A 126,237-nucleotide genomic window follows, 5' to 3' on the forward strand; every position below is an offset into this window, starting at 1 on the left:
CCTTGGCAATGCTTGGACATATTTAAATAGATTCCCACCAAGCCTTCGACTATGAGGCTCTTTTTCACTATCCTCATCACTATCATCCAACTGTACGTTTCCCTTTACGTCTGCCAATTTTAACTGATTGTTCTGTTGCATGGCCATTTTCTGAAGTTCTAACACCCTCTCTTTATCTTTTTCCCTGATCTGTATCTCCCTTTCTTTTTCTTTTTGTTCTGCTAGGGCTATTCTTTCTTTTCTCCTTTCTTCTTTCTCCTTTTCTTTTTCTGCTCTCTCTCTTTCTCTTTCTTTTTCTTCTCTCTCTCTCTTTCTTTTTCCTCTCTGTCTCTCTCGTATTCAAGCCACTTTAATTCCTTCTCATGTTCCATTTCTTTAATTTGCAACTGAATTTTTGCCATTTCCAATGCGTCAAGGTACTCTCACATGACATTAGTATCAACATTGGATCCCTTAACACCCCATTTCTGCAAAGATAACTCAGAAAATATTGCAACAGTAAATAATTCCTCAAAATGTTCCTTCAAACTTCCAAGAGACTTAACACCTTTAATCAGAATCACATCAGGTGATGTGATAGGGCTTATAACAGCATGTGGCTCACCCAAATGAAGAGAAAAAACAAACCACCCCAAGGAAGGAATGCCCGAGTTGCCAAAAGAACATTAGACACAGACTAGCACTGTATGCTCTTACAAGAAGGATATTAGGCTTTACAATTATGAGTTTAAATCACCCAAATAATCCAGTGATAGTCTTTCATGGCAGAGATCCAGCTCACTGCAAACACAGACACTCCCCAAGCTCTTTTGAAACCTGCAAAACTAAAACTGCAAAATGGCTGATCTAACATCAGCACCACCCACTCTCTGACATCACTGTTTTCTTAAAGATACATTGCTTAAACATCCATGTCTTAAAGGTACTCTCACATGACAATAGTATATATTAAAAAAAAAATATATATATATATTTTTCCCAATTAAGGGGAAATTTAGCGTGACCAATCCACCTACCCTGCACTCCTTTGGGTTGTGGGGCGAAACCCACGCCGACACGGAGAGATTGCATAAACTCCACATGGACAGTGACCCAGAGCAGGGTTCCTCGGCGCCGTGAGACAGCAGTGCTAACCACTGTGCCACCGTGCTTCGCCTGTTTATAACATACATAAATGATTGGAGGAAAATGTAGGTGGTCTGATTAGTAAGTTTGTGGATGACACGAAGATTGGTGGAGTTGCTGATAGTGCTGAGGATTGTCAGAGGATAAACAGAATATAGATAGATTGGAGACTTGGGTACAGAAATGGGAGATGGCCTTCATCAGCCGGAGCATTGGGTACAGGAGTTGGAAAATCATCTTGCAGCGATATAAGATCTTGGTTAGGTTAATTTGGAGCATTGCGTGCAGTTCATTTTTAAAAATATTTTTATTGGAAATTTCCAGTTTTTACAGAGCAACAGCTCAAGTGTATCTGGTAATTCCAAATAAAGTCGTTTCTTATTTACAAAGATTTTTTTACATGGGATGTCCCCATCTGCCTCCCCCGATACCCCAAACCCCTTCCCCCTTCCCCCTTTCCTTTGTTGATACTTTGGTTTCCTCTTTATGTTGCCTTATTCCCTGGGTGCCATATACTGTGTTCTACTTCTTTTTGTTGGGATTTTAGGTTTTGTCATGGGAGCGGAGGGAGGGGGCTGCTTGGTCTCTCCCCTCCTTTCCTTGCCCTCAGGTTTCATTCTGTAACACCCTTGGGTTTCATTTTCTCCTACTCTGCTTTTTCCCCATGTTTGTGTCTCTTCCTCCCTTCCTCTCTTTCTAGTCACTGTTGACCTCGAACAGGTCTTGGAACAGGCTGATGAATGGCTCCCATGCTTTGCAGAATCTCTCGTCCGACCCTCAGATGGTGTACTTGATTCTCTCCCGGTGGAGAATTCCCTATAGGTCTGCCAGCCAGTTCTGGGTTGTACTGCTTATCGCCAGCCGAGCAGGAACTGGTTTAGCACAGGGCTAAATCGCTGGCTTTAAAAGCAGGTCAGCAGCACGGTTCAATTCCCTTACCAGCCTCCCCGAACAGGCGCCGGAATGTGGCGACTAGGGGCTTTTCACAGTAACTTCATTTGAAGCCTTGTGACAATAAGCGATTTTCATTTCATTTTTTCATTCAGCAGGATTCTCAGGAGTGCAAGGCCTACCAGAAAGCACGATCCAAAGGAAATGGGATAGTCCCTTCAGCTACCATGGAGAAAATAAAATTGCTCTGACTGATTACGTTTCTGCCCGGTATCTATGCCTTACGTACAAGCCAAGGGCTAATTCATATATACATCTATGTTAAAATTTATTTGCAATCTTATCATTTTAGTTCATATCTATCTGTAATTTTGTTGAGTTTCTAAATATTTTTCTTGGCTTTTAATAACCAACAAACTGACTCTTTGCCTGAATCAGAGAAACCTGGTTTTATTGGCTCATTCTAATCAAAAAGGCTGGAATATCAAACGATTACCCAGGGAGATGGGGGTCGCTTTTAAATGATTCTTGTTTCAACGTAACGATGGGGTTGAATAAGAAAGTGGAGACAGCACATTCGTCCTCAGCCCGGACCACAACAAATTTAGTGTCCTGTTTGGAAATTTAACCATCCAGGGCACCTTTTCCTGACGAATGTGATATAAAATAGTTACTTTAGAGATACTAGTTAATGTAATGTAGAAATAAGCCACTTTGATTTTTGCAGTTAGGGACAAAGGAATTTGGGACCGCATGGAAAAAGCAGGAAGAGGTGTGTCTATAAGAGTGAGGATGCATTGATAGGGGCCAGAGAAAGGGATTGGAAGTGAGCCAATCAGAATGGATTAAACAGGTCAGGAGGGACCTAGGCTGACCTATGTCCGTCGCGTATGTGAAACTTGATACCATTTGAACTGATTTTGCAGAGATTCCTTTGTCTGTTAGTTCAGTCGTTTTCTGGAGTGTAAGAGGCAGGACGTCCTGTTACATTCTGTAAGATGATTAAGCTTGCAAGCTAAATAAATAACTTCTGTTTACGTGCGAATCCGTCTCAACTTTTATTGAGGCCAGACTGACAGAGAAAGAAAATAGGAGATCAACATTTGGTGCCGAAACCCGGGATTTCTCTGGGCGATCCTGTTCCAACTGCGAAATCAGAATTAGGCTGATTATGAACAGGAGGACGGGAACAAAGGGCCCTCAATGTAGAAATGGAAAACGACCAGCATTGATTGTTCCCCTCTTCTTATCGTCTGATTAGTCTGGTCACTCGCGGTTGGCACAGAAAGACCGCCTCGACGAAATCACAGGTCAGTCTGGGGATTAGCACTTTAATTGATGGGATTTCATATTGTTGTTTCGGCTTGGGTTAGGGTTTTGGGCTGATGTGACTTTAAATAATAAAGGTTCAGTCTATTATTGGGGTTCAGAGGCTGATGTGACTTTAAATAATAAAGGTTCAGTCTATTATTGGGGTTCAGAGGCTGATGTGACTTTAAATAATAAAGGTTCAGTCTATTATTGGGATTCAGAGGCTGATGTGACTTTAAATAATAAAGGTTCAGTCTATTATTGGGGTTCAGAGGCTGATGTGACTTTAAATAATAAAGGTTCAGTCTATTATCGGGGTTCAGAGGCTGATGTGACTTTAAATAATAAAGGTTCAGTCTATTATCGGGGTTCAGAGGCTGATGTGACTTAAATAAATGGGGGTTCAGTCCAGTATAACTGTTTTTAAATCTGAAGATGGTTCAACTCTATGTGTGAGTGTTTTAAATATATAGTTGATTAAGCTAAAATTGTCTCCTTGGACTGTAAAGTTCCGAGGTCTAGTTGAGATTGTGAGGTTGAAGCAGAAGTCTCTCAAAGGGTTAACAGCAGCAGGCGGAGTTGAAAACAGACAGTGCTTCTCACTCAGGCCTTGAGATAACAGTCTGCAGTGTAATCGGATACCTTTCCTTTGAGTCAGTGAACACCAGCAAAGTTACGTTTTGAATTAATTAAAGGAAACCAGTGGGTTTCTCCACCTCTTTGATAAAAGTTATTATTTTCGAAAGCAATTGATTGAAATTGCCAGAATCTTAAATTTTACTTACTTGAAATAAGGTTTATCTCATTTTATCTGGAGATTAATAGAAACTTAAAGAAGATCATGGACACCATTTTAAAAAGTGTTAATCTGAAGATGATAATTGATTTTGCTAATACTTATGATAGTTGATTTTGCTAATAACAGTATGTATGTAACAGAAAAAAAAACTTGTTAAACGAAAAAATTGTTAAGATAAAGAAATAATTAAGTTGTAAATGTTATACAAGTTTGTGTTAAGCAAATTGTAAATTTAGTTCTGAGTTGAGATCGGAGCTAAGCTTGCAAGTTGCAGTAATTCAATTTGAATTTTCAAACATTTTTAAGTTTAAAAAAAAAAGAGAGCAAATAGAGAAAAGAAGGACACAGATCTTGAATGCGTTGAATAGCACATTTCAGGGGCCCATGAATCTTTCTGTTATCTTAGACCTAAAACCTAAGAAGATTGGTGAGCCATAGGAATGTCTGGGGCGTTTTAATGAAATCTACCGGGGGCAGTCAGGCGATTTGCTGTACTGTGCTATGTTAATGCATTGCCTACCACCTTCTGTGGTTACTGCTGTGAAATATAATAACATGAATTGGGCAGAGAATGACCCTTCCCAGATGGCAAGGGCAGTCAGATTTTACTGGAAGGAGGGTGTAGGCCAAGAAGGAGGCTCAGTTACAAAGGTTAAGACTGAGTATGTAATGAAAAAGGATGATCTGCGATCCCAACAAGCGGCAGAAATGGTAGTTTACCAGCAGGAGCTCCAATATAGTGACTTTGGGTGGGTGGATCAGCGAAGAGGAGGATGAGACAACAGTGCTATATTTCTATCACCCCCCAGTGGTGGACGTTAGACATTGAACAGCCACTATCACTGCATCACGTTACCCTGGCCTATGACAGAACTGGACGAAACAGGGAGTTGGAGGACAAATACTGGCCATTACTTGAGACCGAATGGCCAGTCAAGGTTACAGCCACAGTCACGGGAAAAGAAGGTACAGCCGATTTTGTTACAATATCACCACATTTATGGCCACAGTCAGCTTCGGTAAGCCCTCATATTACACGTCAGGTCCATGACCAGTACCATGCCAGGGATATGGGGCGAATGGTCAGCATCTTACCGCAGCTCGTCAGAATAGGTATGAGATATACCTTTTGAACAATCCACGTCTGACATTTAAATACTGTACCACTATCAATCCAGCCTGTTTTCTTAGTGGTCCCCCTGTCCATGAAGACGCACCTGGCCACGACTGTTTAGCCTTGATTCAGGAAACTACCACAATAAGGGGCGATTTGAGTGACATTTCGTCAGAACAACCTGACATGATTATGTGTGGTCAAATATCCCACCGGGGTTTAGTTAATGACCTACTGCAGGCCCTCCTTCTGCCAGCGCAGATTTCCGTTATTAAATGCGCTGCCCACACGAATGGTACAACCCCAGTTGACGTTGGTAATGAACGAGCAGATTGTGCAGCGCGCACAGCCGCACAAATTCAGCAAGTGATGGTGCCTAAAATGTTAAGTCAGACTAAACGATCTACTATGAATGTGTCTGCTTCTGACAAGCCAATGCCAACCATCCAAGACGTCATAAGGTTACAGGAGGACGCTCCTGAGAGTGATAAACAAATGTGGAAACGGTTAGGTTGTACATATGATTCTGTTTCCTCTTTATGGACCACGCCTGCACATCAGACTTGTATGTCTGATGTGCTGGCTTTATGGGTCATCGAATGTGTACACTTTGCAACTCATTGTGGGGCTCGGGGGACTAGTGATTTGTTGCTGGACACTTGGTGGCACCCTAAAATGCAGGGGTTGGCCCAAAGTATCAGTAATCGGTGTTTGATTTGTCAGCAATATAACACCGGAAAAGGTATCCCTTGTGGGAAGGGGCAAACCCCGTTGCCGTGGTCCCTTTGAGACGCTCCAAATGGATTACATTGAGTTGGAAAGGTGTCAATGTTATAAATATGTTTTGGTCATTGTGGATGTGTTCAGCAGATGGGTTGAGGCGTATCCGACTATCTATAGTAAAGCTGCTACTGTGGTTAAAGTCTTGATGAGGGAAATCATTCCCCGGTACGGTATACCAGCTCAGTTAAGTTCTGATAATGGGCCTCATTTTAATGGACAAATTAACAAGGAGTTTTGCTCCCAGTTGGGCATACGCCAGCAGTTACACTGTGCTTACAGACCACAGGCAGCCGGGGTGGTTGAAAGACACAATCAGACCCTCAAAACTAAATTGGCTAAATTAAGAGCAGACACGGGACTGACATGGCTTAAGTTGCTCCCCGTTGCCCTCTTCCAGCTGCGGGTTACACCTGCGGGACCAGCCCGGCTCTCTCCCGCCGAGATTCTCTATGGCAGGCCTCTTAGAACTCCTTGGAGCCTGCAGGTTCCCAGACGGGTTCAGTTTCATCAGATGACTGAGGAAATGACCACCTATGTTCTGGCCCTTACGCAAGTGCTCAAGGAACTCCATGGCCAGGTCCGCGCGGCTCACCAGCCATTGCCCCCAGTACCTAGCTCACTTTCAGTCCAGCCCGGTAGTTATGTAATGGTCAAAAATTGGACTAGGAAGGGGTCGGAGCCGCGATGGGACGGGCCCTTCCAAGTTCTCCTTGCCACCCCCACAGCAGTTAAAGTGGAGGGGCGAAGTGCTTGGGTCCACCTACATCACTGTAAATTGAGCCCATCTCCACTACTGTAAAAGGTCGGATACTAACCTGCCTCCCTTTTCCAGTGCTATTTTACAGGTGTGGAGCATGATGGAGTGGAACGCATCGTCGGTCTGATATTTGGCCTCACTTCGCTTGGCGTGTTATTGGCGATGGACATGGAAAAGGGGAATATTATGTATCTGTGTAGCCCCAACCAATCTACAAGGATACATCACCTATGCACAGGTGATGTTCTTCACTGCCCCCATATACGAGGACATGGTATCGACTCATGGAAGGTCATCAAAGTTAAGGAGAATGCGGGAGTCATGAAGCAGCTGCACCGGTCCCGGCGATGGGAAGGGAACATTATATGGACATTGCCTTGTTTTTGGAATACATGTAAATTTGATTTTGGATGTGTTAAAAGTGGTACAATAAAGGTAACATCAAGCTGTCAGAAGAGTGTAGGAAGAGACCATGAGAAAGAGAAAGGGACTAGAGAGAGGACGGGGCGTGTGAGAAGGGAAGTACAGCTAGAACGTAGGTTACCGGGAGATACACTTAAGTTAATTAAAGGCCAAACTGAGGAAAACCCGGGTAGTATGAATCTCTTCTACCAGATTTACCACCGTCTGTATGGCCAGGGACGGGTTGTCTGCTACCCAAACCCCGCAGCGGTGTCTCGGTTATTTTCTGTTTCACCGCTTTGGGGCACTCCCCAAACGGTGGTTCATTGTCAGCGTTCCGAGCCATTGCCCGAGCACGTCACTCTTCCTTACGATCCGGATTCAGCACCACCGGCTATTTGCCTTCCCCTCCCTCGGGTTAATTCCCATTCACAGTACGATAGGCTGCGACGGTGGAGGGCGTACATACCTAGCCACTTCACTCCCAATAGGGATTTCCGGTCGTACGAGAATTGCTTCAGCAGTGAAGGATATGGCTGTTTGCTGGTAGAGGTGGACACAAATATAACATGTCTGTTTCCCACCTGTACGGACAGGAGGTGCCATATCACCCAGGCGTCTGGCCAATGCGTTTGTTATAGCACCACTTGCGTTCCATTGAACGCTGGCCTCCAGCTCCTTTGTGGCTGGGCGAATGTCTCTCATATCACTGTCGGGAATAGGGCTTTCCGCATTGCTGGGCGGCCCGAATGGGCATTTCAAAATTGGATAAACTGGGCTACTGGGAGGTCCTTACGCAACCGATATACTGATTGTGATGCTAGTCTCCACACGGAACAAGGATACTACTTTTTATTTAATGGTACGGCGACCAACGTTTTGTCACCCCCATTTCCCCACCGAATTGCTATAGGGACTCTAGTCCCTACCACAGTCCCCTGCCCTTCGGCGTGGAACCTGCATAATCAGTTAGCACGCCGGGCAGTCTCTGCTGAATTTTGCGAGAACTGGAAAAAACCTCAGGTTCTTGCACCCAACCGGGGCCACTCAGCCGGGTGGGGCATTCTGAGCGTATTGACACTGGGAGGTGTGGGGGGTTCCTTGGCTGTTAGTGATCGGAATTATTTTATTTGCGGCCTTACCCTTTTGGGAAATTAAACCTTGGGAGCCCTCGGGGCAATAACTAAGGAGTTGTCTCAGCTACGGTTGTTTGCAATGCAGAACCGGTATGCTCTTGACTATCTTCTGGCCCATGAGGGTGGGGTATGCGCCATAGTACAGGGCAAGTGTATTATGGGTGTTCAAGACTTGACCGCTAACATCACTAAATTTATGGATCGCATACGGGATCACTTGGACGGGATGCAGGATCCTGGCTCTTGGGGTAACTGGGGATTTGGAGGATGGAAGGACTGGTTGATAAATATGGCCATGTATCTAGTGGTAGCTATCGGTTGCATCTTTGTGGGCCTGGCCATCCTTAAATGTGTGATGGGTAAAATGCGGGGTGCACTGGATCAGATCACCGCCCCAATCACCGAGAAAAAAATTTAACTGTTAAAATCCATGAGGGTGAAGCAGATGAAGGGGGGCTAAGACAGGAATTGGAAATGCAGCGACGAATCTTTTTAGATGAGGAACCGTAGCTATAGATTGGATAGTTCGGTTATCATGGAATGATAAAAGGAGGGAATGACGAATGTGATATAAAATAGTTACTTTAGAGATACTAGTTAATGTAATGTAGAAATAAGCCACTTTGATTTTTGCAGTTAGGGACAAAGGAATTTGGGACCGCATGGAAAAAGCAGGAAGAGGTGTGTCTATAAGAGTGAGGATGCATTGATAGGGGCCAGAGAAAGGGATTGGAAGTGAGCCAATCAGAATGGATTAAACAGGTCAGGAGGGACCTAGGCTGACCTATGTCCGTCGAGTATGTGAAACTTGATACCATTTGAACTGATTTTGCAGAGATTCCTTTGTCTGTTAGTTCAGTCGTTTTCTGGAGTGTAAGAGGCAGGACGTCCTGTTACATTCTGTAAGATGATTAAGCTTGCAAGCTAAATAAATAACTTCTGTTTACGTGCGAATCCGTCTCAACTTTTATTGAGGCCAGACTGACAGAGAAAGAAAATAGGAGATCAACATTCCCAGGTCCGGTCATAATAGCAGAGCACACGTGCAGAAACTGAATAAAATAAAGGGTACATCAATAAAACCAAAAAGTTGCTTGAAATTATTGGGCCATTTTGAGTGAATATAGAATCCAATATCATGTAATCAGCTTTATTGATAGAGGATCGCATACAAGAGTAAATAGGTTACATGGAAGTTGGAAAAGTCTGGGTTGAAGTATTACATCCAGTTCCGGATGCCACAGTTCAGAAAGGACGTGAAGTTACAGACCTCTTCATTCGCCTGAGGAAGGAGCAGCGCTCCGAAAGCTAGTGACATCGAAACAAACCTGTTGGACTTTAACCTGGTGTTGTAAGACTTCGTACTGTGCTCACCCCAGTCCAACGCCGGCATCTCCACATTATTGTATAGAGTGCAGAAAGGATTCACCAGGATATTCCCAGTGCTGAGGAACATCAGTTATTGAGAATCTGAACTGAATAAAAATCTGAAATTAAAAGTCTGATGATCATGAAACCATTGTCAATTGCCGTAAAAAAAAACATCGAGATCACTAATGTTCTTTTGTGAAGGAAATCTGTCGTCCTTACTTGGTATGGCCTACATGTGACTCCAGACCCACAGCATTGTCGTTGACTCTTAAATGCCCTCAGCGATGGGCAATAAATGGTCGCCCAGCCACCGATGGCATCCCATCCCAGGAATAAAGAAAAAAAAGAAATTGGAGATGTGAGGTGGGTTTTCCTTCCCTCAGAAATTTTGAGAGGCGAATTAATCGAGAGATTTGAAATCATGAGTGGTCTAGAGAAGATAGGGATAAAGGTTTCTAATTTGTGAAAAGATGAAGAATGAGTTGTTCTGATTTAAATGTGTGAGTAGATGTAGCAATGATTATATAAACAGTACGAAGTCTTACAACACCAGGTTAAAGTCCAACAGGTTTGTTTCGATGTCACTAGCTTTCGGAGCGCTGCTCCTTCCTCAGGTGAGCAGATTCACCTGATGAAGGAGCAGCGCTCCGAAAGCTAGTGACATCGAAACAAACCTGTTGGACTTTAACCTGGTGGTGTAAGACTTCGTACTGTGCTCACCCAAGTCCAACGCCGGCAGCTCCACATCATATATAAACAGTGACCTTTTTCACACAGCGAGTGGGGAGGTTGGCGACTCCACTGTATGGATTTGTGGTGAAGACATGTTCAATTGAAGCATTTAGAGGGGAATTAGACTGTTAGCTGAACGTGAATCGAATGCAGGATTATGGCTAAGAAAGGGGAGTCCATCAGACTTTAGGGCATCTCTGTCTTTGTCATCAGCTGTGGCTTCAAATTCCAACCGACTATTGGACCGCAATCCTTGCCAGAGGACGGACAATTGCTGGGCATGACTAGTTGACTGAGGCACCAGGCGGATCTATAGATTATAAAATTTACAGTGCACAAAGAGGCCATTCAGCCCATCGAGTCTGCACCGCCACTTGGAAAGAGCACCTTACCCAAGCCCACACCTCTACCCCATCTGCATAACCCAGTAACCCCACCCAACACTAAGGCAATTTTGAACACTAAGGGCATTTTAGCATGGCCAATCCACCTAACCTGCACATCTTTGGACTGTGGGAGAAAACCGGAGCACCCGGAGGAAACCCACGCACACAGGGGGAGAACATGCAAACTCCACATAGAGAGTGACCCAAGCCAGGAATCAAACTTGGGACCCTGGAGCTGTGAAGCAACTGCACTAATCATTGTGCTACCCTGCCGCCCCTAACTCATATGCGTTCTATTCCCCCTCTTTCATACAAGGGAGGGTCTTGGACTTGCTAACCACTATGCTACCGTGCTGCCCAATCTAAACAGCCTACAGCTGTTGTGAGTCACGGTTTCCAGTAACCTCGCTGGTTGAGTGTCTGTCGATTAGTCCGCTGAATAGTCTGATTGGCTGTCAGTCAAGGTGAGGATTCTCTGATTGGCTGAAATGGGCCTTAGATTGCAGTCAGAGCTCCTTGATTGGCTGCCGCAGCTGTCAATCAGAGTGAGGAGTCTCTGATTGGGTGAAGGTCTGTTAGCCAGCTCGTGGAGCTTCTGATTGGGTTCGCCAGCTGTTAGTCTTAATAGTGAGTCTGTGATTGGTTGCGGCATCTGTTAGTTAGTATTCTGAACTTTCTGATTCACTGCAGTTGTCAGTCTGAAAGCGGAGTTTTTTATTGGCTATGGCAGTTGTTGGTCTGAAACGTAAGCCTGGGATTGGCTGAGGTTCATATCGGTGCGTATTCCGAACTCACTGAATGGATATGGCAGCTGTTAGTCTGAAAGCTAAGTCCCTGATTGGCTGATGCTCGCATGTGTCAGGCAGCGGCTGGCGCTGGTTCGCGGAGCTGGGATTTCAGTCAGTGTTTGGATTTTCTGATTGGCTATGGGGCGGTCAGTCAGCGGCTGGAGCTTCTAATTGGCTGAGAGGATGTTGGTTCATTTTAGTTTCTTCATAAATTTAATAACTAATGTAACCGGATATTTCACTGCCATCTTGATCTGCTCCCTAAACCTAGACTGAGTAACCACATAAATAAATGTGTTTGTGCAGCAATTTAAATCCCGTAGCATAAATCCGATTTGTTGCAAATTATACTGAGGAAGGGTGACATAAATTAATCCACTGACGTCCAAATAGAAAAACTTTATAACATCCACCGTCCAGAGGAGAATGAAAGATCCAGAGATGCTGAAAAGTAAAATCATTGACTTCCTTCTGCTCTCCATCTCTGGGTCTCTGCGATTTGCTCCCTGACTCTGAGCCCTCAGTGCCTTCCGGACCCGATTGGTCACTAAAATGTGTCTGATTGTCAGAGCGTTGATCAACAGAATTAAACCGAATGGGAGCAATGGAGTTAATACCTGATAAAACCAGTTATATAAAATCCATCTGGAGTCAGTCCAATAGATGTTCTTTGTCCTACAGCCCCAACGAATATTGTCAATTGTCATTCGCGGTTCGAATATAAAGTACTCGGGGATGCTTTTGACAAAGAACATGAGGCCGGTTGCTGCCAGAACCACAGCCGCAGTTTTCCCGGTGCAATATTTCGTTTTTAGTTTCTGGCAGCGAATGGCCACAAATCGATCAAAGGAGAAAGCGAGGGTGAACCAGACAGAAAGATCTTTGGCGGCAGACTTCAGAACCGAATTAACACAACACACAGTGGTGAGGTCCAGGAACGTCCAGGAGAAATAGTAAGTGCTAATTCTGTTCAGTATTGGTTGCGTGATAATAAACAGCAGATCCGCAGTTGCCATAGTCACCAGGTAGCGAGTGGTGCAGGTAGAGAGGTTACACTTTCCTCGGCACAGTATCGCAATTCCCAGTAAATTAACTGTCAGAGAGAGATCGGAGAAGAGCCTGGAAATTACTGATTAAATATTTTCAGTCCGTGAACCGACAATAAGGACATGATTTTAGCAACAATAAAATTGGCAGTTGTTGGGTGGGGATGAGGGTCTTGGGACAGGAGTGGGCATAGAGATCTGTGTTGCAGGCATGGAAGTAGAAAATGTACCCAAAGTGTTTAAGAAGAGGGAGCAGGTGAACCTGTGAATTACACTTTGATGGCAGTCGTCGAAAAATGCTCATAATTTTAAATATCCTTTGGAGAGATTAGATTTCTCATTTAGTCTGATATAAAGGATCAACTCAGACTGGCCAGGCTTTCCAAACCAGATACATTTACAACATAGTTTTTCATGACTTCCGGGTGCGGCGATGACCAGCTAGGTCGCACGTTTCGGCAGCTCCCGGTGGAACGGACTTTTGGGCTCTTGATAGGAGCCCTAACGGCAATTTTAACGGCAAAAAACACTGTGCTGGAATCCAGAAGGGAATCCCCCCTGGACACGGATGGAAAAAAGAGAGGAAAGTGGCCGGATTGCGGTGGATCCTCTAGAGCAGCGGCCAGGAAGGCAGGCACAAAGCAAGATGGCGTCGGAAGGAGGCAGTTTAAAATGGGGCCCTGACCAACAAGAGTTCCTGCGGCGTTGCGTGGAAGAACTCAAAAAGGAGATGAAGAAGGAACTGTTGGCCCCGATATTACAAGCGATTGAGGGGCTAAAGGAGGAGCAAAAGACCCAGGAACAGGAGCTTCGGGTCGTGAAGGCAAAGGCTGCTGAGAATGAGGATGACATACAGGGTCTGGTGGTGAAAATGGAGATGCACGAGGCACAACACAAAAGGTGTGTGGAAAGGCTGGAGTTGCTGGAGAATAATGCGAGGAGGAAGAATTTAAGGATTCTTGGTCTTCCCAAAGGTGTAGAAGGGGCGGACGTCGGGGCATATGTGAGCACGATGCTGCACTCGTTAATGGGATTGGAGGCCCCAACGGGTCCGCTGGAGGTGGAGGGAGCCTATCGAGTTATGGCGCGAAGACCGAGGGCTGGAGAAATTCCTCGAACCATAGTGGTGAGATTTCTCCGATATAAGGACAGAGAGATGGTCCTCAGATGGGCAAAGAAAACTCGGAGCAGTAGGTGGGAGAATGCGGTGATCCGCGTATATCAAGATTGGAGTGCGGAGGTGGCGAGAAGGAGGGCAAGCTTTAATCGGGCCAAGGCGGTGCTGCACAAACGGAAGATTAAATTTGGAATGCTGCAACCAGCAAGACTGTGGGTCACACATCAAGGGAAACACCAGTACTTCGAAATGGCAGATGAGGCGTGGACATTTATTGTCGAGGAGAAACTGGAGTGAGCGGGCCATAAAAAGAACGTTTGGGACAAAGTGGGGGGGGGGGGTGAATATGTGGGATGAAGGGGGGAAAAGAGGGAAGAGATGACTTCCCAAGTTGTTAATCCTGCGACCCTGTAACTTTTCTCTCTTCCCCATGTCGTGGGGGAGGGGGGGAGGGAGGATGAGGAGCTGAGGGCACCGGCCATCAGGGGCAGGGCCAAAAGGAAAGCGTGGGCTTTGTTCCCGCGCTATGGTAATCACGGCAGGAACAGGGAAGCAGGAAGCAGGGGGCCTCGCACAGTGTGAGCCGAGGTCACGGGGGGAAGCCGAGGTCGGCCAGAGTTTGCTGACTTCTGGGAGCAACATGGGGGGTGCAATTACGCTAGTTTGGGATCTAGCGGGGGGGTTAACTGGGTTGCAGTTGCTGGGGAGAAGGGGGAGCTGGTATGGGGGGGTGGTCGGGGCAAGGGGGCGCTGTTTGGGGGAGATACGGCTATGTGGGAACCGGGTGAGGAGCTGGATTGAAAAAGGAGATGGCTAGTCGTCAAGGGGGGAGGGTAAAGAGCCCCCCAACCCGGTTGATCACGTGGAATGTGGGAGGGCTGAACGGGCCGATTAAGAGGGCATGGGTACTCGCACACCTAAAGAAACTTAAGCAGATGTGATTATGCTTCAGGAGACGCATCTGAAGCTGATAGACCAGGTCAGACTATGCAAAGGATGGGTGGGGCAGGTGTTTCATTCGGGGCTAGACGCAAAAAACAGGGGGTGGCCATACTAGTGGGGAAGCGGGTAATGTTTGAGGCAAAGACTATAGTGGCGGATAGTGGGGGCAGATACGTGATGGTGAGTGGCAAATTGCAAGGGGAGGCGGTGGTATTAGTGAACGTGTATGCCCCGAACTGGGATGATGCCAACTTTATGAGGCGTATGTTAGGACGAATCCCAGACCTAGAAGTGGGGAAGTTGGTAATGGGTGGAGATTTTAATACGGTGCTGGACCCAGGGCTGGACAGATCGAGGTCCAGGGCCGAAAGGAGGCCGGCTGCAGCTAGGGTGCTTAAGGACTTTATGGAGCAGATGGGAGGAGTAGACCCCTGGAGATTTAGTAGACCTAGGAGTAAGGAGTTTTTGTTTTTCTCCTATGTCCACAAAGTTTATTCACGAATAGATTTTTTTGTTTTGGGAAGGGCACTGATCCCAAAGGTGACGGGGACGGAGTACACGGCTATAGCTATTTCGGATCATGCTCCACATTGGGTGGACCTGGAGATAGGGGAAGAAAATCAACAGCGTCCACCCTGGAGAATGGACATGGGATTATTGGCAGATGAGGGGGTGTGTTTAAGGGTGAGGGGGTGTATTGAAAGGTACTTGGAACTCAATGATAATGGGGAGGCACAGGTGGGAGTGGTCTGGGAGGCGCTGAAGGCAGTGGTTAGAGGGGAGCTGATATATATCAGGGCACATAAAGGAAAGCAGGAGGGTAGGGACAGGGAGCGGTTGTTGAAAGAACTTCTGAGGGTGGACAGACAATATGCGGAGGCACCGGAGGAGGGACTGTACAGGGAAAGGCAAAGGCTACATGTAGAATTTGACTTGTTGACTACGGGTAATGCAGAGGCACAATGGAGGAAGGCACAGGGTGTACAGTACGAATACGGGGAGAAGGCGAGCAGGTTGCTGGCCCACCAACTGAGGAAAAGGGGAGCAGCGAGGGTGATAGGGGGGGTGAGAAATGAGGATGGAGAGATGGAGCGGGGAGCGGAGAGAGTGAATGGAGTGTTCAAAGAACAAAGAACAATGAACAATACAGCACAGGAACAGGCCGCTCGGCCCTCCAAGCCTGCATCACGTGTCCTATCTAGACCGACCACCTGTATCTTTCTATAAATCGTCTGTTCATGTGCCTATCCAGATAAGTCTTAAAGGTCGCTAACATATCTGCCTCAACCACCTCACTTGGCAGTGCATTCCAGGCCACCACCACCCTCTGTGTAAGAAACGTCCCCCGCACATCTCCCCTGAACCTATCCCCCCTCACCTTGAACTTGCGCCCGCTTATAATTTTCAATTCCGCCCGAGGAAAAAACCTCAGCTGTTCAACCTATCAATACCCCTAATAATTTTATAAACTTCTATCAGGTCGCCCCTCAGCCTCCGTGACTCTCGGGAAAACAATCCCAGCTTATTCAATCTCTCCTCATAGCTAATACCCTCCATACCAGGCAACATCCTGGTAAACCTTTTCAGTACTCTCTCCAAAGCCTCCATCTCCTTCTGGTAGTGTGGTGACTAGAATTAGACACAGTATTCCAAGTGTGGCCTAACCAACGTTCTATATAACTGTAACATTATTTTCGGGCTTTTATACTCGATATCCCGTCCTATGAAGGCAAGTGGACCATATGCTTTCTTTACCACCATTTCCACCTGCGCTGCCACTATCACTGATCTGTGGACCAGCATGCCCAGATCTCTCTGTGTCTCTGGGTGCCTGATGGTTCTGCCATTTATTTTACAGCTCCCACCCGAATTGGATCTACCAAAACGCATTTGTCCCGGTTAAATATCATCTGCCATTTCTCCGTGCAATGTTGCAGCCTATCTATATCCTGTTGTATTCTCTGACAATCTTCATCACCATCCTCAACTCCTGCAATTTTAGTATCGTCCACAAACTTGCTAATCAGACCCACTACGATTTGTTCCAAATCATTTATATATATTACAAACAGCAGAGGTCCGAGCACTGATCCCTGCGGAACACCACTAGTTACAGACCTCCATTCGGAAAATCATCCTTCCACTGCGACCCTCTGTCTTCAATGGCCCAGCCAGTTCTGATTCCATCCAGCTAGTTTACCCCTCATCTTGGATTGGAGGATAGCCAATAGATCAGAGTAATCAGGAATATCGGTTGGAAAGTACAAGGGGAGAGAGGATGGTGTCCAGATAGAAAGTAATGAATTTGATGGGGCTGAAATAGTCCTGTTGATAAATTTTCGAAAGCGGCTAGAAGCGGGAGGTTGATGTACGGTATGTTGCGGTATTAGGATTTTGGAGGTTGAGAATTCAACCTCTCCAGAGTCGATGAGGTCACTGAAAGGACTGGAAACAATATCATGGTGTTTGGTGCAGGGGTCCTGGTAGAGGGGGAGGTAGCAGGATGTTCTTGAGAGTTGGCCTTCGACCTTTGTGAAGAAGAGGCCAGTACACCAGACAGTATTGACACCACCTTTGTGAACAACTTTGATCAGCAGGTCAGGGTTGGATACTGGAGAGAGGATTGGAATACGTTCAGAGTGAGACTGAACGTGGGTGAAAGGGGCAGATAATTTGAGAGGGCCGATGCTGCACTGAGAGATCGCAATGAAAGAATGAAGAGCAGATAGGATGCCAGAGGGTGGGTCCTGTAGATTACTGGATGTGGATGTATTTCAACGACAAATATTCATATAATTGGCAGTGAGAAAGAGCAGACACAATTATCTATTCACTAATAATCATCAGAATATTACCAAAGAATTGAAAGGCAGCAGTCGGTTTCCGTTATTCTAGAATTTAAAAAAAATAGAACAATTCCAGAAAACAATTGTCCACTCACAACATCAATAGTTGGAAAACATAGAATCAGCATTTGAACGGGAAAATCTAGTGACAAAGACTGTGATAAATAGTCAGCACGTATTCCAGAAATCCATTTCATTCATGACAGATTTTATTGAATAATTTAAATAACTATCATGAATGATAGATTTCATAGATTGGTATGATAGATGTTAAACTATTTGATTTCCTAAAGGCCTTCAGTGAGATTCAACATAACAGACTCATGAGTATTCTCACAGCAAGTGGGGTTAGGCAACACAGCAGTATAATGGGCAGCAAGCTGAATACAAAAACAGGGAGAGGAGTTAAAGGAATTTAGTCTTTTTGGTGGAAGGTGGGCAGTGGTGTTCCAGAAAGATCAACACTGGGATACTGCCCTTCACTATTTACATCAACAATATGGAATGGGGGGAAAATATATAATTTCAAAATTTACAGACCAAACCAAATTGAGAGTGACAGAGACTAAAGATGAAGAATAGAACTATCTAAGTAAAACATTCATACTGAATTATATACTTTCAAAGTGGGTATTTCAAGGTGAAATTAATTTCCCGACAGCTGTGTCCGGTGTTGCGTTTTGATCAAAACAATAAGTCTCTCAATCACTCGTTGGAAAACGAGTGTCTGAATGGACTGCACGGTTTTCTGCGTTCAGTTGAATAGATTCACAAATCGTATGAAGCAGCAACACAGTTTACGCACGCTTATAAAAATTGAACAAACATTGGATTTAATTTCTAGAAAAGAGAAAATATCACAAAACCTATTAGGATACTGTATTGTTGTGTTTTGTTTTCAATGCCAGGGTGTAGGTGATATTTGTTTCTGTTAGAGCAGGTCAATGGGAAACAGAGATAGAGATATTTCACTTCATACAATAAATATCAAACATCTTCCAAACCGATCCAAACTCGTCATGTTTTGAATTCATTCCAAAGGTAAAGCCGAGAGGGCTCCACAGAATGGAGCAACCGCTTTCCAATGAAAATACATTATTTTGAAAAATAACGAAATTATTTCAGCGCAGTTCCTGACCCACACAATTCGCAATTTCTACACTATTGAGACAGGTAGTCTCAGTAATAGATAGATAGCTATATCAGATGTTCCACTTAAGCGAGGAGCCCACAGTTATTACTATTCTACACTGACAGATACTTCGGGTAATACTTGTTCATTGCTGGCCGATATTCCACTCTGGTTAGTGAGCCACACTCAGTGTGCTTTCATGCTAACTGCAACTAAACCTTGGTTCTGAGAGGTTGCCTTCACTGAGATCTAATCTAACATTATCCAAGATTCCACTCAATATAAGAAGTTCATTGACCAAGGAGCCCATGAGGCCCAAGCACAGGTTTATTCTCAGTTGCTTACAGAGATCCAAATCATCGACACATTTAAATACATTTGACTGAAGTGAATTACATAGTTGGTCAGGTGTCTGTGTGACAATGAGCTGGAGATCAGCATTAAACATTTTCAGTCACAGTTAAATTCAGAGAGCCGCTCATACACGCAGCTACACAACTTCAAAGGTGATAGTCACTTACCAGGAACACCAACAGCAGCAAGGATTGGATAGATTATTTTTTCAGCTACATTAATCAGACGATGCATGTTTACTGTGAAGTGACGTGTTGCCTCCCTGCTGCTGGCACTCTCTCTGTCTTAAATTCTGAGTTTATATATTCCCAAAGCCTTTAATTTATACCCTGTGAAATCACCTCAGGGATATTGAGATTGAAACATCGTTTGACTTATTTTTTAAAGGTGTGAACAAACAGATGACGACATTGAGTTCAGTGAAAGAAAATATTATTGTTTAACTGAGTGATCTCTTTACAAACACGGGACTGTGCTGATCACACTGATCAAATAACGCAAATCATTTTGTCCACTCAAACGGGAGAAGGAGGCTTATGTAAAGATGAGACATGAAGGTTCAGTTAGGGCGCTCGAGAGTTACAAGTTAGCTAGGAAGGACGTAAAGAGAGAGCTAAGAAGAACCAGGAGGGGACATGAGAAGTCCTTGTTAGGTACGATCAAGGAAAACCTAAAGTCAGGAATAAAAGAATGACTAGGGTAAGAGTAGGGCCAGTCAAGGACAGTAGTGGGACGTTGTGAGTGGAGGCCGAGGACATAGGGGAGGCGCTAACTGAATATTTTTCGTCAGTATTCACACAGGAAAAAGACAATGTTGTCGAGGAGAATACTGAGATTCAGGCTACTAGACTAGATGGGAATAGGTTCATAAGGAGGAGATGTCAGCAATTCTGGAAAGTGTGAAAATAGATAAATCCCCTGGGCCGGATGGGATTTATCCCAGGATTCTCTGGGAAGCTAGGGAGAAGATTGCAGAGCATTTGGCTTTGATCTTTATGTTATTCGTTGTCGACAGGAATAGTGCCAGAAGGCTGGAGGATAGCAAATGTTGTCCCCTTGTTCAAGAAGGGGAGTAGAGACAAACCCGGTAACTATAGACCAGTGTGCCTTACTTCTGTTGTGGGAAAAGTCTTGGAAAGGATTATAAGAGATAGGATTTATAATAATCTGGAAAGGAATAATTTAATTAGGGATAGTCAACACGGTTTTGTAAAGGGTAGGCGAAAGGGAATATGCTGGTAACTCTCAGCAAGTCTGGCAGCATCTGTAGGGAGAGAAAGGAGCTAACGTTTTGAGTCCGATGACTCTTTGTCAAAGCTCTTTGTGAAGGATAGGCCGTGCCTCACAAACCTTATTGAGTTCTTTGAGAAGGTGACCAAACAGGTGGATGAGGGTAAGGCAGTTGATGTGGTGTATATGGATTTCAGTAAAGCGTTTGATAAGGATGCCCACGGTAGGCTTTTGCAGAAAATACAATCTACATGTGATTGAGGGTGATTTAGCTGTTTGGATCAGAAATTGGCTAGCTGTAAGAAGATAGAGGGTGGTGGTTGTTGAGAAATGTTCAGCCTGGAGTTCAGTTACTAGTTACTAGATCCACAAGGGTCTGTTTCGGGGCCACTGCTATTTGTTATTTTTAGAAATGACCGGAAGGAGGGCGTAGAAGGATGGGTGAATAAATTTGCAGATGACACTAAAGTCGGTGGAGTTGTGGACAATATGGAAGGATGTTGCAGGTTACAGAGGGACATCGATAAGCTGCAGAGCTGGGCTGAGAAGTGGCAAATGGAGTTTAATGCAGAAAAGTGTGAGATGATTCATTTTGGAAGGAGTAACAGGAATACAGAGTACTGGGCTAATGGTAAGATTCTTGGTAGTCTGGATGAGCAGAGAGATCTCGGTGTCCATGTACGTAGATCCATGAAAGTTGCCACCCAGGTTGATAGGGTTGTTAAGAAGGCGTGCGGTGTGTTAGCTTTTATTGGTAGAGGGATTGAGATTCGGAGCTATGAGGTCATGTTGCAGCTGTACAAAACTCTGGTGCGGCCGCATTAGGAGTATTGTGTGCAGTTCTGGTCGCCGCATTATAGGAAGGATGTGGAAGCATTGGAAAGGGTGCAGAGGAGAATTAACAGGATGTTGCCTGGTATGGAGGGAGGATCTTATGAGGGACAGCTGAGGGACTTGAGGCTGTTTTCGTTAGAGAGAAGAAGATTAACGAGGAATCAAGAGGGCTAAAGGGGGTCATGAAATATCTTTAGCAAACAGGGTCAAGGAAAATCCCAAAGCCTTTTATTCATATAAAAGGAGCAAGAGGGTAACTAGCGAAAGGGTTGGCCCACTCAAGGACAAAGGAGGAAAGTTATGCGTGGAGTCAGAGAAAATGGGTGAGATTCTTAACGAGTACTTTGCATCGGTATTCACCGAGGAGAGGGACATGACGGATGTTGAGGTTAGGGGTAGATGTTTGATTATTCTAGGTCAAGGCATAAGGAGGGAGGATGTGTTGGGTATTCTAAAAGGCATTTAGGTGGCCAAGTCCCCAGGTCCAGATGGGATCTATCCCAGGTTAACTGAGGGAAGTGAGAGAGGAAATAGCTGGGGCCTTAACAGATATCTTTGCAACATCCTTGAACATGGGTGAGGTACCAGAGGACTGGAGAATTGCTAATGTTGTCCCCTTGTTTAAGAAGGGTAGCAGAGATAATCCAGGTAATTAAAGACCGGTGAGCCTGACGTCAGTGGTAGGGAAGCTGCTGGAGAAGATACTGAGGGATAGGATCTATTCCCATTTGAAAGAAAATGGGCTTATCAGTGAGAGGCAACATGGTTTTGTGCAGGGAAGGTCATATCTTACCAACTTAATCGAATTCTTGAGGAAGTGACAAAGTTGATTGATGATGGAAGGGCTGTAGATGTCATATACATGGACTTCAGTAAGGCATTTGATAAGGTTCCCCATGGTAGGCTGATGGAGAAAGTGAAGTCCTATGGGGTCGAGGGTGTACTAGCTAGTTGGATAAAGAACTGGCTGGGCAACAGGAGACAGAGAGTAGTAGTGGAAGGGAGTTTCTCAAAATGGACAACTGTGACCAGTGGTGTTCCACAGGGATCCGTGCTCGGACCACTGTTGTTAGTGATATACATAAATGATCAGGAGGAAGGTATAGGTGGTCTGATTAGCAAGTTTGCAGATGACACTAAGATTGGTGGAGTAACAGATAGTGAAGGGGACTGTCAGAGAATACAGCAGAATATAGATAATTGGGTGGAGAAATGGCAGATGGAGTTCAATCCGGGCAAATGCGAGGTGATGCATTTTGGAAGATCCAATTCAAGAGCGAACTAGATGGTAAATGAAAAAGCCCTGGGGAAAATTGATGTACAGAGAGATCTGGGTGTTCAGGTCCATTGTACCCTGAAGGTGGCTGCGCAGGTCGATAGAGTGGTCAAGAAGGCATACGGCATGCTTTCCTTCATCGGAAGGGGTATTGAGTACAAGAGTTGGCAGGTCATGTTACAGTTGTATAAGACTTTGGTGCGGCCACATTTGGAATACTGCGTACAGTTCTGGTCGCCACATTAACAAAAGGATGTGGATGCTTTGGAGACGGTGCAGAGGATGTTCACCAGGATGTTGCCTGGTATGGAGGGCGCTAGCTATAAGAACATAAGAAAATAAGAACTAGGAGCAGGAGTAGGCCATCTGGCCCCTCGAGCCTGCTCCACCATTCAATGAGATCATGGCTGATCTTTTGTGGACTCAGCTCCACTTTCCGGCCTGAACATCCTAACCCTTAATCCCTTTATTCTTCAAAAAACTATCTATCTTTATCTTAAAAACATTTAATGAAGGAGCCTCTACTGCTTCACTGGGCAAGGAATTCCATAGATTCACAACCCTTTGGGTGAAGAAGCTCCTCCTAAACTCAGTCCTAAATCTACTTCCCCTTATTTTGAGGCTATGCCCCCTAGTTCTGCTTTCACCTGCCAGTGGAAACAACCTGCCCACATCTATCCTATCTATTCCCTTCATAATCTTATATGTTTCTATAAGATCCCCCCTCATCCTTCTAAATTCCAACGAGTACAGTCCCAGTCTACTCAACCTCTCCTCGTAATCCAACCCCTTCAGCTCTGGGATTAACCTAGTGACTCTCCTCTGCACACCCTCCAGTGCCAGTACGTCCTTTCTCAAGTAAGGAGACCAAAACTGAACACAATACTCCAGGTGTGGCCTCACTAACACCTTATACAATTGCAGCAGAACCTCCCTAGTCTTAAACTCCATCCCTCTAGCAATGAAGGACAAAATTCCATTTGCCTTCTTAATCACCTGTTGCACCTGAAAACCAACTTTCTGCGACTCATGCACTAGCACACCCAGGTCTCTCTGCACAGCAGCATGTTTTAATATTTTATCATTTAAATAATAATCCCTTTTGCTGTTATTCCTACCAAAATGGATAACCTCACATTTGTCAACATTGTATTCCATCAGCCAGACCCTAGCCCATCCACTTAGCCTATCCAAATTCCTCTGCAGACTTCCAGTATCCTCTGCACTTTTTGCTTTACCACTTATCTTAGTGTCGTATGCAAACTTGGACACATTGCCCTTGGTCTCTATGAAGAGAGGTTAAGTAGATTAGGATTATTTTCATTAGAAAGACGGAGGTTGAGGCCCCCCTTATTGAGATCTACAAAATCAAGAGAGGTATGGACAGGGTGGATAGTAAGAAGCTTTTTCCCAGAGTGGGGGACTCAATTACTAGGGGTCACAAGTTCAAGGTGATTGGGGAAAAGTTTCAGGGAGATATGCGTGGAAAACCCTTTACCCATAGTGTGGTGAGTGCCTGGAACGCATTGCCAGTGGAGGTGGTAGAGGCGGGCACGATAGCATCATTTAAGATGTATCTAGACAGATCCATGAATGGGCAGGGAACAGAGGGATACAGACCATGAGAAAATAGATGACAGTTTTAGTTAGAGGATCTGGATCGGCACAGGCTTGGAGGGCCAAAGGGCCTGTTCCTGTGCTGTATTTTTTCTTTCTTCTACTTTGTTCTTTGTTAAGAGGTGACTTAATTGAAGCATACAAGATGATCAGAGGATTGGATAGGGTGGACAGTGAGAGCCTTTTCCTTGGATGGTGATGGCTAGCACGAGGGGACATAGCTTTAAATTGAGGGGAGATAGATATAGGACAGATGTCAGAGGTAGGTTCTTTACCCAGAGAGTAGTAGCGGTGTAGTAGCCCTGCCTGCAACAGTAGTGGGCTCGCCAACATTAAGGGCATTTAAATGGTCATTGGATAGACATATGGATGATAATGGAATAATGTAGATGGGCTTTAGATTGGTTTCACAGGTCGGCGCAACATCGAGGGCCGAAGGGTCGGTACTGCGCTGTAATGTTCTATTCTATTGACTAACACCATCAGAGCCATCTCTAGACACCTGATTGTGTCAGTGATAGAACATAGAACATAGAACAATACAGCGCAGTACAGGCCCTTCGGCCCACGATGTTGCACCGAAACAAAAGCCTTCTAACCTACACTATACCATTATCATCCATATGTTTATCCAATAAACCTTTAAATGCCCTCAATGTTGGCGAGTTCACTACTGTAGCAGGTAGGGCATTCCACGGCCTCACTACTCTTTGCGTAAAGAACCTACCTCTGACCTCTGTCCTATATCTATTACCCCTCAGTTTAAAGTTATGTCCCCTCGTGCCAGCCATTTCCATCCGCGGGAGAAGGCTCTCACTGTCCACCCTATCTAACCCCCTGATCATTTTGTATGCCTCTATTAAGTCTCCTCTTAACCTTCTTCTCTCCAACGAAAACAACCTCAAGTCCATCAGCCTTTCCTCATAAGATTTTCCCTCCATACCAGGCAACATCCTGGTAAATCTCCTCTGCACCCGCTCCAAAGCCTCCACGTCCTTCCTATAATGCGGTGACCAGAACTGTACGCAATACTCCAAATGCGGCCGAACCAGAGTTCTGTACAGCTGCAACATGAACTCCTGACTCCGGAACTCAATCCCTCTACCAATAAAGGCCAACATTCCATAGGCCTTCTTCACAACCCTATCAACCTGGGTGGCAACTTTCAGGGATCTATGTACATGGACACCTAGATCCCTCTGCTCATCCACGCTTTCAAGAACTTTACCATTAGCCAAATATTCCGCATTCCTGTTATTCCTTCCAAAGTGAATCACCTCACACTTCTCTACATTAAACTCCATTTGCCACCCATGAGCCCAGCTCTGCAGCTTATCTATATCCCTCTGTAACCTGCTACATCCTTCCACACTATCGACAACACCACCGACTTTAGTATCGTCTGCAAATTTACTCACCCACCCTTCTGCGCCTTCCTCTAGGTCATTGATAAAAATGACAAACAGCAACGGCCCCAGAACAGATCCTTGCAATAGCCTACCGTGGGGAACCTTCACACCTCATCTTCACATAGGCCTCCTTCATCCTCTTAACAAGAGATTCCACTTCCTTGGTAAACCACGGTTCCCTCGCTCGACGCCTTCCTCCCTGCCTGACCGGTACATACTTATCAAGAACACGCAGTAGCTGATTCTTGAACATAGCCCCACTTATCCAGTGTGCCCAACACTTGCAGCCTACTTCTCCACCTTATCCCCCCCAAGTCACGTCTAATGGCATCATAATTGCCCTTCCCCCAGCTATAACTCTTGCCCTGCGGTGTATACTTATCCCTTTCCATCATTAACGTAAACGTCACCGAATTGTGGTCCCTGTCCCCAAAGTGCTCTTCTACCTCCAAATCCAACACCTGGCCTGGTTCATTACCCAAAACCAAATCCAACGTGGCCTCGCCTCTTGTTGGCCTGTCAACATATTGTTTCAGGAAACCCTCCTGCACACACTGTACAAAAAATGACCCATCTATTGTACTCGAACTATATCTTTTCCAGTCAATATTTGGAAAGTTAAAGTCTCCCATAATAACTACCCTGTTACTTTCGCTCTTATCCAGAATCATCTTCGCCATCCTTTCCTCTACATCCCTAGAACTATTAGGAGGCCTATAAAAAACTCCCAACAGGGTGACCTCTCCTTTCCTGTTTCTAACTTCAGCCCATACTACCTCGGAAGAAGAGTCCCCATCTAGCATCCTCTCCGCAACCGTAATACTGCTCTTGACTAGCAGCGCCACACCTCCCCCTCTTTTGCCTCCTTCTCTGAGCTTACTAAAACACCGAAACCCCGGAACCTGCAACATCCATTCCTGTCCCTGCTCTATCCATGTCTCCGAAATGGCCACAACATCGAAGTCCCAGGTACCAACCCATGCTGCCAGTTCCCCTACCTTGTTTCGTATGCTCCTGGCATTGAAGTAGACACACTTCAAACCACCGACCTGAACACTGGCCCCCTCCTGCGACGTCAAATCTGTGCTCCTGACCTCTATACTCTCATTCTCCCTTACCCTAAAACTACAATCCAGGTTCCCATGCCCCTGCTGCATTAGTTTAAACCCCCCCAAAGAGCACTAACAAATCTCCCCGCCAGGATATTTGTGCCCCTCAGGTTCAGATGTACACCATCCTGTCTGTAAAGGTCCCACCTTCCCCAGAAAGAGCCCCAGTTATCCAGAAATCTGATTCCCTCCCGCCTGCACCATCCCTGTAGCCACGTGTTTAAATGCTCTCTCTCCCTATTCCTCATCTCACTATCACGTGGCACGGGCAACAACCCAGAGATAACAACTCTGTTTGTTCTAGTTCTGAGCTTCCATCCTAGCTCCCTGAAAGCCTGCCTGACATCCTTGTCCCCTTTCCTACCTATGTCGTTAGTGCCAATGTGGACCACGACTTGGGACTGATCTCCCTCCCCCCTAAGGACCCGGAAAACACGATCCGAGACATTACGTACCCTTGCACCTGGGAGGCAACATACCAAACATGAGTCTCTCACGCTCCCACAAAATCTCCTATCTGTGTCCCTGACTATACATAGAACATAGAACAATACAGCACAGTACAGGCCCTTCGGCCCACGATGTTGCACCAAAACAAAAGCCATCTAACCTACTCTATGCCATTATCATCCATATGTTTATCCAATAAACTTTTAAATGCCCTTAATGTTGGCGAGTTCACTACTGTCGCAGGTAGGGCATTCCACGGCCTCACTACTCTTTGCGTAAAGAATGTACCTCTGACCTCTGTCCTATATCTATTACCCCTCAGTTTAAAGTTATGTCCCCTCGTGCCAGCCATATCCATCCGCGGGAGAAGGCTCTCACTGTCCACCCTATCCAACCCCCTGATCATTTTGTATGCCTCTATTAAGTCTCCTCTTAACCTTCTTCTCTCCAACGAAAACAACCTCAAGTCCATCAGCCTTTCCTCATAAGATTTTCCCTCCATACCAGGCAACATCCTGGTAAATCTCCTCTGCACCCGCTCCAAAGCCTCCACGTCCTTCCTATAATGCGGTGACCAGAACTGTACGCAATACTCCAAATGCGGCCATACCAGAGTTCTGTACAGCTGCAACATGACCTCCTGACTCCGGAACTCAATCCCTCTACCAATGAAGGCCAACACTCCATAGGCCTTCTTCACAACCCTATCAACCTGGGTGGCAACTTTCAGGGATCTATGTACATGGACACCTAGATCCCTCTGCTCATCCACACTTTCAAGAAATTTACCATTAGCCAAATATTCCGCATTCCTGTTATTCCTTCCAAAGTGAATCATCTCACACTTCTCTACATTAAACTCCATTTGCCACCTCTCAGCCCAGCTCTGCAGCTTATCTATACCCCTCTGTAACCTGCTACATCCTTCCACACTATCGACAACACCACCGACTTTAATATCGTCTGCAAATTTACTCACCCACCCTTCTGCGCCTTCCTCTAGGTCATTGATAAAAATGACAAACAGCAACGGCCCCAGAACAGATCCTTGTGGTACTCCACTTGTGACTGTACTCCATTCTGAACATTTCCCATCAACCACCACCCTCTGTCTTCTTTCAGCTAGCCAATTTCTCATCCACATCTCTAAATCACCCTCAATCCCCAGCCTCCGTATTTTTTGCAATAGCCTACCGTGGGGAACCTTATCAAATGCTTTGCTGAAATCCATATACACCACATCAACTGCTCTACCCTCGTCTACCTGTTCAGTCACCTTCTCAAAGAACTCAATAACGTTTGTGAGGCATGACCTACCCTTCACAAAGCCATGCTGACTATCCCTGATCATATTATTCCTATCTAGATGATTATAAATCTTGTCTCTTATAATCCCCTCCAAGACTTTACCCACTACAGACGTGAGGCTCACCGGTCTATAGTTGCCGGGGTTGTCTCTGCTCCCCTTTTTGAACAAAGGGACCACATTTGCTGTCCTCCAGTCCTCTGGCACTATTCCTGTAGCCAATGATGACATAAAAATCAAAGCCAAAGGTCCAGCAATCTCTTCCCTGGCCTCCCAGAGAATCCTAGGATAAATCCCATCAGGTCCCGGGGACTTATCTATTTTCAGCCTGTCCAGAATTGCCAACACCTCTTCCCTACGTACCTCAATGCCATCTATTCTATTAGCCTGGGGCTCAGCATTCTCCTCCACAACATTATCTTTTTCCTGAGTGAATACTGACGAAAAATATTCATTTAGTATCTCATTTAGTATATCTTCAGACTCCACACACAATTTCCCATCCCTGTCCTTGACTGGTCCTACTCTTTCCCTAGTCATTCGCTTATTCCTGACATACCTATAGAAAGCTTTTGGGTTTTCCTTGATCCTTCCTGCCAAATACTTCTCATGTCCCCTCCTTGCTCGTCTTAGCTCTCTCTTTAGATCCTTCCTCGCTACCTTGTAACTATCCATCGCCCCAACCGAAACTTCACACTTCATCTTCACATAGGCCTCCTTCTTCCTCTTAACAAGAGATTCCACTTCCTTGGTAAACCACGGTTCCCTCGCTCGACGCCTTCCTCCCTGTCTGACCGGTACATACTTATCAAGAACACGCAGTAGCTGATCCTTGAACAAGCCCCACTTATCCAGTGTGCCCAACACTTGCAGCCTACTTCTCCACCTTATCCCCCCCAAGTCACGTCTAATGGCATCATAATTGCCCTTCCCCCAGCTATAACTCTTGCCCTGCGGTGTATACTTATCCCTTTCCATCATTAACGTAAACGTCACCGAATTGTGGTCACTGTCCCCAAAGTGCTCTCCTACCTCTAAATCCAACACCTGGCCTGGTTCATTACCCAAAACCAAATCCAACGTGGCCTCGCGTCTTGTTGGCCTGTCAACATATTGTTTCAGGAAACCCTCCTGCACACACTGTACAAAAAACGACCCATCTATTGTACTCGAACTATATCTTATCCAGTCAATATTTGGAAAGTTAAAGTCTCCCATAATAACTACCCTGTTACTTTCGCTCATATCCAGAATCATCTTCTCCATCCTTTCCTCTACATCCCTAGAACTATTAGGAGGCCTATAAAAAACTCCCAACAAGGTGACCTCTCCTTTCCTGTTTCTAACTTCAGCCCATACTACCTCGGAAGAAGAGTCCCCATCTCGCATCCTCTCCGCCACCGTAATATTGCTCTTGCCTAGCAGCGCCACACCTCCCCCTCTTTTGCCTCCTTCTCTGAGCTTACTAAAACAACTAAACCCCGGAACCTGCAACATCCATTCCTGTCCCTGCTCTATCCATGTCTCCGAAATGGCCACAACATCGAAGTCCCAGGTACCAACCCATGCTGCCAGTTCCCCTACCTTGTTTCGTATACTCCTGGCATTGAAGTAGACACACTTCAAACCACCTACCTGAACACTGGCCCCCTCCTGCGACGTCAAATCTGTGCTCCTGACCTCTATACTCTCATTCTCACTTACCCTAAAACTACAATCCAGGTTCCCATGCCCCTGCTGCATTAGTTTAAACCCCCCCAAAGAGCACTAACAAATCTCCCCCCCAGGATATTTGTGCCCCTCAGGTTCAGATGTAGACCATCTGTCTGTAGAGGTCCCACCTTCCCCAGAAAGAGCCCAGTTATCCAAAAATCTGAATCCCTCCCGCCTGCACCATCCCTGTAGCCACGTGTTTAAATGCTCTCTCTCCCTATTCCTCATCTCACTATCACGTGGCACGGGCAACAACCCAGAGATAACAACTCTGTTTGTTCTAGTTCTGAGCTTCCATCCTAGCTCCCTGAACGCCTGCCTGACATCCTTGTCCCCTTTCCTACCTATGTCGTTAGTGCCAATGTGGACCACGACTTGGGGCTGCTCCCCCTCCCCCCTAAGGACCCGGAAAACACGATCCGAGACATCACGTACCCTTGCACCTGGGAGGCAACATACCAAACGTGAGTCTCTCACGCTCCCACAAAATCTCCTATCTGTGCCCCTGACTATAGAGTCCCCAATTACTAATGCTCTGCTCCTCTCCCCCCTTCCCTTCTGAGCAACAGGGACAGACTCCGTGCCAGAGGCCCGTACCCCATGGCTTACCCCTGGTAAGTCCCCCCCCCACAAGTATCCAAAGCGGTATACTTGTTTCTCAGGGGAACGACCGCAGGGGATCCCTGCACTGACTGCTTTTTCCCAGTCCCTCTTACAGTTACCCACCTATCTCCAATCTTTGGTGTAACTAATTCCCTGAAGCTGCTATCTATGACCCCTTCTGCCTCCCGAATGATCCGAAGTTCTTCCAACTCCAGCTCCAGTTCCCTAACTCGGTCTTGGAGGAGCTGGAGATGGCAGCACTTCCTGCAGGTAAAATCAGCAGGCACACTAACTGCATCCCTCACCTCAAACATCCTGCAGGAAGAACATTGCACTCCCTTCCCTGCCATTCCTCTAACTTTCTACCAAGATCTGGCTAACAACTAAATTAAATTTTTTATAAAAAATAATAATAATATAATAAAATATGGTACTTACCTCAGACCAATGGGTTTTATTATTAGGTTAGAGGAGGAGGGCGGGTGGGAGACACTACACGTGTAGTGTCTCGGGTTTCCTCTCCACCAGAATTTATTGGTGAGGGTCTTCCCAGACGTCCGCGGGTCGACTTCCTGTTCCCGCCTAAAACACTAATTTAAAAAAAAAAATTCTCAGCTCCTGCTGAAATTGACTAACCAGCCAGCTCCACTCCCGCCGAAATCGACTGGCCTGCCCCTGCAAAGACAAGTGCTTTTAAAGGACAGACTTACCTCCCAGCAGCCACTTCCGCACTGCTCCCGCTGAAACTGACTCACCAGCTGATTCTCCCGCCGAAATCGACAGGCCTGCCCCTGCAAAGACAAGTGCTTTTAAAGGACAGACTTACCTCCCAGCAGCCACTTCCGCACTGCTCCCGCTGAAACTGACTCACCAGCTGATTCTCCCGCCAAAATCGACTGGCCTGCCCCTGCAAAGACAAGTGCTTTTAAAGGACAGACTTACCTTCCAGCAGCCACTTCCGCACTGCTCCCGCTGAAACTGACTCACCAGCTGATTCTCCCGCCGAAATCGACACCAGTCGAGTGGTGGATATCACTCGACTGTAACCATTCAGTTATTCAGGTCCAATTCTCAGTGTGAGTCTTTTTGTGGACCGAGAGTACTCTCCGGTGCAGCTGCTAGCTATGTGGCTATCACAGGTGCGCCCTGTGGCTATTCAGTGATTCAATTTCAATTGTTAGTATGTTTCTCTGGCTGGTTGTGTTGCACTCGGGGTTGTGGCTGCTACTTTTCTTCTAACCATTCAGTGATTCACTCCCAATTATAGAACATAGAACATACAGTGAGAATGAGGCCATTCGGCCCATCGAATCTGCACCGACCCACTTAAGTCCTCACTTCCACACTATCCCTGTAACCCAATAACCCCTCCTAACCTGTTTGGACACTAAGGGCAATTTAGCTTGGCCTATCCACCTAACCTGTACGTCTTTGTACTGTGGGAGGAAACCGGAGCACCCGGAGGAAACCCACGCAGACACGTGGAGAACGTGCAGACTCCGCCCAGACAGTGACCCAGCGGGGGATCGAACCTGGGACCCTGGTGCTGTGAAGCCACAGGGCTATCCACATGTGCTACCGTGCTGCCAATTGTTTGTGTGTGCCACTCTTCCTGGTTCTGCTGCACTCTGGGGCGTAGCTGCCTCTTTCATTGTGACCGTTCAGTGAATCACTTGCAATTGCTAGTGTGTCTCTCTGTGTGGCTCTACTGCAATCAGTGGTGTCGCTGCATCTGAATAAGTGACCATTTGGGGATTCAGGTGCGATTGTTAGTGTGTTCTCTGGGTGGTTCCACTGCATTCTGGGAACGAGGTGGTATTTTAAGTGATTCACTTCCAATTGTTAATGGTCCTCTGGGGGTTCCAGTGAACTATGGGGTGTCGCTGCCGCCTTTATTGTGGCGATTCAGTGACTCACTTACAATTTTCCAGGGACAGGAAGGGGAGTCCGAGGTGCAGCCCAGGGAATGGGTGGCTGGTGTCTTCAGTGGCCAGGCCACATGGCCATGGCGGTGCCGGCATGTGGTGCAGGGTGGAGGTTGACCTGCCTCTGGGCGGGAGGTGGTGTTCGAGATCAGAGGTTGGTGCCAGGGGCACAGTGCTGCCTACCTACTCTGCCTGCCCTGTGGAGTTTATGCAGTCATGCTACAGTAGTGAACTCGCCAACATTGAGGGCATTTAAAAGTTTATTGGATAAACATATCGATGATAATGGCATAGTGTAGGTTAGATGGCTTTTGTTTCGGTGCAACATCGTGGGCCGAAGGGCCTGTACTGCTGTATTGTTCTATGTTCTATGTTCTATGCTGACGGTGCCTACAACTTTTGTCAACTGTGGCTCGGCACGGGGAACGGCGATGGCTGGTAGCCTTCTTCCCAGGTCGCCCGCATCTCCTTCGCTGCATCTACCAGGGTCGCAAACTCGGCATCTGGAAAATGTGTGTCATAGAACATAGAACATTACAGCGCAGTACAGGCCCTTCGATGTTGCGCCGACCTGTGAAACCACTCCTAAGCCCATCTACACTATTCCCTCATCATCCATATGTCTATCCAATGGCCATTTGAATGCCCTTAGTGTTGGCGAGTCCGCTACTGTTGCAGGCAGGGCATTCCACGCCCTTACTACTCACTGAGTAAAGAACCTACCTCTGACATCTGTCTTATATCTATCTCCCCTCAATTTAAAGCTGTGTCCCCTCGTGCTAGCCATCATCATCCGAGGAAAAAGGCTCTCACTGTCCACCCTATCTAATCCTCTGATCATCTTGTATGCCTCAATTAAGTCACCTCTTAACCTTCTTCTCTCTAACGAAAACAGCCTCAAGTCCCTCAGTTTTTCCTCATAAGATCTTCCCTCCATACCAGGCAACATTCTGGTAAATCTCCTCTGCACCCTTTCCAATGCTTCCGCATCCTTCCTATAATGCGGCGACCAGAATTGCACGCAATACTCCAAATGCGGACGCACCAGACTTTTGTACAGCTGCAACTTGACCTCATGGCTCCGAAACTCAATCCCTCTACCAATAAAAGCTAACACACCATACACCTTCTTAACAACCCTCTCAACCTGGGTGGCAACTATCAGGGATTTATGTACATGGACACCGAGATCTCTCTGCTCATCCACACTGCCAATAACCTTACCATTAGCCCAGTACTCTGGCTTCCTGTTATTCCTTCCAAAATGAATCACCTCACATTTTTCTGCATTAAACTTTATTTGCCACCTTTCAGCCCAGCACTGCAGCTTATCTATGTCCCTCTGTAACTTGTAACGCCCTTCTGCACTGTCCACAACTCCACCGACTTTAGTGTCATCTGCAAATGTACTCACCCATCCTTCTACGCCCTCCTCCAGGTCATTTATAAAAATTACAAACAGCAGTAGCCCCAAAGCAGATCCTTGTGGTACACCACTAGTAACTGGACTCCAGTCTGAACACTTCCCATCAATCACCACCCTTTGTCTTCTTCCAGCTAGCTAGTTTCTGTTCCAAACTGCTAAATCACCCTGAATCCCATGCCTCTGTATTTTCTGCAGTAGCCTACCGTGGGGAACCTTATCAAACACTTTACTGAAATCCATATACACCACATCAACTGCTTTACCCTCATCCACCTGTTTGGTCGCCGTCTCAAAGAACTCAATAAGGTTTGTGAGGCACAACCTACCCTTCACAAAACCGTGTTGACTATCTCTAATCAAACTATTCCTTTCCAGATGATTATACATCCTACCTCTTATAAACCATTCCAAGATTTTGCCCACAACAGAAGTAAGGCTCATTGCTCTATAGTTACCGGGGTTGGCTCTACTTCCCTTCTTGAACAAGGGGACAACATTTGCTAACCTCCAGTCTTCTGGCACTATTCCTGTAGACAAAGATGATTTAAAGATCAAAGCCAAAGGCTCAGCAATCTCCTCCCTAGCTTCCCAGAGAATCCTAGGATAAATCCCATCCGGCCCAGGGGACTTATCTATTTTCACACTTTCCAGAATTGCTAGCACCTCCTCCTTATGAACCTCAAGCCCTTCTAGTCTAGTAGCCTGAATCTCAGTATTCTCCTCGACAACATTATCTTTTTCCTGTGTGAATACTGACGGAAAATATCCATTTAGCACCTCTCCTATCTCCTCGGACTCCACGCACAACTTCCCGCTACTGTCCTTGACTGACCCTACTCTTACCCTAGTCATTCTTTTATTCCTGACATATCTATCGAAAGCTTTGGGGTTATCCTTGATCCTACCTACCAAAGACTTCTCATGTCCCCTCCTGGCTCTTCTTAGCTCTCTCTTTAGGTCCTTCCTAGCTAACTTGTAACTCTCGAGCGCCCTAACTGAACCTTCATGTCTTATCTTTACATAAGCCTCCTTCTTCCTCTTGACAAGTGTTTCGACTGCTTTAGTAAACCACGGTTCCCTTGCTCGACCACTTCGTCCCTGCCTGACAGGTACATACTTATCAAGGACACGCAGTAGCTGTTCCTTGAACAAGCTCCACATTTCCATTGTGCCAATCCCCTGCAGTTTTCCTCTCCATCCGATGCATCCTAAGTCTTGCCTCATCGCATCATAATTGCCTTTCCCCCAGATATAACTCTTGCCCTGCGGTATATACCTACCCCTTTCCATCACTAAAGTAAACGTAATCAAATTGTGGTCACTATCACCAAAGTGCTCACCTACTCCAAATCTAACCTCTATCCTGCTGCATTACCCAGTACCAAATCCAAAATGGCCTCACCTCTCATTGGCCTATCTACATACTGTGTCAGGAAACCCTCCTGCACACATTGGACAAAAATGGACCCATCTAAATTACTCGAACTATAGCGTTTCCAGTCAATATTTAGAAATTTAAAGTTTCCCATAACAACTACCCTGTTGCTTTTGCTCCTATCCAGAAGCATCTTTACAATCCTTTCCTCTACATCTCTGGAACTTTTCGGAGGCCTATAGAAAACCCCTAACAGGGTGACCTCTCCTTTCCTGTTTCTAACCTCAGCCCATACTACCTCAGTAGGCGAGTCCTCATCAAATGTCCTTTCTGCCACCGTAATACTGTCCTTGACTAACAATGCCACCCCTCCCCCTCTTTTACCACCTTTCCTGAGCTTACTGAAATATCTAAACCCCGGCACCTATTTGAGTTTGTTCATGTTCGAATTCCCATCAGCCTGCCTGAAGTTGACAGGAATTTGATTTACAACGTCTAATTTTAAATTTGAAACAAATAATTTTTTCGACCCAAAAATCCAGGCCTTTCTAGATTACATAGTGCCTCCTATTGATCCAGTGAGCATCATCAAAGCGGATAATGCCCCCTAAACAATCTACCGGATGGACAAGTATCAGAATCTTGAGCCAAAAATGCTACCCCTTATCCCAACATTCATATGTTCTCTAAGTCATAAATTAAATATAAAAACTCGGAAGTACAAAACATGCATACAAAATAAATACATCAAACCAATTCATCAAAAAGAAAATACATCAAACAATACACAAGACATAAATAAAACCACACAAATATCAGAGTCCTTATTATGTTCTTTCATGGTGTCAGATCGTAGTTTCTGCATCCAAGGGCTGCACCGATTCCTTCTTCCGTTGGGTCAATTGTAGTATGAGGATGGTTAGGTAGACAGCCATGAGGAGGATGTCTATTCCTGGGGAAAGTGGGCAGCATAATCAAAGTCCCCTCCCACCTGACTTACTCACTCTTGCAACTTCTTCCATCAGGCAAAAGATACAAAAGTCTGAGAACACCCATGAACAGATTCAAAAACAACTTCTTCGCTGCTGTTACCAGACTCCTAAACAACCCTCTTATGGACTGACCTGATTAATACTGCACTTTTGTATGCTTCCCCCGATGCTGGTGCCTATGTGTTTACATTGTGTACCTTGTGTTGCCCAATTATGTATTTTCTTTTTATTTTCTTTTATTTTCATGTACTAAATGACCTGTTTGAGCTGCTCGCAGAAAAATACTTTTCACTGTACCTCGGTGCACGAGACAATAAACATTTCCAATCCAATCCAAGTGTGACAGAAGGCGGGCCTGAATTTGGATGTTGGAGCCCCAATACCTGAAAACCTTCCACCAGAAAGTGACATTACTCATATTTATTTTGATTTTGATTTCCCCCATTTGTTGCACAACTTTGTCTTGACTGCAGTGCCCAACTATATCTGAACGCGTTGTAGTTTTTCCAGGCAGGAGTGTTAACCCGGTATTGAGTTCCTCGGTCGCGTCCATCACCACTTATTGCTATCATTTCTATTAAACCATCTGAGCAGGGATGTGAGCTTGATGCAAAAGGTGATGTTGCTGATGTTACCTGTTGATGCCGCATACTGTTACCTCCCCAGCGAGTTTATGATGCAGTATTCTCCCTTCCGCCTTATAGACTATCCGAGTGATGCCATTTTCTGAATTGTGAATTTCCAGGATGCAATTTAGATCACTGTTGTTCTAAATGCATGCAGGGAATGTTTGTTTAAATGTCCCGGATATGGACAGACCACTGTTCTGTTTGTGTGCTCACATTTTTCCAGACTGGTGCCTATGAGCCTCACTCCTTTCTCGAATAAGGATGATAATGCCCCATCACACATCCACATTCGCCCTTGTATGATTCCCATATTTTCTACCACAGTGACTCTCACGCCAACCTTGTCATTTAAAAATACTGAGATCCCTAAAACCATACCTATTCCTCTCTCTATACTTTTCAAGAAGTGTGGGCAGTATGGTAGCACAAGTGGATAGCACTGTGGCTTCACAGCGCCAGGGTCCCAGGTTCGATTCACTGCTGGGTCACTGTTGGTGAGGAGTCTGCACGTTCTCCCCGTGTCTGCGTGGGTTTCCTCCACTGAACCTTTCACCACTCACCTTGAACTTGTGCCCGCTTATAATTGTCATTCCGACCTGGGGAAAAGCCTCCACCTGTTCACCTATCTATACCCCTAATAATTTTATAAACTTCTATCAGGTCGTCCCTCTGCCTCCGTCTCTCTAGGAGAACAATCCCAGTTTATTCAATATCTCCTCATAGCTAATACCCTCCATACCAGGCAACATCCTGGTAAACCTTTTCTGTACTCTCTCCAAACCCTCCACGTCCTTCTGCTAGTGCAGTGACCAGAATTTGTCACAGTGTTCCAAATGAGGCCCAATCAATGTTCTATATAATTGTAACATAATTTTTGAGCTTTTATACTCAATACTTCGTCCTATGAAATGCTTTCTTTATGCACCATTTCCACCTGTGTTGCCACTTTCCCGGATCTGTGGACCTGTACGCCGAGAACTCTCTGTGTCTCTATGCTCCTGATGGTTCTGCCATTTATTTTATAGCTCCCATCTGAATTGGATCTTCCAAAATGTATCACCTCGCATTTGGCCCGGTTACATTCGATCTGCCATTTCTCTGTCCAATTCTGAAGCCTATCTATATCCTATTCCTACAGTTCTGGTCACCGCATTATAGGAAGGACGTGGAGGCTTTGGAGCGGGTGCAGAGGAGATTTACCAGGATTATGCCTGGTATGGAGGGAAAATCTTATGAGGAAAGGCTGATGGACTTGAGGTTGTTTTCGTTGGAGAGAAGAAGGTTAAGAGGAGACTTAATATAGGCATACAAAATGATCAGGGGGTTAGATAGGGTGGACAGTGAGAGCCTTCTCCCGCGGATGGAAATGGCTGGCACGAGGGGACATAGCTTTAAACTGAGGGGTAATAGATATAGGACAGAGGTCAGAGGTAGGTTCTTTACGCAAAGAGTGGTGAGGCCGTGGAATGCCCTGCCTGCAACAGTAGTGAACTCACCAACATTGAGGGCATTTAAAAGTTTATTGGATAAGCACATGGATGATAATGGTATAGTGTAGGTTAGATGGCTTTTGTTTCGGTGCAACATCGTGGGCCGAAGGGCCTGTACTGCGCTGTATCGTTCTATGTTCTATGTTATATATAACATAGCAAGGAGATATTGACAGACAAGGAAAATGGACAAATGCGTGGCAGAGGGAATTCAATGTAAGTAAGAGAGAAGTTATCCATTTTGAACAAACAAAAGGATAGCGAAGAGTACTTTGCTAAATGGAAAGAGGTTAGGCAGAGTGGTTGTGCAAAGAGACTTTGGGGTTCAGGTGTACATGTCATTAAACTGCCAGGAGAAAGTGCAGAAAATAATCAAAACGTCTAATGCAATGTTCGGCTTTCTATCGAGATGATTGGAATATAAACACCAAGGGGCTGTGCTGCAGCTTTGCAAAACTCTAGTTAGACCTCATTTGGAGTACTCTGAGTAGTTCTGGGCACCACACCCTGGGAAGGATATTTTGTCCTTGGAGGGAATGCGGAATGGGGAGGGAGTGGCACAGTGGTATTGCCACTGGACAAACAATCCAGGGACCCAGAGTTATATTCTGGGGAATCAGATTCAAATCCCACCACGGCAGTTGGTGAAATTTGAATTGAACAAATCTGGAACTAACATTCCAATGATGACGATGAAACCATTGTCCATTGTTGTCAAAACCCATCTGGTTCATTACTCTCATCGAGGGAAGGAAATCATTCATCCTGACCTGGTCTGACCTACACTAATCCCCAGATTCACAGGCACGTGGTTGACTCTTAACTGCTCCTTCAATGGCAATCAGAGATGAGCAACAATGCAGGTCCACCCAGCCACACCCACGTCTATGAGCAAATTTTTAAAAATAACTAAAACGTAGGTTTACAAAAAGTGATACCTGGATTACAGAGGTTGAGTTACAAGGAGAGATTACACAAATAAAGCATGTTTGCGCTATAGTTTGGAAGGTTAAGGGGTGATCGGATCGAAGTATTTAAGATATTATCAGGTAAAGCAGGGCAGATAAACATAAAATATCTCCATTGGAGATTCTAAGACTCGGGGGCATTGTCTAGCAATTAGGGCCAGACCGTTGAGGAGAGATCTTAGGAAACACTTCTTTGCTCAAAGGGTGGCAGAGGATTGGAACTCTCTCTCTCATAAACAGCAGTCGAAGCGAGAACAGTTGTTGCATTTAAATCTGAGGTCGGTAGATTTTTGTTAAGCAAAGATAATAAGGGATGTGGGCCAAAGGCATTGGAGCTAGACCACAGAGCAGCCATTATCTTGTTAAATGTCACTCAGACTTGAGGTGCTGAATGCCATAATCCTGTTCCATATTTCTATGTTTTTAAGGGCAAGTTAGTGAACATATTTATGAAGGAATCATTGGATTTGTAGACTGTTAACGTGACAAAGGATATAGGGAGAGCGCGGTGTTTAGATAGAGGGCTAGATTCTCAGATTTTGCCTCCAAAATCGCGGAGTGACTGTGGGCTGCTGGCCCGGACACCGGCTTGCTGGCTGCGGCGGGGGGGAGGGGGAGCGGGGGCAGCCAGGGCCGGGGAGGGGGGAGCAGGACGAGCAGCCGGGATGCTCCCCCACAGAACTGGGGCTGTACCCAGGCATCGACCACCATTACGGCGGCCATCTTGCTGACCATCCACCCTGGCCCCTGGTTCTACACACTGACACTGGGCGTATGGGTGCGCCCACCCCTGCACCTCAGCCCCCGCCCCAACGCGCCCCCCGGCGCCCAAAACCCTACCAAACCGGCAGCCTCCCACCGGGGACCACCCAGGGCCACACCCACGGCAGCCCCCAGTGAGGGCAGAGCCAGCCAACGGTACTCCTGTCATCAGGGATAGGCGCAAGGAACTGGGCACCGAAGGGGCCGGAGTGCAGGGATGGGGAGGGGCATGCGTGGAACGCAGTGCCAACTGGGGCCACCCTTGGAACTTGGATGGGCACGGGAGTGTGCGCCATGCTAACATGTTGGCCTTTCACCCCCTGCAGAGAATGGCATTCGGACATCAACCCGCGATGCTAGCCGTCATGTCAAGATGCCCTGCGGCGGCGTGAGCGGAGGCCACTCAGAGAGCAGACGGAGGCAGCAGCAGAGGAGCGGGCTGCAGAGGGGCAGGTAGCAGCTGCACAGGTTGGAGGGCCGGCCACCCAACAGGCCAAGGAGGAGGAGGTGCCAAGTGGGCACCGGATGGTGCCCGCATGTACCGCAACCGCATGTCAATCGAGGACCTTCTGGTCCGGGCATGCAGACGGAGACTGTGGATAAGCAGGGGCACTGTGCGGCACATCTGCCAGGTGATTACACACCTTGCACTGTGGAGGTATCGGGAGCCACCCGTTCTCGGTGTCCGTCAATCCCAGACCTCATAACACTACTAACATTCCAAATGATTATTCAATCCGATTAAACTGTCCATTTAACATTACTCCACTGCCAACTGTGAACAACCACAAGTGAACAACTGATGAGGCAGAGTCTGTTGAAATGTCAGAATCTTTATTAAAAAAACAATGTAAAATGTTGTCAGGCAGAGGGATCTGGGTGTACAGGTCCACAGGTCACTGAAAGTCACAACGCAGGTGGAGGAGGTAGTCAAGAAGGCATACACCATGTTTGCCTTCAGCGGTCGGCGTATCGAATATAAAAATTGTCACGTCTTTATGCTTCTGTGTAGAACCTTAGTCAGGTCACATTTACTTAGGACGTGGAGGCTTTGGAGAGGGCACAGAAGAGGTTTACCTCGATGTTGCCTGGTATGGAGAGCATTAGTTATGAGGAGAGGTTGGATAAACTCGATTTGTTCTCTCTGGGACCACGGAGGCTGAGGGCAGAGCTGATAGATGTCTACAGAATTATGAAGGGCATGGACAGAGTTGATAGTCAGAACCTCTTTCCCAGAGTAGAAAAGGCAATTACTCAGGGACATATGTAGGGCAGCACGGTAGCATTGTGGATAGCACAATTGCTTCACAGCTCCAGGGTCCCAGGTTCGATTCCGGCTTGGGTCACTGTCTGTGCGGAGTCTGCACATCCTCCCCGTGTGTGCATGGGTTTCCTCCGGGTGCTCCGGTTTCCTCCCACAGTCCAAAGATGTGCAGGTTAGGTGGATTGACCATGATAAATTGCCCTTTGTGTCCAAAATTGCCCTTAGTGTTGGGTGGGGTTACTGGGTTATTGGGATAGGGTGGAGGTGTTGACCTTGGGTAGGGTGCTCTTTCCAAGAGCTGGAGCAGACCCGATGGGCCGAATGGCCTCCTTCTGCACTGTAAATTCTATGAAATATGTTTAAGGTGCCTACGACAAAGTTTTTGAGGAGATATGAATGAATAATCATTTGGATTGTTAGTAGTGTTATGAGGTCTGGGATTGACTGACACCGGGAACTCTCCGTTACCTCCACTGTGTAAGGTGTGTCATCACCTGGCCGATGTGTCGCACAGTGCCTCTGCTCATCCACAGTCTCTGTTTTACTCTCAGAGGGTAGTGAGTGCATGGAACTCGCTTCCGGGAAGGTGTCCAAAGCAGGCACGATAGTGACAGTTAAGGTGCGTCTTGACAAATACGTAAATAGGATTGGGATAGAGGGACATGGACCCCGGAAGTGTCGACGGTTTTAGGTTAAAGGGGCAGCATGGTCTGCTCAGGTTTGGAGGGCCGAAGGGTCTGTTCCCATGCTGAACTTTTGTTTGTTCTTTTTATTGACATGTTCAGGTAAATTGCAATGATGGTCATTGTCCAGTCATTCATTAAAACTACAATGAAGTTCAAGGTCAAATATCATTGTAACAAAGTAGAAGTTTGTCCTGAAATTGGACATCGCCCACAATCATAGAATCGTAGAATGTACAGTGCAGAAGTGCACTGGCTCTTGGAAAGGGCAACCTACATAAGCTCACGTCCCCACCCTATCCCTGTAACCCGACCTAACTATTTGGACACTAAGAAGCAATTTGCCATGGCAAATCTATCTAATCTGCACATCTCTGGACTTTGGGAGGAAACAGAGAACTCAGAGGAAACCCACGCAGACACGGGGAGAAAGTGCAAACTCCACACAGACAGTCATCCAAGGCCGGAATTGAACCCGGATCCCTGGAGCTGTGTGGGCAGCAGTGCTAACCACTGTGCCACCATGCCTCCCATATAACTCAAAATGTAACGGAGAGTTCCAAACTCATACCGCACCTGCTGTGGCAAAGGGGTAAGAGGGGCGAGGGAATATTTTCCTTAAAGACTGGTGCATAAAATACCAGAGTGGTGCAGGTTATGCTCGACCTGTATGAAGCACAGTTAGACGGGGGTTAGAATAAGAGTGTGCAGTTCTGATGATCATTAGAGACGGTCCAGAGGAGATTTACAGAGGTTGTTGTCTGGACGAGAGAATTTCATGGTTGGGGGTAAGATTACACATGATGGGATTTCTTTAGATCAGAGGGGACTGACCAGAGACTTAATGGGGTCGCCCAAAATTGTGTGCGCCCACATTTTTGCAAAAGCATTGAGGTGCATATGCTCAGACAGGGATGCACAGACACCAACATACAGAATACAGACAGATCATAAAGAAACAATGGCATACATACATTCACAAACACTCACAGACACACAAATAAACACACTGATACAAACACACACACAAACCGTCACAGACAGACCCACAAACCCACATGCACCCGAAGGCACACATGCACAAAGGGCACACACACATATGGACACCACATACATGGAGATAGGCATTTAATGTACAAACATTACCTTATAGAGTAGCCAGCTCTGTCAATAATGTCTAGTGCTGTTCTCACATAAAATGGCCACTGTGAAGAAACCTGAAATAGCTGACTGCTTTTTGCAAATTATTTTACAGATTCCCAAGAAAGAGATAGAGAAAGAGAGACGTAGAGAGAGATGTAGAGATTAGCAGAAGATGTTGATTGGAGATTAAGAAACACCATAAACACTACCAGCAAAAGTACATCAGGGTACATACACTGTCGCCATCAAACACTCACAGCGCGGGTACAGGGCGGGTTTAGATATAGAGTAAATCTTCTTCCATACATTTCCAGGGCAGGTACAGCACTGTCCCCATCAAACACCCAGAACAGGTCCAGGACAGAGTTAGATAGTGTGTAAAGTTCACTTTACAGTGGCCACATCAAACATTCCAAGGGCAGGGTTGAATACGGATTAAATCTCATTCTCCAGTTCCCAATAAAACACTCCAAAGACAGGTTTCGATACAGAGTAAATCTCACTCTACAGTGTCCCAATCAACCACCCCGTAACAGGTTTAGGGTGGTATTAAATATTGTGTAAAGCTCCCACGATACTGTCCTCATCAATCAAGATGCTCACACAGGGACGCACATGGACAGCAACACAGAGAGCACAGACACATCGTACGAACACAATGGCATATATGCCTCCACAAGCACACAAAGACATAGGGAAACAAACTGGCACATACACAAAGCTACATGCATTGTGAAGTGTGCACACACAAGCATACAGGGAGACAGGCACTCGACACACTGAGACACACACATACACATTTGCACCCAGCTGCACTCATACACATGTACCCATGGAAACACACACATATGGACGCAGGGACGCACAGACACAGTCACATATATGGACCGGGTGGCACACTCATATGCACACAGGGATACAGTCATACAGGGATATATGCACACCGGTTCAGGCACACATTCGCTGATTTTCCACCCTTACATCAATGTGCTGATTATCTGAAAACCAATCATCTCTGTTCTGGACATCACTGCCAGAGTTCCTCAGGGTAATGTCCTAGGCCCAACCATCGACAGTTGCTTCATCAATAACCTCGCCTCCATCATCAGATCAGACGTTGTTTGGTGCCTAAGGACCGGACCCTCTGACACACCACTACTTACATCCTGCTATCCAGAAAAGTCCCATTTATTCCAACTCCCTGTTTTCTATCCAAGCTGTGGAATTACCCCTAATCCCATGTGATTTCACCTTGTGTATTACTACTTATTATTTGGGCAATCATTCAGCATCGAGGACTCACTCACTCAATCATTCACTCTGGGCTCTACAGTTGCTGAAAAGTATGATCCTGGATCTGCAGCCTGTGCCCCAGATTTGGCAGGTTGTGTTTGATGAGATGGGTGGGTGGGATGCTCTGAATTCTGTGGTCCTTGTGCTATTTACTCTTAACCTCCGTGTGCTCGACCCTACGACGCTCGAGGTGATTGGTGCCTTCAAGGATGTTTTTTTTCCGGTTTATCGGTGGGGACCTTGTGTATCAACTTTCTTTGTGGCACCTTTTCAAAAGCGTTTTGGTAGTCCAGATATACTGCATCTACAGGATCCCCATAATCCGTTTGGTTTGTCCCATATTTTAAGAACTCGAGCCAATTAGTCAAACATGATTTACTCTTCATAAAACCATCTGACACTGATAGATTGCATTTTGGTTTTTCAAATGTACTGATATTACTTCGTAATAATGTTCTAACAATGTCCCGATAATAGATGTTAAATTGTCTGTAATTTTGTACATTCTGCCTCCCTCCCTTTTTGACAAAGGGCGTTACATTCGCATTTTTCCATTCCACTGGAACCTTTTCCGTGTCCAGGGGATTTTGGAATATTATAACAATGGATTCACTATCTCCACTGCACTTCCATTAGCATCCTAAGATGTCGGCAATCAGTCCCTGCGGAAATGTCTGCCTTCACTCCCAATAGTTTTTTGAGTACTGTTCCTTTTGATGCTGATTGTTCTGTTCCACCATTTCTGAATAATCCGTTCCTCTAAGTTGTCCTCCCCGTGAAAACGGAGGGAAACTATTGATTTAGCATCTCTGCCATTCCTGTGTTCCCCATCATTAACTCGCTGGTTTCATATTCTAAGGAGTCAACATTCACTTCAGCTACTCTCTTCCCTTGTATGTACTTGTGGAAGCTGTTGCTCTTTTTGATATTTTACGCTAGTTTTCATTCGTAATTTACCTTAGCTGCTTTTATAATATTTTAGTAACCCTTTTTTAAATTTGAAAATTTCCCAATCTTCCTGCCTGCCTCTGGCCTGTGCAAAATGGTATACCTTAGTTTTATTTTTTATATTGTCCTTAACCTAATTGCTTAGCCATGAACGTTTGTTGTACCCATCATTCCGCCTTTATTCCTCTCTGAAATATATTTTAGTTGCGAGGAATTGAGTATATCCTTAAGAACCTGCCACTGCTTGTCAGCTTCTGGGGCTGGTTTAGCACAGTGGGCTAAACAGCTGATTTGTAATGCAGAACAAGGATAGCAGCGTGGGTTAAATTCCCGTACCGGCTTCCCTGAACAGGCGCCGGAATGTGGCGACTAGGGCTTTTCACAGTAACTTCATTGAAGCCTACTTGTGACAATAAGCGATTATTATTTAGCCTTTCGGCCATTCTGACCACTCTACTGGGGCCACATCTGAACTCATGTCGATTTAATTAATAGGTTGTTAAGCCCAGAACGCTAGTGTAGGCTCCACTTTTCAATTATATCATACTATAGTCACTATTCCAATGAGGATCCTCAACTGTGGGTCATCAATTAATCCCTCCTGATTACACTATACCAAATCCAGAGAAATCTGCTCACTGGTTGGTTCCATGACATATCCTTCCAAGAAACAATCTCTAATACACCCTCAAGGTTATGCTTGCCAATTCGATTAATCCCGTCTATGTGCATATTAAAATCACGCATTATTATGCCAACGCTGTCATTAATACCTCAGGCCTGTGCTCGCATAAAATGGAGACAGTGAGGTAAGTTGAAACGGCTGACTGTGTTTGTCGATTTTATTTATAGATTCCCAGAGAGTGAAAAAGACAGATGGAGAGAGACAGATGGAGAGACTAACAGAAGACTTTGATTAGAGGGTAAGAAACTCCACCAATCACAGCCATCAAAGGTACATCATGGGGATCCAAACAAAGTAAAGGCCATTCCATTCCGTCCATGCCAAACCCTACCAGGACAGGTACATAACAGGGTTAGATATAAAGTAATGCGCCCTCTGCACTGTTCCCATCAAACACTCCCAGCACAGATAGAGCATGGAGTTGTATAAAGAGTAAAGCTTCCAGTGCACTGCCCCATCTAGAAATCTCCAAACAAGTCTGTAAACTAATCCCTCTGATCCTCGATCTCCCCATAGCCCTGCATCAATTCCCAAACTAATCCCAAAGCCCGGTACAAATCTACAAATAATGGCACTGCCCCGCTCTCTACCGATAGCCATTTATCAATTAAAACTTGATCCCACTACCTCACGCCCTACCGATATCCCAATATACATCCTACTCTCATCCCACTTCCCACGCTCTCAACATAAATTATAATCAAGCCCCAAGCTTATCCCAATGTTCAGTTCTCTCTTCATAGCCCTGCACCAATCCCCAAACTAAAACCATTGTTCTGCTCTCTCCTCATAACCGGTATTAATTCCCAAATAATCGTACTGCCCTGCCCTCTACCGATAGCCAGTTATCAATCACAATCTGATCCCATTACCTCACGCTCTTCTAATATCGCTGTACCCATCCTAAACTACCCCCACTGCCCCGCTCTCTCATTAAGAACATAACAACATACGAACTAGGAGCAGGAGTAGGCCACCTGGCCCCTCGAGCCTGCTCATCCATTCAATGAGATCATGGCTGATCTTTTGTGGACTCAGCTCCACTTTCCGGCCCGAACACCATAACCCTTAATCCCTTTATTCTTCAAAACATTATCTATCTTTATCTTAAAAACATTTAATGAAGAAGCCTCAACTGCTTCACTGGGCAAGGAATTCCATAGATTCACAACCCTTTGGGTGAAGGTTCCTCTTAAGCTCAGTCCTAAATCTACTTCCCCTTATTTTGAGACGATGCCCCCTTTCACCCACCAGTGGAAACAACTTGCCCCCATCTATCCTATCTATTCCCTTCATAATTTTATAGTAGTTTCTATAAGATGCCCCCCCCCCCACCCCTGCATCCTTCTAAATTCCAGCGAGTACAGCCCCAGTCTACTCAACCACTCCTCGTAATCCAACCCCTTCAGCTCTGGGATTAACCTAGTGAATCTCCTCTGCACACCCTCCAGCACCAGTACGTTCTTTCTCAGGTAAGGAGACCAAAACTGAACACAATACTACAGGTGTAGCCTCACTAACACTTTATACAATTGCAGCATATCCTCCCTAGTCTTAAACTCCATCCCTCTAGCAATGAAGGACAAAACTCCATTTGCCTTCTTAATCATCTGTTGCACCTGTAAACCAACGTTTTGTGACTCATGCACTAGCACACCCAGGTCTCTCTGCACAGCAGCATGTTTTATTATTTTATCATTTAAATAATAATCCCTTTTGCTGTTATTCCTACCAAAATGGATAACCTCACATTTGTCAACATTATCTTCCATCTGCCAGACACTAGCCCATTGACTTAACCTATCCAAATCCCTCTGCAGACTTCCGGTATCCTCTGCACTTTTTGCTTTACCACTCATCTTAGTGTCATCTGCAAACTTGGACACATTGCACTTGGTCCCCAACTCCAAATAATTTATGTAAATTGTGAACAATTGTGGGCCCAACACTGATCCCTGAGGGACACCATTAGCTACTGATTACCAACCAGAGAAACACCCATTAATCCCCACTCTTTGCTTTCTATTAATTAACCAATCCTCTATCCGTACTACTACTTTACCCTTAACACCATGCATCTTTATCTTATGCAGCAACCTTTTGTGTGGCACCTTTTCAAAAGCTTTCTGGAAATCCAGATATACCACATCCATTGGCTCCCCATTATCTACCGCACTGGTAAGGTCCTCAAAAAATTCCACTAAATTAGTTAGGCATGACCTGCCCTTTATGAACCCATGCCCTGTCTGCCCAATGGGACAATTTCCATCCAGATGCCTCACTGTTTCTCCCTTGATGATAGATTCCAGCATCTTCCCTACTACCGAAGTTAAGCTAACTGGCCTATAATTACCCGCTTTCTGCCTACCCCCTTTTTTAAACAGTGGTGTCACGTTTGCTAATTTCCAATTCACTGGGACCACCCCAGAGTCTAGTATATTTTGGTAAATTATCACTAGTGCATTTGTCCCTAGCCATCTCTTTTAGCACTCTGGGATGCATTCCATCAGGGCCAGGGGACTTGTCTACCTTTAGCCCCATTAGCTTGCCCATCACTACAATCATCTCCAGGACCTCACCTGTCATAGCCTCATTTCAATCAGTCACTGGCATGTTATTTGTGTCTTCCACTGTGAAGACCGACCCAAAAATCCTGTTCAGTTCCTCAGCCATTTCCTCATCTCCCATTATTAAATCTCCCTTCTCATCCCCTAAAAGACCAATATTTACCTTAGTCACTCTTTTTTGTTTTATAAATTTGTAGAAACCTTTACTATCTGTTTTTATATTCTGAGCAAGTTTACTCTCATAATCTATCTTCCTCTTCTTTGTAGCTTTTTTAGTAGCTTTCTGTTGCCTCATAAAGATTTCCCAGTCCTCTAGTCTCCCACTAATCTTTTCCACTTTGTATGCTTTTTCCTTCAATTTGATGCTCTCTCTTATTCCCTTAGATATCCACGGTCGATTTTCCCTCTTTCTACCGTCCTTCCTTTTTGTTGGTATAAACCTTTGCTGAGCACTGTGAAAAATCGCTTGGAAGGTTCTCCACTATTTCTCAACTGTTTCACCGTAAAAACTTTGCTCCCAGTCGACTTTAGCTAGCTCTTCTCTCATTATAGCCCTGTATCGATCCCCAAACTAATCACACTGTTCTGCTCTCTCCTCATAGTCCTTTATCAATCCACAAATTAATCCCTCTACCCTGCTCACTCTTCATAGCCCATAATGAATCCCCAAACTCATCTTGCTGCTCTGCTCTCTCCTCACAACCATATATCAACACTCAAAACGAATCCCACTGATCCTCTCTCTCCTCATAGTCTTGTATCAATCACCAAACTCATCCCACTGCCCTGCTGCCCTACTGTTTCTGTCTTCTCATCATTTATAAAGAACATTGTTCCATGCTTTCTAAGTCATCATCTTACATTCCCATACATAGTCCAAAGATGTGCAGGTTAGGTGGATTGGCCATGATAAATTGCCCTTAGTGACCAAAACGGTTAGGAGGGGTTATTGGGTTGCGGGGATAGGGTGTAAGTGAGGGCTGAAGTGGGTCGGTGCAGACTCGATGGGCCGAATGGTCTCCTCCTGCACTGTATGTTCTATGTTCTACACTGAAACGTATCCACCAGTTTTGTCTATTCACAATATATTAATTACTCTTTGAAATTTGATATTTGCAGCTATGTTGCTTCCAATGCTGTCTAATGTTTTGTGTCATTGGCAATATTGTGGCTAATTGTATGTGTGTGTATGTTTGTGTGTGTCTTTAAGTCTCAAATAACCAAGGAGCAGGTGTATGCCTTTTGGCCCATTGAGCCTGCTCCTCCATTCAAACAGATCACGGCACGCACCGACGCTCGCACACATTCCTATTCTATTACACACAGTCGATTTCTCTCTTGAACATGCTTCCACAGCCCTCGAATTGGAACATTCCAAAGATTCACCATCCTCGAAATGAAAGAAGTCCTCTTTATCTCAGTCTGCAATGGTCTACCAACTATACTGAGACTCTGTCCCCTACTGCTAATCTCACCAGCCATGGCGAACTTCCAATCTATATCTACCTTTTAATGCCCTGTAATAATTTTGTATGTTTCAAGGAGATCACCTCTCATTCTTCGGGACTCTACCGAAGAAAGGTACATTTTCTCAATCTCTCCTCATCAGACAATCGCACCATCCCAGGGGTTAATCTGGCAAATCTCCATTACACTCCTTCTATATCCCTCCTTAGACAAGGAGACCAAACCACACAATGGCCCATGTTCGGTCTGCTCAAGGCTCTGTACAATTGCAGCAAGACACATTCACACCTTTTTTTTTTACCTTTTCTGAGTTCCAAAGCCAGGGCTCAGAGTGTGGGTCAGGGGCGAACCCCTAATCCAGCTCCTCGCCTGCTCCAAAAAACTAATTCAAATTGAATCCAATTCATGGTCCCCACAAGAGAGACATATCAGATCTGAACCAAAGGCTCAATCTACAGACACTTGATCTTAGCCAAAAGGCCGAGAAGCGATGACACATTCACTCCTATACAAATATCTCCTTGAGATGCAAACCAGGGGCTGGTTTAGCACAGGGCTAAATCGGTGGCTTTGAAAGCAGACCAAGGCAGGCCAGCAGCACGGTTCAATTCCCGTACCAGGCGCCGGAATGTGGCGACTAGGGGCTTTTTACAGTAACTTCATTTGATGCCTACTTGTGACAATAAGCGATTTTCATTTCATTTCATTCATGTACCTTTTGCCTTCCTGATTGCTGGCTGTAGCTACATTTTGGCTTTTAGTGTTAAATCGACACGGACACCACCCAGATCTCTCTGGGCATCAACTCTTTCCAATCTCGCATCTTTGACAAAATGCACTGGGTTTTTTCGACCAAAGTAGACAAGTTCACACTTATACACATTATAGTTCATCTTAAATATCCTTGTCTATTCACTCAGCCTGTCCAAATCCCCTTGAGGATTCTTTGAATCACTCTCACAACTTATTTCACATAGTTTAGTGTCATGAACACATTTGGAAATATTAAATGTGTTCCCACAATCCAAGTGGGTGAGTGTTTTAATCTCTGGGTTTCTGTATGTGTGCGTTTCTGTGGATGTGTCCACACACACAATAGCACACATACTCTGACATAGGCAGCATTCACTAAACATATATAAAATGCAGAAGAACTCTTCTCCATTTGTAAATGGAAGGAGATAAATTGGATTTCTATTCAGTGTTATGGGCCAGGGTTTAGAGAACCCCAAAGTATATCATGGACTTCACCTGACCCACAACTTTTAATAGATTGTGGTATGGGGAGCAAACGGCCCACTCTACAGGTGTGGTACAGCAGAAATGGAAAAGTATTTTTTCAAGCAAAACAATGTTTATTCTATGAACTCAAGTTAACCTTTTTAAAACATACAGTGAACACCTTAGCAACCATTAATTCAAATACAACCCACAAAGAATACAATACTAAGTAATCCTTTAAGCTTTCCTTTTAACATCCATAAGACTTTAAACAAAACTTTTAACAGAAGCACATCAGGTTAAAGGCACTACTGAGAGCAGTTATTAGTTTTAAATCACCAAAGGATCAATTTACAGCTTTTAGATTACAGGAAAAAAGACTAATACCCCTTCTGGTTGTGACTGCAGCTGCCCAGCTCTGAAAACGAAACTAAAACACACCCTGCAGCAAACAGCCTAAAACAAAAGTAAAAAGCTGACAGACAGCCCAGCTCCACTCACTCGCTGACATCACTGCAATAATAAACACCCATTTCTTAAAGGTACTCTCACTACAGATATTTATATACACACCCATTTATAAACACCCATTTCTTAAAGGTACTCTCACATGACATCAGAAGGACCAACAAGTCTGGAGGGACGGTAGTTTAACCCAGAGTGTTTCACAGGCAACAAATCACTTTTGAAACGTTACCAGTGCAATTTAGGAAATGGGAAAGGTAATTTTAGAGGTAGATCCATATTACATTGCTCTGTACATTGTTCAGAGTCGACACTGAGATTCACACGAGATTTACATCAATGATTTGGATGAGGGAACCAAACGTATTATTTCCAAGTTTGCTCACGACCTAAAGATGGGTAGGGTTGTGGATGATGAGGAGGGTGTTAAACAGGCTTCAATGTGATTTTAACAAATTCAGTGAGTGGCAAAATATATGGAAGATCAGTAGAATGTTTATAAATGTGAATATATCCATTTCAGACAGAGAGACAAAATGGCCGAGTATTATTTAACCGGTGATAAATTGGGAAATGTTGACATACAAAGGCACCTTGGTGGGTTGATCCACCAATCACTAAAACTATGCACACAGGTACAACAAACACTTAGGAAGGCGATGCACATAGTATGGCAGCCTTCATTGCAAGAGGACTTGTGTACAGGAGCAATAATTTCTTATTGCAGCTACATAGGACCTTGGTGAGACCTCACCGGGTGTATTGTGTGTAGTTTCCATCTCCTTATATAAGAAAATATATATTTGTCATAAAGGAAGTGGTGCATAGGTTTCGCAGACTGGTTCCTGGGATGGCAGAACTGTTGTCTGAGGAGATATTGGGTCGACTGGGTTGTAATAGCGTAACTTAGAAGAATCAGAGGGGACCGGTTGAAGTATAAGATTCGGACAGACTGGAAGGTTGGACGCATGAATATTGTTCTCTCTGGCTGGGGTGAGCATCTAGAAAAGGGGCAACCGTCTCAGGATATGGTGGTGACCATTGAGAAATAAGTTGAGGAGAAAATTCTTCACTCAGCCGGTCGAGATCCCGTAGATTTGTCGACCACAGAAAGCTGTGAAGGGCAAGAAACTGGTGTAGACTCTGCAAGAGGGAACTTAAAAAGGAAATTAGGAGAGCAAAAAGGGGAGATTAAAGGTAATATAAAGGAACATTGTTGTTTCAAGTAAATTATGATTGAAGGATGAATAGGGCCCAATAAGGACCACAGTGGTAATCTGTGTGTGGAGCCGGAATATGTAGGTAGGGTTCTAAATTAATACTTTGTGCCAGTGTGCACTCGTGAGAGGGAAGTATGGGGTTATATATCAGGGATAAGGACTGTAATACAATCAAATCGACTAACATGGGCAGAGAGGAGGTTCTGATTTGTATGGCAGGCTTAAAAGTAGACTACTGTCCAGGGCAATTAAATGTCTCCCACGCTGGTAATTGAGGCAAGGAAGGAAATAGCAGAGGCGCTGGCAATGTTCAATTCCGCTCTGGTCACATGAGAGTGGCCGGAGGATTGCAGGATAGCCAAACTGGTATCATTAGTCCAGAAGTGATACGGAAAAACCAGAGAACTACAGGCCAGAAAGTCTAACCTAAGTGTTGCGGAACTATTTGGAAATAATTCCCATAAAAAGAATTAAGCTGCATGTGGAGATATTAATCAAAATCAGTCGGCATGATTTTGTTAAGGTGACGTCATGTCTGAGCAACTTTGTTGAATTTTTGCGAAGAGGTGAACAGGTGTACAGATGAGGGAAAAGACTTAGTCTACTTCGACTACAGCAAGGCTTTTGATAAGGTTCCACAAGGGAAGCTGATAACGAAAATACAAGCCGAAGGGATACAAGGAAATTTGGCAAATTGTTCCCAAGACGTCTGAGTGTCAGGAAGGAGAGGGTGACGGTGAGGGGTGTTTTCCTGACTGGAAACCTGTGCATAATCGATATAAATGGATCCGCAGGGATCAGTGTTTGGCTTCTTGCTGTTTGTGGTTTATAGAAATGATTTAGGTGTAGAAGTTGGAGAGATGATTAGTAAGTTCGTGGCTGATACAAAAATTGGTGGGGTGGTAAATACTGAGGTGGATAACCATGAAATAGAGGAGGGTATAGCCGGGCTGGATAGATTGACTGATCAGTGGCAAATGGAATTCAATCCGGATCAGTGTGAGATGATGCATTTGGGCTGGAAAACAAGGCAAGGGAATGCATGATAAAAGGGAGGACCCTTGGAAACACCAAGGATCAGAGGGAGCCTGGTGTGCATAAAAGTCCCATCAGGTAGCAGAGCACGTGCATGCAAGTTAAGATGGAAGATGGTATATTTGCCCTTATTAGCCGAGGCATAGAGTTTAAGAGAGATTGGATACACTTGCATTGTTTTGCTTGGAGCAGAGAAGACCGGGGACCTGATTTAGATATATGAAATTATGAGGAGCACAGATAGAGTAGACAGGAAGAAACATTTCCCCTTCGTGGATGGATCGATATTCACGAGGCTTAGAAATAAGATAAGGGGCAGGAGGTTTAGAGAGGATGTGCAGTAGAGCACTAAAGTATGGTGTTGAGATAGGTGATCTGCCATGACCATGTTGAATGGTGGGCCAGGCTCCAAAGAGCCAAATCTTCTATGATTCTGTAGAAGCGGATGGGAGTGAATCCTTTCGTTTCACCTGCAGTACACTGGACACTCAGAAGCACAGCAGCAACTTGCATTTTATAGAGAACCTTGAGCAGAATTGTCCCAAGATGCTTCACAGAAGCCGTATTGTGAATAAGCTGACCTCACGCATTAGGGGAGATGAGGGGCAAATGCAACAAAAGATTCAATTCAGAGGGGTTAATTTCAGGATGTGTCAACCTTAGAGTTCATACAATTTTGAATGAGACCATTTGGCCGAACAAATCACCAGTTACCCCTGAGGGAACACCATACCTAAGCTGACTCCCTTGCCTGATCCCCCATAACCCCATCTAACCTGTACGTCTTTGGACAATAAGGGGCAGTTTTTACGCACAGCCAATCCACCTAACCTGCACATCTTTAGACTGTGGGAGGAACCTGGAGCACCCGGAGGAAACATACGCAGACATGGAATATTTACCATTCATAAAGTCTCCGTTATAAAGTGTAAGACCACACATTTGCCGACAATGAAATCTATTTCTGACAATTTGGCCAGTTCTCTCCAGGAATTTTAATGTCTTTGTTATTTAAGCTTACAGCTTCAGTACACTCGATTTGCATACACTTTGATAAACTTTCTATCTCATTATATTCAATCGTTACGAAATACAGTGAAATTGTGCCACACGCGAACACAGACACACACACGGGCTCAACAGCAGCACACGGAATGTGAATTGATGCACCCTGACGCATTTTTATTACATAATTAATTTTATAAACTTCAGAACTCAAATTCACAGCAAGGTGTGGGAATGGAAACTTGGAATTATTAGCCAAGGATTCTCAAACATATATATTCACATTCTGAATCAAGAGGGGGTCTGACGCCTTCAATTTGTGATTCCCTGCCATCTCATGCTCCGTATCTTGCATCACCCCTGCCCCATCCCCAAACTCCGCCCCACCCTCGCCCCGCCCCATACATCTGCTTGTCTTGCTTATTGATCAAACATTGATACGACATTTAATTCTGAATTTTCCCTTAATGTACCCGAAAAGGCGCCAGAGAGTGGCGACTAGCGGATTTTTACAGTACCTTCACTGCAATGTTAATGGAAGCCTACTTGTGACTTGTGACACTGATAATCACTGATAATCATTATAATTATTATTAATTCTCTCGCGGCATTAAAAGTGAAACAGATTCTTCAAAGGAACACAGTTCAGTTTAAAGCTTCCACAATAGCCAAATCCGAATCTCCCATTCAAACAACGTTGCATCTGTCAGAAGGTAAACCACAATTTCACGACTCATGAATGTCAGCTTTGCTCATGTTTCTGAAACAAGTGTAAACACTTTTTCAGGATAAGACCAGTTTCAGCTGACAAATCCTCTGGACCAAAAATAATCTTCAACATGCACAAATGAAACTAAAAACCATGTCTCACATCCTGCAGCCATTGGAATTTTCTTTAACTCCTCAGGTTTTGGTTCAAAATGCATTAATGCCCATGTCTCACATTGCTCACATAATATAAGGGAAGTAGCAATGTTGATTCCAAATTGGCTGAATGGTTGGAACAAAGAGTAATGGCCAATGTTTTTTGGCTGGAGGAATGTTTGTAATGGTGTTCCCGTAGGGTCAGTATTGGAGTCCTTGCTTTCCTGATACATATTAATGTATATTAATGTACATATTCAAACGTGGAAGTATCGGGAACTGTGAGGAACGTATAGAACTTCAAATGGACATTGACAAATTGGTGGATGGGGCACACACGGAAGATGACGCTCAGTGCAGAGATGTGTGAAACGATGCATTTTGCTAGGAAGGGCATCGAGGGACAATGTTCCATCAGGGTTAACATTATTAAAGGGGTGCAGGAGCAGAGGTACCTGGTTGTATATATGCATGGCTTATTGAAGGTAGAAGGGTAGGTAGAGAGCAGGTTATAAAGACTATAGTATTCGAGGATGTATTAACAGAGACACAGAGTACAAAGCAAGGAGTATAGCCACCTGGGTTGGCCAACTCCCGACGTAAAATGGAGAACAACAAAGGCTGCAGGGAAATTCAGCCAACAGAGGCAGGAACTAGCAGATGCAAGTTTACTGTGTATTAAACTCTGCAAAAGCCTAGACAGCATCGATACAAGCAGCCATCTGCATAATAATGTAGCAGCCATCTACATACTAAATGAGCGATCCCCGGGAACAATCAAAACATTTGGGATAAACAAGGCCAAGCCAGACTCATCGGCGCCAGCAGGAGCCAACACAAAAGAGGTTAACGGACACCTCAAGACCGCCCATCGATTGGGGAACCACTCCAGTATTGGAGAAATCGAACCAAGCGATTGGAACGAAGTCCAATCACTGGGAACCAGGTACAGGGTCCGCCCCGAAAGGCTGGAAGCCCCTGGGGACTATAAAGTTAAGCCCCCAAGTTCAAATCGTCCTTCTTGACCGGGTCACTCAGCAACGCGAACCAACCCTTGACAGTGACCGGTGCAGCCGCCGCCGATATCCAGTAAGTCTTAAGTCAATGCTCGCTATGAGATAGGCGCTCCTAGCTACCAGTCCGTACCAACTTCGAATCCCACAGACTCAGAACACGAACGAAAGGCCATTTGTTCCCCTGACCTGGTGAGCCAGTCCGAAGCTAAGTATAGGCCTGTTAGTTGTTGAAGTAGCTTAGAAGTAGAATTTGAGCATGAGTAGCGATTACTGTGTATAATAAATGTGCTTTGATTTGAATCTTACTAATTGGTGTATTGAGTTATTGATCATTACTTGAACTTGAACCTCGTGGCGGTATCATAAAGATACCTGGCGACTCGAGAGCAAAGGTTATAAAACAGAGCCAATTGAACCAACCAAAAGTAAGCAACAGGAGGTTCTGCTGAACTTATGCAAGACTGCACAGCGTTAGATAGAGTAAAACTCCAACTGCACTGTTCCCATCAAACACTCCCAGGACAGGTGCAACACGGCTGAGATACAAAATAACGCTCCACCTAAACTCTCCTGCGATATCTTTCCCTGAGCAGCAACTTGGTGACACCGGAACAGGAGTATGGCCAAAGAGTAGGCCCGTCGAGCCTGCTCTGCCATATAATGTGATCATGGATGATTATTCATTTCAATGCCCTTTACCACACATTATCCCAGCACCCCTTTATGTCATTGACATTTAGAAAGTCGGCGGAATCTGCTGTAAGCATGCTAGGTAACTGAGTTTCCACAGTCCTCTGGATCAGAGATAATTAAATATGCACAACCCTCGGAGTGGAGACATTTTTCCTCATCTCTGTCTTAATTGTATATCTTGTAATTGTTTCTCCTGATTCTGGACTCTGCTAGCAGGGTAAAATCTCCTCCCTGTATCTCCCCTATCTATCCATTGAGTATTTTGTAGGTTTCGATGAGATAGAACGTAGAACATAGAACAGTACAGCACAGTACAGGCCCTTCGGCCACGATGTTGTGCCGAACACTTATCCTAATCTAAGGTCACCTAACCTACACTCCTTCAATTTACTGCTGTCTATTGCCTGTCCAAGAGATGCTTAAATGCCCCTAATGACTCTGACTCTACCACCTCTGCTGGCAGTGCATTCCACGCACTCACCAGGCTGTGTAAAGAACCGACCTCTGATATCTCCCCTGTACCTTCCTGCAATCACCTTAAAATTATGTCCCCTCATGACAGCCATTTACGCTCTGGGGAAATGTCTCTGGCTATCCACTCTATCCATGCATCTCATCACCTTGTACATCTCCATCAAGTCACCGCTCTTCCTTCTTCGCTCTAATGATAAAAGCCCCAGCTCACGCAACCTTTCTTCATAAGACATGCCCTCCAGTCCAGGCAGCATCTAGGTAAATCTCCTCTACACCTTCTTCAAAACATCCACATCCTTCTTATAATGTGGTGACCAGAACTGGACACAATATTCCAAGTGTGGTTTAACCAGGCTTTAATAAAACTGCAGCAAACCCTTGCGGCTCTTAAACTCAATCCCCCTGTTAATGAAAGCTAACACACCGTACCCCTTCTTAACAACCATATCAACCTGGATGGCAACTTTGAGGGATCTATGTACGTGGACCCCAAGATCCCTCTGTTCCTCCACACTTCCAAGAATACTGCCTTTAACCCTGTGTTCAGCATTCAAATTCGACATTCCAAAATTAATCACTTCAATAATATGTTGTTATTAACCTTTACTTCCTGCTTTTACATATAACATTATTGTAAGATAATAGTCTCTGCAATAACAAGAACTCAAGGCCTTGCCGCTAACAACTAACCGTCCTCCTCCACTTTGAGTGTAAATCCATCTGAATTTCCACGTACAGAATATGTGCATTAGCAGTCAGGTCTTTTTTTTTCTGTTCTTATTGTTGTATCAGTTGATTTGTTAGTATCTGTTGCAGGGTCTGAATTTCCCTCGGTGTGCCATTGTTTCCAAATGTTGTCACTGATCGATGACCTGCATTTGATTTCAGCGTGGGATCATTGAGAGGGGACTTCAATTATTTCCAGAGATTTTATTCGTTGCACTGTGCAATGAATAGTCACCCCAAAACCATTTCAAGCATAATGGGTATTCCTCAGTTAAAGAGGGATGCTACACCTTGAATATCAGTAGAACAGTTTGGAGAGGATTACATTCACATTTGGAATCTAAATACCGAGTGATCATTTTTGAGTGTCGGATACCACTGAAGCGATATGATATCTCGTGATTGAGCTCTTGGTGTTGAGGGCACGGAATATATTAGATTTTGTTCAGATTTGGATTTATTGTCATGTGTACCGAGGTTCAGTGAAAAGTATTGTTCTGTGTACAGTCCCAGCAGATCATCTCATGCATGAAAAACATACGACATACGATGAGTACACAATGTCAATATATAGACATAGACATCGGGTGAAGAGTACAAAGTATAGTGCTAACAACAGTAGAAAAGATGCATAGAGAGATCACCTTAGTCCATAAGAGGGTCGTTTAGGAGTCTGGTGACAGCGGGGAATAAGCTGTTTTTGAATATTAGTGCGTGTACTCAGACTTCTGTATCTTCTACCTGCTGGAAGAGAGAAAAACCCGGGTGAGAGGACTCTTTGATTATGCTGCCCGCTTTCCCAAGGCAGCGAGAGGAGTAGACCGAGTCAATGGATGGGATGTGAGTTTCCGTGATGGACTGGGATGTGCTCACGACTCTCTGTATTTTCTTACAGTTTAGGGATGAGCAGTTACCATACCAGGCTGTGATGCAGCCAGATAGCATGATTTCAATGATAAATCTCTAAAAATTGCTAAGAGTAATGTGGACATGCCTAATGTCCTTAGTTTCCTGAAGAAGCAGAGCTGCTGTTGTGCTTTCTTGGTGGTAGCGTCGATGTGGGTGGACCAGGAGAGATTGTGGAATTTGAAACTGTCAACCATCTCGACCTCGGCACCACTGATGCAGACAGGGGTGTGCCCAACACTTCCCTTGCTGAAGTCGATGACCAGCTATTTAGTTTCACTGACATTGAGGGAGAGATTGTAGTCATGGCACCATGCCAATAGGTACTCTATCTTCCTTCTGTACTCAGACTCATCGTTGTTTGAGATCCGACCCACAACGGCCGTGTCATCAGCAAATCTACAGATGGGGTTACAGCCACATTTTGCCACACCGTCGTGTTTGTGTATAAACAGGGGGCTAAGTGCGCAGCCTTGCGGGGCCCAGACATTGAGGACTATCGTGGAGGAAATGGCGTTGTTTATTCTTATTGATTGTGGTCTATGGGTCAGGAAGTCGAGGATCCAGTTGCATAAGGACGAGCAAAGTCCTAGGCTTTGGAGTTCTGATATGACCTTGGCTGGAATTATGGTGTTGAATGCGGAGCTGTAGTCAATGAATAGGAGTCTGATGTAGGAGTTCTTGTTTTCGAGATGCAATGAGTGTAGGGTCTGGGCAGCACAGTGGCGCAGTGCGTTAGCCCTGCTGCCTCACGGTGCCGAGGTCCCAGGTTTGATCCCAGCTGTGGGTCACTGTCCATATGGAGAGACATTCTCCCCATGTCTGGGGGGGTTTTCACCCCCACGACCCAAAGATGTGCAAGCTAGGTGGCTTGGCCACGCTAAATTGCCCCTTAATTGGAAAAAATGAATTGGGTACTCTATATTTTTTTTTTTTTAATGAGTGTAGGATCAGGGAGATAGCATCTGCTGTGGAGCGATTGTGATGGCATGTGAATTGCAGTCGGTCAAGGCAATCTAGGAATATGGAGTTGACGTGTCTCATGACCAACGTCTTGAAGTACTTCATAATGATAGACTTCAAGGCCAATGGATGGTAGTCATTGAGGCACGCCTGGTTCTTCTTTGGAACTGGAATAACGGTAGTCTTCTTGAAGCAGGTGGGAACCTCGGAGCAGAGCAGGGAGTGGTTGATGATGTCTGCGAACACACCCGCCTGTTGGTCCATGCAGGATCCAAGTCCAAGGCCAGGGACTCTGTCTGGGCTGCATTCCTTGGGTTCACTTTCAAGAAGGCTGATTTGATTTGTGAGGCTGTGATAGCAGGTATGGGTATGACTGAGGCTGTTGGGACAGTTGGCAATGGCTTGTTGGCTTCCTGCTTGCAACGAGCATAGAATGCATTGAGTTCATTGGGAGGGGTGCGCAGTTGCCAGAGATTGTACGCAGCTTTTGCTTGTCGCCTGCTGCAGGCAAATGTTTAAGTTGTCACAAGTGATGAGAGTCCATGTCATTAGTCTGCGATTCTAACTTAATCCGGTATTGTCTCTTTGCATTTCTGATGCTTTGCAAAGGTCATACCTAGATTTTGCGCATTGATGAGGGCCGCCTGTCTTGAACGCCACAGACCTTGACTTAGTAGGGAGTGGATCTCCCAGTCAGACCATAGTTTCCGGTTGGGGAATGCACATGCTACCTTCTTTAGCGTGCAATCATCAACTTACTGATGAAGTCTGTGATGGTGGTGGCATACTCGACTAGTGTGGCCATTGAGTTCCTGAATATAGACAAGTCCACTGACTCCAAGCAGTCACATAGAAGCTCTTCGGTTGCCTCGGACAAGCATTGCACGACATTGCTGACTGGATTCTCCTGCTTAAATTTATTCTGATATGCTGGTACAAGGAGTAAAAACTTGTGGTCCCATTTTTCAAAGAGAGATAGGGGATTTGATTGGTAGGTGCCAATTATGTTTGTGTAGCAATGGACAAAATGCATGGGCCACAGGTGGGACAGGAGATGTGTTGTGGAAGTTTGCAATAATGTCTTGAGTTTGGCCTAGTTGAACTCTCCAGCAACGATGAACAAGGCCTTCAGGTATTTTGTTTCACTGATATTTATAGTGGTGTACAATCCATAAGGTGCCTTCTTCACTTCCACCTGGTGTGGGATGGAGACCGCTGTGATTATGGCAGAAGTGAAATCCCATGGAATATTGTTTGGGTGGTATTTCACATATTCCTGGTCCGGGGAGCAGTAGTTCACCAGCGTCGCCATGTTTAAGCTCCAGGTGCAGTTACCCAGGAGGCAAACCCCTCCAATGTTCGCATTCCCAATGCCGACCTGTGGTCCATCTGGTGAATTGAGAAGCTGTCAGGTTGAAGAGCACACTCCGGTGAGACAGTGGTGAGCCATGTCTCTGTGAAACAGAGTGCACAGCTTTCCTCTAACTTTCCTCTCTGAGGTAAGTCTAGCGTTAGCTCGTCCAGCTTGTTTTCGATCGCTTGGGCATTTGCCAGGTGTATGGTGTGGAGTGGAGACTTGAAACCGCGTTGTTTTTGTCTCACCTGCAGACTGATGCATTTCCCTCACTTCCCAGGTCGGTGGCGGCTTCTGGAGGGTCCCGCAATCCGATAGGAGAAGTCTGTATTTGTAACATGGAAAGTCAATTTGCAAATAAATGCATCATAACACATCAATCAATGTCGTAATCCATTTGTTCATATATGACATAAAAGGTTGAACAATGTTGCAACTTCATTATCCCTGAGGTGATACCTTGGGGTATAAATGACGGTTTTGAAATGCATCACCTCAGCGTTTAAGACAAAGAGACTGACGCAGAACGAAGGAAAACATCGCACGGACTGATAACGATGGAATCAATTGATTTGGCTCAGAAAATATTCTATATAATCCTCGCTGTTGTTGGTGTTCCAGGTAAGTGACTATAACCATTGAAGTTGTGTAAATCTGTGTGGGAGCGCCTGCCTGATTTTAAATTGTGACTGAACATATTCCATGGTAATCTGGTGCTCAGTTTTATACAAACACCTGATCAGCGATATCATTCGAATAAGGCAAATTTCCCTGAAATAGCTCTGTGTGTTCATGTTATTTCCCCACGTGAGAATAAACTTATGTTCCTAACTCACAGCTGTCTGATAAATGAAGTGATTGCATTTAGTAGAAGAGAATGCAGTGTTAAGTTAGAGTGTTGGTCAGAAACCAGAGTGGAATACCAAAACCCAGGCGCCACTTATTCATGGGGTTTTTTTGAGTGTGAAATATAACAAGTTTATGTCATTAACAAGTGTGAAAAACCTGTTCCAAGTTGCAGTTTGTTACTGGGGGTGTCTTTCAGTGTAGAACTGAGTGGGAATCTGGAACTGCAACAATATAAATTGATTCTATTTTGAAATCATGCTTTGTTAGATTGAACAAGTGTTATCTGTATTCATGGAGCTGGTTTGTTTTTACCTTTGCAATGTATTCAAACTAGAAAGCGTTTGATGTTTGCTGAAAACAGTTGGTAATAAGTCAATAACGTTCAATTTCTCAATATCTCTCTGTTTTCTGTTTCTATGTTTCTATTCATCTGCTCCAACTGAAAAAGAAATTTCAGCTAATCCCAGACTTTTAAACAAGTAGTATTTAGGAAATCTATTCTTCCGATCAAAATTACCCCACCAAGCCCTTTGGACACGAAGGGTAATTTAGCGTGGCTAATCCACCTAACCTGCATGTCTTTGGACTGTGGGACCGTTGCGCAGGTCAAAGAGACACAGCCTGAGTGAGTGAGACACAGACAGAGTGAGAATTTGAAACTTGGTAATTTGGTGCAGTGAGGTAATTCGGTGAAGAGTGAGAGAAGGTGCTTTTTCTCTACTGTTTTGTTCTCTCTCTTTCTTCGGGCCTGTAACTTTTAATCAGCAGGGAGAGAACCTGAGAACATCTGAGACCCTCAGAAGGTAAGTAAGTGATTTTTACTCATTTTTACTTTTATTACCTTTTCAAATTGCGTGTGGGGGGGCGGGGCTGTAGTGACATCACAGAAAAGCTGTGACCTGAGTGGCTGGTTGGGAATCTACACTAAATTAAAAAAATTAAGCATTGGCAACTAATTAAACATAATTACTTAATTATAATTTAGAGGGGTATCTAAGCCAGAGATCGGAGAGTACTATATTTAGCTTTCACATTTATAGTAGAAATCGAGTGCTAGGAAACAGATAGTTAACAGTAACTTTTTTTTTTAAATTTTAAATTTTAACTTTAATTTACTAATTAATTGACGCAATGTCAGTTTGTCAGTTAGAGGGGTGCAGTGCTCTGACTGTGAGATGTGGCAGGTCCGGGAGGCTTCTAGCGTCCCGGATGGCTTCATCTGCAGAATGTGAACCCAACTGGAGCTCCTCACAGACCGCATGGTTCTGTTGGAGCAGCAGTTGGGTTCACTTAGGAGCATGCAGGTGGCGGAAAGCGTCATAGATCGCAGTTATATAAATGTGGTCACACCCAAGGTGCAGGCAGAGAAATGGGTGACCGCCAGAAAGGGTAGGCAGACAGTGAAGGAATCCCCTGTGGTTGTCCCCCTCTCGAACAGGTATACCCCTTTGGATACTGTTAGGGGGGATAGCCTATCAAGGGAAAACAGCAGCAGCCAGAGCAGTGGCACCATGGCTGGCTCTGAGAGAGAGCAAAGACGAGCAAGGAGGGGACATGAGAAGTATTTGGCAGGAAGGATCAAGGAAAACCCAAAAGCTTTCTATAGGTATGTCAGGAATAAGCGAATGACTAGGGAAAGAGTAGGACCAGTCAAGGACAGGGATGGGAAATTGTGTGTGGAGTCTGAAGAGATAGGCGAGATACTAAATGAATATTTTTCGTCAGTATTCACTCAGGAAAAAGATAATGTTGTGGAGGAGAATGCTGAGACCCAGGCTAATAGAATAGATGGTATTGAGGTACGTAGGGAAGAGGTGTTGGCAATTCTGGACAGGCTGAAAATAGATAAGTCCCCGGGACCTGATGGGATTTATCCTAGGATTCTCTGGGAGGCCAGGGAAGAGATTGCTGGACCTTTGGCTTTGATTTTTATGTCATCATTGGCTACAGGAATAGTGCCAGAGGACTGGAGGACAGCAAATGTGGTCCCTTTGTTCAAAAAGGGGAGCAGAAACAACCCCGGCAACTATAGACCGGTGAGCCTCACGTCTGTAGTGGGTAAAGTCTTGGAGGGGATTATAAGAGACAAGATTTATAATCATCTAGATAGGAATAATATGATCAGGGATAGTCAGCATGGCTTTGTGAAGGGTAGGTCATGCCTCACAAACCTTATCGAGTTCTTTGAGAAGGTGACTGAACAGGTAGATGAGGGTGGAGCAGTTGATGTGGTGTATATGGATTTCAGCAAAGCATTTGATAAGGTTCCCCATGGTAGGCTATTGCAGAAAATACGGAGGCTGGGGATTGAGGGTGATTTAGAGATGTGGATCAGAAATTGGCTAGCTGAAAGAAGACAGAGGGTGGTGGTTGATGGGAAATGTTCAGAATGGAGTACAGTCACAAGTGGAGTACCACAAGGATCTGTTCTGGGGCCGTTGCTGTTTGTCATTTTTATCAATGACCTAGAGGAAGGCGCAGAAGGGATGGTGAGTAAATTTGCAGACGATACTAAAGTCGGTGGTGTTGTCGATAGTGTGGAAGGATGTAGCAGGTTACAGAGGGATATAGATAAGCTGCAGAGCTGGGCTGAGAGGTGGCAAATGGAGTTTAATGTAGAGAAGTGTGAGGTGATTCACTTTGGAAGGAATAACAGGAATGCGGAATATTTGGCTAATGGTAAAGTTCTTGAAAGTGTGGATGAGCAGAGGGATCTAGGTGTCCATGTACATAGATCCCTGAAAGTTGCCACCCAAGTTGATAGGGTGTGAACAAGGCCTATGGAGTGTTGGCATTTATTGGTAGAGGGATTGAGTTCTGGAGTCAGGAGGTCATGTTGCAGCTGTACAGAACTCTGGTACGGCCGCATTTGGAGTATTGCGTACAGTTCTGGTCACCGCATTATAGGAAGGACGTGGAGGCTTTGGAGCGGGTGCAGAGGAGATTTACCAGGATGTTGCCTGGTATGGAGGGAAAATCTTATGAGGAAAGGCTGATGGACTTGAGGTTGTTTTCGTTGGAGAGAAGAAGGTTAAGAGGAGACTTAATAGAGGCATACAAAATGATCAGGGGGTTAGATAGGGTGGACAATGAGAGCCTTCTCCCGCGGATGGAAATGGCTGGCACGAGGGGACATAGCTTTAAACTGAGGGGTAATAGATATAGGACAGAGGTCAGAGGTAGGTTCTTTACGCAAAGAGTAGTGAGGCCGTGGAATGCCCTATCTGCTACAGTAGTGAACTCGCCAACATTGAGGGCATTTAAAAGTTTATTGGAAAAACATATGGATGATAATGGTATCGAGTAGGTTAGATGGCTTTTGTTTTGGTGCAACATCGTGGGCCGAAGGGCCTGTACTGCACTGTATTGTTCTATGTTCTATGTTCTATGATGTTCAGAAGGGAGGGTCAAAGAGCAGAAGAGCAATAGTAATAGGGGACTCTATAGTCAGGGGCACAGATAGGCGCTTCTGTGGATGTGAAAGAGACTCCAGGATGGTATGTTGCCTCCCTGGTGCCAGGGTCCAGGATGTCTCCGAACAGGTAGAGGGCATCCTGAACTGACATTGCGTCAATTAATTAGTAAATTAAAGTTAAAAATTTTTTTTAAATTTTTAAAGTTACTGTTAACTATCTGTTTCCTAGCACTAGATTTCTACTATAAATGTGAAAGCTAAATATAGTACTCTCCGATCTCTGGCTTAGATACCCCTCTAAATTAGCAGTGAGTTCTCCCAGTGAGACAGAGAAGACAGCCAGGAGTGAGACAGCAAAGACTGAGTTTGGGAATTTGAATCGAGGTGGGAATTCGAAGCTGGGTGGGGAGGAAGTGCTTTTTATGACTGGTAAGTAGTGTTTCTGTTTTTCTGTTTCTTTTCATTGGTATATTTATTTATTTTTTTCTTCATTGTTTATTTATTTATTTAAATTTTGGGGGGGGGGATTGAAATTGTTGAAGTTAACCGAAGGTTTAAGACATGGCAGGAGATCTCAGACCCGTGTCATGCTCCTCGTGTGCGATGTGGGAGCTCAGGGACACGTCCACTGTCCCTGGCTCCTTCACGTGCAAGACGTGTGTCCAGTTGCAGCTCCTGTTAGACCGCTTGATGGCTCTGGAGCTGCGGATGGACTCACTTTGGAGCATCCGCGATGCTGAGGACGTCGTGGATAGCACGTTTAGCGAGTTGGTCACACCGCAGGTGAAAGGTACTGAGGGAGATAGTAAATGGGTGACCAAAAGACAGAGCAAGAGTAGGAAGGCAGTGAAGGTGTCCTCTGCGGTCATCTCCCTGCAAAACAGATATACCGCTTTGGATTCTGTTGAGGGAGATGGCTCACCAGGGAAAGGCAGCAGCAGCCAGGTTCATGGCACCATGGCTGGCTCTGCTGTGCAGCTGGGCAGGAAGAAGAATGGCAGGGCGAGAGTGATAGGGTACTCAATTGTAAGGGGAATAGACAGGCGGTTCTGCGGATGCAATCGAGACTCCAGGATGGTATGTTGCCTCCATGGTGCAAGGGTCAAGGATGTCTCGGAGCGGCTGCAGGACATTCTGGGGGGGGAGGGTGAACAGCCAGCTGTCGTGGTGCACATAGGCACCAACGATATAGGTACAAAACGGGATGAGGTCCTACAAGCTGAATTTAGGGAGCTAGGAGTTAAACTAAAAAGTAGGACTTCAAAGGTAGTAATCTCAGGATTGCCAGTGCCATGAGCTAGTCAGAGTAGGAATGTCAGGATAGAGAGGATGAATACGTGGCTCAAGAGATGGTGCAAGAGGGAGGGATTCAAATTCCTGGGACATTGGAACCGGTTCTGGGGGAGGTGGGACCAGTACAAACTGGACAGTCTGCACCTGGGCAGGACTGGAACCGATGTCCTAAGGGGGGTGTTTGCTAGAGCTGTTGGGGAGAGTTTAAACAAATGTGGCAGGGGGATGGGAACCGATGCAGGAAGTTGGAAGGTAGTAAAACAGGGACAGAAATAAAAGGCAGTAAGGGGGAAAGTGTAAGGCAGAGAAGCCATAGTCAAAAAACAAAAAGGGCGACAGTACAAGGTACAGTGACTGAGGGGAGCTCAGTGAATAGGACCAGGAATACTAAAAGAAATAAAACGGGAAGTGGAAACATTAATGGTAAGCGACGCGGCAGGTTGTTACAGGAAGATATGGGTTCGACGACGAGGAAAATTAGGAGAAAGGTTAAGAGGAAATATAACTTAGGAGAGGTTACTGATCGAGGTGTTAAGATTAAGAACAGAGGTAAAAAAGCCAACATAAGTGTACTTTACCTGAATGCTCGTAGTATTCGAAATAAGGTAAATGAGTTGATGGCACAAATCTTCGTGAATGACTTAGTGGCCATTACTGAAACATGGTTAAAGGATGGTCACGACTAGGAGTTAAATATCCAAGGGTATCAAACTTTTTGGAAGGACAGAGTGGATGGTAAGGGAGGTGGTGTAGCTCTGTTATTTAAGGATGACATCCGGGCAACAGTAAGGGATGACATCGGTGCGATGGAGGATAAGGTTGAATCCATTTGGGTGGAAATCAGGAATAGTAAGGCGAAAACGTCACTGATAGGAGTAATCTATAGGCCACCAAATAGTAACATTATGGTGGGGCAGGCAATAAACAAAGAAATAACAGATGCATGTAGAAATGGTACAGCAGTTATCATGGGGGATTTTAATCTACATGTTGATTGGTACGAGAGAACAAGCGGTCCTAGATCTGGTCCTGTGTCATTACAGGATTGATTCAGGATCTCATAGTTAGGGATCCTCTCGGAAGGAGCGATCACAATATGGTGGAATTTAAAATATAGATGGAGGGTGAGAAGGTAAAATCAAGCACTAGTGTTTTGTGCTTAAACAAAGGAGAATACAATGGGATGAGAGAAGAACTAGCTAAGGTAGACTGGGAGCAAAGACTTTATGGTGAAACAGTTGAGGAGCAGTGGAGAACCTTCCAAGTGATTTTTCACACTGCCCAGCAAAGGTTTATACCAACAAAAAGGAAGGACGGTAAAAAGAGGGAAAATCGACCGTGGATATCTAAGGAAATAAGGGAGAGTATCAAATTGAAGGAAAAAACATACAAAGTAGCAAAGATCAGTGGGAGACTAGAGGACTGGGAAATCTTTAGGGGGCAACAGAAAGCTACTAAAAAAGCTATAAAGAAGAATAAGATAGATTATGAGAGTAAACTTGCTCAGAATATAAAAACAGATAGTAAAAGTTTCTACAAATACATAAAACAAAAAAGAGTGGCTAAGGTAAATATTGGTCCTTTAGAGGATGAGAAGGGAGATTTAATAATGGGAGATGAGGAAATGGCTGAGGAACTGAACAGGCTTTTTGGGTCGGTCTTCACAGTGGAAGACACAAATAACATGCCAGTGACTGATGGAAATGAGGCTATGACAGGTGAGGACCTTGAAAGGATTGATATCACCAAGGAGGTAGTGATGGGCAAGCTAATGGGGCTAAAGGTAGACAAGTCTCCTGGACCTGATGGAATGCATCCCAGAGTGCTAAAAGAGATGGCTAGGGAAATTGCAAATGCACTAGTGATAATTTACCAAAATTCACTAGACTCTGGGGTGGTCCCGGCCGATTGGAAATTAGCAAACGTGACACCACTGTTTAAAAAAGGAGGTAGGCAGAAAGCGAGTAATTATAGGCCAGTGAGCTTAACTTCGGTAGTAGGGAAGATGCTGGAATCTATCATCAAAGAAGAAATAGCGAGGCATCTGGATGGAAATTGTCCCATTGGACAGACGCAGCATGGGTTCATAAAGGGCAGGTCATGCCTAACTAATTTAGTGGCATTTTGTGAGGACATTAACAGTGCGGTAGATAACGGGGAGCCAATGGATGTGGTATATCTGGATTTCCAGAAAGCCTTTGACAAGGTGCCACACAAAAGGTTGTTGCATAAGATAAAGATGCATGGCATTAAGGGGAAAGTAGTAGCATGGATAGAGGATTGGTTAATTAATAGAAAGCAAAGAGTGGGGATTAAGGGGTGTTTCTCTGGTTGGCAATCAGTCGCTAGTGGTGTCTCTCAGGGATCAGTGATGGGCCCACAACTGTTCACAATTTACATAGATGATTTGGAGTGGGGACCAAGGGCAATGTGTCCAAGTTTGCAGACGACACTAAGATAAGTGGTAAAGCAAAAAGTGCAGAGGATACTGGAAGTCTGCAGAGGGATTTGGATAGGCTAAGTGAATGGACTAGGGTCTGGCAGATGGAACACAATGTTGACAAATGTGAGGTTATCCGTTTTGGTAGGAATAACAGCAAAAGGGATTATTATTGAAATGATAAAATATTAAAACATGCTGCTGTGCAGAGAGACCTGGGTGTGCTAGTGCATTAGTCGCAGAAAGTTGGTTTTCAGGTGCAACAGGTGATTAAGAAGGCAAATGGAATTTTGTCCTCCATTGATAGAGGGATGGAGTTTAAGACTAGGGAGGTTCTGCTGCAATTGTATAAGGTGTTAGTGAGGCCACACCTGGAGTATTGTGTTCAGTTTTGGTCTCCTTACTTGAGAAAGGACGTACTGGCACTGGAGGGTGTGCAGAGGAGATTCACTAGGTTAATCCCAGAGCTGAAGGAGTTGGATTACGAGGAGAGGTTGAGTAGACTGGGACTGTACTCGTTGGAATTTAGAAGGATGAGTGGGGATCTTATAGAAACATATAAGATTATGAAGGGAATAGATAGGATAGATGCGGGCAGGTTGTTTCCACTGGCGGGTGAAAGCAGAACTAGGGGGCATAGCCTCAAAATAAGGGGAAGTAGATTTAGGACTGAGTTTAGGAGGAGCTTCTTCACCCAAAGGGTTGTGAATCTATGGAATTCCTTGCCCAGTGAAGCAGTAGAGGCTCCTTCATTAAATGTTTTTAAGATAAAGATAGATAGTTTTTTGAAGAATAAAGGGATTAAGGGTTAGGATGTTCAGGCCGGAAAGTGGAGCTGAGTCCACAAAAGATCAGCCATGATCTCATTGAATGGTGGAGCAGGCTCGAGGGGCCAGATGGCCTACTCCTGCTCCTAGTTCTTATGTTCTTATGAAGGGGCAGGGCAACAGGCAGAGGTCATTGTACATATTGGTACTAACGACATAGGCAGGAAGGGGCATGAGGTCCTGCAGCAGGAGTTCAGGGAGCAAGGCAGAAAGTTAAAAGACAGGACCTCTAAGGTTGTAATCTCGGGATTACTCCCTGTGCCACGTGCCAGAGAGGCTAGAAATAGGAAGATAGAGCAGCTCGACACGTGGCTAATCAGCTGGTGTAGGAGGGAGGGTTTCCGTTATCTGGACTACTGGGAGCTCTTCCGGGGCAGGTGTGACCTATATAAGAAGGACAGGTTGCATCTAAACTGGAGAGGCATAAATATCCTGGCCGCGAGGTTTGCTAGTGTCACACGGGAGGGTTTAAACTATTATGGCAGGGGGGTGGGCACGGGAGCAATAGGTCAGAAGGTGAGAGCATTGAGGGAGAACTTAGGGAATAGGGACAGTGTGGCTCTGAGGCAGAGCAGACAGGGAGAAGATGCTGAACACAGCGGGTCTGGTGGCCTGAAGTGCATATGTTTTAATGCAAGAAGTATTACGGGTAAGGCTGATGAACTTAGAGCTTGGATTAGTACTTGGAACTAGGATGTTGTTGCCATTACAGAGACCTGGTTGAGGGAAGGGCAGGATTGGCAGCTAAATGTTCCAGGATTTAGATGTTTCAGGCGGGATAGAGGGGATGTAAAAGGGGTGGCGGAGTTGCGCTACTGGTGAGGGAGGATATCACAGCTGTACTACAGGAGGACACCTCAGAGGGAAGTGAGGCTATATGGGTAGAGATCAGGAATAACAAAGGGTGCAGTCACAATGTTGGGGGTTTACTACAGGCCTCCCAACAGCCAGAGGGAGATAGAGGAGCAGGTAGACAGATTTTGGAAAAGAGTTAAAACAACAGGGTTGTGGTGATGGGAGATTTCAACTTCCCCAATATTGACTGGGACTCACATAGTGCCAGGGGCTCAGACTGGGTAGAGTTTGTAAGGAGCATCCAGGAGGGCTTCTTAAAACAATATGTAGACAGTCCAACTAGGGAAGGGGTGGTACTGGACCTGGTATTGGGGAATGAATCGGCCAGGCGGTAGAAGTTTCAGTAGGGGAGCATTTCGGGAACAGTGACCACAATTCAGTAAGTTTTAAATTGCTGGTGGACAAGGATAAGAGTGGTCCTAGGGTGAATGTGCTAAATTGGGGGAAGGCTAATTATAACAATATTAGGTGGGAACTGAAGAACCTAGATTGGGGGCAGATGTTTGAGGGCAAAATCAACATCTGACATGTGGGAGGCTTTCCAACTGTCAGTTGAAAGGAATTCAGGACTTGCATGTTCCTGTGAGGAAGAAGGATAAATAGGGCAATTTTCGGGAACCTTGGATAACGAGAGATATTGTAGGCCTCGTCAAAAAGAAAAAGGAGGCATTTGTCAGGGCTAAAAGGCTGGGAACAGACAAAGCCTGTGTGGAATATAAGGAAAGTAGGAACAAACTTAAGCAAGGAGTCTGGAGTGCTAGAAGGGGTCACGAAAAGTCATTGGCAAATAGGGTTAAGGAAAATCCCAAGGCTTTTTACACGTACATAAAAAGCAAGAGGGTAGCCAGGGAAAGGGTTGGCCCACTGAAGGATAGGCAAGGGAATCTATGTGTGGAGCCAGAGGAAATGGGCAAGGTACTAAATGAATACTTTGCATCAGTATTCACCAAAGAGAAGGAATTGGTAGATGTTGAGTCTGGAGAAGGGTGTGTAGCTAGCCTGGGTCACATTGAGATCCAAAAAGACAAGGTGTTGGGCGTCTTAAAAAATATTAAGGTAGATAAGTCCCCAGAGCCTGATGGGATCTACCCCAGAATACTGAAGGAGGCTGGAGAGGAAATTGCTGAGGCCTTGACAGAAATCTTTGGATCCTCACTGTCTTCAGGTGATGACCCGGAGGATTGGAGAATAGCCAATGTTGTTCCTCTGTTTAAGAAGGGTAGCAAGGATAATCCAGGGAACACAGAGCCTTACTTCAGTGGTAGGGAAATTACTGGAGAGAATTCTTCGAGACAGGATCTACTCCCATTTGGAAGCAAATGGACGTATTAGTGAGAGGCAGCACGGTTTTGTGAAGGGGAGGTCGTGTCTCACTAACTTGATCGAGTTTTTCGAGGAGGTCACAAAGATGATTGATGCAGGTAGGGCAGTAGATGTTGTCTATATGGACTTCAGTAAGGCCTTTGACAAGGTCCCTCATGATAGACTAGTACAAAAGGTGAAGTCACACGGGATCAGGGGTGAGCTGGCAAGGTGGATACAGAACTGGCTAGGTCATAGAAGGCAGAGAGTAGCAATGGAAGGATGCTTTTCTAATTGGAGGGCTGTGACCAGTGGTGTTCCGCAGGGATCAGTGCTGGGACCTTTGCTGTTTGTAGTATATATAAATGATTTGGAGGAAAATGTAACTGGTCTGATCAGTAAGTTTGCAGACGACACGAAGGTTAGTGGAATTGTGGATAGCGATGAGGACTGTCAGAGGATACAGCAGGATTTAGATTGTTTGGAGACTTGGGCAGAGAGATGGCAGATGGAGTTTAATCCGGACAAATGTAAGGTAATGCATTTATGAAGGTCTAATGCAGGAAGGGAATATACAGTGAATGGTAGAACCCTCAAGAGTATTGAAAGTCAGAGAGATCTAGGTGCACAGATCCACAGGTCACTGAAAGAGGTGGAGAAGGTAGTCAAGAAGGCATACGGCATGCTTGCCTTCATTGGCCGGGGCATTGAGTATAAGAATTGGCAAGTCATGTTGCAGCTGTATAGAACCTTAGATAGGCCACACTTGGAGTATGGTGTTCAATTCTGGTCGCCACACTACCAGAAGGATGTGGAGGCTTTAGACAGGGTGCAGAAGAGATTTACCAGAATGTTGCCTGGTATGGAGGGCATTAGCTATGAGGAGCGGTTGAATAAACTCGGTTTGTTCTCACTGGAACGACGGAGGTTGAGGGGCGACCTGATAGAGGTCTACAAAATTATGAGGGGCATAGACAGAGTGGATAGTCAGAGGCTTTTCCCCAGTGTAGAGGGGTCAATTACGAGGGGGCATAGGTTTAAGGTGAGAGGGGCAAGGTTTAGAGTAGATGTACGAGGCAAGTTCTTTACACAGAGGGTAGTGGGTGCCCGGAACTCACTACCGGAGGAGATGGTGGAAGCAGGGACGATAGTGACATTTAAGGGGCATCTTGACAAATACATGAATAGGATGGGAATAGAGGGATACGGACACAGGAAGTGTAGAAGATTGTAGTTTAGACGGGCAGCATGGTCAGCACGGGCTTGGAGGGCCGAAGGGCCTGTTCCTGTGCTGTACATTTCTTTGTTCTTTGTTCTTTTTTAAACCTGAGCACCCGGAGGAAACCCACTCAGACACGGGGAGGATGTGCAGACTCCGCACAGGCAGTGATCCAAGCCGGAATCGAACCTGGGACCCTGGAGCTGTGAAGCAATTGTGCTATCCACAATGCTACGTGCCGCCCTTAAGAACAAATAAATCAACACTATATAATTTTGCCGTAATCCATGTACCTATCCAATAGCTGCTTGAAGGTCCCTAATGTTTCTGACTCAACTACTTCCACAGGCAGTGCATTCCATGCCCCCACTACTCTCTGGGTAAAGAACCTACCTCTGATATCCCTCCTATATCTTCCACCTTTCACCTTAAATTTATGTCCCCTTGTAATGGTTTGTTCCACCCGGGGGAAAAGTCTCTGACTGCCTACTCTATCTATTCCCCTGATTATCTTATAAACCTCTATCAAGTCGCCCCTCATCCTTCTCCGTTCTAATGAGAAAAGGCCTAGCACCCTCAACCTTTCCTCGTAAGACCGACTCTCCATTCCAGGCAACATCCTGGTAAATCTCCTTTGCACCTTTTCCAAAGCTTCCACATCCTTCCTAAAATGAGGCGACCAGAACTGTACACAGTACTCCAAATGTGGCCTGCCCAAGGTTTTGTACAGCTGCATCATCACCTCACGGCTCTTACATTCAATCCCTCTGTTAATGAACGCGAGCACACCATAGGCCTTCTTCACAGCTCTATCCACTTGAGTGGCAACTTTCAAAGATGTATGAACATAGACCCCAAGATCTCTCTGCTCCTCCACATTGCCAAGAACTCTACCGTTTACCCTGTATTCCGCATTCATATTTGTCCTACCGAAATGGACAACCTCACACTTTTCAGGGTTAAACTCCATCTGCCACTTCTCAGCCCAGCTCTGCATCCTATCTGTGTCTCTTTGCAGCCGCCAACAGCCCTCCTTACTATCCACAACTACACCAATCTTCGTATCGTCTGCAAATTTACTGACCCACCCTTCAACTCCCTCATCCAAGTCATTCATGAAAATCACAAACAGCAGAGGACCCAGAACTGATCCCTGCGGTACGCCACTGGTAACCGGGATCCAGGCTGAATATTTGCCATCCACCACCACTCTCTGACTTCTATCGGTTAGCCAGTTTATTATCCAACTGGCCAAATTTCCCACTATCCTTGCCTTGTTGCACGCACCTATCCCTCTCCATTACTAAAGTGAAAGTCACAGAATTGTGGTCACTATCTCCAAAATGCTCCCCCACTAACAAATCTATCACTTGCCCTCGCTCATTACCAAGTACTAAATCCAATATTGCCCCTCCTCTGGTCGGACAATCTACATACTGTGTTAGAAAAGCTTCCTGGACACACTGTACAAACACCACCCCATCCAAACTATTTGATCTAAAGAGTTTCCACTCAATATTTGGGAAGTTAAAGTCACCCGTGACTACTACCCTGTGACTTCTGCACCTTTCCAAAATCTGTTTCCCAATCTGTTCCTCCACATCTCTACTACTATTGGGGGGCCTATAGAAAACTCTTAACAAGGTGACTGCTCCTTTCCTATTTCTGACTTCAACCCATACTACCTCAGTAGGGTGATACTCCTCGAACTGCCTTTCTGCAGCTGTTATACTATCTCTAATTAACAATGCCACCCCCCCCCACCTCTTTTACCACCCTCCCTAATCTTATTGAAACATCTATAACCAGGGACCTCCAACAACCATTTCTGCCCCTCTTCTATCCAAGTTTCCGTGATGGCCATCACATTGTAGTCCCAAGTACCGATCCATGTCTTAAGTTCACCCACCTTATTCCTGATGCTTCTTGCGTTGAAGTATACACACTTCAACCCATCTCCGTGCCTGCAAGTACTCTCCTTTGTCAGTGTTCCCTTCCCCACTGCCTCATTACACGCTTTGGCGTCCTGAATATCGGCTACCTTAGTTGCTGGACTACAAATCCGGTTCCCATTCCCCTGCCAAATTAGTTTAAACCCTCCCGAAGAGTACTAGAAAACCTCCCTCCCAGGATATTGGTGCCCCTCTGGTTCAGATGCAACCCGTCCTGCTTGTACAGGTCCCACCTTCCCCAGAATGTGCTCCAATTATCCAAATACCTGAAGCCCTCCCTCCTACACCATTCCTGCAGCCACATGTTCAGCGTAACACGATCCTGGAAGTAAGCATACACTCAACAACTGGGATGTGGGCAGTTCCCAAACTTAGAGAGAGTATATTTCTGGGAGGAGTGTGACAAGCGGCGTCTTCAAATTTGGACAAGGACTAAGACTGAAAAAATGCACCTGTGAATGCTTAGAAATTGAACGACCTGGGTAGCTTGAGAATCTGGAGAGGATCAATTCCCAGAAAGAAAGTGAAGATTGTTCGAAATTGGGAATATTTCAATCTGGGAAAGATGTGTTCTGGGGAACGTTTGGACTTGGAGGAGTTCTGTCAATCATGTAACATGTTCTAATATTCTTTGGTTTGGCGGATTCTGGCTCCAGTTTGAGGGTGTCAATAATGGCCGTTTCAGATACAAGTGGAGTGTGATCCCAGTCCATCAAGAGTCCTCTCCGGAAAGAGTCCATTCGCGGCAGGACCCGATAATTGGAGCGGACCTGTGATGAGCGGTTCTACTGCTAATCACTAATATCTTTGTTGTGGGTAGATCACATTGGGAAACCAGGCGGTTATTTATAATCCTGTAAAATAGATTAAGTCTAGAATTTCAGTTGCACTTTAAACATATGAATTCTCAACATGTTCAGACTACTATGGGTCAAACTAATAGGTCTGTAGAACCCAGCTGTCTCACTACGCCCCGTTGCATATCCTCAAACACTTCAGATTCAAGTTTTACTTTTCAATCTGAAATTTTACTCTGCGACACCACTACTTCTGCCTACCCATTTTATTTATGTTGAAACACTATCGCTACTGACGGTTTGGTCACAGAAAACGTTTAGTCAGTCATTTACTCGCTCTTCTTTCTTCTCTCAATGACAGTTAATTTACTGGGAATTGCCATCCTGTGCCGGGGAAAGTGTGGCCTCTCCACATGCACCACTCGCTACCTGGTGGCCATGGCAATGGCGGATCTACTGGTCATTATCACTGACCCAATACTGACAGAGATCAATTCTTATTATTTCCCCCGGTGTTTCCTGGACCTCACCCATGTGTGTCGTGTTAAAACTGTCCTGATGGTTGCAGCCACAGAGTGCTCTGTCTGGTTCACCGTCACTTTCTCATTTGATCGATTTGTGGCCATTCGCTGTCAGAAACTGAAAACTAAATATTGCACCGGACGAACTGCAGCTGTGGTTCTAACAACGACCGCCATCTTGTTCTGTTTGCGAAACATCCCCAGGTACTACATATTTGAACCAGGAGAGATAATTGACAATGTACAGTGGCTCTGTGCTATAAAGACAAGCTATTGGACTGATCCCGGCTGGATTGGATATTCCTGGTTTGTTCAGGTTTTAACCCCATTGCTCCCATTCAGTTTAATTCTGTTGATAAACGCTCTGACAGTCAGACACGTTTTAGTAACCAGTCGTATCCGGAAGGCTCTGAGGGCTGACAGGAATGAGAGAATGAGTGACCCAGAAATGGAGAACAGAAGGAAGTCAATGATTTTACTATTCACCGTATCCGGTATTTTTGTACTCCTGTGGTCGGTGTTTGTTTCAGAATTCTTCTATTATAAAATTAGGGGATTAGTTAACCTCACCAAACCTGAATATATATATCAACAAGTCGGATATATGCTGCTGGGTTTAAGTTGCTGCACAAATACATTTATTTACGCAGTGACTCAGTCCAAGTTCAGGGAACAGATCAAGAAGGCAGTGAAATATCCGGTTGCATCAATTATTCAATTTATAAATGAGCAAACAAAAAACTGACAACAAAGTGAGTAAATTTGGACGTTCGCTGCGCTGATTGACAGCTGCCTTCAGCCAGTCAGGGACTCTCTGGCTACCTCACAGCCGTTTCAGAATCATAGAATTTACAGTGCAGAAGGAGGCCATTCAGCCCGTCGAGTCTACACCGGCCCTTGGAAAGAGTACTCTACTTAAGCCCACGTCTCCACCCTCTCCCTGTAACCCAGTAACACCACCTAACCTTTTTGAACACTAAGGGCAATTTAGTGTGGCCAATCCACCTAACCTGCACATCTTTGGACTGTGTGAGGAAACCGGAGCATCCGGAAAAAACCCACACAGACACAGGGAGAACGTGCAGACTCCGCACAGACAGTCACCCAGCCGGGAATCGAACATGGGACCCTGGAGCTGTGAAGAAACTGTGCTAACCACTGCGTTACCGTGCTGCCCCAGCAAGTTCAGCTTCTGCCAATTGCAAACTCCGCTGGTTGTCTGACAGCAACCTTAGTAAATCAGCGGCTCCAATGGCTCAGAGTCAACCACCTGCGAAAGTCTGTGAGCTCCATCCGCTCAGCGACAGCCGCTTCAGAACATATGGGAGCTGGACTGGCTGTCGTCAGCGGGCAGAGTCTGTGACAGGTTGAAAGCAGCCTCAGGCAATCACAGGCCTAGCCAGTTGGGGAGATCCAGCCGATAACTGACAACACATGAGAATGTTACAGGCATTAAGCGGCCAGGGACACGGGGTGCCCAGTCATTAGATCTTTATCTGACAGCTGATGAAAAAAATCGACATTCGCAAAAGGGTGAGCACAGAACATAACAGCGCAGTACAGACCCTTCGGCCCTCGATGTTGCGCCGACCTATGAAACCACTCTAAAGCCCATCTACAGTATTCCCTTATCGTCCATATGTCTATCCAATGACCATTTGAATGACACAACTCCACCGACTTTAGTGTCATCTGCAAATTTACTCACCCATCCTTCTACGCTCTCCTCCAGGTCATTGATAAAAATGATGTGGAGATAACAAAGAACAAAGAACAAAGAACAAAGAAATGTACAGCACAGGAACAGGCCCTTCGGCCCTCCAAGCCCGTGCCGACCATACTGCCCGACTAAACTACAATCTTCTACACTTCCTGGGTCCGTATCCTTCTATTCCCATCCTATTCATATATTTGTCAAGATGCCCCTTAAATGTCCCTATCGTCCCTGCCTCCACTACCTCCTCCGGTAGTGAGTTCCAGGCACCCACTACCCTCTGCGTAAAAAACTTGCCTCGTACATCTACTCTAAACTTTGCCCCTCTCACCTTAAACCTATGCCCCCTAGTAATTGACCCCTCTACCCTGGGGAAAAGCCTCTGACTATCCACTCTGTCTATGCCCCTCATAATTTTGTATACCTCTATCAGGTCGCCCCTCAACCTCCTTCGTTCCAGTGAGAACAAACCGAGTTTATTCAATCGCTCCTCATAGCTTATGCCCTCCATACCAGGCAACATTCTGGTAAATCTCTTCTGCACCCTCTCTAAAGCCTCCACATCCTTCTGGTAGTGTGGCGACCAGAATTGAACACTATACTCCAAGTGTGGCCTAACTAAGGTTCTATACAGCTGCAACATGACTTGCCAATTCTTATACTCAATGCCCCGGCCAATGAAGGCAAGCATGCCGTATGCCTTCTTGACTACCTTCTCCACCTGTGTAGCCCCTTTCAGTGATCTGTGGACCTGTACTCCTAGATCTCTTTGACTTTCAATACTCTTGAGGGTTCTACCATTCACTGTATATTCCCTACCTGCATTAGCCCTTCCAAAATGCATTACCTCACATTTGTCCAGGTTAAACTCCATCTGCCATCTCTCCGCCCAAGTCTCCAGACAATCTAAATCCTGCTGTATCCTCAGACAGTCCTCATCGCTATCCGCAATTCCACCAACCTTTGTGTCGTCTGCAAACTTACTAATCAGACCAGTTACATTTTCCTCCAAATCATTTATATATACTACAAAGAGCAAAGGTCCCAGCACTGATCCCTGTGGAACACCACTGGTCACAGCCCTCCAATTAGAAAAGCATCCCTCCATTGCTACCCTCTGCCTTCTATGGCCTAGCCAGTTCTGTATCCACCTTGCCAGTTCACCCCTGATCCCGTGTGACTTCACCTTTTGTACCAGTCTACCATGAGGGACCTTGTCAAAGGCCTTACTGAAGTCCATATAGACAACATCTACTGCCCTACCTGCATCAATCATCTTAGTGACCTCCTCGAAAAACTCTATCAAGTTAGTGAGACACGACCTCCCCTTCACAAAACCGTGCTGCCTCTCACTAATACGTCCATTTGCTTCCAAATGGGAGTAGATCCTGTCTCGAAGAATTCTCTCCAGTAATTTCCCTACCACTGAAGTAAGGCTCACCGGCCTGTTGTTCCCGGGATTATCCCTGCCACCCTTCTTAAACAGAGGAACAACATTGGCTATTCTCCAGTCCTCCGGGACATCCCCTGAAGACAGCGAGGATCCAAAGATTTCTGTCAAGGCCTCAGCAATTTCCTCTCCAGCCGGCGTTGGACTGGGGTAAGCACAGTCCGAAGTCTTACAACACCAGGTTAAAGTCCAACAGGTTTGTTTCGATGTCACTAGCTTTCGGAGCACTGCTCCTTCCTCAGGTTAACCTTGAGGAAGGAGCAGCCCTCTGAAAGCTAGTGACATCGAAACAAACCTGTTGATTTATAAAAATGACAAACAGCAGTGGCCCCAAAACAGATCCTTGTGGTACACCACTAGTAACTGGATTCCACTCTGAACATTTCCCATCAACCACCACCCTTTGTCTTCTTCCAGCTAGCCAATTTCGGATCCAAACTGCTAAATCACCCTGAATCCCATGCCTCCGTATTTTCTGCAGTAGCCTACCGTGGGGAACCTTATCAAATGCTTTACTGAAATCCATATACACCACATCAACTGCTTTACCCTCATCCACCCGTTTGGTCACCTTCTTAAAGAACTCAATAATATTTGTGAGGCACGACCTACCCTTCACAAAACCGTGTTGACTATCTCTAATCAAATTATTCCTTTCCAGATGATTATACATCCTATCTCTTATAAACCTTTTCAAGATTTTGCCCACAACAGAAGTAAGGCTCACTGGTCTATAGTTACCTGGGTTGCCTCTACTCCCCTTCTTGAACAATGGGATAACATTTGCTATCCTCCAGTCTTCTAGCACAATTCCTGTAGACAAAGATGACTTAAAGATCAAAGCCAAAGGCTCAGCAATCTCCTCCCTAGCTTCCCAGAGAATCCTAGGATAAATCCCATCTGGACCAGGGGACTTATCTATTTTCACACTTTCCAGAATTGCTGACACCTCCTCCTTATGAACCTCAAGCCCTTCTAGTCTAGTAGCCTGAATCTCAGTGTTCTCCTCAACAACATCGTCTTTTTCATGTGTGAATATTGTTGAAAAATATTCATTTAGCACCTCTCCTATCTCCTCGGACTCCATGCACAACTTCCGACTACTATCCTTGACTGGCCCTACTCTTACCCTAGTCATTCTTTTATTTCTGACATATCTAGAGAAAGCTTTAGTGTTACCCGTGATCCTACCTGCCAAAGACTTCTCATGTCCCCTCCTGGCTCTTCTTAGCTCTCTGTTTAGGCCCTTCCTAGCTAACTTGTAACTCTCGAGCGCCTTAACTGAACCTTTATGTCTCATCTTTACATAAGCCTCCTTCTTCCTCTTGACAAGTGTTTCGACTGCTTTAGTAAACCACGGTTCCCTTGCTCGACCACTTCCTCCCTGCCTGACAGGTCCATAATTTTCAAGGACACGCAGTAGCTGTTCCTTGAACAAGCTCCACATTTTCATTGTGCCCATCCCCTGCAGTTTTCCTCTCCATCCGATGCATCCTAAGGCTTGCCCCATCGCATCATTAATGCCTTTCCCCAAGATATAACTCTTGCCCTGCGGTATATGCCTATCCCTTTCCATCACTAAAGTAAACGTAATCGAATTGTGGTCACTATCACCAAAGTGCTCACCTACCTCCAAATTTAACACCTGGCCTGGTTCATTAACCAGTACCCAATCCAATATGGCCTTGCCTCTCGTTGGCCTATCTACATACTGTGTCTGGAAACCCACCTGCACACATTGGACAAAAATGGACCCATCTAAAGTACTCGAACTATAGAGTTTCCAGTCAATATTTGGAAAGTGAAAGTCCCCCATAACAACTACCCTGTTGCTTTCGCTCATATCCAGAATCATCTTTGAAATCCTTTCCTCTACACCTCTGGAACTTCTCAGGGTGACCTCTCCTTTCCTGTTTCTTACCTCAGCCCAGACTACCTCAGTAGACGAGTCCTCATCAAATGTCCTTTCTGCCACCATATTATTGTCCTTGACTAACAATGCCACCCCTCCCCCTCTTTTATCACTTTCCCTGAGCTTACTGAAATATCTAAACCCCGGCACCTGCAACAACCATTCCTGTCCCTGCTCTATCCATGTCTCCGAAATAGCCACAGCATCGAAGTCCCAGGTACCAACCCATGCCGCAAGTTCACCCACCTTATTCCGGTTGCTCCTGGCATTGAAGAAGCCACACTTTAAACCACCTTCCTGCCTGCCGGTACACTCCTACAACTTTGAATCCTTACTCATGACCTCACTACTCTCAACCTCCTGTATGCTGGAGGTACAATTCAGGTTTCCAAGCCCCTGCTGAACTAGTTTAAACCCTCCCGAAGAGCATTAGCAAATTTCCTCCCCAGGATATTGGTACCCCTCTGGTCCAGGTGTAGACCATCCCATTTATAGAGGTCCCACCGACCCCAGAATGAGCCCCAATTATCCAAAAATCTGAAACCCTCCCTCCTGCACCATCCCTGTCGCCACGTGTTCAACTCTCTCTCCCTATTCCTTGTCTAGCTAGCACGTGGCATGGGTAACTACCCAGAGATAATAACTCTGTTTGTCCTAGATCTAAGCTTCCACCCGAGCTCCCTGAACTCCTGCCTTATATCCCTATCCCTTTTCCTACCTATGTCGTTGGTACCGATGTGGACCACGACTTGGGGCTGCTCCCCCTCTCCCTTGAGGATCCCAAAAATGCGATCCGAGACATAGAACATAGAACATAGAACATAGAACAATACAGCGCAGTACAGGCCCTTCGGCCCACGATGTTGCACCGAAACTAAAGCCATCTAACCTACACTATGCCATTATCATCCATATGTTTATCCAATAAACTTTTAAATGCCCTCAATGTTGGCGAGTTCACTACTGTAGCAGGTAGGGCATTCCACGGCCTCACTACTCTTTGCATAAAGAACCTACCTCTGACCTCTGTCCTATATCTATTACCCCTCAGTTTAAAGTTATGTCCCCTCGTGCCAGCCATTTCCATCCGCGGGAGAAGGCTCTCACTGTCCACCCTATCCAACCCCCTGATCATTTTGTATGCCTCTATTAAGTCTCCTCTTAACCTTCTTCTCTCCAACGAAAACAACCTCCAGTCCATCAGCCTTTCCTCATAAGATTTTCCCTCCATACCAGGCAACATCCTGGTAAATCTCCTCTGCACCCGCTCCAAAGCCTCCACATCCTTCCTGTAATGCGGTGACCAGAACTGTACGCAATACTCCAAATGCGGCCGTACCAGAGTTCTGTACAGCTGCAACATGACCTCCCAACTCCGGAACTCAATCCCTCTACCAATAAAGGCCAACACTCCATAGGCCTTCTTCACAACCCTATCAACCTGGTGGCAACTTTCAGGGATCTATGTACATGGACACCTAGATCCCTCTGCTCATCCACACTTTCAAGAACTTTACCATTAGCCAAATATTCCGCATTCCTGTTATTCCTTCCAAAGTGAATCACCTCACACTTCTCTACATTAAACTCCATTTGCCACCTCTCAGCCCAGCTCTGCAGCTTATCTATATCCCTCTGTATCCTGCTACATCCTTCCACACTATCGACAACACCACCGACTTTAGTATCGTCTGCAAATTTACTCACCCACCCTTCTGCGCCTTCCTCTAGGTCATTGATAAAAATGACAAACAGCAACGGCCCCAGAACAGATCCTTGTGGTACTCCACTTGTGACTGTACTCCATTCTGAACATTTCCCATCAACCACCACATCATGCACCCTGGTACCTGGGAGGCAACACACCAACCGCACGTCTCTCTCGTTCCCACAGAATCTCCTATCTATCCCCCTAACTATGGAGTCTCCAATGACTAATGCTCTACTCCTCTCCCCCCTTCCCTTCTGAGCAACAGGGGCAGACTCTGCGCCAGAGACCTGTACCCCATGGCTTACCCCTGGTAAGTCCCCCCCCCCCCAACAGTATCCAAAGTGTATACTTGTTACTAAGGGGAATGACCACAGGGGATCCCTGTACTGACTGCTTCCTCCCAGCCCTTCTCACCATCACCCATCTATCTTTATTCTTCAGAGTAACTACATCCCTGAGGCTTCTATCTATGACCACCTCTGCCTCCCGAATGATCCGAAGTTCATCTAGCTCCAGCTCCAGTTCCCTAACGCGGTTTCTGAGGAGCTGGAGATGGGTGCACTTCCCACAAATGAAATCAGCAGGGACACTGACGGTGTCCCTCACCTCAAACATTCTGCAGGAGAAACATTGCACTGCCTTCCCTGCCATCCCCTCTAGATAAAAAAAGAAAATGAAAGAAAGAGCTTACCTGTTATTCACTCCCCTTTTCAGCAAGCACTCACTCAGCAACCTCTGCATCCTGCACGATAACACCTGAAGGAAAATAAAAGAAAAACTACTTACCAGTCACCAGCCAATCCCTTACCTGCAGGCTGTGACGTCACGGTTCAACGTCTTTCTACTTCTACCTGCCCTCGAGCCTTCCTCTTGATCTTTACAGCAGTTGTTTTTCTTTGGTTAGAGGACAATAGATTTAATAATAATAGATTTGCAATGTCAAAGTGACAGTTGTCATACAATCAGAGAGCAGCGACAGCCCTGTGATGTCGCGAGACGTTAAAAGTGCCCTTAAAATGCCCTTATAAAATTCGACTAATATCCGCCACACGTTGCAATAGATTGAGCATTCGTTAATTAGCTAATTAACCAATCGAAATTAGGCCCCACTGTTCGATTCTTGCAGTGTCACTTTTTCCCAGCCGAATGTCACCAGGCCGCGAGATCCTGCCGGGAGTCCCAGTAACGATTCTTACATGTCTCTGCGCTGATAATTAGGGCAGTTCAACGTTATTTCACTGATATCAATTAAAGAGGGCAAACAGTCGGCTGAAATCCGTGGTCGAGGTAAGAGGAACACAGGGAAGAGTGAGGAAGGAATCAAAGCACAGAAATATATAATTATTTTAACACAGGGGAAAGTCATTTGACTCATTATATTTCAACATTATTCAGTATCTGAAGAGTTGCAAAGTATCCTGAATATCACATCCAAGAGGAAATTCCCAGTTATGACATAATGATAGAAGGAATGCAATCCGTGAAGCAGCAAAGATATTTTTGCCGAGGACTCAATCCTGAAGACCTCATGTATGATTACCCCAGGGGGTGCATCTATTTAGCTGCAATCATACACTTTGTGTCAAGTGTGTCGCCAATGAACGTATTCTCAATAATGCCAATTTTGCTGGTGGTGTTTGTTTCTCAGGCTGCATTGATATGAAAGATAGTCATTCTCACCTCACCAGAAATTCAGCTCTTTTTCGTGTTCAGAGAAACACGGTAAGAACCGTGGAAAGGAGGTGGAGAGCCTTTGAGGAACCGAAAGGCGTGCTATTTGGTGAATTGGACATTCTGAATTGTCCCTCCGTGTACCCAAAGAGGTGCTGGAATGTGACAACTAGGGGCTTTTCACAGTAACTTCATTGCAGTGTTAATGCAAGCCGACTTGTGACAATAAAGATGATTATATAGGAACGCCTATTGGCCTTCTGAGAGCAGTATTCTCCGAATTAAGTGCATCCTGGGGCGGGATTCTCCGCAATCGGCGCGATGTCCGCCGACCGGCGCCAAAAATGGCGCGAATCAGTCCGGCATCGCGCCGCCCCAAAGGTGCGGAATTCTCCGCATCTTGAGGGGCCGAGCCCTCACCTTGAGGGGCTAGGCCCGCGCCGGACTGATTTCCGCCCTGCCAGCTGGCGGGAAATGCCTTTGGTGCCCCGCCAGCTGGCGCGGAAATGACTTTGCCGTGCGGCACAGGTGTGGGGGCGTCAGCGGCCGCTCACGGCATCCCTGCGCATGCGCAGTGGAGGGGGTCTCTTCCGCCTCCGCCATAGTGGAGACCATGGCGAAGGCGGAAGGAAAAGAGTGCCCCCATGGCACAGGCACACCCGTGGAACAGTGGGCCCCGATCGCGGGCCAGGCCACCGTGGGGGCACCCCCCCGGGGCCAGATTGCCCCGCGCCCCCCCCCCCCAGGACCCCGGAACCCGCCCGCGCCGCCTTGTCCCGCCGGTAAGAGAGGTGGTTTGATTCTCGCCAGCGGGACAGGCATTCCAGCAGCGGGACTTCGGCCCATCGCGGGCCGGAGAATCGCCGGGGGGGGGGCCCACCAACCGGCGCGGCGCGATTCCCGCCCCCGCCAAACATCCAGTGCCAGAGAATTCGGCAACCGGCGGGGGCGGGATTCACGCCAGCCCCCGGCGATTCTCCGACCCGGTGTGGGTTCGGAGAATCCCGCCCTGATGTCCCATTACTATGCTGATGATAGAGTGCACATTGGCTGGGTAGTAATTGACAATTTTGAACTTGATTCTTTTTACATTATAGTGAACAATATCAAGAAAACTGATAAATGTATGATTAAGATATCTCGAATTTGAGTTTAGGAGTATCTAAACCCCAGAAATTATTAATTCGTCCAACTAACCTTTCCCTGTCTTTGTAAAACACAGGCCTCCCTCTATTGATCTAGATTTATCAACATTCCCATTGTTCCTCTTCTTTCATGAATGTATATGCTTCGCTGAAATATACATCAAGAATTTTCAGAGTTTTAATATTTTCAACACACAACATATATCGAATGGAGGGACTCAACCCCCAACAATGAGATGGTTCAGATTGTGGGGTTGTCCAATCCCAGCCATGGTAAAAACAGCAATCCCCCTCCCCACGACCCCCGCCCCTCACCCAACACCCGCATCCCTAAAACACAGGCTTCGGGATTTTCAGGCGAATTCCCATACTTTGTGACTCATATTATGTATATGACTCTTATATGACCCGCCCCAGGATGCACTTAATTCGGAGAATACTGCTCTCAGAAGGCCCTTAGTGTTGGGTGGGGTTACTGGGTTATGGGGATAGGGTGGAGCTGTTAACCTTGGGTAGGGTGCTCTTTCCAAGAGCCAGTGCAGACTCGATGGGCCGAATGGCCTCCTTCTGCACTGTAAATTCTATGAAATTCTATGACTCGATTGCTAATCCTAGCGGTCATTCCATCGAATCTGGGGAAAACAGCAGCAGCCAGAGCAGTGGCACCACGGCTGGCTCTGATGTTCAGAAGGGAGGGTCAAAGCGCAGAAGAGTAATAGTAATAGGGGACTCTATAGTCAGGGGCACAGATAGGCATTTCTGTGGACGTGAAAGAGACTCCAGGATGGTATGTTGCCTCCCTGGTGCCAGGGTCCAGGATGTCTCCGAACGGGTAGAGGGAATCCTGAAGGGGGAGGGCAAACAGGCAGAGGTCGTTGTACATATTGGTACTAACGACATAGGCAGGAAGGGGCATGAGGTCCTGCAGCAGGAGTTCAGGGAGCTAGGCAGAAAGTTAAAGGACAGGACCTCGAGGGTTGTAATCTCGGGATTACTCCCTGTGCCACGTGCCAGTGAGGCTAGAAATAGGAAGATAGAGCAGACAAACACGTGGCTAAACAGCTGGTGTAGGAGGGAGGGTTTCCGTTTTCTGGACCACTGGGAGCTCTTCCGGGGCAGGTGTGACCTGTATAAGATGGACGGGTTGCATCTAAACCGGAGAGGCATAAATATCCTGGCCGCGAGGTTTGCTAGTGTCACACGGGAGGGTTTAAACTAGTATGGCAGGGGGGTGGGTACGGGAGCAATAGGTCAGAAGGTGAGAGCATTGAGGGAGAACTAGGGAATAGGGACAGTGTGGCTCTGAGGCAGAGCAGACGGGGAAAAGTTGCTGAACACAGCGGGTCTGGTGGCCTGAAGTGCCTATGTTTTAATGCAAGGAGCATTACGGGTAAGGCAGATGAACTTAGAGCTTGGATTACTACTTGGAACTATGATGTTATTGCCATTACAGAGACCTGGTTGAGGGAAGGGCAGGATTGGCAGCTAAACGTTCCAGGATTTAGATGTTTCAGGCGGGATAGAGGGGGATGTAAAAGGGGAGGCGGAGTTGCGCTACTTGTTCGGGAGAATATCACAGCTATACTGCGAGAGGACACCTCAGAGGGCAGTGAGGCTATATGGGTAGAGATCAGGAATAAGAAGGGTGCAGTCACAATGTTGGGGGTATACTACAGGCCTCCCAACAGCCAGCGGGAGATAGAGGAGCAGATAGGTAGACAGATTTTGGAAAAGAGTAAAAACAACAGGGTTGTGGTGATGGGAGACTTCAACTTCCCCAATATTGACTGGGACTCACTTAGTGCCAGGGGCTTAGACGGGGCGGAGTTTGTAAGGAGCATCCAGGAGGGCTTCTTAAAACAATATGTAGACAGTCCAACTAGGGAAGGGGCGGTACTGGACCTGGTATTGGGGAATGAGCCCGGCCAGGTGGTAGATGTTTCAGTAGGGGAGCATTTCGGTAACAGTGACCACAATTCAGTAAGTTTTAAAGTACTGGTGGACAAGGATAAGAGTGGTCCGAGGATGAATGTGCTAAATTGGGGGAAGGCTAATTATGACAATATTAGGTGGGAACTGAAGAACATAGATTGGGGGCGGATGTTTGAGGGCAAATCAACATCTGACATGTGGGAGGCTTTCAAGTGTCAGTTGAAGGGAATACAGGACAGGCATGTTCCTGTGAGGAAGAAAGATAAATACGGCAATTTTCGGGAACCTTGGATGACGAGTGATATTGTAGGCCTCGTCAAAAAGAAAAAGGAGGCATTTGTCAGGGCTAAAAGGCTGGGAACAGACGAAGCCTGTGTGGCATATAAGGAAAGTAGGAAGGAACTTAAGCAAGGAGTCAGGAGGGCTAGAAGGGGTCATGAAAAGTCATTGGCAAATAGGGTTAAGGAAAATCCCAAGGCTTTTTACACATACATAAAAAGCAAGAGGGTAGCCAGGGAAAGGGTTGGCCCACTGAAGGATAGGCAAGGGAATCTATGTGTGGAGCCAGAGGAAATGGGCGAGGTACTAAATGAATACTTTGCATCAGTATTCACCAAAGAGAAGGAATTGGTAGATGTTGAGTCTGGAGAAGGGGGTGTAGATAGCCTGGGTCACATTGTGATCCAAAAAGACGAGGTGTTGGGTGTCTTAAAAAATATTAAGGTAGATAAGTCCCCAGGGCCTGATGGGATCTACCCCAGAATACTGAAGGAGGCTGGAGAGGAAATTGCTGAGGCCTTGACAGAAATCTTTGGATCCTCGCTGTCTTCAGGGGATGTCCCGGAGGACTGGAGAATAGCCAATGTTGTTCCTCTGTTTAAGAAGGGTAGCAAGGATAATCCCGGGAACTACAGGCCGGTGAGCCTTACTTCAGTGGTAGGGAAATTACTGGAGAGAATTCTTCGAGACAGGATCTACTCCCATTTGGAAGCAAATGGACGTATTAGTGAGAGGCAGCACGGTTTTGTGAAGGGGAGGTCGTGTCTCACTAACTTGATAGAGTTTTTCGAGGAGGTCACTAAGATGATTGATGCAGGTAGGGCAGTGGATGTTGTCTACATGGACTTCAGTAAGGCCTTTGACAAGGTCCCTCATGGTAGACTAGTACAAAAGGTGAAGTCACACGGGATCAGGGGTGAGCTGGCAAGGTGGATTCAGAACTGGCTAGGCCATAGAAGGCAGAGGGTAGCAATGGAGGGATGCTTTTCTAATTGGAGGGCTGTGACCAGTGGTGTTCCACAGGGATCAGTGCTGGGACCTTTGCTGTTTGTAGTATATATAAATGATTTGGAGGAAAATGTAACTGGTCTGATTAGTAAGTTTGCAGACGACACAAAGGTTGGTGGAATTGCGGATAGCGATGAGGACTGTCTGAGGATACAGCAGGATTTAGATTGTCTGGAGACTTGGGCGGAGAGATGGCAGATGGAGTTTAATCCGGACAAATGTGAGGTAATGCATTTTGGAAGGGCTAATGCAGGTAGGGAATATACAGTAAATGGTAGAACCCTCAAGAGTATTGAAAGTCAAAGAGATCTAGGAGTACAGGTCCACAGGTCATTGAAAGGGGCAACACAGGTGGAGAAGGTAGTCAAGAAGGCATGCGGCATGCTTGCCTTCATTGGACGGGGCATTGAGTATAAGAATTGGCAAGTCATGTTGCAGCTGTATAGGACCTTAGTTAGGCCACACTTGGAGTATAGTGTTCAATTCTGGTCGCCACACTACCAGAAGGATGTGGAGGCTTTAGAGAGGGTGCAGAAGAGATTTACCAGAATGTTGCCTGGTATGGAGGGCATAAGCTATGAGGAGCGATTGAATAAACTCGGTTTGTTCTCTCTGGAACGAAGGAGGTTGAGGGGCGACCTGATAGAGGTCTACAAAATTATGAGGGGCATAGACAGAGTGGATAGTCAGAGGCTTTTCCCCAGGGTAGAGGGGTCAATTACTAGGGGGCATAGGTTTAAGGTGAGAGGGGCAAGGTTTAGAGTAGATGTACGAGGCAAGTTTTTTACGCAGAGGGTAGTGGGTGCCTGGAACTCGCTACCGGAGGAGGTAGTGGAAGCAGGGACGATAGGGACATTTAAGGGGCATCTTGACAAATATATGAATAGGATGGGAATAGAAGGATACGGACCCAGGAAGTGTAGAAGATTGTAGTTTAGTCGGGCAGTATGGTCGGCGCGGGCTTGGAGGGCCGAAGGGCCTGTTCCTGTGCTGTACATTTCTTTGTTCTTTGTTCTTTGTATATGTAGAAACCTGGCCATTTAGAGGTTGACAACCTCTTTAAATACCTAAAATCATTTGCTGTCTCCTGTGGCTCGTTCCATTTTCATACTCTGTCCAGCAGCTGATATAACAGAAAGGAGGCAGAATAGAAGTTATTTAGGACCATGAATAGATTTATTAAATTACAACTATGATCACATCACATACAACCCATTTGCGGGTGCTGAAATCCAGCCCTCTTCCTTGGATGTGGAATGGATGTCAGTAATTGTCAGGCTTTTCCCCATCTCTTTGTTACAGTTAATTTAATGATGATTGCTATTTATTTTGCTAAATAGCAAAAGAGCCCATCGGAAAATGTGTCCATTTCTTTTTGTCCACATGCAAACGATCCTGCAAAATAGCTCCATTTCAAAATTGCCCTCTTGACGCATAACCCATCTGCAAAGAGTCCATCTTTAAAGAGCCCATCTGTGCCATCTTTTCTCCAATGGACTGGGGGAACAGCAGTGCATACCATCATGGCTAGCTTGGAGAAGCAACCATCCACATCTTTAAACATCAATTTGACGAGGTTAGTGCTCTCAATGGGAAATTAGCACAGTGCTAAATCGCTGGCTTTGAAAGCAGACCAAGGCAAGCCAGTGGCAAGGTTCAATTCCCGTACCAGCCTCCCCGAACAGGTGCCGTAATGTGGCGACTAGGGGCTTTTCGCAGGAGTTTCATTTGAAGCCTACTTGTGGATTCTCCCTCAGTGTACCCGAACAGGCGCCATAGTGTGGCAACTAGGCGATTTCCACAATAACTTAATTGCAGTGATAATGTAAGCCTATTGAAATGAAATGAAAATTGCTTATTGTCACAAGTAGGCTTCAAATGAAGTTACTGCGAAAAGCCCCTAGTCACCACATTCCGGCGCCTGTTCGGGGAGGCTGGTACGGGAATTGAACCATGCTGCTGGCCTGCCCTGGTCTGCTTTCAAAGCCAGCGATTTAACCCTGTGCTAAACCAGCCTATTTGTGGTACTAGTAAAGATTGCTATTATTAAGAGTGGTGTTCCAAAATTTACCGGGTAAGGCCATAAGACCATAAGACATAGGAGCAGAATTAGCCCACCCGGCCCATCGAGTCTGCTCCACCATTCAATCATGGCTGATATTTTTATCATTCCCATTCTCCTGCCTTCTCCCCATAACCCCGATCCTCTTATTAATCAAGAACATGTCTATTTCTCTCTTAAAGACCCTCAGTGATTTGGCTTCTGCGGCAAAGTGGTCCACAGATTCACCACCCTCTGGCTGAAGAAACTCCTCCTCATCTCTGTTCTAAAGTATTGTCCCTTTAGTCTGAGATGGTGTCCTCTGGCTCTAGCCTTTCCTACAAGTGGAAGCATCCTCTCCACGTCCACTCTATCCTGGCCTCGCAGTATCCTGTAAGTTTCAATAAGATCCCGCATCATTCTTCTAAACTCCAATGAGTACAGACCCAGAGTCCTCAACCGTTCCTCATACAAAAAGCTCTTCACTCCAGGGATCATTCTTGTGAACCTCCGCTGGATCCTTTCCAAGGCCAGCACATCCTTCCTTAGATACAGGGCCCAAAACTGCTCACAATACATCAAATGGGGTTTGACCAGAGCCCTATACAGCTTCAGAAGTACATCCCTGGTCTTGTATTCTAGCCCTCTTGAAATGAATGCTAACATTGTATTTGCCTTCTTAACTGCCGACTGAGCCTACACGTTAACCTTAAGAGATCATGAACAAGGACTCCCAAGTACCTTTGTGCTCCTGATTTCCGAAGCACTTCCCCATTTAGAAAATAGTCTATGCCTAAATTCTTCCTTCCAAAGTGCATAACCTCACACTTTTCCACATTGTATTTCAGCTGCCACTTCATTACCCACTCTCCGAATCTGTCGAAGTCCTTCTGCAGCCCCCTTGCTTCCTCAATACTACCTGTCCTTCTAGAGGTCTTTGTATCATCTGCAAACTTAGCAATAGTGCCTTCAGTTCCTTCTTCCAGATCATTAATGTATATTGTGAAAAGTTGTGGTCCCAGCACAGACCCCTGAGGCACACCACTAGTCACCGGCTGCCATCCTGAAAAAGACCCGTTTTTCCCCAGTCGCTGCCTTCTGCCAGTCAGCCAATCCTCTGCCTATTCCAAGAACTTACCCTGAACACCGTGAGCTCTTAACTTATTTAACAATCTCCTATGCGGCACCTTGTCAAAGGCCTTCTGGAAATCTAAATAAATCACGTCCACTGGTTCTCCTTTGTCTAACTTCCTTGTTACCTCATCAAAGAACTCGAACAGATTTGTCAGACATAAGCTCCCTTTGACAAAGCCATACTGACTCAGTCCTATTTTACCATGTATATCTAAATAATTCTCAATTTCATATTTAATAACGGACTCTAAAATCTTACCAATGACCAAACTCAGGCTAACCGGCCTTTAATTTCCCATCCTCTGCCTCGCTTCCTTCTTAAACAGGGATGTTACACTAGCCACTTTCCAGTCCTCTGGGACTCTTCCTGCCTCCATTGATTCCTGAAAGATCACCACCAATGCCTCCACAATCCTCTCAGCTATCTCTTTTAGAACCCTGGCGTGTAGTCCATCCGGTCCAGGTGACTTATCCACCTTCAGACCTTTCAGTTTCCCCAGAACCTTCTCAGTGATGGTCACTGCACTCACCTCTGCCCCCTGGTTCTCCTGGAGCTCTGGCATCCCACTGGTGTCTTCCACCGTGAAAACTGATGCAAAGTAACTATTCAGTTCGTCTGCCGTTTCTTTGTTTCCTATTATTACTTCTCCAGTCACGTTTTCCGGTGTTCCAATGTCTATTTTTGCCTCTCTCTTACCTTTTATATATTGAAATAATCTCTTCCTATCTTATTTTATATTACTAGCTAGCTTGCACTCATACTTCATCTTCTCTCCTCTTATTGCTTTTTAGTTGTCCTCTTATCTCTATTAAATGATTCCCAATCCTCTGGCTTCCCACTAATCCTTGCAACTTTGTATGCTTTTTAGAATCATAGAATCATAGAATCATAGAAGTTTACAGCATGGAAACAGGCCCTTCGGCCCAACCAGTCCATGCCGCCCAGTTTTTACCATTAAGCTAGTCCCAGTTGCCCGCACTTGGCCCATAACCCTCTATACCCATCTTACCCATGTAACTATCTAAATGCTTTTTAAAAGACACAATTGTACCTGCCTCTACTACTACCTCTGGCAGCTCATTCCAGACACTCACTACCCTCTGAGTGAAGAAATTGCCCCTCTGGGCCCTTCTGAATCTCTCCCCTCTCACCTTAAACCTATGCCCTCTAGTTTTAGACTCCCCTACCTTTGGGAAAAGATGTTGACTATCTACCTTATCTATGCCCCTCATTATTTTATAGACCTCTATAAGATCACCCCTAAGCCTCCTACGCTCCAGAGAAAAAAGTCCCAGTCCATGCCTCCTAAATTCTCAGCCAAATCATTAATATAAATCACAAATAACAGTGGACCCAGCACCGATCCTTGAGGCACACCACTGGTCACAGGCCTCCAGTTTGAAAAACAACCCTCTACAACCACCCTCTGCCTTCTGTCGTCCAGCCAATTTTGAATCCAATTGGCAACCTCACCCTGGATCCCGTGAGCTTTAACCTTCTGCAACAACCTACCATGCGGTACCTTGTCAAAGGCTTTGCTAAAGTCCATGTAGACAACGTCTACTGCACTGCCCTCATCTCCCTTCTTGGTCACCCCCTCAAAAAACTTAATCAAATTTGTGAGACATGATTTTCCACGCACAAAGCCATGCTGACTGCCCCGAATCAGTCCTTGCCTCTCTAAATGCTTGTAGATCCTGTCTCTCAGAATACCTTCTAGCAACTTACCTACGATAGACGTTAGGCTCACCGGTCTGTAGTTCCCAGGCTTTTCCCTGCTGCCCTTCTTAAACAAGGGCACAACATTCGCCACTCTCCAATCTTCAGGCATGATGTGGCTGCCGATGATTCAAAAATCTCTGTTAGGGGACCCGCAATTTCCTCCCTAGCCTCCCACAACATCCTGGGATACATTTCATCAGGTCCCGGGGATTTATCTACCTTGATGCGCTTTAAGACTTCCAGCACCTCCTCCTCTGTAATAAGCACACTTCTCAAGACATCACTATTTATTTCCCTTAGTTTCCTAACATCCATGCCTTTCTCCACCGTGAATACCGATGAGAAATATTCATTCAGGATCTCACCCAACTCTTGTGGCTCTGCACATAGATGTCCTTGTTGATCCTTAAGAGGCCCTACTCTGTCCCTAGTTACTCTTTTCCCCTTTATGTATCTGTAGAATCGCTTTGGATTCTCCCTTGCATTATTTGCCAAAGCAATTTCATGTCCCCTTTTTGCCCTCCTGATTTCCCTCTTAACTCTATTTCGACAATCTCTATACTCTTCAAGGGATCCACTTGATCCCAGTTGCTTATGTACGTCATATGCCTCCTTCTTCTTTTTGACCTGAGTCTCAATATCTCGAGTCATCCAGCCCCTTTGCCCATCTGCCTGTCCTTTCGATAGGACACATATTCTTGTATCTTTAGATCCCGGTCCTGATCCCCTTTCAGCCACGTCTCTGTGATGCTCACAACATCGTACCGGCCAATTTCAATGTGCTCAACAAGCTCTTTTACCTTGTTCTGTATGATGCACGCATTAAGGTACAATCCTGCATTGACCACCTCCCTTCTCACACTTGTCACCTTTTTTCTCTGCCTGAGGGTGATGTTGATTTCTTATCTTTGTTCTCTATTTCCCCTTCAGTTATGATACATTCTAAGCTAACATTGTGGTTCCCCCCCCGCCCTGCCAGATTAGTTTCAATCCTCCCGCGTGACACCAGCAAACCTCCCAGCCGGATATTGGTGTCCCTCGAGTTTAGATGCAACCTGTCCTTCTTGTACAGGTCGCACCTGCTCCAGAAGAGATCCCAATGGTCCAGAAATCTTAAACCCACCCTCCTACACCACTGGTTTAGCCACGTGTTTAGCTGCACTATCCCCCCACTTATAGCCTTACTGGCACTTGGCACAGGGATTAATCCTGAGATTACAACCCTAGAGGTCCTGCTTCTTAGCTTACTGCCTAACTCCCTGAATTTTTTCTGCAGGTCCTCATCACTCTACCTGCCTATATCGTTAGTACCTATGTGTACTATGACCTCTTGATGTTCACCCTCCCTCCCCCTTCAAAATGTCCTGTGTTTGTTCAGAAATATCCTTGACCCTGGGAGCAGGGAGGCAACATACCAGCCTGGAGTCTCTTTCACTTCCACAGAAGCGCCTATCTGTGCCACGTACTATCGAGTCCCCTATAACTATCGCTCTCCTGCACTTTGCCGTACCCTGCTGAGCAACAGAGCCAGTTAGAGAGGGGTGGACAGCCACAGGGGATTCCTGCACTGACTGCCTGCCCTTTCTAGCGGTGATCCATCTGTCTGCCTGCACCTTGGGTGTGGCCACATCTCTATAACTCCTATCTATGACGCTTTCTGCCACCTGCATGCTCCGAAATGCATGCAACTGCTGCTCCAACCAAACCACTTGGTTACACTTCCTGCAGACGTAGTCGACCGGAATGCTGGAAGCATCACGGATCTGCCACATCTCATAGTTAGAGCACTGCACCCTGCTGAGTGACATTAATGTACGAGTTAATTAATTCAAAATAAACAATTAAATTATTATTAGATTCCATTACAATTAACTATATGGCCCTGGGGCTAGATTTTTACTGTAAAATTAAATGCTAAAGACTAATCTCTGCCCTCAGGTTTGGTTACTCCTCTACCTGGTTCATCAATTAGATTTAATTCATTTTTCAATGTTATTTTATTTTTTTTAATTTAACAGATTCCCTACCAGCCAATCAGGTCACAGCTTTACTGTGATGCCACTTCAGTACCCCCCCCCCCCCACCGCCCCCATACACAATTTCAAAACATATTAAAATCACTTACCTACCCAGGATGCTCTCTGGATCTCTCACTGCTTATTAACAATTACAAGCCGGAAGAAAGAAAACAAAGCGATAGGGGAAAAGCACCTCCTACCACCCTGCACCGAATTACCTCAATGCTCCAAATTGCCAAGTTTCAACCTCACTCTAGCTGTCTCACTCACTCAGGATGTCTCGACTTCACCGTGTGCAAAGCTTACTGAGTGTGCGCTTCATGTAGTTGTAGACAATGGACTTCCGGTTGTGGCTATGCCTAGCTAGGTCACACGTTCGGCAGCTCCCGCCGGGAACGGACTTTTGGGCTCTTCAGAGGGGCCCCCAACGGCAATTGTTTGACAGCTTCCAGTGTGGGAAGGTCCTCCCGACATTATATGGATTGGACTGGGAGTGGGGCGGTTAAAAAAGTGATCCTGGTGCAGCGAAAAGTGCGAGGGAGGAAAAGCAATATGGCAGCAGGTGGAGACCAAGCAGCGTGGGCGCAGTGGGTGCAGGAGTTTCTTCAACGCTGCTTTGAGGAGCTGAGTACAGAAATGCTGGCGCCAATGAAGGCAGCGATTGAGAAGCTTGTGGAGACCCAGAAGACCCAAGGGGTGGCGAGGATGAGATCTTGGGCCTGGCGGTGAATGTGGAGGCGCACGAGGCGCTGCACAAGAGGTAGGCGGAAAAATTCGAGGACCTGGAGAATAGGTCGAGGAGGAAGAATCTTCGGATTCTGGGTCTCCCTGAAAGAGTGGAGGGGCCCGATGCCAGGGCATATATGAGCACGATGCTCAATTCGCTGATGGTCGCGGGAGCTTTCCCGAGGCCCCTGGAGCTGGATGGGGCTCATCGGGTCCTGGCAAGGAGACCCAAAGCCAACGAGCCGCCAAGGGCTGTAGTGGTGAAGTTCTGAGAGTGTGTCCTGAGATGGGCCAAAAAAGAGCGGAGGAGCAGGTGAGAGAACACGGAGATCCGAATTCACCAGGACTGGAGTGCGGAGGTGGCTAAGAAGAGGGTTAGTTTCAACCGGGCTAAGGTGGTGCTCCATCGGAAGGGGGTGAAGTTCGGGATGCTCTAGCCAGCGCGATTATGGGTCACGTTCCAAGATCGGCACCACTATTTTGAAACGCCTGGTGAGGCATGGAACTTTATACAGACTGAAAAGTTGGACTCAAATTGAGGGCTTGTCGTGGGGGGGATGTTTACTGTGTTTACCGCGTTTGGGGAATGTTCTTTTTGTTTGAGTGCGGGGTGGGGATGGGTGAATGGATTTGATGTGGGGGCTGTGGGAGAGTGTGGGCATCGGTGTTGGAGGGGTAGGGTCCCACGGAGGAAGAGGGGGAGGCAGAGGCCCGGGGATGGGGAGTTGGGGTAAGGCCGCAAAAAGGAGCTGCGCCAGAGGGGGCGGGGCCTGCTCAGGAAAGCGCGGGCTTTTTCCCGCGTTAGAGAAGGATGGGGGTGGGGCCGGGGGGGTGAGGGCGGTGCTGGGGAGGAGTGCACACTGACTGGCAAGGGGTGGAGGGGATTCTCACACTGGGGGGTCGATGGAATGGCGGGGTCAGCTGACTTACGGGAATGTCATGGGGGGAGCAAAATGGCTCGATGAGGATCTAGTGGGGGAGAGGGGGGAAGGGGGGGGGAACTGGGTTGCTGCTGCATTGGCCAAAGGGGAGCTGGAGCTAGGAGAGGTAGTCGGGGAGGGGGTCCACCGCCTGGGGGACTGGAGGATGCAGGAGGCGCGGGCACATGGCTAGCCTCGAAAAGGAGATGGCTAGTCGGCAGGGGGGGGGTGCGATAACGTGGAATGTGAGGCGCCTGAATGGGCCGGTCAAGAGGGCCCGGGTGTTCGCGCACTTAAAGGGACTGAAGGCAGACGTGGTTATGCTCCAGGAGACACATCTGAAGGTAGGGCAGGTCTTTCATTCAGGGCTGGATGTGAAGAACAGAGGGGTTGCAATACTGGTGGGGAAGCGGGAGTCGTTCGAGGCATTGAATATTGTAGTGGATAATGGAGGTCGATATGTGATGGTGAGTGGTAGGTTGCAGGGGGTGTGGGTGGTACTGGTGAAAGTATATGCCCCGAATTGGGATGATGCCGGATTTATGAAGCGCATCCTGGGTCGGATTCCGGATCTGGAGGTAGGAAGCTTGATAATGGGGGGGGACGTCAACACGGTGCTGGACCCAGCACTGGACCGTTCTAGGTCCAGGACGGGTAAGAGGCCGGCTGCGGCCAAGGTGCTCAGGGGGTTTACGGACCAGATGGGGGGAGTGGATCCATGCAGATTTGCCAGGCCGCTGGCCAGGGAATTTTCCTTCTTTTCCCACATCCGCAGAGCCTATTCCCGGATAGATTTTTTCATTTTGAGTAGGGCGCTAATCCTGAAAGTGGAGTGAACGGAATATTCGGCCATAGCCATCTCGGACCACGCCCAGCATTGGGTGGAGCTGGAGTTGGGGGAGGAGAGGGACCAGCGCCCGCTGTGGCGCCTTGATGTGGGACTGTTGGCAGATGAGGGGGTGTGCGGGCGGGCGCGGGGGTGTATTGAAAGATATTTGGAGGCCAACGACAATGGGGAGGTGCAGGTGGGGGTAGTCTGGGAGGCGTTGAAGGCGGTGGTCAGGGGAGAGCTAATCTCCATTAGGGCCCACAGGGAGAAGAGAGAGGGGAGGGAGAGCGAGAGGTTGGTGGGGAAGATTTTAAGAGTGGACAGGAAGTATGCAGAGGCCCCTGAGGAGGGGCTACTTAGGGAGCGACGGAACCTCCAGACGGAATTCGACCTGTTGACCACAGGGAAAGCAGAGGCACAGTGGAGGAAAGCGCAGGGGGTGACGTATGAGTATGGGAAGAAGGCGAGTCGGATGCTGGCACATCAGCTTTGTAAGAGGGAGGCAGCGAGAGAGATTGGTGGAGTTAAGAATAGAGGGGGGAATATGGTCCGGAGTGCGGTGAGAATAAACAAGGTATTTAGGGACTTCTGCGGGGATCTGTACAGGTCTGAACCCCAACCGGGGGAGGAGGGGATGTGACGATTCCTAGATCAGCTGAGATTCCCAAGGGTGGAGGAGGAGGAGGTGGCTGGTTTGGGGGCGCCGATTGGGCTGGAGGAGCTGGTTAAAGGATTGGGGAGCATGCAGGGGGGGAAGGCCCCGGGGCCGGATGGGTTCCCGGTTGAATTCTACAGGAAATACGTGGACCTGCCGGGCCCGTTGCTAGTGATAACTTTTAATAAGGCGAGTGAGGAGGGGACCTTGCCCCCAACAATGTCCAGGGCGTTGATTTCTTTGATCTTGAAGCGGGACAAGGATCCATTGCAATGTGGATCGTATAGACCGATCTCGCTCCTCAATGCTGACGCTAAGTTGTTGGCGAAGGTGCTGGCTATGAGAATTGCGGACTGTGTCCCAGGGGTGATTCATGAGGACCAGACAGGATTTGTGAAGGGTAGGCAGCTAAATACAAATGTGCAGAGGCTCGTCAATGTGATCATGATGCCCTCGGCGGAGGGGGAAGCGGAGGTAGTGGACGCGGAGAAGGCCTTTGATCGGGTGGAGTCGGAGTATATTTGGGAAGTGTTGCGGAGGTTTGGGTTCGGAGAGGAGTTCATCAGTTGGGTCAGGCTGGTATATAGAGCCCCTGTGGCGAGTGTGGCTTCGAACCGGCAGAGGTCAGAGTACTTTCGGCTGTACCGGGGGACGAGGCAGGGGTGCCCCTTATCCCCCTTGTTGTTTGCACTGGCAATTGAGCCGCTGGCCATGGCACTGAGGGAGTCCAGGAAATGGAGGAGACTGGTCCAGGGGGGAGAGGAACACCGGGTGTCGTTGTATGCCGATGACCTGTTGTTGTATGTGGCGGATCCAGTGGAGGGGATGGTGGAGGTCATGCGGATCCTTCGGGAGTTTGGGGACTTTTCGGGGTATAAATTCAACGTAGGGAAGAGTGAGCTCTTTGTGGTGCATTCAGGGGACCAGGGAAGGGGGATAGACGAGCTACCGCTGAAGAGGGCGGAAAGGAGCTTTCGGTACCTAGGGATCCAAGTAGCTAGGAGTTGGGGGGCCCTGCACAAGCTCAATTTGACGCGGTTGGTGGAGCAGATGGAGGAGGATTTTAAAAGATGGGATATGCTGCCACTCTCACTAGCAGGTAGAGTGCAGTCGATCAAAATGACGGTCCTTCCGAGGTTTCTCTTTGTGTTCCAGTGCCTTCCCATTTTACATAGAATTTACAGTGCAGAAGGAGGCCATTCGGCCGATCGAGTCTGCACTGGCTCTTGGAAAGAAGACTCTACCCATAGACCTATCCCATCCTATCCCCATAACCCAGTAACCCCACCCAACACTAAGGGCAATTTTGGACTCTAAGGGCAATTTATCATGGCCAATCCACCTAACCTGCACATCTTTGCACATTTTGATCCCCAATGCCTTTTTCAAACGGGTAAGCAGGAGCATCATGGGATATGTGTGGGCGAATAAGACCCCGAGGGTGAAGATGGTGTTTCTGGAGCGTAGCAGGGACAGGGGGGGCTGGCGCTGACGAATTTATGTGGCTATTATTGGGCAGCCAATGTGGCGATGATCCGTAAGTGGGTAATGGAGGGAGAGGGGGTGGCGTGGAAGAGGCTAGAGATGGCGTCCTGTGTGGGCACGAGCCTGAGGGCGCTGGTGATGGCACCGCTTCCGCTCTCGCCGACAAGGTACACCACGAGTCCGGTGGTGGCGGCGACGCTGAAGATCTGGGGGCAGTGGAGGCGACACAGGGGCCATTGGTTCGTCCCAGGAAGGATGGACGGGGGGTTCCGGAGCTGGCATCGGGCAGGGATTAGAAGAATGGGGGACCTGTTCATCAATGGGACATTTGCGAGCCTAGGGTCGCTGGAGGAGAAGTTTGGGCTACCGCTGGGAAACGCTTTCAGGTACATGCAAGTGAGGGCGTTGGTGAGGCGGCAGGTGAGGGAATTCCCGCTGCTTCCGGCACGTAGGATTCAGGACAGGGTGATTTTGTGTGTATGGGTTGGAGAAGGCAAGGTTTTGACGATTTACCAGGAGCTGCAGGAAGAGGAGGAGGCCTCGGTGGAGGAGTTAAAGGGCAAATGGGAGGAGGAGCTTGGGGAGGAGATAGATGAGGATCTGTGGGCTGATGCCCTGAGTAGGGTTAATTCTTCCTCCTCTTGTGCCAGGCTCAGCCTAATACAGTTTAAAGTTACTCACAGAGCACATATGACAGGGCGAGGTTGAGTAGGTTCTTTGGGCTGGAGAACAGATGTGGGAGGTGCTCAGTGTGCCCAGCAAATCATGTCCATATGTTCTGGTCGTACCCGGCGCTGGATGGGTTTTGGAGGGGTTTTGCGAGGACTATGTCCAAGGTGGTGAATGCCCGGGTCAAGCCGAGCTGGGGATTAGCATTATTTGGGGTATCAGACGAGCCGGGAATGCAGGAGGCAAAAGAGGCCGGTATTCTGGCCTTTCAGTCCCTGGTAGCCCGGCGGAGGATTTTGTTACTGTGGAAAGATGTGAAGCCCCCTAGTGTGGAAGCTTGGATCAATGACATGGCAGGGTTCATCAAGCGGGAGAGGATAAAGTTTGCCTTGCGAAGGTCTGTGCAAGGGTTTTTCAGGCGGTGGCAACCGTTCCTAGACTATCTCGCGGAGCGTTAGGAGGAGGTCAGCAGCAGCAGCCCGGGGCGGGTGGGGGGGCAGGGAGGGGGGGTTATTTCTTTTGGGGTGGTGTTTGGGTTAAGGTGGGGGGTTTTCCCTATTTGTGTTTTTTACTGTTATATTGGGGGTTATTGTATTTGGAGGAAATCCAATGTATAATTTCTGCTTGTTGTGTTCTTGTTTCTTCTTTCTTGTTGGGGGGGGGTTTGTTGAAAATTTGTTGAAAAATTTGAATAAATATATATATATTTTTTTTTTAAGAATATATAACTGAACCAATTTTGCGCTGTGTGTTGGTGTTCTGTAGATGAATTAGTCAATTCTGTTAGAGGAAGCACAACGAACAAGATATATTTACTTATTAAAATTAATAAAGCAACATTGAAAATAATGACAGTTTTCTTAAGTTGACAGTTCTTGGCAACTTTTTAGGGATACGAGACATGTCCTGTATACCTGTAGCCTTTGCAGCCATTATGTTCTGAGTAAGTTCCCTTTTGCCTTTGGAAATTTTCTGTCCCAAGTAAACAACTTCTTCCTGGCCAATTTGTGCTTTGGCAAAGCTAGCTTTGTGACCATTAGTACTGAGGTGGTTCAAGACCACCCGTAATTCTTTGTCATGATCATCGTTATTGATGGAGGTTATCAGAACATCATCTTCATACTGGATAATGGTGGAAGGCAGAACAGGCAGATGCCTGAGATGATTCTGTAGAGCCATGTGGTAAACAGTTGGGCTATTTTGATACTGTTGCTGATTAACTGTAAAAGCAAACCATGGTTGTACTTGCTTAGCCAGTGTTGCTGACCAGAAGCCATACTGGGTGTGTCTTGTTGGAACGTAACCCTAGTGCGTCTTGTTTGTGCGCGTTACATGATTGACCACGAGGTGGAAATGTATTGTAGTGAACATTGTCTACTTCATTATCATCTCTCGAATCCATCCGCTGTTTATGATAGCATGTTGCCATCCAATGTCCTACTCTTCTGCAGAAAAGGCATTGTGGTATCGTCTTACGTGATTTTAATGGAGCAAGGCCACATGTTTGCCCTGACGCTTGTGGTGGTATTGTAGTTACTGCTGATATTCCTGCATATGCTGCAACAGCCGCCGCTGGAGCAGCAGGTAACATGGGCTGAATTTGAGCAATAGGCTGCATGGGCTGGATTTGAGCAATAGGCTGCATTTGAGCAGCTGCAGTATTAAAAATTGCCTGATTGTGCAAACCACGATCTATCTGAATGCATCGGTCAACTATGTCTCGGTATGTGCCAGTTGTGACCCTAGCTGGTAAAACCAAATTCAAGGCAGCAGAAACTTCAGGTTTAACACCGGCTATAAAAGCCATTTTCAATGGACTTAAAGTGCTTGCATCCCATGTGTCAGTTTCCTGTCCGAGTGTCATCCCTGAATATTCCATCCAAGTACGTAAAAATCTTTCCTCAAAATCCTGAATATCTTCATTATATTTTTGAATGCAAGCTGTGATCTTAGACCAATTGGGCCTCGGGGGGGCGAAATTTTAATAGCCAATTCTTGACTGCTAGCCAACCAGCTTCTAAATTTTGTAAATCGTCTCCAAGGGCAACTTCCACCTCAGTTCTAAGGGTTGCAATTACACGAGTAATAGTCAGAATTTGTACTCCATCAAATGGGCTGGATTTGAGCAATAGGCTGCATGGGCTGGATTTGAGCAAATGGGTGGAGACCGTAAATGGATTGTAATCTGTGAATTCCATCCCATGTGGTCATACCACCCTTTTTAGGGTGTGGAAGATCTTTGGACCATTGGTCAATTTTTTCAAGATCTGCTGGTTCATGAACCCATTGATGATCAAATATGTTTCTAGTGATAGTTTTTCATAGAATTTACAGTGCAGAAGGAGGCCATTCGTCCCATCGAGTCTGCACCGGCTCTTGGAAAGAGCACCCTACCCAAGGTCAACACCTCCACCCTATCCCCATAACCCAGTAACCCCACCCAACACTAAGGGCACTTTTGGACACTAAGGGCAATTTATCATGGCCAATCCACCTAACTTGCACATCTTTGGACTGTGGGAGGAAACCGGAGCACCCGGAGGAAACCCACGCACACACGGGGAGGATGTGCAGACTCCGCACAGACAGTGACCCAAGCCGGAATCGAACCTGGGACCCTGGAGCTGTGAAGCAATTGTGCTATCCATAAGGCTACCGTGCTGCCACAGTTTCTCCTTCTTCTTCTATTTCTTTGCTTCCAATTCTAACCCATTTGCGTTTTAAAGGGGCTAGTCAAATTAATTTAGTATTTTGCATTGTAGGAACACTATCTTCATCTAATTCATCTGGCAGAGGAACTAAATTATTCCTGACACTTGATCTCGGCTGTGCAATTGCCGATTGTGCCACTAGGTGGGGTGCTTGGGAGTTTGTGCTGTTTGTTCAGCTGCTGGTTGGTCCTGAGCTGTGCTTTGCTTTAAATTCTGAACTGCAAGACTGTCTGTCAGGATTTTGCAGTGTCCTGTTACATTGTTTACATCTTTTATACGTTCTGCGCCGTGCAATCGTGTGCATTTTCCCCATGCTCTCTTGATATTATCGAAGGACCACTGTCCTCTGGGGATATCATAGCTTGATTCAATTTTTCTTGAGGTTTCACATAGGTCAAATTGTCTGCGAATGAAAGACCCAAAATCCCCCAACATATCTTCAATAGAAACACCTGGTACCCCATATCCTCCTTTTATCGTCGTAGGGAGTAATTTTCAACCTGCTATAGGCTCTGAATCTATACTTTGATCTGGATCAGCCATAAATTCAACCTTTCACCTAGCTTTCTCTAGGTCGTTGACTGTGTGAAGGCAGTATTAGTCTCAACGATCGGCACCTGATTGATTTAACACAGTCTATAAAAATGTCCTTTCAGGGGTCGAAGCACTGATTGATGCGGCTTTAAGACTTTTAATGGGTGAAAAAGATATTTCTTACCCTAGTCTAGCCATGGATTCCGGATGTCTTCCGGGTCTCCTCCGAATATTTCCGAAGCTTCTGTCATCGCCTGGGCCTCCTCCGATTATTCCCGAAGCTTTCCGAACCTCTACAAAGGTCATATCAGAATTCCTTCCCTCCTGCCAATCGACTACGCCAGTTGATGGAGCCAGGTATTTCTAATACACCTAATATAGGTAAAAGATAGCTGTTTAGCGTAAATATTAGGTGTATTAGAAATACCTGGCTTCTACAATCATGTATAGCCATTTTAGTACTTCCCAATTTATCTCCACAGTCTTGCCCATGTGATATCAATAACTCTTTCAGGTCAGTTTGTTTTTCCCCTGTCAGGTAACTCAACAATTTATCCAAATTTTTAAGAACATCCTCATTTTCCAATTGTCAAATTCAAAGTCATCTGGATTTGGTTCTTCACTTTGAGTTAGAATCATTAAAATCAACTCCTTTTGTTCTCCTTCCCTTTCAAAGTACCTTTTAAGCATATTCACATGACACACTCAGTGAGGGTTTTCCGTCTATCTGGCGTTCTTACCACATAATTCAACTCACTTAATTTCCTTTCAATCTGATAAGGTCCATAAAACCTAGCTATTCAAGGTTCACCTACCACTGGTAATAATTTTTAAAAATTATCTCCACTGGCAAATACAAACTTTTGCTTTCTTGTCCCCTACCCATTTCATCATATGTTGTGCAACCTTTAAATGCTGTCTGGCCAATTCCTATGCTCTATTTAATCGTTCTCAAAAACTTGAAACGTAATCCAATGACGTAAGTTCCGACTGCTCACTCACCAATTTCTCCTTCATCAATTTAAGTGGTCCTCTCACCTCATGACCAAAAATTATTTCAAGAGGACTGAATTTGGAAGACTCAATAGGTGCATCCCTAATTGCAAACGGTACGAATGGAATTCCTTTATCCCAATCCTCTGGATAATCTTGACAATAAGCCCTCAACATTGTCTTTAATGTCTGAGGCCACCTTTCCCCTTTCGAACACTCCTTGCAATTCTGGATGGTACGCAGTTGATTTCAATTGTTTTATTCCTAAACTATCCATTACTTCTTTGAATAACCTTGAGGTAAAATTTCATCCTAGATCTGATTGTATTTCTGTGGGTAGTCCATATCTGGTAAAGAATTGAAGTAACTCCTCCACAATCTTTCTAGCAGTAATATTGCATATTGGAATGGCCTTTGGAAACTTGGTAGGCACATTCATGAAAGTCAAAAGATATTGAAACCCACATTTTGTTTTAGGAAGCGGTCCTACGCAATCAATTAAGACAAGTAAAAGGTTCCTCAAATGCTGGAATGGGTATTAAGGGCGCTGGTTTTATCACTGCTTGAGTTTTTCCTATCACTTGACATATGTGACATGATTGACAAAATTAACTACATCTTTATGTAGTCCAGGCCAATAAAAATATTTCTGGATTTTAACTTGAGTTTTCCTTACTCCCAAATGACCTCCCATTGATACCTTATGTGCTACTCGCAACACCATCTTTCTATACCCTACCGGCAATACGACTTGATGAACTTCTGCCCACTTTTCATCCGCCTGCATATGTAAAGATCTCCATTTTCGCATCAAGACATCACTTTTACGGTAATAACATTCTGGTATACACTCAGATTCCTATTCCATGTATGCTTTCTGATACATCCGTTTTATTTCTATATCTTTCTCTGCCAATTTTACTGAACAAAAAACATGTGCCTCATCCTCCATCTGTTCTTGTTTTTTTCCAACCATATGATCAAAAATAATTTCTGATAATTGAACTTCAACATTATCTTCACTCTTTGATTTCTCCTCTTGTCTTACCCTGTGGTTTTGCGACCTTGTTCCTACACAATCCGGAAATATCCCAGGATATTCTTCCTTCAATACTTCAGTTGTCTGATTTTTCACTGGCTTATCAACAATAGTAAGCATCATTCCCAGCTGCGATCCAGCTATATCATTACCCAAGATAAACTGTATTCCTGGACAAGATAGTTTCTCTATTACTCCTACTACCACTTCACCGCTCTTCACTGGACTGTCCAACCTTACCTTATATAATGGAACACTACTCAATTCCACATATTACTACCTTTACTGGCAATATTCCTCCCAAACTACATAACTCCTCATCTCTTACCATCAAACATTGACTAGCTCCCTTATCTCTTAAAATCGTGACTTCTTTAACTGATACACATGAGTAAACTTTACCCACACAAGTAAATTCTTTAAAGAGATCTGGCACCTTCTTATCAATCACCTCTTGATCAGGCTGTACAATCTTTTGCACCTCCTTCGTTTAACGTGGGCTTTCAGTTACCATTTTAACAAACCCCACAGACTTATGCTGTTGTCCCACATCAGCCTTCTCAGTGTTTTTCTTCAACCACCAACACTGTGACCTTACATGGCCTAGTTTATTACAGTGAAAACATCTGAAACATTTCATTTCTCTTCCAGACTCCTGGATTTCTTTTTTAATCTGAGGTACACTCTCCTTATTATCTCCCATCAGATCTCTACCTCTACCACTTGTGTATTTGTCTTTTCCCAAGTTTCTATCCCTCACAGGCTGAAACTGATGTCGGAAACCAAGCTTTGATTTATGAACTAATTCATAATCATCTGCCATTCCTGCTGCTAACCTCGCAGTTTTAACCCTCTGCTCTTCCACATGAGTTCTCACTACATCAGGAATTGAATTTTTAAATTCCTCCAAAAGTATAATTTCTCTGAGAGCTTTATATTTTTGGTCAATTTTCAAAACCCTTATCCACCTATCAAAATTACTCTGTCTGATCCTTTTAAACTCCGTGTATGTTTGACCAGATTATTTCCTTAAATTTCTGAACCTTTGTCTGTAGGTTTCAGGCACTAGTTCATATGCATCTAAGATGGATGTTTTCACCTCCTTATATGTCCCAGAAAACTCCTCTGATAGTGATACAAACACTTCACTACCAGCTTTGTTTGAATCAGTAGTACCCACAAGTCCTGTGGCCATTTCAGTTGTTTAGCCACCTTTACAAATGAAATGAAAAAGGCTTCTACCTCATCAAACCTTGGCAATGCTTGGACATATTTAAATAGATCCCCACCAAGCCTTCGACTGTGACGTTCTTTCTCTATATCCTCATCACTATCCTCAAACTGCACATTTCCCTTTACCTCCGCCAATTTTAACTGACTGTCATGTTTCATGGTCATTTTCTGAACTTCAAACTCTCTCTCTTTTTCCCTTTCCTCTCTCTCTCTTTCTTTTTCCTCTCTCTTTTTCTTTTTCCCTGATCTGTACCTCCCTTTCTCTCTCTTTCATTTTCTCTGATCTGTACCTCCCTTTCTCTTTCTTGTTGTTCTGCTAGTGCTACTCTTTCTTTTTCCCTCATTTCGTATTCAAGCTGCTTTAATTCTTTTTCATGTTCCAGTTGTTTAGTCTGTAACTGAATTTTTGCCATTCCTAATGACTGTATCTCAGGCAGTTTTCAATGCTCAGCTACCTCTTCATTTTGTGTGCTATCAGGTAATGCTAATGGCAAGATTTTTTGCAAAATCTAAAAGACTTTTTTTAGTCTCTGTTCGTTTTAATACTGCATGTGACCTTCTCCACCCCCAAAAACTTCTGAGCCTCTGAAAGAGCCATTGTCCACAACACATTGTCCCTACTTAAACTGCAATACCACACCTGAAAAGCAAACACAAATATCCTCACCCCTCATTGTCTTTAAGTTCACTAAGCCAACCCAATCATGAAAGATAGACTTTTATCCCACAAGGTCCCAATTTATTATGGGCCAGGGTTTAGAGAACACCAAAGTTCACCATGGAGTTCACCTGACCCACAACTTTGAATACATTTTGGCTGGTCCTCAATGCACAGGCTGGTCCTCAATGAATTACACAAAGGCCATCTCGGGGTTCAAAAGTGCAGGCAGAGGGCCCGAGAAGCTGTGTACTGGCCGGGCATCAGCGACGACATCGCCAACATGGTGCTCAACTGCCCCACCAGCCAAAGGTTTCAGCCGGCGCAACCCCCTGAGATGCTTCAGCCCCTTGAGTTGGTAACGTCCCCCTGTGCGAAGGTGGGTGTGGACCTTTTTCATGCCCTCGGCAGGGACTACGTCATCATAATTGACTATTTTTCAAATTATCCGGAGGTCATACGCCTGCACGACTTGACATCATCAGCTGTAATCAGAGCATGCAAAGAAACCTTCGCTCGCCATGGCATTCCGCTCACAGTCATGTCGGACAATGGGCCCTGTTTTGCGAGCCAAGAATGGTCTTCTTTTGCCGCTTCATATGGCTTCACACACGTGACGTCCAGCCCTCTGCATCCCCAGTCAAATAGGAAGGTGGAAAAAGGCGTCCATATCATGAAGCGGCTCCTCTGCAAGGCTGCTGATGCCGGATCTGACTTCTGGTTAGCCCTGCTGGCCTATCGCTCGGCCCCACTGTCCACAGGCCTCTCACCAGCCCAGCTGTTGATGGGTCGCGCCCTCAGGACCACTGTACCGTCCATTCATGTTCCTAAACTCGACCATGCTCCAGTACTGCAAAGGATGCAACAGCAGCGTGCTCAGCAGAAGGTGGCACATGAAACTCGGGCAACTGATCTTCCTGCCTTGGCGCCTGGAGACAACGTCCGCATACACCTACCAGAGGGTGGCTGGTCGGCAACTGCCGAAGTTCTCCACCGCGTGGCTCCCCACTCGTTCCTGGTTCGCATGCCTGATGGCTCCATTCGCCGGTGTAATCGGCAGGCTCTTCGGCTGCTTCCGCACTCGCTACGTGATCATCCACCGGTGCCACGCCCTCCTTTTGTCCCTGATGTTGACTTCGTGGAGCTTCCTGCCACTCTGCCTATTCCTCTATTGCCCGTGGCCAGGCCCATTCCTCTACCGGTGGCTCCTGACCCACCCTTGAGGCGGTCAACCCGAATTCGTCACCCACCTACTAGGCTGGACTTATGAGCCTGTTTGCACATTAGACTCACTGAATTGTTATGCAACAATGTTAATGTGTTTTTCTTTTTGTCGTTCCAGGAGTTCTCTTTCGATATTTGATGATTGCACTTGTTTTGTTTATGGTACAACCTCGTTGCTATGTTGCACCTGACACCTTCCTATGTATATAGTTTAGCCTCATGTACATGTTGTAGATATTGCACACACATATTCAGCTGCACTCAGTACACACCAATATTTATTACCAAATAGGCACATATTCTTGTAAAAAAGGGGGATGTCATGATATTCATATAAACATATCATGGTGCAAACACACACACACACACTGATGGACAGATCAACGGACCAATCAACACACACGCAACATCACAGCCAATCACCAGTGAGAGCACACGCACTATAAAACAGTTGATTTCGGCGTGAGAACAGCTGGTGAGTCAGTTTCAGCGGGAGCATTGCGGAAGTGGTTGTTGGGAGGTAAGTCTGTCCTTTAAAAGCACTTGTCTTTGCAGGGGCAGGCCAGTCGATTTCGGCGTGAGAACAGCTGGTGAGTCAGTTTCAGCGGGAGCATTGCGGAAGTGGCTGCTGGGAGGTAAGTCTGTCCTTTAAAAGCACTTGTCTTTGCAGGGGCAGGCCAGTCGATTTCGGCGTGAGAACAGCTGGTGAGTCAGTTTCAGCGGGAGCATTGCGGAAGTGGCTGCTGGGAGGTAAGTCTGTCCTTTAAAAACACTTGTCTTTGCAGGGGCAGGCCAGTCGATTTCGGCGGGAGTGGAGCTGGCTGGTTAGTCAATTTCAGCAGGAGCTGAGAATTTTTTATTTTTTTTAAATTAGTTTTTTAGGCGGGAACAGGAAGTCGACCTGCGGACGTCTGGGAAGACCCTCACCAATAAATTCTGGTGGAGAGGAAACCCGAGACACTACACGTGTAGTGTCTCCCACCCGCCCTCCTCCTCTAACCTAATAATAAAACCCATTGGTCTGTGGTAAGTACCATATTTTATTATATTATTATTATTTTTTTATAAAAATTTAATTTAGTTGTTTGCCAGATCTTGGTAGAAAGTTAGAGGAATAGCAGGGAAGGGAGTGCAATGTTCCTCCTGCAGGATGTTTGAGGTGAGGGATGCAGTCAGTGTCCCTGCTGATTTTACCTGCAGGAAGTGCTGCCATCTCCAGCTCCTCCAAGACCGAGTTAGGGAACTGGAGCTGGAGTTGGAAGAACTTCGGATCATTCGGGGGGCAGAAGGGGTCATAGATAGCAGCTTCAGGGAATTAGTTACACCAAAGATTGGAGATAGGTGGGTAACTGTAAGAGGGACTGGGAAAAAGCAGTCAGTGCAGGGATCCCCTGCGGTCGTTCCCCTGAGAAACAAGTATACCGCTTTGGATACTTGTGGGGGGGGGGACTTACCAGGGGTAAGCCATGGGGTACGGGCCTCTGGCACGGAGTCTGTCCCTGTTGCTCAGAAGGGAAGGGGGGAGAGGAGCAGAGCATTAGTAATAGGGGACTCTATAGTCAGGGGCACAGATAGGAGATTTTGTGGGAGCGTAAGAGACTCACGTTTGGTATGTTGCCTCCCAGGTGCAAGGGTACGTGATGTCTCGGATCGTGTTTTCCGGGTCCTTAGGGGGGAGGGGGAGCAGCCCCAAGTCGTGGTCCACATTGGCACTAACGACATAGGTAGGAAAGGGGACGAGGATGTCAGACAGGCTTTCAGGGAGCTAGGATGGAAGCTCAGAACTAGAACAAACAGAGTTGTTATCTCTGGGTTGTTGCCCGTGCCACGTGATAGTGAGATGAGGAATAGGGAGAGAGAGCATTTAAACACGTGGCTACAGGGATGGTGCAGGCGGGAGGGATTCAGATTTCTGGATAACTGGGGCTCTTTCTGGGGAAGGTGGGACCTCTACAGACAGGATGGTCTACATCTGAACCTGAGGGGCACAAATATCCTGGGGGGGAGATTTGTTAGTGCTCTTTGGGGCGGTTTAAACTAATGCAGCAGGGGCATGGGAACCTGGATTGTAGTTTTAGGGTAAGGGAGAATGAGAGTATAGAGGTCAGGAGCACAGATTTGACGTCGCAGGAGGGGGCCAGTGTTCAGGTAGGTGGTTTGAAGTGTGTCTACTTCAATGCCAGGAGTATACGAAACAAGGTAGGGGAACTGGCAGCATGGGTTGGTACCTGGGACTTCGATGCTGTGGCCATTTCGGAGACATGGATAGAGCAGGGACAGGAATGGATGTTGCAGGTTCCGGGGTTTAGGTGTTTTAGTAAGCTCAGAGAAGGAGGCAAAAGAGGGGGAGGTGTGGCGCTGCTAGGCAAGAGCAGTATTACGGTGGCGGAGAGGATGCTAGATGGGGACTCTTCTTCCGAGGTAGTATGGGCTGAAGTTAGAAACAGGAAAGGAGAGGTCACCCTGTTGGGAGTTTTTTATAGGCCTCCTAATAGTTCTAGGGATGTAGCGGAAAGGATGACGAAGATGATTCTGGATAAGAGCGAAAGTAACAGGGTAGTTATTATGGGAGACTTTAACTTTCCAAATATTGACTGGAAAAGATATAGTTCGAGTACAATAGATGGGTCGTTTTTTGTACAGTGTGTGCAGGAGGGTTTCCTGAAACAATATGTTGACAGGCCAACAAGAGGCAAGGCCACGTTGGATTTGGTTTTGGGTAATGAACCAGGCCAGGTGTTGGATTTGGAGGTAGGAGAGCACTTTGGGGACAGTGACCATAATTCGGTGACGTTTACATTAATGATGGAAAGGGATAAGTATACACCGCAGGGCAAGAGTTATAGCTGGGGGAAGGGCAATTATGATGCCATTAGACGTGACTTGGGGGGGATAAGGTGGAGAAGTAGGCTGCAAGTGTTGGGCACACTGGATAAGTGGGGCTTGTTCAAGGATCAGCTACTGCGTGTTCTTGATAAGTATGTACCGGTCAGACAGGGAGGAAGGCGTCGAGCGAGGGAACCGTGGTTTACCAAGGAAGTGGAATCTCTTGTTAAGAGGAAGAAGGAGGCCTATGTGAAGGTGAAGTGTGAAGTTTCGGTTGGGGCGATGGATAGTTACAAGGTAGCGAGGAAGGATCTAAAGAGAGAGCTAAGACGAGCAAGAAGGGGACATGAGAAGTATTTGGCAGGAAGGATCAAGGAAAACCCAAAAGCTTTCTATAGGTATGTCAGGAATAAGCGAATGACTAGGGAAAGAGTAGGACCAGTCAAGGACAGGGATGGGAAATTGTGTGTGGAGTCTGAAGAGATAGGCGAGATACTAAATGAATATTTTTCGTCAGTATTCACTCAGGAAAAAGATAATGTTGTGGAGGAGAATGCTGAGCCCCAGGCTAATAGAATAGATGGCATTGAGGTACGTAGGGAAGAGGTGTTGGCAATTCTGGACAGGCTGAAAATAGATAAGTCCCCGGGACCTGATGGGATTTATCCTAGGATTCTCTGGGAGGCCAGGGAAGAGATTGCTGGACCTTTGGCTTTGATTTTTTTGTCATCATTGGCTACAGGAATAGTGCCAGAGGACTGGAGGACAGCAAATGTGGTCCCTTTGTTCAAAAAGGGGAGCAGAGACAACCCCGGCAACTATAGACCGGTGAGCCTCACGTCTGTAGTGGGTAAAGTCTTGGAGGGGATTATAAGAGACAAGATTTATAATCATCTAGATAGGAATAATATGATCAGGGATAGTCAGCATGGCTTTGTGAAGGGTAGGTCATGCCTCACAAACCTTATTGAGTTCTTTGAGAAGGTGACTGAACAGGTAGACGAGGGTAGAGCAGTTGATGTGGTGTATATGGATTTCAGCAAAGCGTTTGATAAGGTTCCCCATGGTAGGCTATTGCAAAAAATACGGAGGCTGGGGATTGAGGGTGATTTAGAGATGTGAATCAGAAATTGGCTATGGTGGTGGTGGTTGATGGGAAATGTTCAGAATGGAGTACAGTCACAAGTGGAGTACCACAAGGATCTGTTCTGGGGCCGTTGCTGTTTGTCATTTTTATCAATGACCTAGAGGAAGGCGCAGAAGGGTGGGTGAGTAAATTTGCAGACGATACTAAAGTCGGTGGTGTTGTCGATAGTGTGGAAGGATGTAGCAGGTTACAGAGGGATATAGATAAGCTGCAGAGCTGGGCTGAGAGGTGGCAAATGGAGTTTAATGTAGAGAAGTGTGAGGTGATTCACTTTGGAAGGAATAACAGGAATGCTGAATATTTGGCTAATGGTAAAGTTCTTGAAAGTGTGGATGAGCAGAGGGATCTAGGTGTCCATGTACATAGATCCCTGAAAGTTGCCACCCAGGTTGATAAGATTGTGAAGAAGGCCTATGGAGTGTTGGCCTTTATTGGTAGAGGGATTGAGTTCCGGAGTCGGGAGGTCACGTTGCAGCTGTACAGAACTCTGGTACGGCCGCATTTGGAGTATTGCGTACAGTTCTGGTCACCGCATTATAGGAAGGACGTGGAGGCTTTGGAGCGGGTGCAGAGGAGATTTACCAGGATGTTGCCTGGTATGGAGGGAAAATCTTATGAGGAAAGGCTGATGGACTTGAGGTTGTTTTCGTTGGAGAGAAGAAGGTTAAGAGGAGACTTAATAGAGGCATACAAAATGATCAGGGGGTTGGATAGGGTGGACAGTGAGAGCCTTCTCCCGTGGATGGATATGGCTGGCAAGAGGGGACATAACTTTAAACTGAGGGGTAATAGATATAGGACAGAGGTCAGAGGTAGGTTCTTTACGCAAAGAGTAGTGAGGCCGTGGAATGCCCTACCTGCTACAGTAGTGAACTCGCCAACATTGAGGGCATTTAAAAGTTTATTGGATAAACATATGGATGATAATGGCATAGTGTAGGTTAGATGGCTTTTGTTTTGGTGCAACATCGTGGGCCGAAGGGCCTGTACTGTGCTGTATTGTTCTATGTTCTATGTTCTATGTTCTAAAACAGGGAACACCACAGTTCCTGCTCATTCCAGCAGGAGATAGCTCAGAGCACAGAGCTCACAGCGTGCCACTCAGACATACACCATGTGCTGAGTGCCTCTCTGAGATAGTGCTAGGGCTGGGTCCACAGGTTAACTGGTAAAGTACGAACCACAGACAGAAGTATACAGTAGATGTTATCAAGAATAATAAAACAGAGTTGTACCATCTACAACCGTGTTGGTTCGTTTGTATAGCGGAACACCCAACACGACACCTGGGGTGATAGTGGTAGACCAGACAGGATTTGTTACGGGCAGGGAACTCTAGGACAATGTTCGAAGGCTTCTAAATGTTATTATGATGCCCTCAGAAGGAGAGGAGGCGGTGGTGGTGGTAGCGATGGACGCGGAGAAGGCTTTTGATCGGGTGGAGTGGAATTACCAGTGGGAGGCGCTGGAAAGGTTTGGGTTTGGTGAGAGCTTTATTGACTGGGTGTGGTTGCTCTATCAGGCACCAGTAGCGAGTGTGTGTACGAACCGGCTGAGGTCGGGGTATTTTAAACTACACCGAGGGACAAAGCAAGGGTGTTTCCTCTGGTCATAGAGCCATTGGTAATGGCATTAAGAGCCGCTATGAACTGGAAAGGGCTGGTTCAGGAAAGGGGGATGGAGCACCGGGCCTCGCTCTACGCAGATGACCTGCTCTTGTATATTTCAGACCCGTTGGAGGGGATGGGGGAAATAATGCAAATCTTGGGGGAATTTGGCAATTTTTCAGGGTATAAATTGAGCATGGTGAAAAGCGAGATGATCGCGATCCAGGCAAGAGGACAGGAGAAGAGACTGGGAGAGCTGCCGCTAAGAATGGTAGGGAAGAGTTTTCAATATCTGGGAATCCAGGTGGCCCGGAAATGGGAGGAACTGCACAAGTTAAACCTATCCTGGTTGGTAGAACAAATGGATGGGGACTTTAAGAGATGGGACATGCTCCCACTATCACTAGCGGGGAGAGTACAGACCGTGAAAATGACGCTCCTCCCCAGATTTCTGTTTGTCTTTCAGTGCCTCCCCATCTTCATCCCTAAGTCCTTTTTCAAGCGGGTGAATAAGGTTATTTCGGGCTGTGTGTGGGCGGGTAAACCCCACGAGTGAAGAAAGTGTTGCTGGAGCGCAGTCAGGCGGAGGGTGGGTTGGCGCTGCCAAACTTCTGCAACTACTACTGGGCGGCTAATATAGCCATGATTAGGAAGTGGGAAGTGGAGGAGGGGTCAGCATGGGAGCGGATGAAGGCGGCGTCATGCAAAGACACCAGTTTGGGAATACTGGTAACGGCACCTCTGCCGTTCTCGCCGATACTCCACAAGTCCGGTGTTGGTGGCAGCTCTGAGGAGCTGGGGGCAATGGAGGAGATATAAGAGAGTGGAGGGAGCATCGATTTGGACCCTGATTTATAATAACCACAGGTTTGTACCGGGTTGGTTAAAGGGTGGGTTCCGGAGTTGGCAGAGGGCAAGAATTAGAAGGATGGGGGATCTATTTATAGATGGGAGCTTTCCCAGCTTGAACGCTTTGAAGGATAAATTTAAATTGCTAGCAGAGAATGGTTTTAGGTATTGCAGGTGTGAGACTTCCTGAGAAAACAGGTGCCGGCCTTTCCGCTGCTGCCGCCACGGGGGTTACAGGATAGAGTAGTCTCCAGTACTGGGTGGGAGAGGGTAAGATATCGGATATTTACCAGGAGCTTTCGGAGGCAGGTGGAGGAGCTTAAGGGCAAGCGGGAGGACGAGCTAGGAGGAGAGATAGAGGCGGGTCTATGGACGGATGCCCTAAGCAGGGTTAATACATCCTCATCATGCGCCAGGCTTACCTTGATACAATTTAAGGTAGCCCACCCGGCACAGATGACAGCAGCTAGGATGAGTAAGTTTTTCGGGGTTGAGGATAGATGTGCGAGGTGCGCGGGAAGCCCAGCAAATCATGTCCACATGTTTTGGGCATGCCCGAAGCTTAGAGGGTTCTGGCAGGATTTTGCGAAGGCAATGTCCACGGTGCTAAAAACATGGGTGGTGCCGAGTCCGGAGGTAGCGATCTTTGGAGTGTCGGAAGATCCAGGAGTTCAGGGGGCAAAAGAGGCCGACGTCGTGGCCTTTGCCTCCCTGGTAGCCCGGAGACGGATCTTGTTAATGTGGAGGCACTCGAAGCCCCCGAGTGTAGCCCCCACCTGGGTTAGTGACATGGCTGGGTTTCTCAGTCTCGAGAAAATGAAATTCGCCTTAAGAGGATTAATGTTCGGGTTCATCCGAAGGTGGCAGCCGTTCGTCGACTTCCTCGGAGAAAATTTAAATGTCAGCAGTTGCAGTATTCCATTGTTGTTGTATGGTTGAGGTGCGTGAAGATGGGGCTGGGGGGTGGGAAATGTTTATTGTACCATGTTGATGTCATTGTTTATGTTACTGTTATAAAAATTGTCAAATAAAGTATATATTTTTTTTTTAATTTAAATAAAGTGATGAGAGAATAAAGACTACATTACCAAAGGTTACAATAACGCTGATTGTTTAGTTAGAAGTGCTATATTAGCTCCAATGTAGACGATCTTTCACTGTCTTCCTCTCGGTGTCTGTGGCAGATGATGTTGTTCTACTTTGTGGTTTTCCAGGAATCACTAAACTGATCACCCATTTTAACCCATTAAAAATGTATTCATACAAATAATTATATTTAACATTTATATATAGTCAAGTTAAATTGTGTACATATGTGTTTCTTCTGACAACACTAAGATTATTAATTACATTATTATTATAATAATTGCTTTGTATCTAAATCTATAATAACAATAATAACCGTTTATTGTCACAAGTATGAAGTTACTGTGAAAAGCCCCTAGTCGCCATATTCCGGCACCTGTTCGGGTAAGCTGGTATGGGAATTGAACCGTGCTGCTGGCCTTGTTCTGCATCACAAACCAGCTGTCTAGCCCACTTATAATGGAAATAACCAATAATGAGTTAAATTCAAAGATGCTTGGACACATAAGCATTATTTTTTTTGATTGATTCTTCTTCTAGAAATGGAAACTACATTTACAGCAAGTGATTGAAATTCAGAAAAAGAAATTGAATTGGAAAAGTAGTTTATTGGTGTCTCTTGCAGTAAACACATTTGTTTGTTGTAAAACTTGAATCATGTGTAAAGCTCCACCTGAAGGGTGGAATTTCTCCGACCTGGAACTCTTGCAGAAACGCCATCCAGTGGCCGAAGGACGGAAATGCGTCAATCTGAACCTCTTGAATGAATCTATTTCACAGAGGCCACAACCGCAGTATAGAAGAGTAATCTTGAACCTTTTCACTTAATCTCCATTTTTTAAAAATCCTCTCCAGCCCTGAATGTGAGCCTCTCTTGTGTGTGTCTGAGTGGAGAGTGACAGGGTTTTGGGGTTAGGTAGACCATTGTCCTGTTATTTCTTTACATATTCATCTTTTCCACTTGTTATTAATAAACAGTTTGTTGATGTTTTACTTATAAATCTGGTGTCTGTAACTCATTGGAGTAGTCGAGGGTTAAAGATCATCAGAAAACATGCATTTTTAGTTCATACCCTCATGTTGGGTCTCCAGGGTCAGTGGGGCTGGAATTGACCACGCACTTGCCCAGGGTGTCGTAACATAAATTGGGGGCTCATCCAGGATTGGAAACATTAGGTGGCCCTTTTGAGGTACAGAGTAAATTCTAAAGGCCCAGGTTTGTAGTAATATAACAAGATGGTTATGGAAGCGGTTCAGTAATTGCTCCAGATGAACAATGTATCTTTGGTTTATTTGGAAAAGCTTCGCAAAGATCAGCTCATTGAATTACTCCTGAAGGGTGAATTGACAGGGAGGGCACAGGAAGTTTCTGTTGCCTTGTTGGAGCAAGACTCTAGGGATTATGACTTAATGAAAAGGCTATTCCAGGTGCACATGAATTGGTTTCCTAAGCATATTTCCTAAGCATATTTTCCTAAGCAAAAATTCCAGAATTTGAAGAGTCTGCCAGGACACACTTATGCAGAGTTTGAAAGGGTTAAGCAGAACAATTTAAATAGATGGGTATGAGCTTTGGGAGGTGCGACTACCTATGAGGTTCTGAGAGAGATCATTCTCTTAGAGGTGTTTAAGAATTCCTTACCTTCAATAATAAGAGCCCATGTTGAAGACCAGAGAGTGCAAACTGCTAGGCAAGCAGAATTTTTTTTTTTCTGAATTAATGGTTCTTTACTTAAATGCCCATAGTATTCGGCACAAAATAAATGAATTAACGACACAAATTGAGGTTAATGGGTATAAACTTATGACCATTGCAGAGATATGGTTACAAGATCAAACCTGGGAACAAAATATTCAGGGGTATTTGACTTTTTGGAAGGGCAGGAGACAGGAAGGAAAGAGTGGTGGGGTAGCTTTGTTACCACGAGATGGAATAAATACGATAGTAAGAAATTATCTTGGATTGGAAAATGTCTAATCCATAAGGGTGGGTGTAAGAAATAGTAAGGGGGAGACGACACTGTTGGGAGTAGTCTATAGACACCCTCGTCGTAGCTATGCTGTAGGACCGAGAATAAATCAAAAAGATAATAAAGCCATGCAAAAAACGTCGCACTTTAATCATGGGTGATTTTAACCTTTATGTGGATTGGGAAAATCAAATTGGCAGAGGTAGCCATGAGGAAGAATTCAGAGTGTGTTTTCAGGACAGTTTCCGAGAACAACGTGCTGTGGATTCAACAAGGGATCAGGCTTATATCCCAGTGAGGAAGAAGGATTCTAGAAATGGGATAAATCAAGTTCAATTCAAAGAAAAAATAATGTAGCAAGATTAGTGACAAGCCAGAGAATTGAGAAATCATTAAAAGAACAAAAAGTGCCAGCAAAAAAACGATAAACAATGAGGGTAAATTAGAAAATAACATCAAAACAGACAGTAAGACCTTATTTAAACATGTAAAATGGAAGAGAGGGCAAAGTGAACAGAATGAGACTGTGAAAATGATTATGGGGAACCAGGAAATAGCACAGTTAAACAAATACTTTCCATCAGTCTTCATGGTGGAAGATAATAATAACATTCCAAAAATACTAAATAATCAAGGGACGGGGGAAAGAGGGAGAAATAAACACAATGATCACATTTAGGGCGTTTAGGCTTGGGAGGCTAAATTGCTTGCTCTTGCTCCTAGGTCATGTGTTCTAGGGAGGAGATGCTCTAGTTGATTTTGCAATGCAGCTTTTGGTCTGTAACATTGTAGGTAGCAGATGAGGAACATATCAGCCATGATAGAATGGCGGAGCAGCCTCTCTGGGCCGATTGGCCTGATTCTGCTCCTATATTTTATGAACTTATGAACAATAACTATCACTCGAGAAAAATTATTCAGGAAATTAATGGGGCTAACTCTCGATAAGTCTCCTGCATGTGATGGGTTGCACCCAAGGATATTAAAGAAAGTAGCTACAGAGATGGTGGATGCACTGGTAATAATCTTGCAAGAATCCTTAAATTCTGGAAAAATCCCAGAGGGTTTGACAAATGCCAATGTAAAACCCTTCTTCAAAAATTGAGGCAAAAACCAGGTAACTATAGGCCAGTTAGCTTAACATTTTAAGTTAAGAGTTCATTATAAAGGATGTAATAGCAGAGCATTTAGAAATCCATAATATAATCTAGCAAAGTCAGCATGGTTTAATGAAGGGGAAATCATGTCTGAAAAGTTTATTATAATTCTTCGAGGTGGTAACAAGCAGGATAGATAAAGGGAAAACAGTGGATGTAATATACTTGGATTTCCAAAAAGTGTTCAGTAAAGTAACATACAAAAGGCAACTTAATAACAGACCATGGTGTTGGGAATATTATATTAGCACAGATTAGCTAGATGACGGAGTTGTGGTAGGACAGTCATTTTCAGGATGGCAACCTGTAACTAGTGGAGTGCCACAGGGATCAGTGTTGGGGCAACAATTATTTACAATATATATCAATAACTTGGACGAGGGGAATGAATGTATTATTGCCAAATTTGTGGAAGACAAACATAAGTCGGAAGGCAAGTGGTGAGGGTGACAAAAGAGTTGACAGAGGGTTATAGACAGGTTCTGTGAGTGGACAAAAACTTGGCAGATGGAATATAACATCAGAAAATGTGAAGATATGCACTTTGGTAGGAAGAATAAAGGAGCATTATTCAAATGGAGAAAGACTCCAGTAAGCTGCAGCACAGATTTTGGGGCTCTCATGTAGAAACCGCAAAAAGCCAGCATGCAACTTCAGCAGGTAATTGGGAAGACAAATGGATTGTTGGTGTTTATTTGTAAAAATAGGGAAGTCTTGCTAAAGTTATACAAGGCACTAGTTAGATCACCTGGAACACTGAAAAGTTTTGGTCCCTTTATCTAAGGGAAGGTATACTTACGTTGGAGGCAGGGCAAGCAGAAATTATGGCTGATGACTATGAGCTAATCCATAAATTTAAATCTTTGTTCCATTACGCTCATCATTTTGAAAAGGACAGGAAGTGGGAGAGTAAGAGGACGGCAGGTAGCCAAGGTAAAGAACGGCTCGCTGGGAAGGCTCCGAGATCTCTTCCTCAGACCAGAAAGAAAGGTGCTGGGGGTGGAAGTGAGACTGGGAAACCGAGATGTTACCATTGTAATAAGGTGGGACAGGTTCGTTCAACCTGTTTGAAATTGCAAGGAAGGCCCACGGGAGTTGTGGGGGCGAACAGGGAGGATTCTAAGAAAGGAGCGAAAGTGGTTAATGCTCATTAAAATGGGGGTAGGTGGATGTGTAAGTGTTTGTGATTTGTGTCCTGCATACCTCACAATAAAACGTCCCGGCCCTGATGTTCCATCCCTTTTCGGGAAGGAGGAATGTAAAGGTCCTTCTTGTTGCTTCCCTTATTTCCCCTTTCTTTATTTTTGCCATTATCATTTTTGATCTATGGATGCTTAATGGACATGTGTCTTTAACACAAGCAGCAGAGAGAATGAGGAATTTAAAAGGTTACAGCATAGTATATAGTGCTGCTCGTGTGCGCAGGGGAGAACTCAGACCTCTTGGCACCCAAGGAATGGGGGGGGGGGGACTCGGTTGGATGAATTGTCTGGTGGTGAATTAATTGTGCAAAAGAGCTGTATTCTGCCCCGTAACAGGTATGAATGGGTCCTACTCAAGTGGAATAATTTTCAGAGACCCAAGAAGCTAAATTCGAATCCTGGGCAATCAGGGGAGGGACCTGCTCCCTTCTCTCTCTCTCTCTCTCTCCAGAAAGGGTGTGGGTTGCCGTGTTCCTAAAATTGCAGGAACCTGAATAAATCTCTTGTGAAAACCATTACAGACTGAAAAGCAGAAATCTAGACCTGAAATCCTGGTTTGAAGAGCATTGTGCAAACAAGGAACAAACATCTTAAACAAAGACACTTATCTATCTCATTATTATTTTTGCACCTCTCTCCATGGCGCCGAGGTCCCAGTTCGATCACGGCTCTGGGTCACTGTCCGTGTGGAGTTTGCACATTCTCCCTGAGTTTGCATGGGTTTCACCCCCACAACCCAAAGATGCGCAGGTTAGGTGGATTGGCCATGCTAAATTGCCCCTTCATTGGAAAAAAAAATGAATTGGGTACTCTAAATTTATTTTTAAAAATGTTACACCCCTCTTTTCCCCTCTGTGTTTGTTTGTCATGTGTGTGTGTAGAGGGTGAGGCAAATTAAAATGGATGGATTTATTTAGTTATTAGTACATGCTACATAATTTATTGTAGTTCTTGTTATAGTAAAAAGTAATTGTGTTTAAATTTACAAACTTGATGACTTTAATTATTGGGCAGCCAAGGGCCAAAGACTTTGAGTATTTTTCTAAGAATTATTGGTTAATTCAACTGTGTTGCGACTCTGGGTCAAGTGGGGCTGGAATTGACCGCGCACTAACCCAGGGGGTCGTAACAGGGTCTCCATGAAAATGTGAAATGAATTATTGTTCTAAAACTCGTTCTAAACTCAATATTAACAGTAATAGGGTGGACCAGTATATGCACATTTGACATATGACAATGAACAGTCTAAATTTAGAGCCATTATTCTGTTTCTTATTTATTAAACAACACATAATAAAAGATAAAATTGAGTCCACGTCATTTTCTTAATTGCAGACACTTCATTTATTGAGGCGTTAACTTCAACAGTTTAAGTCTAAATACAAAACACCATATTTTGTGGCAGAATCGAAGGGAAGTTAACTTTTTATATATTCTCTTGAACCCATAGGCAGTAGCCAACACCTAGAAGGGTGGGTGGAATAAGGACCAAGAGGATGCAAACACAGCTTTGCTTGGGCACAGGCAGTGAAAGCCAAGAAGAGCCAAGCAGGCAGAATGGTCAGTCTGACGACCGCCAATGAGACCTGCAAACCTTCACCTATCAAAGCCTCCAGCGAGCAGAATGCGACAGAGGGAGACAAGGGAAAGGAAAGAGACAGGCAGCAGATGACCAAATAACATCACCGCTCCCCACACCTCTCACTTCTTAGCAGATTGAACCGATGGAGGTGAACTCACCAAAGAATCAGTCCACGGTTTGGCAGATGGTGAGGAGGGTCAGGAAAGAGGAATCAAAGGACATCGCCAACTCGCCTCCAATGAGCAGCGAGAAGCCACTCCCATCTGACACACAAGATGGGCAGTCTGGGGTGCTTCGGACAAGGATGACAAAGGGTATCTCCAGCAGATGCGGCAGAACTCTTGGGAGTTGGGACTTCGGTGGCAGCGATGGAGTGAGTGGTCGCACATTTGGTGGCTCCTGCTCGATTTTTTTAGTCCCTCCCAAATTGTGTGGTGTTTGTGGGCAAAGATTGCATGAGTGCCCAGGGAATGTAATACTCCTCTGGTGAGACTGGATACGGTTCACCGAATGAGGACTGCCATGAGGAGAAGATGCTGCTCGGGCAGCACGGTAGCATTGTGGATAGCACAATTGCTTCACAGCTCCAGGGTCCCAGGTTCGATTCCGGCTTGGGTCACTGTCTGTGTAGAGTCTGCACATCCTCCCCGTGTGTGCATGGGTTTCCTCCGGGTGCTCCGGTTTCCTCCCACAGTCCAAAGATGTGCAGGTTAGGTGGACTGGCCATGATAAAATTGCCCTCAGTGTCCAAAATTGCCCTTAGTGTTGGGTGGAGTTACTGGGTTATGGGAATAGGGTGGAGGTGTTGACCTGGGGTAGGGTGCTCTTTCCAAGAGCCGGTGCAGACTCGATGGGCCGAGTGGCCTCCTTCTGCACTGTAAATTCTATGAAGAGAGCAACTGGAGAAAGAAAGTTTTGATGGTGCGACACAGGTGGGGGGAAGCAAGGGGGCAGCGCTGCCCGCCCAGTAGTCGATGTAGCAGCTGGTGACATTCCTCAATGGCAAATTTTAGCAGCAGGGGGCCCCAGAGGATTTGGCCAAGGTGGTGGAGCCGCTTAGGCCAGCGACTGAGCAGGTGGGGCCGAGGCAGGATCAGGGCCTGGGGATCCAGAAGGTGGAGGAGGCGGTGACGGAGTATGAGGATCAGTTGATCTCACTGGAGGTGGAGTTGGGGATGGTGTTGAGCAGCCAGAAGAGGCTGAGGGAGAAGCTGGAGGATTTGAGAGCCGCTGCAGGAAGACAAAATCTGCGGTTGTGGGGATGCCCGAAGGCATTGAGGGTGCGAAGGCCGTCAAGTATGTGGTGAGCATGTTGGAGCAGCTGATGGGGGAGGGGACCTTGACCAGCCCCTCGAGGTGGATTGCTCCTCGCCATCTTCACCTGTGTCATACCATGAAAACATTCTCGCTCCAGTTGCTCTCTTTTCCTCGTGGCACTCCTCATCCGGGGAACTGCATCCAGAGCGCTGAGGAGGAGGCCGCAGGTGCTGGAGCCGCCTAGGATAATGGTGGTGAGGCTGCATCAGTTGTTGGATAAGGAGAAGATCTTGAGGTGGCAAGGCAGACCAAGAGGTGTACCTGGGAAGGGAGTGAGCTGAGGATACACCAGGAGCTGGGTGCAGAGCTGGCCAAGCGGAGGGCTGGGTATAACCAGATAAAGGCCACACTCCATAAGGGGGTGAAGTTTGGGGTTCTGTACCCTGCCCACTTGTGGATGATGCATCAAAACTTGCCGGAGGAGGCGGTGGACTTTATGAGACACCATGGACTTGGAGAATTGTGAGGCCAT

The 126,237-nt window shown here is 45.9% G+C and overlaps 1 long non-coding RNA gene and 1 other non-coding gene across 2 annotated transcripts; one reads left to right on the plus strand and one right to left on the minus strand.

Moving 5' to 3' along the window:
• Nucleotides 1–11,919: 11,919 nt before the first annotated feature.
• LOC140398801 (uncharacterized) lies at nucleotides 11,920–78,115 on the plus strand. Its single transcript, XR_011937559.1, has 4 exons — nucleotides 11,920–12,548; nucleotides 40,473–40,599; nucleotides 46,330–46,400; nucleotides 77,449–78,115. It is a non-coding gene; the product is annotated as an uncharacterized lncRNA (long non-coding RNA).
• Nucleotides 50,495–50,688, minus strand: LOC140399503 (U2 spliceosomal RNA). The gene has a single exon (XR_011937704.1). It is a non-coding gene; the product is annotated as a U2 spliceosomal RNA (small nuclear RNA).
• Nucleotides 78,116–126,237: the final 48,122 nt, after the last annotated feature.

Source organism: Scyliorhinus torazame, chromosome 22 (assembly GCF_047496885.1).
Source record: "Scyliorhinus torazame isolate Kashiwa2021f chromosome 22, sScyTor2.1, whole genome shotgun sequence".
In the NCBI taxonomy this organism is placed as follows: domain Eukaryota; kingdom Metazoa; phylum Chordata; class Chondrichthyes; order Carcharhiniformes; family Scyliorhinidae; genus Scyliorhinus; species Scyliorhinus torazame.